This window comes from Mauremys reevesii, linkage group 1, assembly GCF_016161935.1.
Source record: "Mauremys reevesii isolate NIE-2019 linkage group 1, ASM1616193v1, whole genome shotgun sequence".
NCBI lineage: Eukaryota > Metazoa > Chordata > Testudines > Geoemydidae > Mauremys > Mauremys reevesii.
The window spans coordinates 270,726,739-270,860,836 of NC_052623.1; the positions used below are offsets into that span (position 1 = coordinate 270,726,739).

General features: G+C 48.0%; 5 protein-coding genes across 13 annotated transcripts; 2 read left to right on the forward strand and 3 right to left on the reverse strand.

Moving 5' to 3' along the window:
• Nucleotides 1–11,524: 11,524 nt before the first annotated feature.
• CSDC2 (cold shock domain containing C2) lies at nucleotides 11,525–36,725 on the forward strand. 3 transcript variants are annotated; one of them, XM_039491297.1, is made up of 4 exons: nucleotides 11,525–11,699; nucleotides 33,045–33,310; nucleotides 34,998–35,120; nucleotides 35,980–36,725. In XM_039491297.1, exons 2-4 carry the CDS (start codon nucleotides 33,135–33,137, stop codon nucleotides 36,140–36,142), a joined length of 462 nt encoding a protein of 153 aa, XP_039347231.1. In that variant the 5' UTR covers nucleotides 11,525–11,699; nucleotides 33,045–33,134; the 3' UTR covers nucleotides 36,143–36,725. The 3 variants fall into 3 exon arrangements, with proteins under 3 accessions (XP_039347231.1, XP_039347251.1, XP_039347241.1); XM_039491317.1 differs by lacking the exon at nucleotides 11,525–11,699 and adding an exon at nucleotides 12,413–12,531; XM_039491307.1 differs by lacking the exon at nucleotides 11,525–11,699 and adding an exon at nucleotides 18,964–19,095.
• Nucleotides 36,726–40,882: 4,157 nt separating this feature from the next.
• On the reverse strand, nucleotides 40,883–60,543 carry PMM1 (phosphomannomutase 1). 2 transcript variants are annotated; one of them, XM_039491464.1, is made up of 9 exons: nucleotides 60,408–60,495; nucleotides 56,672–56,874; nucleotides 56,267–56,384; nucleotides 53,377–53,453; nucleotides 52,985–53,076; nucleotides 52,095–52,194; nucleotides 49,728–49,803; nucleotides 46,133–46,248; nucleotides 40,883–44,861 (listed from the first exon to the last, which is right to left on the reverse strand). In XM_039491464.1, the coding sequence occupies exons 2-9, from the start codon at nucleotides 56,726–56,728 to the stop codon at nucleotides 44,739–44,741; spliced, it is 759 nt and encodes a 252-aa protein (XP_039347398.1). In that variant the 5' UTR covers nucleotides 56,729–56,874; nucleotides 60,408–60,495; the 3' UTR covers nucleotides 40,883–44,738. The 2 variants fall into 2 exon arrangements, with proteins under 2 accessions (XP_039347398.1, XP_039347389.1); XM_039491455.1 differs by lacking the exon at nucleotides 56,672–56,874 and having other exon boundaries at nucleotides 60,408–60,543.
• XRCC6 (X-ray repair cross complementing 6) lies at nucleotides 46,515–107,747 on the forward strand. Of its 4 annotated transcripts, XM_039491415.1 has the most exons (14): nucleotides 46,515–46,869; nucleotides 57,800–57,870; nucleotides 88,234–88,327; nucleotides 88,627–88,739; nucleotides 90,192–90,330; nucleotides 92,443–92,697; nucleotides 94,589–94,772; nucleotides 96,997–97,183; nucleotides 98,705–98,873; nucleotides 101,138–101,299; nucleotides 102,557–102,686; nucleotides 104,037–104,137; nucleotides 105,497–105,610; nucleotides 107,020–107,747. In XM_039491415.1, exons 1-14 carry the CDS (start codon nucleotides 46,818–46,820, stop codon nucleotides 107,217–107,219), a joined length of 1,971 nt encoding a protein of 656 aa, XP_039347349.1. In that variant the 5' UTR covers nucleotides 46,515–46,817; the 3' UTR covers nucleotides 107,220–107,747. The 4 variants fall into 4 exon arrangements, with proteins under 4 accessions (XP_039347349.1, XP_039347358.1, XP_039347368.1 ...); XM_039491424.1 differs by lacking the exons at nucleotides 46,515–46,869; nucleotides 57,800–57,870 and adding an exon at nucleotides 86,744–86,889; XM_039491434.1 differs by lacking the exons at nucleotides 46,515–46,869; nucleotides 57,800–57,870 and adding an exon at nucleotides 86,812–86,909.
• DESI1 (desumoylating isopeptidase 1) lies at nucleotides 73,242–86,449 on the reverse strand. 3 transcript variants are annotated; one of them, XM_039491495.1, is made up of 7 exons: nucleotides 86,145–86,449; nucleotides 78,304–78,325; nucleotides 77,137–77,206; nucleotides 76,278–76,387; nucleotides 75,338–75,460; nucleotides 74,172–74,264; nucleotides 73,242–73,830 (listed from the first exon to the last, which is right to left on the reverse strand). In XM_039491495.1, exons 1-6 carry the CDS (start codon nucleotides 86,233–86,235, stop codon nucleotides 74,219–74,221), a joined length of 462 nt encoding a protein of 153 aa, XP_039347429.1. In that variant the 5' UTR covers nucleotides 86,236–86,449; the 3' UTR covers nucleotides 73,242–73,830; nucleotides 74,172–74,218. The 3 variants fall into 3 exon arrangements, with proteins under 3 accessions (XP_039347429.1, XP_039347423.1, XP_039347412.1); XM_039491489.1 differs by lacking the exon at nucleotides 74,172–74,264 and adding an exon at nucleotides 81,479–81,682 and having other exon boundaries at nucleotides 86,145–86,222; XM_039491478.1 differs by lacking the exon at nucleotides 74,172–74,264.
• A 10,347-nt stretch (nucleotides 107,748–118,094) lies between the features above and the next one.
• Nucleotides 118,095–124,876, reverse strand: SNU13 (small nuclear ribonucleoprotein 13). The gene is made up of 3 exons (XM_039498078.1): nucleotides 124,719–124,876; nucleotides 120,371–120,491; nucleotides 118,095–119,132 (listed from the first exon to the last, which is right to left on the reverse strand). Exons 1-3 carry the CDS (start codon nucleotides 124,719–124,721, stop codon nucleotides 118,870–118,872), a joined length of 387 nt encoding a protein of 128 aa, XP_039354012.1. The 5' UTR covers nucleotides 124,722–124,876; the 3' UTR covers nucleotides 118,095–118,869.
• Nucleotides 124,877–134,098: the final 9,222 nt, after the last annotated feature.

The following is a 134,098-nucleotide window of genomic DNA, read 5'->3' on the forward strand; positions in this document are numbered from 1 at the left end:
TAAGAAAAAGACCCAAATATCAGGACTGACCCTATAAAATGGACCCTTGCATCCAACGAAGTGGGTATTCACCCACGAAAGCTCATGCTCCAAAACGTCTGTTAGTCTATAAGGTGCCACAGGATTCTTTGCTGCCTATAAAATGGGGCCATCTGGTCACCCTCGATTCCCCCCCAGGCTCGCAGGGAAGTGAGGTCCCATCCCTGCCCAGCCCTCTGCCAGACGCGCTCTACCCAGAGCCAACTCCTGACACTGGTGCCCGAGAGCCCGGCTGGGGGTTCCGCTCCCCCAGGCCAAGCGAGCCAGAAATGTGCTGGGGGGAGAAGGGCCCGGGCTCTCTTGGCTCCCACCCCGGCAGTCGGAAGCCGCTGCCGCCTCAACCAGCCTCTTGCAGGCAGCCACCATGCTGCCAGGAGCGTTCCGACTGGAACGAGGTGCAGGCACCGCAGGAAAAGCACAGAGCCCCCTTCATCGCCCCTCCAGGCCAAGCAGAAATGGAGGGGGGGGGTACTTGACCCTGCAGGCCCTCCCTACACATCACCTATGCCTGGCAGGATGTGGCAGGACAGCACCTTAGGAAGCCAAGCCAGGGCCGCAACTGACCCAGCCATGAGGAGGGGATCTCGGTGCATTATGCAATCGCTAGACCACAGGGGAGCAAACTACAGATCCTGCTATATCAGCATCCTGCTTTAGCAGGTGGCCATTGGTCCAGTATCTTCAGCTACCCCAGCTGCTGCCAACACCCGGCCTTTGGATGGCCTGTGATGGTCATTGTGTCCCACCTTCATGGCATGCCAGAGCAGACCATTGACCCATATAATCCAGTATCCTACCTCTGTTGTTTATTGTTATGGTTTTTTATTACAGGAGCAACTAGAAGCCCTAACTGGGATCAGGGTCCCATTGTGCTAGGCAGATGCAGTTCCTGCCCCAGACAGCTTATTAGAAGATGAACAATATACAAAGGGTGGGGAAAAGGGACGTAATCAAACACAAAGTTGTTAATATAAATATTTTGTAATGATATCAATAAATATCAGCTTTTGTAGCAACCTTGCATGAAACATGGAGGGAGGGGCACAGCTTGCAGGAGGAGGTATCTGGAAGTCAGTCTGGGTGCATGTGGCTGGAATGCTAGCAGCAATTTCAGCATCTCTCTAAATAGTTCTTTTAATAAAAACCCAATTTAATTTTAGAAATTTGGCTCCTCTGCTGTTACTATGCTGCGTGCAGTGCATGAAAGAGCTTTCCCTATTGTTCCTCAGCAGCTTGCTCCAATTACCCTTGGTCCCCTCCTGTCTGTGCTACTCTGGTACTGAATTCTATGGCAGATTCACGTAAAATGGAAGTTTTTATTGGATTAAATGTGAAAACAAATCATACAACCAGTGCAGTGTCCCTTTGTATGATTTATTTTGCTTGTAAATTTATTTTATTTATGCTGCCATAACTTTTCAACACACCACAGTGTTTGCTACTGATAATGCCCTATTTGCATTGTAGTTTTCAGGGGAGAGCTGGGGGTTTGGCAGTGCAGTGGTAGAAATTTGGTATCCAAGAAAGTAAGCAAGTCAGTTTATGTTTTTAACACACAGGCAGCTCTTTTAAGCTTTTCATACTGAAGAGAGGCTGCATCTCCTTTTTACCTTCCCTTTGTAGGTTGGGATGTAGGTGACCTGAAACTATGGAGGGGCTTCAACACCTAGTTCTCCTTCCCCAGGAACTCTTGACAACCACTAGTCTTCTCATTTTTCCCTACCCAATATCTGCCATTTCATCCAACCATGATGAATATCTACATTAGCTGAATGTTTCTGCTAAAATGATCAGCTGGAAAATAGTTAACAATAGTATTATTTCAAGTGTCATTGTTAGCCTTTGATATTAACACTATGTGATACAGGAGAGCCAGGGAGCAGTGGGAGAGGGGAAGTATATAAACCCTAGGCTAATTAAGGCGTGGTTCCCTGTAGACTAGGGAGGGTTGCTACAGGTTAATTGGAGCACCTCTAGTCAATTAAGGCCCTGTTAGCAACCTAATAAAACCCCCTGCTTCAGGCAGTCAGGGGAGAAGGAGGAAGGAGAAAGGACTGGAGCTTGAAGGTGTGTGGTGAAACTTGAAAGAGCAAAAAACCAGAGTGAGGGAGACCCTGCCCCAGCATACTACATTGGCCATCTTGTCACAATTACTATAGAAACAATGGTTCACACCTCTCCCAGAGCTGTTATTTCAGGCTGTTTGCTTACTTGGGTGATAAAACAGCTAGAAACAACTACAACAGCTAGAAAGTTAGGACCAGATTCTTAGCCAGTATAAAGTGGGATAGGTTAGAGCTGAGACAATTAGGCCTTGTCTACACTACAGAGTTTTGTCAATGCAAGTTATGCTGACAATCAAGAACCAGTATAATTACATCACTTCTGCATGTTCACACAATGCACCTTCTGTTGGCAGAGAACATTCACAGTTGGTGCTTTAGCATCGACAGAGAGAGCAGTGCACTGTAGGTAGCTATCCCACTGTACTACTTGCCACCTTTTGCAGCTAGGAGTTGTGGGAAGGTGGAATGGATTGCAGTCAGGGCTGGCTCCAGACCCCAGCGCGCCAAGCGTGCGCTTGGGGCGGCATTTTGCTGGGAGGGCAGCAGGCGGCTCCAGTGGACCTCCTGCAGGCATGACTGTGGAGGGTTCGCTGGTCCCGCGGCTCTGGTGGACCTCCCGCAGGCGTGCCTGCAGATGCTCCACTGGAGCCGCAGGACCAGCAAACCCTCCACAGGCACGTCTGCAAGAGGTCCCCCGGAGCCACGGGACCGGCGACCGACAGCGCACCCCCCGCGGCGCGCCGCCGTGCTTGGGGCGACGGAATTCCTAGAGCCGCCCCTGATTGCAGTGCATCATGGTGCAGGCTCAACATCCCATGATGCATTTTTTTCCAACCCATCATTCCACGGGCTTCTGACTGCATTTTTCAATGACCCCTGTTTACTGTGTGCCCACCATCTCTGTCTGAACGGATGGATCCTGCACTGCTCTCTACAGTTGAGGTCACTGTTATGAACATGACGTGGCTGGGCATGCAGTATATCATGAACTCCTAGTCTGAACAGGAATCAGAGGTGCCTGACATGCTGTGTGGAAAGAAACACCAGATCACTTTTGGCATTTACAGAGCATCTGCACATGGTGGACCATCGCTTTTGGGTTTGGGAAACAAGCACTGAGAGATGGGATCGCATCGTTATGCAGGTCTGGGATGACAAGCAGTGGCTGCAGAATTTTCAGATGCAGAAAGCCACCTTCTTGGTACTGTGTGTGGAATTCACCCCACCACTGTGGCACAAGGACACCAAAATGAGAGCTGCCCTCTCGCTGGTGATTGCTATATGGAAGCTGGCAACAGACTGGTCAGTCACAAATCAGTTTGGAGTCGGAAAGTTGACCGTTGGGGCTGCGTTAACACAAGTGTGCAGAGCCATTAATCGCATCCTGCTACTGAGGACTGTGACTCTTGGCAATGTGTGTGAAATAGTGGATGGTTTGTGGCAATAGGATTCCCTAACTGTGGCAGGGTGATAGATGGCACGCATATCCCAATTTTGGCCCCAGACCATCTTGGGATGGAGTACAAAAATAGAAAGGGTTACCTCTCTGTTATTGCAGGTGCTTGTGGATCACCATGAACGTTTCACTGACATCAACGTGAGGTGGTCCGGGAAGGTGCATGACATATGCATCTTCAGGAACACTGGCCTGTACAGAAAGCTGCAAGCGGGGCTTTCTTTCCAGCCCAGAAGATTCCAATGGGGGATGTTGAAATGCCCATAGTGATCCAGGGAAACCTGGCATACACCAAACTCCCATGGCTTATGAAGCCTTACCTGGAAAACCTGGACAGCCACAAGGAGTGCTTCAACAATAGGCTGAGCAGGTGCAGAATGACTGTAAAATATGTCTTTGGCAGATTAAAAGCACTCTGGTGCTGCCTTTATGGCAGTTAGACCAAAATGAGGAAAATAGAGGAAAATATTCCCATGGTCATAGCAGCCTGCTGTGCACTCCACAATATTTGTGAGGCTAAGGGTGAAAAGTTTCCCCTGGGATGGAGCGTGAGGGATTTTGAGCAGCCAGATACGAGTGCTATTAGAGGGGCACAATGTGGGGGGAGGTATTTGAATCAAGGAGGCTTTGAGGCACCGTTTTGACAATGAGCTCCAGTAATGTGTCTTTCTATACAGCACTCTGCCATGCTTTATTAACTTGCTGCCTTGCATGAAAATTTTGATTCCTGATTGTGATTTGTACTTAGCAATGATCAAATTGCCACAGTGTATTAATTCCAGCAGCAGCTACCGTGTGTAGGAGACAAAGATTGGTTATCTTTCAGAGAGTATGTTTTTATTAAATACCAATTAACACACACAAAAGGCTTAGTGAGAAGGGAGATAACAATGAAGGGCAGTGTAAGCTCTTATAGCTGTGTGTAAGTCCAGCTATCATTTTGGAAGCTGTCCAAAGGGGTGAATGGGGTACTGAGACGGGCCGGGAAGTTGCAAGGAAGGTGTGGGAGGAGTTTGTCATCAAAGCAGGAGAGTGTGACAGGTTGGACACCCTTCCGGAATGCCCCTGATGTACTGGGACTTCACTGAGCCCGCCTGCTCTGCTAGCCCGGTCCCCCTTTCCCTGTTTTGCTGAATCAGGCTCTCTGGCCTCTGGCAGCAGAAACACAGGTAGGGATGCACCAGCTGTAGAATCACAGAGTCTGCAAGCAGCTCTCTATGGGGAGATTCGGCTAGGAAATTTCCCAGGACTCAAGTGCAGCTCCCCTTGTGGATTTTTGGAGAGGTGGAGCCCCCTGGTGTGGGGTTCTGTCTCTTCCATTCCATTATGGCCAGTTCATGCTTCATTTTTTTGTCTTTCCATTCCAGGGCTAACTTCTGCCTGACTGCTTCTGCTTTCATTTCTTTGTCAGCCTCCAGCTGTTTCAGTTCCATGGCTCTGTGATATGCAGCCTTTTGCCTGGCTTCTTCTGCCGTGGCTTGCATCTCCATGGCTAGCTTCGGGGCTTCCATTTCCTTATCAGCCTTGAGCTGTCTCAGTTCCATGGCTCTCTGGCGGACTGCCTTTTTTCTCATCTATTTCCATCTGTTTTAATTCCACCTGTGTCTTATGCATCCTTTTGTTTTCTTCTACTTGCAACCTGTGGAGCTCCAACTTTTTGGTAGCTTCATTTTCACTCATTTTCCTGCTTCTCCTGTCCCCACTTCCCTTACCCAAAATAAGCAAACAGAAAATAACGAACAGTAACCACTTCATCTGTTCTCTAGCCACCACGCTTAAAACTCACTTAAAATCCCCACCAGTGTCTAAGAGCAACAAGCTGTGCACATTACCCTGCTTGCTGCACCACTGATGGGTTGGACCCCACCCCTCCTTCTAGGATGCCACCTGATGTACTGGGATTTCACTGCTCCACTAGCCTGGTCCCCCTCTCCTTGTTTTGCTGAATCAGGCTCTCTGGCAGCACACACACAGGTAGGGAGCACCAGCTGTAGAATCACACAGAGTCTGCAAACAGCTCTAAATTCAGCTAGGAAATTGCCCAGCACTCAAGTACAGCTCCCATCTGGAAAGTACACACACAATAATATTGTCTTGCGCTGTAGAGAAATCTATACAATGTAAGCTCATAAATTTACCCTCTCCCTCAATGTGGAGGAAGATATGCACAACTTCTCCCCCTTCCCCAATTATAAATTGCACAAACTGGGTTTTATAATAAACAAAACCAAGTTTATTAACTGTAAAGGTAGATTGTAAGTGTTTATAAGGGATAGCAAACAGAACAAAGCAGATTTACTGAGCAAATAAAACAAAACACACAAACTAGGTTTAAGACACTCAAGAAACAAGTTACAAAAATTTCTTACCCTAAATGTTGTTTTAGGTAAGTTGCAGAGTTTCTGTAGCTTAGAGTTCCAGTTATTTCTCTTTACAGACTAGACTCCTGTCTTAGGCTATGTCTACACTACCCATGTTACAGTGCAGCTGCGGCAGTGCTGTGACGTGGGCAGTGTAGTCATGCTGTATCGCTGGGGGAGAGCTCTCCCAGCGATTTAAAAAAAACAAAAAATAAAAAAACCCCACCCCGAACAATCAGATACTTCAATTCAAAGACACACTGGTTTAGATAAAATAATAAAACAAGTTTATTAACTACAGAAAGAGATTTTTAAGTGATTACAGGTAATGAGAAATTCCTTTTGAGATAACAGGGTTTGTGCATATCATTTTCAAAAATAAAATGACGGACTTTATATGAGCTTGTGTTGTCCAGAAGGAGAGAGGTAACAGTACAAGACACATTTCTGGGGACAAGTCTGGCACTGGGAGTTTGCTGGTGTCTCTCTGTAGTATAATTCAGGAGTGGCTGGCTAAGAGCACTCAGAACTCAGCTGGGAATAATTTACATGCTGGAGGCTGTATGTGAGCAGATTGGGAGTAGTAGCTCTCACAGCAAAGTATGTAAAAGGCACTCTATGTTGGAGAATTGAGGGGGAACAACTGTCAATCAGTCCAGCTTGTACCCTGGGGAATGTCACATGGCTGAATGCAAAGGCCAAAGGGGCCGGGTATTGTTTTGGTGGATCTGGTGAGGTGCAGCCAGAAACACCACAAAAGCAGACAGACAAGGCAGCAGAAACACATAATAATAATAATTAATAATAATCCCTATTTATTATATAGTGCTTTTCATCAGTAGCTCTCAAAGCACTTTACAATCTGTTGTGTTTATTCTCACAACATGTCCCCATAGTAGGGAAGCATTATTATCCCCATTGCACAGCTGGGCACAGAGAGACTAATTGACTTTCCTAAAAGCATACAGGAAGGCCATGGCAGAGCAAGGAACTGAACCTGAAGTGCCCAAGCCATTGCCCTAAGCAACTGGACCATCCTTTCTGCCGCTTGTAGCAGGCCTCTGAAAGAAAGCTTAACATAATGCACCTGTGGAACTCTTTGTTGTGAAGGCCAAGACTATAACAGGGTTCAAAAAGAGAACTAGATAAATTCATGGAGGATAGGTCCATCAATGGCTATTAGCCAGGATGGGTAGGGATGGTGTCCCTAGCCTCTGTTTGCCAGAAGATGAGAATGGGCGACAGGGCATGGATCACTTGATGATGACCTGTTCTGTTCATTCCCTTTAGAGCACCTGGCGTTGGCCACTGTCGGAAGACAGGATAGTGGGCTAGATGGACCTTTGGTCTGATCCAGTATGGACGTTCTTATGTTCTTAAGCTAAGAGAGCTTTTTGGGTAGCATGCTGGTTGGAAAAAGAGGCTTGGACTACACAGCAAGAAAAGTGCCTCTTGTTTGCTTCCTGCTGTATTCAGGGAATCAAGACTTCATAAATACACAGGACCGCATCAAAGAAATAGCAGAGTCCATCATCAATTTCTCCTCCTGGTGGAAACAACCCACAAGACCCCAAATATTGGTAACCTCTTGGGTCAAAAGTGGGTGACAATACGTATACTGGAGTGCACTTGTTTCTGGATTGTCTTTCTCTCACTCACTCGACTCAGTGATTTAATGTTATATGTGATGTTGATTTTCTGAATTCTTGACGTTTTTAAAGCTCTGGAAATCAGATACTCAGCTCAATGTGTGGTGATAGGGTTTGCATCCTCAATCCTACTGGTCTTGATGCCCTGCACAGCTGTAGACCTGTGTGTATGTAACACATATGCACACATATGTACATACATCTGCAATGTCGCCAACTTTTGCTATCATATTGCGAGTGCTGCAATATTTGGTGTGTTGCTTAAAGCCCTGGTTTCTGGAATCAAGAGATCCATGAGAATCTCAGCTTTCATTTTTCTTTTTTTTTTAAAGGTACATTTCTAGCCCTCATGGTTGGGGAGAAAAGCTTGAAGCCATCGAATGTTACCTAAAGGCTCAGAAACCAGCAGGAAAATCAAGACTCCAACATTTGTTGTTGTAAAAAATCTCATGATTTTAAAACCAACCTTATGATTTTTTGGGATCTGACTCATGATTTTTGAACACTTGAAGTTGGCAATCCCATAGATAGACTTTTCGGCATTGGGTTTGATCCCCCACAAAAGGTGCAAGTATCTTCTCACATCCAAAGCCCTCCATCACTCTGCCCTTGCCTCCATCTCTGTCCTTGTCTCCCTCCAACACCCACACCCTAATTTCAGTTAAAGCTTCCCTCCTCTGATCTCCTTTTGTCTTCTTTACGCACTTGAGACTTTATGCCTTTATCACTCCTCTGTATGCCTGGAACAGCCTTCAAGTCATCATGTGTCATGCTCCCAAGAACTCTTCCTTCAAAAACCTCTAAGCCCCCAGTTATTCCATGAAGCATTCAGGTTCTGATACTCGTATCCCAGTCTGTCCTGTCTTGTACCATACTGTTTAGCTTTTGCTATTAGCCTGCAAGCTCTTTGGAGCAACCAAGGAGACTGTTAACTGATCAACACAGAACGTTCATTATACAGTTCCATGTACACTTATGGCACCATAACAAGTAAGTAAAAATATTTTAAAAGCTACAGACACATTATGTACTTTGTTACAGCATTTTTGTGGCACTCATCACTGTAGTATCTGAGTGCCTCACAAATTTAAAGTATCAGAGGGGTAGCCGTGTTAGTCTGGTTCTGTAGAAGCAGCAAAGAATCCTGTGGCACCTTATAGACTAACAGACATTTTGCAGCATGAGCTTTCGTGGGTGAATACCCACTGAGCTCATGCTGCAAAATGTCTGTTAGTCTATAAGGTGCCACAGGATTCTTTGCTGCTTCTACAAATTTAAAGGTACTTCATCACCTCTAGAAGGTAGATCTCTTCTCCTTTCTCTAGGTAAGTCAATTTCTCATGGGAGACTGGGTGCTAGTGGCTCATTTTACATCATGGTTATTTGGGAAAACTCTATAGGTGAAAATCTGTAGTTGAAAGCCAGTGGGCGGAATCCTTCCCTGTGCTGATTCATAGGGGCTGTAAGGCAGCTGGGTCTGCCCCTGGACATAGGGTGAGTCCCCAGCAGGCACAGCTTTACTCTCCAATCCCACAAGAGCACCCAGTGCAGAAAGCGTGTCAGGATGAGAGCAGGGGTGTCCAATGCATTCCTATGCTTGGTTGTTCCCAACTGCTATGGTGGCCTACAGTGGCCATTGCAGCTGGATCCCAAGCTAGGAGAGCTACTCGGGCTTCTGTGATCTGAGATGGGAATCTGACCCCAGGGAATACGGTGACCTAGGTGCCTTCTCTGTCCTCTTTGTCCCTGCACTGGGCTCAGCACCCGCATAGGGATAAATTCAGCCCAGTGTGTCTCGCAGCACGCTGAGTAGGGCTAGGGGGTTGGTATGGTCAGTTGTATGGAAAGCCATAGTCTGAACACAGGGGAAAAAGGCAAAAGTCACAAATCTATCGTTTAAAAAAATGCCCAAAGGGATGGTTTTATTTTAAAACCGTTTAATAGTATATAGATAATAGCTTAAAAACATGTTGGACCACAGTCCCAGTGCCTCCTGGTTCAGCCCTGCAGCAGCAGCAGAATGAGGAGGCAGGTGAGAGCCCACAGCTCTCCTTCCTTTAGTGCTGCTTTGCTTCCTCAGCTCTGCCAAAGCAGCAGGAGCAGCAGCAGGTACAGACACCTCCTACCCAGCCACGTAAACTTGAGGACAATGAGATTTGGGCTCACTCCGATTTCCTGAGGATGCCTGAGCTTTCCTGAGCTTTCACAAGTAGAAATCTAGGCTCTGCCCACTGAAGTGGCTCTCTTGGGCATAGCAAGATTGGCAAAAGTATGGCACCTGCAGTAACTGGGGCCTCACCCAGCCAGGCCTTTGAAGAGGGGGACCTTGAAATGCACCTGAAATGCAAATGGCAGCCAACACAGAGTGCCAAGCCCCTGGTGTGATGAACAGATGTCATGTAGCTCTGCTTAGAAAGCATGGTGGACCATGCAGCTTCTGGGTATCTCCAGGGGTTGTCAGCCCCAGGTGGAGCGAGTTGCAATAGTTCAGCCTGGCAGTGACAGAGTCTCAGATCTCTGTGGCTAGGGGGCTAGCAATGAGTATTGGTAGTTGGCCAGCTGAAAGTGAACCGAGATTTCTGGTTACTACATCTACCCAGGCATCCTGGGGCAAGCAGGTCCCTGAGGCTGTGTATGCCTGACCACAGCAGCCAGCGTCAGGGAAAAAGGAAGTCTTCCCTTCAGTTAGTTCCTCAAACTGCTTACTTGGTTTTGAACAGCATTATTTATGTCTTGCTTTGTTTAGTCAGCTGCTCTTCATCCGGGTCCTCACTTCACTCATGTGCTGCGTCAGGAGGGAATCACAGCACCCATGACTGAGGCTACGTTTATGTCATGGAGGTCACGGAAGTCATGGAATCCCTGACTTCTAGAGACCTCCGAGACATTTTCTGCTTCAGCCCCAGGGGCTGCAGGACTGGAACTGGCAGCCAGCAGGGCCCCCACGGGGTTTCAGTGAAGGTTGAAGGTCGACAGCTTCCTCAGGGTTCCAGCACAAGGGCTGGGGGAGGGGGAAGGACCTTGGTCCAGCGGCTGGGGTGTCCCATTTTCTCTGTGGGAAATATGGTCACCCTGCAGCTCCCAGCTGCCATGGGTGGAGGGGGAACCCCGCAGCTCCGAGTCACCACGGTTGTGGGGGAAACCATGGAGCTGCAGCAGCAGAAATCACAGCCAGGTCATGGCTTCCATGATTATTTTTTTTTTTATTGCTCATGACCTGTCTGTGACTTTTACTAAAAATAACCATGACAAAATCTTATCCTTACCCATGATTGTTGAAAAGATGGCATCAAGCAGAGTGTCATCTGCCTACTGCGAGCAGCAGAGCTTATAGCATTTCACAGTCTGCCCTGGGGGCAGGTATTGAGGAGGCAGCAGGATAGGGTGGATAGGACTAAAGGCCTTGGGGAAGAGAAGTTACCCTTCACTATTCTCTGGGGACCTATCCAAAAGGAATAATAGAATCCCAGGACTGGAAGGGACCTCCAGAGGTCTTCTACTCCAGTCCCCTGTGCTCATGGCAGGACTAAGTATCATCTAGACCATTCCTGGCAGGTGTCTGTCTAACCTGCTCTTACAAATCTCAGAAGATTTTTAAGAGCTGATTATGACTGGGAATGACTAGAAGCAGCTTAGAGCAAGTCTAGCTACACTTACCAGAGCCAATGAAATAAATGCCTGCCCCCTCCTTGAATCCCAGCTTCCATCCTCTGTTATTCTTGGGTCATTTTCTATTCCTCATAATCAGCCTCTTTCCCGGCAGTTTTCAAGGCTCCCCGTCTTATGTCATGTGTCATCTCTCTCTCTCACACCCCCAGCACGAGTCATGTCTGAACTCTTGAGAGATGTGCTCCAAATCCCACCCCCCACCCCCGCGCGCAAAAAATACATGTCTCTTTAAATCCAGAGTAGCAGTTATCATCCTAAATCCCTCCCGCCTCCCCCTCTCTCAGCATCCTGACGTCAGGAGGAAGGAGTGTATAACGTGCGAAGCTCAGGGTGCAACATCACACACGCCAAATATTTTCAATTCATCAGGAGCCTCCAGCAGCCCGACGAGAGGAGGGAGGGGAGAGAAGAAAAACCCCGGAGTGAGGCTGAGCGTGAGAGGACCGCTGCTCCCCGCAAGGTAATAGCGGAGACTTCATCCACTCTAGGCGCTGAAGCTTTGTAAATTACAGCTGCAGGAGGGGTTGTAATTGACTAGGAGGGGAGGGGAAGCAAAATGCGTTTGGTATCCTCTGAAATACTGCCCTAAGAGACGTAGGTGTTTAATCTCCGAGGATGAGTCACTGCACAGCTGTGCTGAGATTGAGGAAAAGGTGTAAAATTAAATGTGAATTAACTTTCCCCTCCTATTTCTCTCTTCTCCCCCTCCCATACCTTTTACAAAAAATCCTTTGGCATCAGGAGTAGTATTGTGTGTGTGTGACTTTTTTTTTTTTTTTTCTGTGGGTGAATAGCTGTAATTTTGTCATCGAAGACTGGGATCAGCTGGGCTATGTCTCGTATCTACTCTGTCATTTTCAGAGGGAGGGGGGGTGCGATTTGTTAAAACCGCTCCTTAATGATGTTTTAAAGAGGGTTTGTTTTGTTTTTTGACTGACTAAAATTGTTTCCTGCAAACAGCAAGTCAAACCTCCAAAGGAGGAAGGAAGAGGGTGTCTAGAGACATTAGCTTGAGGTATTAAAACAGCCACTCTTCCCATTAAAAACAAGCTGGGTATCTTTTTTATTATGCTTTTTTTTTTAAAGGGCTAATCAAGACTCCATGATGGCTTCTCTTTCCAGCCCCCACCCCTTTGGCACCGCTAGCTTGTTTGTTCTCTCTCCCATCACCAGCCCCCAAATCCAGTAGCCTAGCACTGACTGAGGCTTTTATAATCTAGCTATAAAGGTGACATTTCTATTTTACCACCAATTGGGCTGTTCTGTTGTAGACGTGGCTGTTTCTCGGAGGGGTAAGTGTGCTCAGCTCAAGGGAGGGGAGCTTTAAATCTGGAATCCAGTAAATGGTTGATTTATTTATCTTATTGTGATTCATCTCCCTAAAGGAGCAGTTAACATCTAGGACATGTAAGTGAAAGTGCATTGCTTGTGATGTGATTTCACTCTTGCTTGCAGGACACTATAACCAACCCAGGCAGGGATAAGAGGCTTTCATTAGCATTGGGTAGAGACAGCATTTATAAAAACCTGCCAGACACCAGAGCTCTGATCTGACAAGGAGGGAGAAAGGAAGAAAGAATAAGGGCAATCTGTAAACCAGTGCAGCAGACCTGTTTTATAGGAACCTATTTATTTGATCACTGCATTTCCCAGATGAATGTCCATTAGAATAATCACCCATGGGAGCAGCCCATTCCGGCTCTCGGACCAGTGACCTTAAGTGGGTGTGTATATAAGGGGGGGGGGATTAAAATGTAATTTTGTTACTGAACTCGGAGGACAAACTAATTTTATGTGTGTGTAGACCTATATCAAGAGAGAACTGGCTGTCTAGACAATTTGGTTTTGCGGGGTGTTAGACCAGCTTCATGTGTGGCTACAGGCCAGAATGCTTCTTTCACTTTTCTCTGCCCATACTACCGCTATCTCCTTGCCTGAGTCCAGGGTGTGCCAAGAATGCTTTCTAGGGTGAAGGAAATACACATGGTGGTCTCCAGTTTGGCAGCATGCTCCCTTTGATGCAGTAGTGGGCGGGGGGGGGGGATTTTCAGTGAAATGTTGCAGGGATCAGCCCCTTCTTAAAACGTATCATCTTTATTCATGATCTGGAAGAGGTGGCAAATAGCACAAGGAAATGTGTGATGGTTCTAAACTGGGAGGAGTTGCAAACACTAGCAACCTAGATAAGTGAGAGAGATGGGCAGGAAATAACTAAATGAGATTCCAGAGGAAAAATCTGAAAGCAGCTAGTCTCTGGAAGGGAGAAGCTAGGGAAGCAGGAATGCTCAAACAGACCAAGGTGTGAGAGTGGACAGCACATTAGATGTGAATTTGTGATGGGCTATACCCACTGGAAAAGCTGATGCAACTTGGGGTTGGATGTGCAAAGGCATCCAATTAGAGAGCAGGAATGTAGCAGTCCCGTTTATTAGATGTCTTTGGTGCAACCACCCCTGAAATATTGTTGCCTTCTGGGCACCTCCTTACCTGAAAGATCTTGACAAATTGGAGGAAATATGAAGAAGAGCAACAGAGATGATTAAAGGGCTTGAGGCACTGATTCACAGGGACAGATTAACCAAACTAGCTATGTAGACAGTAGCTTGGCTGAATGACATCTGAGGGATTTTCTTTCTCCCTCCCCTCAGTACAGGAGCAAAGGGGGCTATTATCTTTTCAAAAGCATCCTTCCCATATTTGGAGGCACCCAAAGGGTGTTTAGTTAAAGGAGGTCACAGCCAGCTCCCAAATGAATGTGTCTATATTTAAAAGAGAGATTTTTTGTTTGATAAATTGTGGGCCCTTCCAATGAATTGGATGAATGGGACACAGGGAGCTCTGGATGAAAGCTGATGTGTCTATAGCCTGTCTTGATTAATTGAACTAGGTTTTGCATATTCTTTGGTAGAACAGTCTCTTTTTATGTCAGTGATGCTTGGAAATGTTCCTTTTTTCTTTCTTGAAGTAGCTAAGGTAGCTGTCACTCATGCTGCTGCAGGAGAGAGTAAAACTGCAGGGTTCTGGACTATTGCACTGCTTTTAATGAAATATAAGGGTTGGTTGTTTGTTTTTAATTAGAACACAGGCTGCTGAGCCTGCTCTGCCAAATGAGCTCCAAGTGCGAGGCCTGGACGCTCAGGTCCTGGCCTCGGATGGCTTTCACCTACTCCTACTGTCCAAGCAAAACCACTGAGTTTCTGTTCTCCTCCAAAGGGAAATGCCTGTGGGGAATGAGTCTGTCAGCCCTAGGCAGGGAGCTGTACTGGAAAACCTCTTGACTTCTTCCATTTTGTGGAGCTGCGTTGGTGCACACAGCACTGTGCCATGGGAGTGACCTGGATTCCCTTCCCTTGGGCAGGTCTGTTGTTCAGATTTCCATTGCCAAGGCTGGTAGCGGTTGAAACACTTGTGAAGGAAGCACTGTTAGCCCCATGGCAGAGGGGAGCATGGCTGTTGGGGGTGTAGAAGAGGAGCAACACAAGGTGCTTTTCTCAACAACTCTCCCCCACGTTGCCTGATACAGCTCTTACGCGCAAGAATGTGGCTGCTGGGATCTGAAGGGGAATCTTTCTGGGGAGGGGTATGAAATAGGCTTTCTCTGTGCTCCCAAGCCCCTCTGCATCTCCCTCTGGCCAGATGGGAAGAGCAAGGACTCTTGTGCTGATACATTCACAGCTCTTCCAATCCTCTAGTGCAGGAGTTCTCAGCCTTTTTCTTTCTGCCCCCTCCCAACATGCTATAAAAATTCCACAGCCCACCTGTGCCACAACTGGTTTTCAGCATATAAAAGCCAGGGCTGGCATTAGGGGGTAGCAAGCAGGGCAGTTGTCTGGGGCCCCATGCCACAGGGGCCCCCACAAAGCTACGTTCAGCTTCCGCCTCGGGTGGTGGGGCTCATGGGCCCCGAACTTCAGCTCCATGTGGTGGGGCTTCAGCTTTCGGCCCTGGGCCCGAGAGCGTCTAAAACACTGGCCCTGCTGGGTTGATCCCCTGAAATCTGCTCATGGGCCCCCACAGGGGACCCCAGACCCCTGGCTGAGAACCACTGCTCTAGTCCATCTTTGCCATGGCTTTAATTTCCTCCGTTCCTTTGTTTGTGGTGAGGCTTCAGATTAGGTTGCGGTCGGTATGACTATCCCATAGTGACCCATTGTGCTAAGGTTTCCACCCTGCTTGACTTTTGAGCAGACTATCCCATGTCTTGGGACCCTTAACAGGTCTCTGGAATGGGGGAGGGCTCTCGTCTTTCTGAAACAGAGAGTGTGGATTGCTCCCTTGCAGCAGAGATGGATGTGGAAAGGAGGGTCCCTTCCCTGCTTGTGATGCCCACAAGACAAATACTAGGACTGCTGTCATGAGGTGTCTTGGCATCGTTGGTGCCTGAAATAAACTCAGGGCACTTGAATGGGACAGTGGGCATTAGCTTCATGGCACTGCTGTGTGAAGCTGGATGCTGCCCTGTGGATTTGGGAATGTACGGGGAACACCATATGTAATTGCAGATGAGGTGTAACGTAATCATACCTGGCATTCCCACCTCAGCCCTGCCAAATGCCCACACTCCTCAAAAGGAGACCCTGAGATGCAATCTCTCATGGTGGGAAGGCTGGACTAGGTGATGCCCTTTGGGTCCTGTCAGTGTTGCTATTTGACTGGCCCTGGTGTCTTGCTAATCTCAGGAGCTGGTGGATTGGAAGTTGCTGGGAGCTGCACAGGCTGTGGGAGCCAGGACACTGGCTGGCTGCCTGGCATCCCTCCCTGCCAGACTGCCTCTGCACGGCCAGGCACTCCCCAGGTAGGGCAGGCAGCACAGCTCTGAGCTGCACCCAGATGCATTTTTGCCTCTCCCCTGAAGGAGCCCAGCCCTGCCTGTGGAGGCAGGCACCAATGAGATGCTCCCCGAGGAGCTTGCTTGCTGCTGCCCTGGTGCTCCTGACTTTGCTGCTGCTCCTTAGCCCAGAGGCAATGGGTGGGATGGTCACATGCCACCCCCCACCTTGAAATTGTGCTCCCTCCCATCATCAAGAGTTATGTGTCATCTCTATTGGCCGATTACGCCTGGGGGAATTCTGTGTGTGCGCAGAATTCATGTGCCATGCAGAATGTTTTTTCCCCACAGAAAATACATTCTGCTGGAGAGGTGCTGTAGTTATGCCTTTCACCCACCAGGGGCTGCTGTGGCACCAGAACAGAGAGCAGTCACTCCCCAGCCAGTCCCAGCTGTGGATAGGGGAAAGAAGAGGTTGCCTTCCTCTCAGTGCCCCGCTCATGGGGCCAGGTCAGGAGGCCCAAGATATGGGTTCGGGGACAACACACAACAGCATGGGGCTGCTGGGGAGTCACAGACTGGGGTTCAGAAGGGCTAGTGGGGGCATTGGTGCTGGAACAATTTGTACTGCGGGGTGAGGAGCAGAGAGCCATTGAATCAAACTGTAAACCCTGTATATGATGGAAACCTCTTCAAGCCAGGGGGTGCTTCAGCACCTATGTTTGAGCACTGAGGAGTGTGGGGGACGACAGACTGGGGTGGGGGCTGAATGGGAGTGGGGGTGCAGGGACACATGGGACTGGGGCGCTCTGGGGCTGGGAGGGGGCAGCAGCAGCTCCAGGCACCAGCGCTCCAAGTGCATGCCTGGGGCGGCAAGCCACGGGGGGTGCCCTGCCGGTCCCTGCGAGGGCGGCAGTCGGGCAGCCTTCGGCGGCTTGCCTGCAGGAGGCCTCCAGTCCCGCGGATTCAGCGGCAATTCGGTGGCAAGTACGCCAAAGCCACGGGACCGGGGACCTCCCGCAGGCAAGCCACCGAAGGCGGCCTGCCTGCCGTGCTTGGGGCGGCAAAAAAGCTAGAGCTGCCCCTGGGAGGGAGGGTCACATGCTGCCTGGCACTCAGGGGGTGGGGGGTTACAGCCACCGGGGGGGGTGCTCTGGGTTCTGGCAGGGCCTCAGGTGGGAGGAGCGAGGCCTTGGGTGTGGGCTAGCCTCCCTGAGCAGGCTGGTCACCTGCTGCCCAGATTCAGATGTGCCTGACTTAATGGGAGAGGCTGGGGTCAGTCAGCATCTGCACAGTGGAGGCTCCCTAACAAGCCCTCCCTGCCCCCAAAAAACTGTTCCTTACTTCTCCCACCCATATCCAACAACCCTGTAAGTTCACACCCAGGCTCCTTCCCAGCAATTACTTGCCTCTCCCTCAGCTCCTCCGTTATCCCTGACTTCCCCAAGCCTTTACACCGCTTCTGAGGGAGGCGGGAAATATGGTTCTGTACCGGAGTTTAAATGAATTATTACCCAGAGTTCTGTATGAATAAGCCTAGCAGGGAATCTACTTGTCAAAAAAACATTTCCTGAATCTCTTGTGTTGTCTGTATTGTTACAGATGTACTTGCTGACAGGTATTTAGAAATAAATTACCAAAATAATTGAAACTGGCGTGATTATATTGTTTTGACAAATAAAATATGCAGAACTTTGCCAAATTTTAAAATACTCTGCACAGAATTTTTAATATCTTGGTACAGAATTCCTCCTGTAGAGTGCCATGGGAATGCTGAGCGCTACTTTATAGCCCATCAGCTGCCTGTGTGGCTCTTTCTGTGACAGCCTCAATCTCTGCCTCCAGTGTCTCTTCCATGTTCTTACAAAATGTCCCTTCAGCCCATCCACTTAGGCTAGGGACAAGAAGCTTGTGTGGGGGAATCTTGGTTGTCATGGGTCTGCCCCACGGCCTCATAAAACAATTGAAGAATCCCAAAGAAGTGACAACACAGAGATTGACGTGTGGTTGCATGACGAGGCATCAAGGAACAGGTGGGAGATGCTAATGGAAAACAGCATTGGCTCTGCCAGCAACTTCCTGTGTTTCCTTCTTGGCTAATGCAGATATTTGTGCCTTTTGGAATGAGATTTTTTTTTTTTCCTCCCCAACACTTGGCTTCTCTTTCTGCTGGAGCTTGCTTATGATGTTCCTCTCTCACGGCCACAGAAGTGGTTGTGATGTTACAGGCATGGTGTTGGGTGACTGACTGCCCTCCAGGATTGACTGGGGGAAGGCGGAGAAGGTGGGACCCCAAGGGAGAGGAAGAGACTTGGGCGGTGGGGAAGATAATCCCTTTAGTTTCAAATGCCAATATCTGAGCAAAGGGAAACGATGCTACAATAATCCCAAATGCTGAGCAGGTGGAATATACAGAGATTGTTTTATATAAATGTTAAGCTTTGTCATTCTATTGGGGTGGGGGTTGCGTGGCTTGAGGTCTGTGACTGCCAGTGACAATCCAACAATGCCTTAGGCGGGGGAGTGACAATTAGAACCCACAGGAGATGAGGTTAGGCCAACAGAATATTATCTGATTTGGAGTCTGGCCAGGATCTTATTGTGAACAACCCTAATTTTGAGAAGTGCCCTGGGATCTATAATGACCGCCAGTGACCAGAGCCCTGGCTTCCCATCCTTTGTAAAAGACTGGGGCAGAGGTGAGCAGGCTTCTACCGTGGTCCAGTCCGTTTTGGAGCCCGTCTCTTGAGTCCCCAGCCCCCACCTCTCTGCCTGTTAGGTGGCAGCAATCCCTGGCTGTGTCACGCAGCGGTGCGGCTGGGGGGTTGGCACAGATTCCCCTCCTTCAGCCTTCTGTGTTGTTTTGCAGCACGCTGGGTGGTGTTTCTCAGAGATAGGAAGCTGTCCCTCTGCCAGAGCTGCGCTCAGTGCTGCGTGTGGGAGGGGAGGGGAGCACACATAGGAAGGGTGGCGGGGCCGTCCAAGGCCACAGGAGCAGACAGGAGAGAGGCAACGCAGTTGCTGGGGCACAAACAAGCCTGGGGGATTGACCCTTGGATCCAGCAAGAGCCTGGCAGAGGCAGAGGAGGTGAGAAATCACTGCTGCGGGGGCTGATCTGGAAACCAGGGGCAGCCAGGAGGAGGGGGCAAGAGAAAGGCAGGTGTTGGCTTTGGCTTAGTCTAGGGACAAAGAGGATCATCCAGTGAGGCTTGTTTGCAGACTCCCTTAGGGATGGAGTCTCCAAGTATACGTGTCTGATAGACAATGTGATGGCACCCCTGTGAGACTCTTGGCAGGGAAAGGGCAAGCCCTCAATGGGAGTGGGTCACTGGAGGGCACCGACAGCCCAAATGAGAGCTCGGGGACAGGTCTGAGGCAGGCTGCCTAAGCTGGGCTGTGGTACAAAGTAATGAAGTGCCATTCTCCAGCAATGAGAGACATGCCACTTCTTGGAGATCACGGTACGTCCCAGGGGAAATCCAGCTTGCTCGTCTGATCTGGCCTCCCCACCTCTTCCTGAGTCTGAGGGCAGGATCTGAGTGTGGGGGCGGAGGGAGCCCTCAGGCATTGTTAGAGTTCAGATGCCAGAAGAAGGGCAGGAGCTGTTAGTTTATTTCAGACTGATCTGACTGATCTCCCATTGTCTGACATCCCCCATGGGGCTGCTTCTTGCACTGAGGGACTTTGGGGGGGGGTGCCCAGTCTCTGTACCTGCCTCCAGTTAGTTCTGGTCCCTGCATGCTGGAGGCGTGCCTGACTAGTGGAGGGTGGGGGGGGGGAGAGAAGGGGGACGGGACGTGTCTGTACGTGGACAACATTATTTCAGTCTTGATTACTGCACTGCCTTGCTTCCTGCAGGGATTAGGGCAGGCCGGGAAGGTGCTTTGTTGGGACTGTGCCACTCGCCACTGCGCACGTCCTGTCTGACATCGCCTTTTCCAGCACACGGATGTTTCGGCCTCTGCTGCCCAAAGAGCAGGTCGCACGGTGTCCTGCAGGCCTGGATGGCTGATATGACACCCAGCCTGTCGCTTCTCAGCCGCTGGCTCAAGTGAGCCCTGAACTGGCAGTGACTCAAAGCTGCTGACTGTTCTGTGGTCCGTGTGTAAAGACTTGTGGTGGGTTGGAGGGGGTGTCTGCTAATTTCCTAGCAGACAGGGGTCCTTGTTATAAAGAGTCACCGACACAGCTGGCTCCCTTCTTGGCTATTTGAGCAAAGAGGCCAGAGATTGCCATGAACAGGGCCAAAACTGAGCATGGAGACAGACTCCTCCTCTAGGCCAGATCAGGAGGAAGGCCTGGTCCGTGTGGGTAGGGAAGCCAGCAGTGCCACTCCCCACAATGTATCTGTTCTGTGGCTATACAGGATACTACTCCAGTGCTACCACCCCAAGTGCTCAAAGCAGGAGCGTGGCTTAAAAAATTCAAATAATAACAAATACTGGGGTCTTGTTCTTTGCCATCTGAGTTTTGAGCCTTTCGGTGACACTATCGTCATGTTTTTGAGCATTTCTCCGCAACCAGGAAAGCTACAAACTTTCTTTTAAAGGAGAGCTGAGATTCTCCTGTAATCCCTTGGCTTCATCAGCTGGAGCTTTATGCAAAACGCCAACTAGTGCAAATCATCTGATAAAACCAGGTGTTGGCAACACTGCCATGCTCTAGGGCTGGACAGCATTCAATTCATACCCAAAAGCTGCTGCTGCGTTGTCTCCTGAGAACTTCCCCACCCCTCTTCCCATTCACTACATGAGAGGCAGGGAATGGATCTGTCACTAGATCTAGTGACATATGACCCTATGTTCCCCAAAGATACAGCACCCAAAATGCCAGCTGTATCCTAGCAAAGACCTATGGTGACGTGCTTGCTTCTTCCTGGAGGCTGGTCACATGCCTTCAGAGAAGGCAAACATGGCATATCTGGAGGTAAAATCAGGGTTAATCACTGTCCTTAACTGGATTGAAAGCACTGGTCTCAAGCAGGCACAATACAGGTGCTGGGCAACCTTCCTTGCACAACTCTGTCAATACATTTCACTTGTGAGCTGCAGTATCCCCTGCTACTGCAGACCTGACCCTGTCCTTGCATCTGCCAATATACCTCCGTCTAGACATCTGGAAGGTGCAGATCACTGTGGTGCTTGGCACCAGAATAGGAATGAAGTGATGCAAGAAAATTAGCATAAGAGCCTCCGAAGCAGAAAACTCTGCAGTGCAGCTTACTATGTCCCTTCCTGCTGTTCTAACCCTGAGGTCCTGCTCTTCCTCCACCCAGCTCTCTCAATGCATTTTGACTAATTTGTTTTCCCTACTGGGGCTCTCTCTCTCCCCCCACCCCCGAGCTCTGCAAGTGTGCTGCTGTTTTACCCCAAGCAGGGCTGGTCACAGATGGTTGATCAAAGCTTTTTTGACTAAAAGAAAAGGGGGCTCAGCTAGAGGGTTCTGTCTTGGGCCCAAAGAGGGCTGGAGTAAGGTATTGTGCCCTGATATGAGAGGCCCCATGGCCTGGGGCTATGTCTGCCCCTGTGGCTCCATCCCAACTTGGATTGGTGATAGCAGGAGGACCCCTACTCCCTTCCTAGAGAGACAGGGGCAGCAATATGGGGCCTCTTCTTCCCTACCCTCCAGAGGACAGCAGGGATTCTGTCATCTTAGCCCTCTGGAGAAGCAGGGGTGGCAGACTGGGATCCCCCTAGTACTTAACTCAGCAACCAGGATCTACCTGCGTGGGTGAAAGGGCAGGGCCCCTTGCACTCTTTCCTGTCATACCCATAATCCCTTACTGGGGGGATTTTAGCTGACTTTGGAAGAACCCTGCTAACAAGCCGGGGGCAGTTCACACCTCTCAGAGCCACTGTTCCAGGCTGGCTGCAGACTCCAGCAGCTGGCTCTAGATTGCTAAACGTGACCCAAGCATAACTAACCATAAGGGCTGGAAACTCTTATTAAAACAAGCTGCCCTGCTGATGTGATCACATGACTCCAGAAACTGGGGCCCTAGATGCACCTCTGTAGTGCTGCTCTCTTAATCAGGCTGTCTGGCTAAATCCAGATCTGATCCAGGTTTCAGAACTGGTGTGCCCTTGGGTCTCTGTGTGTGTCCTGTAGGCTGTAGCTCTTAGAATGGAGCGGGCCAGAGGAGGATGTATGGTACTATTTTGTAGCAACTGCTGCTTCCCCTAGGGGAGAAGGAAGTGGAAATAGACCCCTCTACCGAATATAGGAGCCAGAGGGCTCTGGTGCAATCGTTGGAGTGATGGTGCAAGAAGTTACCTAATCCTGACGTTTCATTTAAGTGGAACTAGATGACATTCTACAAACAGTCAAAAAGTCCCATTTCCCACCCCCCTCCCCATGCTATGATGTGAGCCAGTCTGGTTCCAGTGAGAGGAGAATGGTAGGACGCAGGAAAGGTGGATGGGGCTGGGAGAAGGGACAGTATAGCAAATGTGTGGCCATTTGGAACTTTGATGTCTCTCTGCTGCACACTATGACTGTTCAGACCTTCCCCTGGGGATGATGGGTGAAGAAGGCTGATCATACTGCTCCAAAAGCACAGCCCCCTATGTCGATCTCCACAGATAATTAGCAGTATAAGGCCTATGATGCATCATCATACTCAGACCTTAAGGCCAGAAGGGACCCTCAAGGTCTCAACAGATGCTTTGTTGTATATCACAGGCCACCAGCAACCCCTTTCCTCCACCCTGACTACATCTACCACTGAAATTAGCCCAAAGTATTACCAATCCCACAGGAGACTGGCAGAGACCTGCGGGGGGGAGCTTCGCCTCCCTCTGCAGCATGGGGCACAAGTCATTTGCAGGTTTAAACTAGTGTAAATGGTGGAGTCTCTGTAACTTGAAGTCTTTAAACCATAGGGTGACTAGATAGCAACTGTGGGGAAAAATGGGACGGGGTGGGGGATAATAGGTGTCTCTAAGAAAAAGTCCCAAAAATATGGGACTGTCCCTTTAAAAATGGGACATCTGGTCACCTTATTAAACCATGATTTTAGGACTTCCTTAATCTCTGGCTGAGTTACTGGACAGTCTATTACAGGAGTGGGTGGGTGAGGTGCTGTGGCCTGTTATGTGCATGAGGTCAGACTAGATGATCATGCTGGTCCCTTCTGGACTTAGTCTGAGAGTAGACTCTTATGTGCCATAGGCAGAGATTAGGAGAGACCGAGGTGCACCAGTGGCTGAGGCCCCCACAAGGGCAGGGAAATGATTGTGAGGTAGATGCAGATAATCCTGGCAAGTGACCTGCACCCACACCACTACAGAGAAAGGTGAAACCCCCACCCCCAAGCCTCTCGGTCCCTGCCAATCTGACCTGGGGGAAATACCTTCCCGGTTCCACAGATGGTGATCAGTTAGGCCCTGAGCATGTGAGCCAGAACCAGCCAGGAGGGAGGGGGGGGGGGGAAAGAAATATGCTCGGTACCACCTCAGAGCCTGGCCCCACCTATCCAATGTCTCATCTCCAGTGGTGGCCATCCTTGATGCTTCAGAGGAAGGAGAGTAAAATAAAACCCGCACAGAATTCATTGTGGGAGTGTGTGTGTGGGGGGGGAGAATCCCTTCCTGAACCTGACAGGTGACCCACTGACACCCTGATGCATGAGCTTTAGGAATATAAGGCATCAACTGGAAGTGAGCCCCCGGGGCAGCCGAGCCCTCTCCCCGGCCATCACAATCAGCCCCGTCTTATATCTGCACTAAGAAATTTGTCCAGCACTTTCTTAAAGCTAATTAAGTGGTTTGCCCCCACAGTTCCTAGTGGGAGGCTCTTCCAGAACCTTGCCCCTTGGCTGGTAGAAGCCTTCTTCTAATCTCTAGCCTGAACTTTGTTCATGGCAGGTTTATACCCATTTGTTCTTGTGCCATCATTGTCCTTTAGTTTAAATAGCTCTTCACCCTTCCCTCTAGCAGTGTATTGATAGAGATCAAGCATATTCGCTCTCAGCCTTCTTGCTAGATGCAGCAAGCCAAGCTCTTCCAGTCTCCTGTCATCAGCTAGGCCCTCCATTCCCCTGACCATCCTGGTAACTCTTCTCTGCACCTGTTCCAGCCTGAATTCATCTTTCCTGAACGAGAGTGACCAGAACTGTACATGCTATTCCAGATGAGGTCTCACCAGAACAATGGTATTAATGCTTCTCTACTGATTGGTTCTGTTTCCACCTAGCAGAAGGCAGCGTTAGGCATCGGCACTAGCCGGTTCATCACAACAGGAAGTCCGTGAAGGGGATGAAGGATGTGGAAGGAGTCGGGGGGCTGGCGAGGAAGCCGGGGAAGGACCCAAGGATGATTTGAAGTGGTTAGGAACATGGCGAGGAAGCCACCAAAGAGAGTGGGAGTGATGATGAGTTGTGATCTCTGCTTGCCATAGCTGTGCTGGCAAAAGCCTCTCTTGTCAATGTGGCTATACCAGTGAAAGCACGGCTTTGCCAGTACAGCGGTGCCCACGTTAGAAGCGCTGTGCTGGTATATTGGGAAAGCACTCCTAGCCTAGGCCAGGCCCGCTTCCTAGAATGAGAGCAGCATGGCCCCACGGAAGCTGAGTAAAGGGTTTGGGGGGATCCCAAGTGGCAATGGCAGTGTTCAGATGGGAAATGACTAAGGTATGGATACAGGCGTCGTCTAGGCCAGAGCCAGGATGAATGCTGGCAGCATTCTGGGCTCAGCAACTTGCAGAGAAAACAAAACCTGTGGGAGGAGGGTGGGAGTCTTCTCAACTCGGCTGCTTTCTTCCTGAAACTGGAACTGATCTAAAAAACTTCCCCAAAGCCCTCTGCACCTTCTCTTTTCAGAGTGGAGGGAGGGGACCCCCTTTATCTGTGCACCAAGGACTCTGTTCCTTCCTCAGGAGGCTGCGCATGAGTTTGGAACTGAATTTCAAATCTCTGGCTTTCCTGGGGTGTTAAATGAGCCCAGCTGGAGGTGGTGGTGGTTTAATTACAAATTGGGGGCATGGTGCTAAGCTAGCCTTTCAAAGCTTTGTTCCCCAACACATGCAAACCGCACCTACCCATGAGCCCCGCCAAGCCAGTGGTTTCTTTCTCACCCCTCCCCTGGACAAAAGTGACTTTTCCTTCTGGAACCTGACGGCATCATGTTCGCAGCCTCTGTACAACTGCCCTGCTTCCAATGCCCACAGCCTGGTGCAAGCGCTTTGGAGGACAGGATTAACATTCAAAATGATCTGGAGAAATGGTCTGGAGTAAATAGGATGAAATTCAATAAGGACAAATGCAAAGTACTTCACTTGGGAAGGAACAATCAGTTGCACACCTACAGAATGGGGAATGACTGCCTAGGAAAGAATACTGTGGAAAGGGATCTGGGGGTCATAGTGGACCACCATCTAAATACGAGTCAACAGTGTTACACAGTTGCAAAAAAGCAAACATCATTCTGGGATGTATTAGCAGGAGTGTTGTAAGCAAGGCACGAGAAGTAATTCTTCTAATCAACTCCACTCTGATTAGGCCTCAGCTGGAGTATTGTGGCCAGTTCTGGGTGCCACATTTCAGGAAAGATGTGGACAAATTGGAGAAAAGTCCGGAGAAGAGCAACAAAAATGACTAAAGGTCTAGAAAACATGACCTATGAGGGAAGATTGGAAAAAATTGGGGTTGTTTAGTCTGGAAAAGAAGACTGAAGGGGGACATAAGTTTTCAAGTATGTGTAAGGCTCTTACAAGGAAGAGGAAGAAAAATGGTCCTATCCCCAGAACAAGAAGCAATGGGCTTAAATTGCAGCAAGGGAAGTGTAGGTTGGACATTAGGAAAAACTTCCGAACTGTCAGGGTGGTTAAGCACTAGGGAGGTTGTGGAATCTCCATCTTTGGGGATTTTTAAGAGCAGGTTGGACAAACACCAGTCAGGAATGGTCTAGATAATTAGTTCTGCCATGAGTGCAGGGGACTGGAGTAGAAGACCTCTTGAAGTCCCTTCCAGTTTTGATTCTACGGTGGACAGCTACTCACATGGAGCATGTCCTGGAAATCCACTTACCCACACTGCATGAGGGCATGATCACTTTATCCGAGCTGGTGCCAGCTAAGTTCTGTTTGGGATGATTTCAGGCATGTGATTAGATAAAACTAATACATTTGTCTCTGGCATATCATCGTGCCGCTACCTCTGAAGGGGTCTGCTGCACCAGAGGCTTAGGAGTCACTCATTCGCTGCTGCAGTGCAAAGGCCTTTGAGCTGGACTGTGGCAGCAGTTTAAATGCAGAGCCATAGAACAGTCTGAGGTGTGAAATAAACCCCAGCTCCCACGGAGCTGCCCTTGGGATTTGCCCAGGACACCCCTCCATTTGGGAAGTGCTGAGCTCTCCCCACATGTTAAAGTGAACGTGGTTTAAAAACAAAACAACCCCCAAAGTGATGCATCCACAACAGCTGCCTCCCGGTGACATCATGTATACACATCAAACAGAGGCCACTGAATTGCCCAACAGGATAGAAATGTATAAAAACAACCTCTCCAAATGCCTCTTGCGCCATCAGTAGTGCTAGCTCTGTGCAATTGGGCCAAGTGCCAAAAACAGTTGAGATGGCACTCATATGGTGACTTCAAAATGAGTAAACAACTAACTCTGGGATTCTGATAATGCAGGGGTGGGGAAACTTTTTGGCCTGAGGGCCATATCTGAGTATGGAAATTGTATGACGGGCCATGAATGCTCACAAAATTGGGGGTTGGGGTGTGTGTGTGGGGGGGTGAGGGCTCCGGCTGGGGGTGCGGGCTCTGGGGTGGGTTTGGGGTGCAGGAGGGTGCTCTGGGCTGGGACCGAGGGATTCAGAGGGGGATCAGGGCTGGGGCCGGGGGTTGGGGCCCAGGATGGCATCAGGGGTGCAGGCATAGGTGCCAACTTCTCATGGCGCCAGTGGGTGCTCGCACCCCAACCTCACCATGACTCCACCCTGGTCCCGCTCCTGTCCCACCCCCATTCCAACCCCTTCCCAAAACCCTGCCCCTATTGGACCCCTCCCCATATACCCACCCCAGCCCCGCCTCATCCCCTGAGCACACTGTGCTCTTCCCTCTTCCCAGGCTTGCCGCGTGAAACAGCTATTTTGCAGCAGCAAGCGCTGGGAGCCAGGGGAAAAAAGTGGCCACGTGTCATTTTCGGGGAGGATGCAGAGGTGAGCTGGGGCCTATGGGTCCAGGCTCTGGGCAGTTCTTACCTCAAGCAGCTCCCAGAAGCAGTGGCATGTCCCTGCCCCTGCGGCTCCTATGCAAAGGCTGGGCCAGGCAGCTCCACATGCTGCCCTGTCTGCAGGTGCTGCCCCTGCAGCTCCCATTGGCTGTGGTTCCCAGCCAATGGGAACTGCCAGGGCAGCGCTTGGGGCTGGGGCAGCATGCGGAATCCCCTGGCTTCCCGTATGCATAGGAGCCAGAGGAGGGACCTGCCGCCGCTTCTGGGAACCATGCGGAGTGGGGCAAGCCCCAGACCCTGCTCCCCAGCGGGAACTCAAGGGCTAGATTAAAACATCTGGGGGGCCAAATTCAGCCCCTGGGCCATAGTTTGCCCACCCCTGTGATAATGGCTCTGATTCTGATTTCAGCTGAGGCCAGATTGCCCACAACAGTATCTGATTTCTCATTCTTAGCGTAAAGTCCGGCACCTGAGTGTTGCCAACTCTTGCAATTTAATTGCTTGTCTCTCCAAATTTGCTGTCTGTCTTAAAGCCTTAGCTTTATTATGTGAGACTTTCTAGCCTTCGTGGCAGCAGATAGAAGCTTGAGAACATGAACACTAAAGGTTCTAAAAACAGAAGGTCCCCCCACGCCCTCAATTTTTAAACATCTTATATTATGCCAATCTCACGATTCCTGATTTTTGACTGTGTGCCGAGTCTTCATTTATTCACTCTAATTTAAGGTTTTGCGTGCCAGTCATACATTTGAACGTTTTTAGAAGGTCTCTTTCTATAAGTCTATAATATATAACTAAACTATTGTTGTATGTAAAGTAAATAAGGTTTTTAAAATATTTAAGAAGCTTCATTTAAAATTAAATTAAAATGCAGAGCCCCCCAACCGGTGGCCAGGTGGGTGCCACTGAAAATCAGCTGGTGTGCTGCGTTTGGCACACGTGCCATAGGTTGCCTACCCCTGATCTAGACCATCCCTGACAGGTGTTTGTCCAACCTGCTCTTAAAAATCCCCAATGATGGAGATTTCACAACCTCCCTAGGCAATGTATTCCAGTGCTAAACTACCCTGACAGTTAGGAAGTTTTTCCTAATGTCCAGCCTAAACCGCCCTTGCTGCAATTTAAGCCCATTGCTTCTTGTTCTATCCTTAGAGGTTAAGAACAATTTTTCTCCCTCCTCCTTGTAACAACCTTTTATGTACTTGAAACTGCTATCATGTCCCCTCTCAGTCTTCTCTTCTCCAGACTAAACAAACCCAATTTTTTTTCAATCTTCCCTCATAGGTCATGTTCTCAAGACCTTTAATCATTTTTGTTGCTCTTCTCTGGACTTTCTCCAATTTGTCCACATCTTTCTTGAAATGTGGTGTCCAGAACTGGCCACAATACTCCAGTTGAGGCCTAATCAGTGCAGAGTAGAGCAGAAGAATTACTTCTCGTGTCTTGCTTATAATACTCCTGCTAATACATTCCAGAATAATGTTTGCCTTTTTTTTTTTTTTTTTTTTTTTTTTTTTTTGCAAGAGCATTGCATTGTTGACTCATATTTAACTTCTGGTCCACTATGACCCCCAGATCCCTTTCTGCAGTACTCCTTCCTAGGCAGTCATTTCACATTTTGTATGTGTGCAACTGATTGTTCCTTCCTAAGTGGAGTACTTTGCATTTGACCTTATTGAATTTCATCCTATTTACTTCAGACCGTTTCTCCAGTTTGTCCAGATCATGCGTCTTTCTGAAGAGCCACCTGACAGCAGCAGCAGGACCACCCGGGGGGTGGGAGGGGAGGCAAGTGGGGCAATTGGCCCCAGGCCCCACAGGGGCCCCACGAGCCCTGGCCCGGCGGTGGTCTGGGTCTTCGGCGGCATTTCGGCGGTGGGGGGGCCCTTCAATGCTGCCGAAGACACGGAGCGAGTGAAGGGCCCCCCACCACCGAAATGCCGCTGAAGCCCTGGACTGCTGCTGGGGGAGTACAAGCGCTGCAGCTCCCTTGCTTTGCCCCAGGCCCCCTGAATCCTCTGGGCGGCCCTGATCAGCAGGCATAGAGGAGCTTAAAATCTGCATGGAAACCTTTACAATGGGAAACTAGAGAGAAACTACTTCTTCCATCCGTGCAAGGTGGATTGGGAAACAAACTCTGTGCTCCCAAAAAAGGGCATCTGGGTGTTGAGTCAATATCCACTTCTGCTCTGTGGTTCAAATCAAAATTACTTGTTAGCGTTGGCATTAGCATTATGTTAGTATCTAGTGCCCTGACTGAGATGGGGGGCCCAGTTGTGCTAGACACTGTACAGCAGCACAGAGTCCTTGTCCTGAACAACTTACAATGTAAATGGCTGAGGCAAAGGGTAGGAGGGGAAATGGAGGCACAGGGGGGTGAAGTGACTTGCCTGGGGTCACGCAGCAGATCAGTGGCAGAGATGGCAGGTCAATGTTCTATTGCCAAGTCCCAGGACAAGCACGACTTTTCTAAAGCAATAAACTGATGGCTTTCTTTAAAAGTTGGGATCTCTCTGTCTCAGTGACGGTGTCATGTGCCTGGGCACGGCCAGGCTGAGTGGGGAGTCCGGTGAATAGTCACTCTGCAGCGTGTTTCCCTCAAAAAGGCATAGAATCACAGAAATGTAGGGCTGGAAGGGACCTTGGAAGGTTGTCTAGTCCAGCCCCCTGCACTGAGGCAGGACCAAGGAAACCTAGATCACCCTGACAGGTGTCTGTCTAGCCTGTTCTTAAACACCTCCAATGATGGGGGTTCCACAACTGCATTGTGATTTTTTTCTATTGCCTGAGTATCCTTGAGGGGTCCCTCTGGAGCTTTCTAGCATATGGAAAGTGTCTGGGTAAGCCCCGGTAGAAGAGGAAGGATGGGGCAGGGGTACCTCAGCTTACAGAACCATCACTAGATACCGTTCTAGCTCTTTCTTTCTTGTGTGGGGATAAAAATAGCTTGAGACTATTAGCTTAGCAGTAGGAGATTAAGTGGGAAGGCGACGGAAATGGAGAAGACTGTTAAAAGAAAGAGGTGATGACAACATTGTAGTTGACGTCAATGCCAGTTTGTGAGGCACAGCATGAATCTGGGATGACAAGACAAAAACGGAAATGATTCTATTCAATGGAACAGCTTCCATGGGGTTCACTTTCCTTTGGGCCAACTCAAAATTAGCCAATTCTACGTGCCTGGATGTTCACAAAGCTTACGTAGATGGGTTGGGAGGGGGGATAAAGGTTTGTTTCCTCCAACGGCAGATACATTTCTGAATGCTAGTATAGAAACTCTTATTCGTATTCCAGTAGCACCTAGATCCCAGCAGAGACGAGGGGGTGTTGTGCCCATACTGATCTCTCAAATCTACTCATGGGATTTAGAAAACAATGGGAGAGATTTTCAAAAGTGCCAAAGAGATTTGGATACTCAAGACCCACTGAAAACCAGTAGTAGTTGTGCTACTTAACCTAGCTCTACACTAGAAAAGGTGTGTTGGTATAGCTAGGCTGGCAAACCCCCCTGGGGTGGATGCAGCTTAAATTGGCAAAGGAATGTTTTTGCCAGTAGAGCTTATACTGGTTCCCAACGCAAATAAGCTACACTGATAAAAGCACTTTGTGGTGTGTTGGAATGTTATAACAACGGAAAATGTCAGAATAACTGGCTCCAATGGAATTATTTAATCAAAGATTCACACAGGATGCAGAAAGAAAACATGTCTTCCCACACCCTGGGATGGTGAAGAGAAGGTAGTTTGGGCCCTTCCTCTGTACCTGCTGGAATGCTGGCAGCGTTCATTCCCAATCTAACTCCCCAAACCTCTGTCCCTTTATAAGGTGTGAGACAAAGAACTACCTTTTTGGAGGGAAAAATACTTCCCCATGATTAGTTTCACCCTGTTTTGCTTGTGATACCTTATCTTACCTAATTACTTATGGCATTTCTGTCATGGCTGTCCCAGGTTCCATGACTGAGTTAGACTAAAGGGCTTTCTGATCCGGTCATTATTACTGACAGCTGTGGCAATTGGCAGCTCTTAATGAGTTAAACACCTTTCAGTGGCTCATTTCACCCCTTACAGAAAACATTTGCAATCACAAGTATCTCTTATTGCTCAGAGACCATAATTAGATCCTAGGCATTCCTTACAAATTACCCAGTCTTATTTATTATAACATACTTCTGTAGGTACCTTTCATTATTTGAGGGGTCCCTTCCCTGGGTGTCTGGCTATATTAGTAAGGTCAGGGTAAAAGATTATACACATTCCATTACTAAATTCATTGTTTCCTTCACCCATTAGGCTCAATTGAAGGACAAAGTACTTTTCCATTTCAGTAGATATAAGGCACTAAATATATTGATTCACAACATAAAAAGGACTTTGGTTAGCATATAACAATGATGAGAGTTTAACATTATAAATCATAAAGCTAATATTTACTACCATCTTTTATGCTCGTACAACCACTGCTACACTAAGCCTTTTGCTGGTATAGAAATGTCACACACAAATCCCACCCCAACTGAATTTACTATATCCGCAAAAGTTTCTAGCGTAGCCCTGCCCTAAACCACCTCTGAAAAGTCCCACCCCATCTGTCTAACCAGTGGGAGTTACCAGTAGCTTTGTTCTATAGGATGAAATTTTCAAAGCCTGCTAGGGGAGTTAGCTGCACAGCTCACATTAATTGCAATGGAGGTAGTGGAGCTAAATCCTCCTAAATTCACCAGGCAAGTTGTCGGAAAAATTCCAGCCCCTACATAGAGAATATCTGAAGGTTCCTTCAAGCAGAAGTAACAAGGTTTTGCTCCCTCCCGCAGCTCTGACTCTCAGCAGTAAAGGGATTGGAGATGGGTCCCTCAAGACAACAGCAAAGTCAATAAAACTGAGTCAAATGGGCAGCCAGCGGCAGTTCTTGCAGCTCTATCCAGCCTAGTCGCTCTCTGGGTGGGGCCCATCTCTCCAAGGACGTGGGTCCTGCAGCAGCAGCTACAGACAGATATTTTCTAACCACAAGGGGGGGAGAGATTACCTTGATTTTCCCCCCACACACCTTGGATTACAAACTGTACCCAGTGCTTAAGTGATCTGACAAACGTGTGTGTGTGGGGGGGTCTCATTACCCCCATATGTGTCCATTCACCTGCCCAGCAAGTGATTCTGGCCCCACCAGTTGTCCCCAGACTCACCTCTGCTCCTTCTGCAGATCATGGGGTTCTTTACCTCCCTTTCCCAGGCCAGTGAGGGGTGGGAACAGGGTCCCCTCTGCCCCCTTCCCAGGCTGGATGCTGCAGGGAGGGAGGGAGGTGAAGCCGTGACCGTCCTATTGCTCACAGGAGCAGAGGAGGATTTGGGACTACCCAGAGCCGCTGGGTGCTTTCCACATTCTCCTTTGCCCTCCCCTCTCGTGAGAAAGAGTGTGGGTTCCGGGGGGGTGGGTGATGAGTGGGTTGTGCCTGCGGCTGTGGGGGTGTGGAGCCCAATCTGGTGGCTGCAGAAGCGATACGACACAGGAGCTTTTGTAAAAAGCTGTGCTTAAAGCATGCCCCACTGTGACCCAGCTTGATTTCAAAAACCACCACCACCCTTGTCCCCAGGTCTGCGACCCATTCCCACCCTGCCTGCACCTCCATGCTGCTACCGCACACTGGGGCTTTGGGGTCTGTACAGACTCACAGGGAACGCCACCGCCTACCATGTTGCCAACATCACCTCTACAGCACCCAGCTTTTCCTTGCTGATCTCCAGCTCAAGCACTGGCCGGGCCTGGCCCTGCTCATCTATGAGATAGGGGGCAATTGGCTGCAGCGCACACAGTCTGTTCTCTGTGTGTTAGACCGTCTCTTTCTCTGCTTTGTACCATAGGCTGAAGTAAGAGCCAAAACTGTGAGCTCGCTCTCGCCTTCCAGTTGCCACTTTCCCCTCCAAAAGACGGATCATCCTGCCAGCCACGCCATGTCTTCAGACCCAACCGCCCCTCCGACCGTCCCAACCCTCCACTCCCCGAAGTCGCCTGTCTGGCCCACCTTCCCCTTTCACCGGGAGGGAAGTCGGATCTGGGAGCGGGGCAATCTTCTCCTCCGGGACCTGCCCAGCCCCCTCCCCACCAAAAGAACCAGAACATACTCTGCGTAAGTATCTGGCTTATGCCGCTGAGGGTCGGACGGGGTGGTCACTGCACAAGGGGCGATAGGGCAGAGTATAAAAATCCTGTGAACTGCTCCAATGTGGGGGAGCAATGGGGGAGATTGTGGCTGCTGTTTGTGCGTGATCACACCCAGACACCCACTGGGGCGGTCTCCCTTTGCTGGTTCAACCACAGTAGCTCACAGACAAGCAGGTATTCCCGGAGCTGTGCTGACCTGGATGATGCATACACACAAGGACTAGGAAGCCAGGGGAGGCACGGCCATGAAGTGTGTTTTTGAGTGTGTGCTGCAGACGGGGGAACAGCTTATGTGTAACTGAGCTGGCACTTGCCCTGTGGTCTCTGCAAAGGGGTAGGTCAGGTGTGCATGTACTGTTGCACACCAACAATGCTCATGGTGAACAAACTCCAACCCGTGTGCCTGGGTGCCCTAGGCAAGGAGGGGATCTGGTGCCTCCACAAATAGCTCCCTTACCCACCCACCCAGCTGGTTCCCTACTGTCTTCTCCTCCTCTAAACAGAGGTAGCGGTGTCCACTCAAAAGTGCACAGCAGGTGCTTCTAACTTCAGCCCCCACTCCCTCCTAGAACCCTCTGCACTAGTTAGTGATGCTTCAGAGGAGGTCCGGAGGTAACACATGCAAAGGATTCTAGGCTGCCAAGGACCCCTCCCCCCCCCACCTCCCCCCACCATTGCATAAAAATGGGAGCTGCCCCTTAGCAGGATTGGGGAGCAGATGGCAGACGCTCCAGGGCTGGTGAAGAGCTGTCTGGGACTGGCACTTTGGTGGGTGATTGGCAGAGTGCTATTCCAGTGGTGCCACTTTAACATATGGCACCCTGGGCTGCTGCTGCCTCCCTAGCCGGTGGCCACCTGACACAGTGAGTGCATGGCTGAGGCCCACTCCTCCCCCGCTGTGTGCAGCCCACAGAGCAGAGGTTGAGAGAAGTGCTCTGTGTGGCATAGGGGGCCCAGCCCTTTCAGTCGCATAGTGACTGATCTACCTGCCCCCCTTGAAGGGAGGCTATTGACTGGCTATGGTCTGTTAATTTTGTAAATAGCTGCCTGATTTCTGACCCAGGCTTTTCCTCTTCCACCCCCTACCTCCCCGCTGCAGTGCCAGCAATACCTGGGGCTGACTGGATGGGTTTGGGATTGTCCGTTGTGGAAAACCACTTCTGGCAGAGGAGAGGGTCCTAAAAATCTGCCTCCTGGTTGTAACTGCAACCTTGATCTTCAGCGAGAACATGATTAACAGTGTCTGTCCTGCTAAACTGAGTGGCATCTGTGGCAACCAGAAGACCCTGTAAACAACTGACACTTTTTCAAACAAACTCGCTTCTTTATCCGCAGTGTGCGGTTCTAACTCTGGTATTAAGAGCTTCAGTCACTTTTAGTATCTAGCTTCTTGGCAGATGGAATCTATAAAAGATACCCATTACTCCCTGGACTGCCAGTTCTGTGGTCCTGGGAGCACAAGACTATGATCCTAATGGTAAGGGACACCATGTTGTTTAGAAAAGTGGCGACACAACCCTCTCCTGGGCTAAAGATGTGGTGAGACTGGTTGGTCTGGCTCCTTTTAAGTAGCACTGCCCAATGGTGTCTGTTTTTGGAGCCAACTGTGAGACTAACTTCACTTCTTTCCCCCATCCTCTCTCCTTCCCTAGGACGGCTCGTGCCTCCGCTGGCCCTGTCTTCAAGGGCGTCTGTAAGCAGTTCTCACGCTCCCAGGGCCACGGCTTCATCACTCCAGAGAACGGCACAGAGGACATATTTGTACATGTGTCTGAGTGAGTCCTGTGGGGAGTGGGATATAGAGCCTTTCACCTTGAGGGTATTGCTAGGTCTGGGAGGACTGGATGTCTGAGGGGACTGCCAATGGCACAGGATCCTTTAACTTGGAGGTCACTGGTAACAATAGATGGGAATGACCAGAAATTGTTGCCACTTGATGGCTGTTTGGGGCCTGTGAGAAGTGAGTTTGGGCTAGAGGGGCCAGGGGGATCTCAGGTCAGTTTGTTGTGGAGATGCGTTCACATCACACAAATGGCCACAATGACGGGTGTTAACTGAGGCATGAGGGCTAGCTGATGAGATTGGTTACGGAGGCCTAGGACTGGCTAAAATCTCCGGGGGAGGGACGGGATGACTCCACTTTGCCCTGCCCCTTTCCAGAACTGGGCTTTCTAGGTTGGAGGCATAGTGTGTATCATCGAAGTGCACACACTGCTGCTGGCTGGGCAGTGCCTGTTCTGGGGATAAAACCTTCTCCAGGAGTCTGAATCCTGTGTCCCACCGCAGCAAAACATGCACTAAGGCTGGGACTTCCAAAGGGGCCCAGGGAGTCAGGGGCCTGAATGCCACAGGTGTGAGCTTGCTTTTACCCCATTGAAGGACTCCAGATAGCAGGACTCAGCCTGGCGCCCCTCATGGCGTCATCTTGTAGCCAGGGAGAGGAAGGGCTGTCACTGCAGCTCTGCCCACCTCTATAGAAAGGGCACAGCTGATGTCAGGTCTTCAGGAATGAAACATTTGTCCCCACTCCCCCAAGAGCAGCCTGTGACCAAGGACATCACTAGTTCCTGATTATTTTTTTGGCTTAGGTCTCGTTTCAGCCCTAACCATCTGCCATGTCTTCCTCTCTTCCAGCATCGAGGGGGAGTATGTCCCCATGGAAGGAGATGAGGTCACGTACAAAATTTGCCCCATTCCACCCAAGAACCAGAAGTTCCAGGCTGTGGAGGTGGTGCTCACCAACCTGGCCCCGCACACAAAGCACGAGACGTGGTCTGGCCAAATAATCGGCTCCTAGGCTTTGGGTGGAGTCTACATGGGCTGGCTCAGTCTGGAGGCAGGGTGGGGACAAAGTCTGGGACAGCTGGCTTGGGGGGGGAGAGGGGCGGGATCACATTTATTGTTTGCAAAGTGACATGTAGCCGTATCCATTCTGTGTCTTTTATAAGATTACATTCTTGTTTGTAACTGTGTCTTCTTGAGGGCGGAGGGAGAGGCAGAGCTGCTTTGGGGCAGATTCCCACTTTCCTACATGTCATGAACTTGTGGGATTTCCTGAAGGATATGTGCAGAAGCGCCTGTTTTGTGTTGGGAGAGGAGAGGTTTGAACCCAGCCAGAGTTGATGTCAAGTTTATCCTGCTGCCTATGCGATCCAAACTCACCCCTCTTCCCTGATCCCAACTCCTTCAGGAAGCTCCAGATCCCCCATGCAGGGGGCCAGGACAGCCAATGTTCCAGCCCCCTAACTCCCCCAAAGCAGGTGCTAAGGAGAGCCAGGGGGAATGAGGGGTGGGTAGCAATATCCCCGGAGAGAGTGGGCAAGGAGGCCCTCATCATTTGAGGGGCAGGGCAGCCCCACAGCAGGGCCGGTGCAACCACTTACGCAAACTAGGTGGCCGCCTACGGCGCCTAGTGGTTGAGGGTGCCTAAAAGCCCACTCAGGCGAGGAGGTGGAATGGAGGTGAGTGGGGAGGGCTGCCTGCAGTAATGGGAGGGGGGGGGGCGCACAGGGGAACCGCTCCCTGTCCCAGATCACCTCCACTCTGCCTCCTCCGCTGAGCACACAGCCCCCACTCTAAGTCTCCTCCAATCAGGGCCACAAGCCTGGGAGGGGAGGAGAATTAGAGCAACACTGGCATGCTCAGTGGAGGAGGTGAAGCCGAGGTGAGCTGGGGCGAGCTCCCCAGGCGGGGTTAGCTGCTGTGGGGGTGGGGGTGGGGGGGGGGCATTGTTAGCTGCCACAGGTGGGCGGGGTTAGCTGGGGAGGGGGGTGGCACAAGGTGGAAGTTTTGCCTAGGGCACAAAACTTCCTTGCACCGGCCCTGCCCCACAGACTCTTAAAGAAGCAGGTAGATTGAAAGCTCCAGTTAGGGGTTCTAGAGTCTTTCCTGGGACACTCTCACCTGGCAAGAGATGGAATTTATTCCCCCTCCCCTCCAGCCAGTGAGGGGAGAAAAGAGGCAAAATGGCATGTACCTCCCCCAGGTCATTTTATACACCTGCCTGCTGGCTCTGAGCACCTGCAGAGTGAACAGCTGTGCTCCATGGGCTTTGGATCTGGCCACTGCTCTAGTGAGGCTCATTTGCACCCCCTTTGCCTCCTCTCTCTTTAATTTCCCCCAAATACTGGCATCCTGAGCCTGAGGAGTAATAATATACCAGTGGGATGGATTTTTTGTTTTTTAAGGCAATAGAATGTACCACTGTGCAGGGGGATGGAGGGGGAGTCTTTAAAAATATGAATTAAGTCTCTCTCCCTCCAACCCTTCCCTCAGATCTCCACACATGTGATTGAGATTTGGCAAATCTCATTAGTGTGAAGGAAGATGTCCTAAAACCAATGAGGTTAACTTTGAAAACCTCTTCCTGTCTAGAGCACCAGGAGACTTCGTCTCTAGTCTGTATAAACTCACTGTGGGGCTTCGGGCAAGTCACGTAGGCAACAGGCTCAGAAGGGAGCTCTGATTCTTATTTCTTGGTGCTTCAGATTTCAGTGGCCCAATCTGAATCATCTTGGATCTGATGTTCAGAGGTGCTGAGCATCCACAGTTCCCAATCACTTCATCTGGAGGTGTGTGTGTGTGTGGCACGTCCGCAAATCAGGGCCTAGGTGTCTCAGTATATGCTTTTCTGAACCTTAATCTCTCTGCCTCCATTTCCCCATTGGGATGATGAAGTCTGTTCTCCCTCAGTCCTACCCATTTTGAGGCCTGCACTTTGTAGGTCCATTAGAAGTACTAGTTGGTATTTACAATCTTACTCATACTCCTTTAGAAATCTTCCTCCTTCAGATGTTCACAGGTCAAACAACCCTGTATAGAGTGGGGGTGTGTGTGTGTGTGAGAGAGAGAGAGACACCAGGAAAGAGCATAACAAACCAAGAAGGCAATGGGAATAAATCTAGACTCGTGTTACTGATGTGCTGTCCAGTCATGCAGACTCACCAGATTGTAGACTAGATGCTGTCATTAATCTTCAAGAGTGCTCCTCACTAGCTACACAGCTGGATAAATAGTTTCCTGCTTTAGATTAAGTTGATTAACTTATTTAAGCAATTTAATATAATACATCTTTGCAAATGCAAAATGTAAGATTTTTCTTTTTTAGGAGGCATTCTTCTCAAGTTTTCTCTAGCGTGGTACATTCTGGTTCCTGCTCTCTCTCTCTCTCTCTCTCTCTTTCTCTCACTCACACACACACCCCCACCCCATGGTTTGTTCCTGTCTTTGTGTCCTAGTTGTTGTGGCAACTCTCTCTGTCTCTGTGACTCTGTGGATTTCCATGGCATAATTGCTGTGGTTGCTATGGTACCATGGTGTGCTGTATGTACAGGTCACGTTCCTGGGACAGGGAGGATTGTGCCAGGGGTTGACTTGGGCTTGATGGTTGAAGAAGGAACTCTTAATATCCTGATCACATATAGCACCATAGATGCTGCAGATGGAAAAGCCCTGCTAGTTCACCCACCACCTGGTGATTTCTTGCACTGATAATGGATGGATAGCAGAGGTCTGGGCTGGTAGCTACTGCTCTATGCTGCTGCATGGCCAGAAACCTGGGGTTGAAGATCCCTCTGCACTTCTGCTGAGTTTAGAGGTTTTGCAGGTGAAGAAGCACTTTTCTTTGGATGGAGCTGACCTGAGTTTTGGGCTACAGCTCCCCTCCCCTCTTGCTAATGTAAATTCCCTTTGTGTATGTTTGTATTGCTGGCTGTGGGGCAGGAAGTGAGGGAGCTGGAGGAAGGGCATAGGTAGCAGTATGTTCTCAGGGGTAGCAGTCTAGTTGGCTATGCAGTTCATGGTGGGAATTCAGCTGCCGAGGTGTACCTCCTCAGTCACTTCTTCCTCCAGTTATAGTACAGGGGTTTCTCCAGGCACCTCCCCCTGGAGCATACAGGGTCACTGCTACCACACAAACTTAATTCCTGGTCTTCCTATAAATATCCTGAGTAGGCAAATCTCCCAATGCAGCTTGTCAGGAGCGGGGAGGGGCTCTGTGTGCAGGGCGTGGCTGGCATGGGTTTGTATACGATGGGCAGGCTGAGGCACATTCCAGTGTAAGCATATGTGTATTGACCAAGGGTTTAGCCAGGGCTGTAGCTCTGTGCACACCGATACAATCTGCTCCTCGACCTGAATCAACCCTTTGGAGACTCTGTAATTGAACATGTCCTCCTGAGGACTTATTTGGGCTGGTCCTCAGGATGTTGGCATTTTCCAAAGGGTTAAGCTGCTGGAGCTGAGTGGAAATTGCCCAGGCACAGCAACAACGGTGGCGGGGAGGCAAAATCAATTTTGCTGAGTGGCAAAGGATGCCCTTGGGAGTGGATGGCTGCCTGGTCCAGAAAGCAAAAGCACATGTGCATGAGCAGCACCCGTGTTAGGAGGCAGTGCTGTCAAGTGGCTTTGTATGGTGGTTAGAGGGCAGTGTTTTTCCCCTCTTGCTTCTATTACCATGGGAACGTGGGTTCTGCCATAACTCGGAGAGGGGACACCATCCCGCCAGGACTATGCTGAAGCCTAAAAATGCCTGACCCTGCTATGCTTTGGAGCCTGGCCCAATATCCATGCATCGCTGAGGTAACTGGTGAGATCAGTGGCCCATCAAATCTGGTTGGTACCCCAGCCCCTTTTTCTCCCTACCCAAATGGGTTCAGGCTGTGCCACTGCGACTCTATGGGTGCAGTGTTACACTCCTGGGAGCAAAGTGGGAAGTCCTTGTGAGTCACAAGAGCCTCGCTACCCCCGCTCAACTGTTCAAGGACTGGGGGTTGTTAGAGCCCCATCCTTCTGCCACTGAAGTCAATGGCAAAACTTGTATTGGCGCTGTTGGGAGTGGGATCTGGCCTATCCCAGAGTGATTCATAACAGGGCTTAACACCCTTTGGAACCCATTGGGCTGTGAGCTCCTGCATGTGTGTGTGAGAGAGGTGGAGGAAGGAATGCTGTAGTCTGCTCATCTCACGCAACACCTGCCTCAGCCCTTGAGGACAAACTAATCAGGGGACCAGGTTATTCCCTCTTCCCCACTGGAAACTCTGTCCTGAATACTGAGGTAGCTCCACCACATCCTCACTGCTGTTCTTTAACAGCAGCAGCGACCCCTCTCTCCTCCCCGTGGAGCAACAAATGCCAGAAACTGCAGCTCCCTCTCACATCCCTCCTGGATCGGGCAGCTGGCTTGGCCATGACAGTCTCTGGTTCTTTTGGAAGTAAACTAAAACCTTAAGTATTTTTACAACTCTGGTGTGGTTCCCGCCTGTCTGACTTGTGTCGACTTCTGTAACACTGGCAATAAACCGTTCAAAGTGACTTTCCCATGAGCCCTGCCTCTTGCGTCTCTCTTGTGTGGTGACTCTTTCATCTGCCTGACATGAGCAGGGTCCTCACTGCAGGACTGTCCCCAGGATCCTTAGAGCTGCAGCAGGAGAGCAGTATCTGGCTCCCCTTCTGTTACTAGCCCCTGCTAGCTGTTGCTGGGCTTGGCTGCAGTGGGTTGCACGAGTACCGAGGTACAAAGCACACAGCGCTCCATGGCCACATTTAATATTTTAATGTTTGTTTAAATAAATTTATTTTAAACACTTGAGATCAATTGTACAGGAGCTGCCTGGCTCTATTGTAGATGTGACCAGAGCCACCTGTCTCCTTGGTCACTGACACATCCATCCATGTTCAAACACACAGCAATAACTCTGACACACACATTCCTGCTTCATCATGGTAGATATCAGCTGTGGACAGTACAAGGCAAGTCCTCCTGCACCCCATGGCAGGGGGGAAGGCAGAGGGGAGTGCTCATAGGTCCAGCCACCTCGTGGCTAGTCAGAGGTAAAACACGAAGGAGGCGTACTCCCTGTTTTGTAGCCCTCCAGGGGCTACTGAATGCTCTGTCTCCTGTTGTGAGAAGGGAGAGCTCCCTCTTCATGCCCTCTCCACCTGTCACAGTGAGATCAACCCAGTGGGGTTACAAATACAGAGTTAGGAAACAGAGATGGAAAAAAACCAGAGATGCTAAATTCTAGACCAACACTTATTCCCATCTTCCCTCTCACATAACAGCATGGCCCCCAGTGCACTCCCTGTTCAGGCAGTGGTGACACAGCTGGGATGGGGTGCTCCTCACGCTTGTGTGCTGATACAAGCCACACCAGGGCATGGTGGTCAGGACTCAGATGGGTAGATTCCCCTTCTTGGCTCCTCCTCATGCTGGCAGAGTGGCCCTCTCAGCTGCTATGTGCCCTGGGGTGTGCAGACCCTCCTCTAGCCCTCTGGGAGGGGTCTGACAACTAGCACCTGGTGAGGATTTCCAGGGGGCAGGACGAGTGACTACAGGGCTCTAGGCACAAGGGGTGCACACAAGCGCTTCCTAGGAACATACCCATGGGGTGTGGTCAAACAGAGGCTCTTCCTCTCCTGTAAGCTGCTGCTCAGGCAGGGCACAGGCTCTCACCCATCCTAACCACTGCCAAGGAGCCCAGTCCTGCCCCTTCCCTCCACACTTGCATTTGGGCCCTTGCCCATATCAGTGCAGTAGAGCAAGGCCAGCGCTAATAGGAGGCAGCCAAGCAAAGTCACCCGGGGCCTGCTGCTCCGAGGCACTGGGCCGGTGCACACCATGCGCTCAGCCCGTCGGCACAGCAGGGCCTGGGGGACTGGTTAGGCCCCGCAAAGTCAGAAGTGGCTTTTGAAAAGGGGGGTACAAGCCCATCCCCTTCCCCCCATGGTGCTGCCTCACCACTGCTGCTGTCGCTGCCAGGCCAGGGGGAGGCCTGGGGGCAGGGAAAGGCTAGAACTGGAGGCCTGGCTCAATCTTTGCTTTTGCCAAGAATGGTAGCGTAGCAGAGTGGGCCCTGCTCTACCCCAGCCAGGCTGGCTGCTTAAAGCCAGCCCAGCCTCTCCACTTTACACAGCCCCAAAAGCAGGGCTGCGACAGCCCCAGCATTGGCCAACAGTGCGGTTTGGAGGAGGGGCCTCCAGAGCAAATACATGAGCCTTTACAGGCAGAGCTGAAAAGCCTGGTGCTGTGGCTGAGAGGTGTAATGAACTCCCCTCCGCTGCAGACTGGCATGGGAGGAAGCCCACCACATGCTGAACTGGCCCCTAATATGGTTTGGGCTCTAACAGAGAGGAGGCCTAAGGGTAGCCCAGGGCTGGCATGGCATCACCTATTACAGTGGTTCTGAAACTGTGATTCACGGAGCTGCATCTGCTACCACAAGGAAGCATTATTCAGGCGGCAGGTGCTGAACTGTGCATTAACGGGAGCCCAGGGCAGGCCGCTATTGGCCTGGTTTTCAGCAAGGCCAAGCGCCCACAACTCCATGTGAAGCTTAGCACTGCTGAGGAAAGGCCCTTTGGGTTCCCAGCTGAGTAGGGAAGCCAGCGTTGCCCACCTTGCAGTAGAGGTCCCCTGGGAAGGTGACCCCAGGCGAGTCCCAGGTGGGTGCAGGGCAAAGCACAACGGGGTGGGGAAGGTGCGTAACCCTGTACAGATAAGCTCCTAAATGGGGAAAGCAGCAGCTGGTTCCTGTAAAGTCACCCACTTTGCATCTCTGCTCCCACTGCACCTATCCCCAGGAACAGTCACCACGCACAGAGCGGCAGCCTCGGGCAAGTTCTCCCAGCTCCCTTCCTCAAACGCTGAGCACAGGGTCACCAATAGACATTCCATTCCCAAAGAAGCAAAGGCCCCATTTTCAGGGTGGCTGAGCACCCAGGGATCCCACTGATTTCAAACTGGTGTCACAAGGTGCTCAGCCTCTCTGAAAAGCAGGCTGCCCGGAGCCTGCTGCTGAGCGCAGCAGAGTAGGGGAGCCACACAACAAGTGACCCCCTAGCTGAATCTGTATGTTCAATCCACAGACAACGTGGGCTCTAAAAGGATGAGCCCACCCCTGCCGCCTGAGCTGAGACCTGGAAATTGGGAGCCTGCTCTGTTAGCTAAGTAGCAGGAAGAGACTCTGAAACCTCTATGTGTGGTCTTGCCCCTACGAAGAGGCAAAGAGCCACTCTGGTTCACAGGGGCAAGAGAGAGCAGCAATCAAAATGAAAATCTAAAGAGAGAAGGAAAAACAGAAGTCAAAAAGAGCAGGAGAGAAAGAACGGAAAGAAAAGAACTAGCAGCATGGCCTGAGGAACCCTAGGCAGATGGGCACCTGCCTCCTTAAAGGTGACTGGCAAAACTGGAGGGGGCAAATTAGAGCTGTTCTGTGCTTTGTTTCCTGCTGGGTAAAGAAGGCTTGAAAGGGTTGGGTTGTTTTTTTAAAGGGGTGGGGTTTTTTTGAACTAGAAATCCAGCTCTTGTCTAGGCTGGCAGTCCCAAGGGTGTCTGGTGATGTCATCACGTCACAGCTTCTCCAGACAGGAAGACTTGAGCAATTGAGGGAGAAAAGGGCATAACAGTCAGACTGCTGAAACTGCCAGAGGTTTCTTTCTTAAACTTAATACCCACCCAACTCCAATGCCTAATTAACTCATGGTTAAAAGAGTGCGTCTTTGTTAAAGTTTCCACTTCCCAACCTCTTCAATTGAGGCGCTAAGGGCAGAATAAACCCCCATAGATCTCCCAGAAGTCCTCCAGCAAAATCTGAGATCAGCCACAACATTCCTGATGTTTCTAGTGTAAACAAAAACCCAGTGCATCCTTTTTCTATATATATGAACACTAAAGAAATAATGGCCTTCTTTATATACCTCACCAAGCTGGAAAGGGCACAAGCTCATAAGAAGAGCCATAATGGGTCAGACCAATGGTCCATCTAGCCCATTATGTCTTCCAACAGTGGCCAGTACCAGATGTTTCAGAGGGAATGAACAGAACAGGTAATCGAGTGATCCATCCCCTGTCACCCACTCCCACCTTCTGGCAATAAGAGGCTAGGGCCACCCAGAGCATGGGGTTACAGCCCTGATCATTTTTTAAAACCCTCTGCAGGTCACCTTTAAGGATTGGTCCACTGTGAAGCCATCTGAGAACACCTGACATATTGGGGTCCCAGTCTCTGCTTCCTAGTTAAAGGTGCTAACTGATGAGGAGTGCATCCCTTGTGCAAATACGTTGAGAGAGAGAGAGAGACTGTAGTGACTGGCCCCTACAAATGCCTCATATCAACAGAGCAGGGAACCATCTCCCACCAAGAACTGAAAAGGAAGAGAGTCTGTTTGGTGTCAGGGAGGAGTCTGGTCCCACACAGCCCACCTGTAAGTTGGGGTAGTGGAAGGTTAATAACCCCCATCCCTATCCCCCCCTCCACCACCTCAGTTTAAATCCTTCCCTCACAACCAACTCTGGAAAGCTTTCGTCAAAGGGCCCTGCGCAGAGTCCTCAAATGAAGGTGGTTTTCATGATGTGGGATCTTGGGAGGTGGGTTGCTGGAGAAGGGGTATCAGAGTCATGATTCATTAGCTCTCTCAGGAAAAAAGATCTCCCGGCACCTCCTGACTGTGTCCTGGGGAGACTGGATGCTGTGGCCCACTGTCCGGGGGTCATCATAAATTTCATAATCATTCCCTCCCTGTAGGGGGAAAAGAAAACAGGGAGAAGGGTAGTAATCACAACCATAACCCCCTCTCTAGCTATAGTTTGCTTTATCTTACACAACCTCCAATGCACTGGAGACTCTGTAGAAGGGTCATTCATCTGCCACTAAAATGCGGCCACCTCTGCAGCTGAAGGGGAACGTGGCATCTCATAACAGGCTACTAGCATTTGCTTGAAACACCCGCCTCACGTGGTTCGCAGGTTTTGATCCTGCTGAGAAAAGGTTCCATGGGGTTTGCTGATTCAGTGAAGCAAGTGACTCATTGCCCCATGCAGCTCTAAGGAGGTGGGAGCGGTAGGGTGAATGTGAAAAATCGGGACAGGGAGTGGGGAGTAATAGGAGTCTAGGTAAGAAAAAGACTCAAAAATCCCTATAAAATCGGGACATCTGGTCACCCTAGGGAGTGGCTCTAGGGAGAGAGAGGATTAGGGTCTGGGCTGAGGCGCTACTGTCAAATCTGTAGTGGGAACGGAGCTAATTTTTATCATCTTGCTGCTGCCAACAAAACCAAATGCAAAGCCTGAGAAACAGGGGAATATGGGTTGCTGCAGCGTGTGAACTGTGCTAATGGAGTAGGTGGGAAAGGTCCCTGCTTACACCGCTGTTCTGCAGCTACAACACTGTGGAGCAGTTTAGGAGAGGAGGTGAAGAATACCACATCCATCTGAAATGATGGGAGAATTTTAGAGCAGTACAATGTAGTTACCCACACCGGAGCTTGGCTAACACCCATCCCCCTACGTTGGTGGAGATGCCCGAGTCAGCTTATTGCAGCAGGTACGGATCATCCTGTAACTGACTCCAGAGAGTAGGCAAAACCGTTCCTGTTTACACTGAAAAGCCTCTGCAGAAGTGGGCGAGGTTTTGGTTTACATCTCATTGGTTACATGGCACCTTCAGCAGCATAGCCCTTCCCAGACCTGTGCGGGGCCACCAGGTCAGCAATGACTCAGAAGGAAGAGCGCCGCCTGCTGAATCCCCAACACCACTTCTTACAGCACTCACCACCCACCCCCCGGAGATGCAAGTTCTGCTGGGACTGCAGCCTGCTATGGTACAGTTTCAGGCCCTCATTTGCACTAGAGAGACCCCCCCTCTCCCCACTAGAGGGCAGTCTTGCTTGATACCAATTCCAAAGGGAGTTAGGTGAAGTCCCTATAGCTGGAGAAGGATCCCCTGCTCTCTCCTCCGAGAGGCTGCCAGCCTAGAGGCGAGAAAGGCCCCTCCGCTCCCGGGATACTCACCGGGGTTGTCTCATTCCCGAAGAAGTGGATGGTGTCGAACTGCTCGTCGTTGAGGATGTCGAGGCAGTAGCGCTTGTCCCAGCCCTCAGGGAAGACATCAAAGCTGATCATACCACCTGCCAGCAGGAGGGAGGTTGTTAGGCGAGCAGGCTGGTGTTGGAAGGGTGTGGGGTGAATTCCAGACCTCGCTACCCTGGGGCAGAGGGGAATGTCTGTCCATGTGGTCCAGGCACGCGCCAGCCCAGCCATGGTGATCGAGTCTCTAATGCATATCAGGATGACAGCAGCTGCTGTTTCTATGGCAATGGGCTGTGATGGCATCAGCAAGGCCCTTGTGATTCCAGCCAAGGGCACAAGCAGGAACCAGTGAGGCTGGTGTGGGCGGGGGGAGGTCCTGCTTTGTTCCAGAGAAATCTGCCAGAGGTACTGTACCAGAGTGGTCTGTCCCCGTTCAGGTGTAGTGGGATCTGGGGCTAGCCAACCCTGTTCCATGACATGGCCCCTTTAAAGAACAGCTGTTTAAGGAGGCAGCAGAGAAGCTGGGGAATGGGGGCCAGGTGTTAGTCAGGGCGCTACCTCCTGATCCAGGATAAAACCCAGCTGTTGGCTGAGATGGGTGGAAGAAGAGAGACTGGAGCGAGCTTGGATCCTAGCAGGCAGGGGAACTTGACTCTGTGCACAGCCCATGGAGGAGCTGTGGAATCCCTTGGCCAGAGGAATGGTGCTGAGACACCAGGGTAAGAGAAGGCTTCAGGAAAAGACTCCCCAAGGGAGCCAGAACAGAGGTGGGCAAACTACGGCCCGCGGGCCACATCCGGCCTGTGGGACCGTCCTGCCTGGCCCCCGAGTTCCCAGCCAGGGAGGCTAGCCCCCAACCCCTCCCCTGCAGAGCCACGCTGACGCGCGGGCTGCACTCTAGGCAGCGGAGCGGCGCACTCCTGCCAATCAGAGCGGCAGCGTGTCTGGCTCTGGCCGGTGCGGCAGCCAGACATGCTGCTCTGCATGCTCTGCTCGGCATGGTAAGTCATAAGTGGGCCGGGGGGTTGTATAAGGGGCAGGGGTCCTGGGAGGAGTCACGGGTTGGGGGTGGTTGAATGGGGTGGAGGTTCTGGGGAGTGGTGGTCAGGGGACAGGGGAGGTTGGATAGGTGTGGAGTCCAAGGGGGTGGTCCCGGGCGGGGGGTCCTGGGAGAGGGAAGTTAGGGGACAAGGAACTAGGGGGGGTTGGATGGGGGAGGTTCTGAGGGGGACAGTCAGGGAGTGAGAAGTGGGAGGGGGCAAATAGGGGGAAGGGGCCAGGCTGTTTTGGGAGGCACAGCCTTCCCTACCCGGCCCTCCATCCAGTTTTGCAACCCCAATGTGGCCCTCAGGCCAAAAAGTTTGCCCACTCTGAGCCAGAAGCTGCTGTGGGAGTGACAGAGCTCCCTGGCACCAAATTAACTGGAGGGGGAACTGGGAACCTGAAGGCCTAGAGGGAGGGTGAAGCTGGAAACCGCAAGAGGAAAGGGCTTGGGCCTGAAAGGGCCAAAGGAGACTATTTCCTAAAGCCTTAACTGAAACCCAGGAAGGGGAATGTTACTGCAAGTATTCTGGGCTGCGACCAAGTTCTTGGAAGAACTAGGAGGGAACTAAGGGTTGGGCGCCTGCAGGGCCATGAGGGGGCGTGCTCTGGGACAGGCCCCTGCCACAGTACTTCCATGGCCCCATCCTCACAGTAACCAAGTCCCTCACAACTCCTCTACCTCACAGGGGTGTTGAGAAAAGTGCTAGCATCCCCTTTTACACAGGGGAGCTGTGGCAAAGAGACACTAAAACAACAAGGAGTCCTGAGGCACCTTAAAGACTAAGATTTATTTGGGCGTAAGCTTTGGTTTTTTACCCAAGAAAGCTTATGCCCAAATAAATCTGTTAGTCTTTAAAGTACCACCGGACTCTTGTTACAGACTAACACCGCTACCCCCGATACTTGACAGAGACACTAAGTGACTTGCTTGAAGGTCCCACAGAAAGCCTGGGGCAGACTAGGAATTGAACCCAGGTCTCCTAAATTCAAGGCTAGAGCCCTACCCATAATCCTTCCCTTTAATACATCCATATGTATTTAGGTATGGAAAATATTGTGTCAGCATGCTCTGTCTCTAAGCAGAGCTGGGCAGTGAGAGGGGCTCCTGGCACTGGCAGGGCTAGAAGAACAAATGCAGAGGGAACGATGGAGGGGCACTCAAGGACAGTGAGTTCTGTCTTGTTGTTGTTCAGTGGTGTGAGCGGGGGACTTGGTGCCAGGAGCTCCTGAGGCCTTCTGCCAGCTCTGTGCAAAACCCCTTTCAGGAGGAGTCCTTAATTTGTGCCTCCCCATTTTTCTGTACTCCAATCACTTTATGCCTTATTTTTGGAGGGGCTGAGCCCCCGCAGCTCCCATTATCTTCTGTGCTCGCTTACAATCCTAGCCTACTGCTGGCAGCTTACCAAAGTCATAGGAGAAAGGACCATTGTTCTGTTCTTGTTCCATGTGCGTTTGAGGAGAACAGGACTGCAATGCCTTTGCCCTTCTCTGCTATGACAAATGGTCTGTGCCAATGCTGGCAGGGATCACGAGATGTTCTTACTGGGGCAGCAAAAGAGGATGCTGCCTAGAAATGCAGGCTCGTTGGAGTGCAGAGTGTCGGGGATTCTGAATTACACACAAAGTGGACAATGAGGTGCCACCTCCACCATGCCCCCCATCTCTCATCTCCACTACACTCCTAGTAATGGGCTTTCCTTTTGAGGGGAGCCTTCCATTTTCAGTCATGCCTACCTTCCCTGCTGAATGGCTTTAAAGAATTCAGCCCTGTCACTCACCCAGCCTGATGGGTCTTTCCACTGAAGTGGAAGGTCAAGAGTGCTCCTCTCCTGCTGTGCTCCTCGAGAATGGCTGGGGGCTGAGCACTCCTGAAAATCTGGCCATTAAACTGCAGTTTCACTCTGATAAGTGACTGCATAAAATGGCATCACGGGCTCCACATTTACAGCCTCAGTGGCTCCAGATGCAGCTTTTCCTTCTAAATGGAGTAAAGGCAGTTTTCCTAACAGTCACCCCTGCAAACACAACCTGGGAGCTCAGGCTCAGGCTGGGCTCTTCCACTCTCCTGCACCAGTGGATTCAGTGGGATTACGTAGGTGGGACTGAAGGTAGAATTTGGCTCTGCAGTTGGAACTCAGTTAGCAATCCTGTTGCTGCTGTTTGAAATGGAACAAATTCAAGCTCTCTCTCCCATATCTGTGCTGGCTCAGTACAGCTAACAGGAGTAAAATATAGTTAAAAGTTAGTGTGTCACCAGCACATCTGAGTGATACCAGGGAAGCAGATCTACGGTTTTTGTACCACAATCACACTTTAAATAGGAAACAGGGTTTGAGATCTCTCCCCAGGGATGAACATGGGGAGTACACCTCCCAGGGATCTCCACAGGGAGTACACCTCTGCCATTCACTCAAGCAGATGATCTACCACTTTTAAGCAGGAAGCAGCTTGGCATCCTTCCCGTCCAAGATCCCTACAGAAAATTCATCTCACACAGGAAACCCCCCCAGTAGCTGTGATGCACTCTGCTCACCTCGAGAGAACCGTAGGCCTTTGCCAGCAAACTCCCTCTGCAGGGCTGCCACAAACTTCTCTCGGATCCTCTCTTTCTGCAGATGGGACGAACAGAAGGACAGCAGGTTTTGAATAACTTATTCTTGATAGGCCTCATTCCATTGACTGTCTAGATTCACCTACAGGCCTTGCAAGCCTCTCTCTCTGCATCACCAGGTTAGTTTCTCTGCTCTGATCCCAGTTTCCAGGCCCAAATTTCCTTGTTACCCTAGCAGCAATTACAACCTCTTTCCTCTGTCTCCTGTGCTGAGCACCTAGGGCAACTGCTGGGGGGACAAGGGGGATATTCAGCATGGGCTGTGGGGATTCAAAATGGACTCTGCTTTCATGCTACTTTAATTGCTCCCTGTATATGATCCCTCCCCCGGACCAGTCTCACACTGCTGTAGCCAGCCCACATTAGCCTTGGTCATGTCAGGATGGTCCAGGTCAGCTGTTGAGAAACCCCAAACCAAGCCCCTTCCTGCAGCCCCTCCCCCCCCTCCATTAGCTGATGCATTTCACCATCAATGTTACTCCCCCTTGGAGGTTCAGAGGCCCAGTTCAGGACCCAAAGTCCATAGTTCCCCACTTATATATCTGCCTTCATATCTTGATGTAGTCTGACCCCTTCTGCTCTTGAGGAGGGTAGAAAGAAGCCACCATAGATAGGTTGTTTCAGGCAGTATTTGCCAGGATCTCAGAGCTCTGTTTAGGAGACTGGTCCTGTTCTGGAAGGCCCACTGAGGAGACACCTACTCTGTTTGGGCTAGGGAATTGGGCTTTAGCAAAGCTTTTGATACGGTCTTCTACAGTATTCTTGCCAGCAAGTTAAAGTAGTATGGATTGGATGAATGTACTATAACGTGGATAGAAAGCTGGCTAGATTGTCGGGCTCAACGGGTAGTGATCAACGGCTCAGTGTCTAGTTGGCAGCCAGTATCAAGCGGAGAGCCCCAGGGGTCAGTCCTGGGGCCGGTTTTGTTCAACATCTTTATTAATGAGCTGGATGATGGGATGAATTGCACCCTCAGCAAGTTCGCAGATGACACTAAGCTGGGGGGAGAGGTAGATATGCTGGAGGGTAGGGATAGGGTCCAGAGTGACCTAGACAAATTGGAAAATTTGGACCAAAAGAAATCTGATCAGGTTCAACAAGGACAAATGCAGAGTCCTGCACTTAAGAAGGAAGAATCCCATGCATTGCTACAGGCAGGGGACCGACTGGCTAAGCAGCAGTTCTGCAGAAAAGGACCTGGACGAGAAACTGGATATGAGTCAGCAGTGTGCCCTTGTTGACAAGAAGGCCAATGGCATATTGGGCTGTATTAGTAGGAGCATTACCAGCAGATCGAGGGAAGTGATTATTCCCGTCTATTTGACACTGATGAGGCCACACCTGGAGTATTGTGTCCAGTTTTGGTCCCCTCACTACAGAAGGGATGTGGACAAATTGGAGAGAGTCCAGCAGAGGGCAACAAAAATGATTAGGGGGCTGGGGAACATGACTTACAAGGAGAGGCTGAGGGAACTAGGGTTATTTAGTCTGCAGAAGAAAAGAGTGAGGGGGGGATTTGATGGTAGCCTTCAACTACCTGAAGGGGGGTTCCAAAGGAGATGGAGCTGGCTGTTCTCAGTGGTGGCAGATGACAGAACAAGAAGCAATGGTCTTAAGTATCAGTGGAGTAGGTCTAGGTTGGATATTAGGAAACACTATTTCACTAGGAGGATGGTGAAGCTAGTTACGTAGGGAGGTGGTGGAATCTCCATCCTTAGAGGTTTTTAAGGCCCAGTTTGACAAAGCCCTGGCTGGGATGATTTAGTTGGGAATGGGTTCTGCTTTGAGCAGGGGGTTGGACTAGATGACCTCCTGAGGTCTCTTCCAACCCTGATATTCTATGAATGGGACATGATGTCAGTTGACACTGCTGCTTGGCTGTGACTGGAGATGGGCCCTGAGCTGTAAGTTCACTACCTAAATTGGGGGCTGCTGGCTTTGCAGTTCTGGTCTAAGACCATCTCTAGTCATGACAGTGAAGAAACACCATTGAAAATGAGAGACTCTTCTTGGGACACCTTCTCCAGCACAATATTGTACATAGGGAGCCTGCACCCCTACTTGGTAAGTGGCAGCAGATGAGGTCAGTTCTTTTATCTCATCTACATGTTTCCCATCCTTATCACAGTCTCAGTCTCCAGAGCTTATACAGGCAAGCCCGCAGGCACCAACACAGTCATTGGCATGGATAATACCATGTGCTGTGGTATTACATGGCCAGAAATGGTCAATGCCCCACAACTTAATGCTCAGTCATGGAGGAGGGGAGGGTGGATCTTGGCCAGTTACCTTGTCCAGCTCGGAGAATTCTATTCGCTCCTCCAGGGTGCAGCTTCGGCCAATGGGAGAGATGTTCAGCATTCCGTTGCGGAATTCTATGAAAGTCCCGCTGTGTGTGTGTAGATGTCCAGGTTTTTGTTTTTTTACAATTGGAAGGGAAAGAGAGAAGGAGCCATTAAAATAGGAGTGGCTTAAAATGTGTAACATAAGAAATGTCTGTAGGGACACTAGGTAGGCTAAAAATGACAACAGGATTATTCTCATGCTTCAGGTATCAAGTGCTCACGCTCTAAGCCCAGAAATAAACAACTCTCCGCTTTTGCCGCTACAGCGCAGCAAGGCACATCACTGGGATATTAACCACAGCCAAGCTTAGCTGATACACAGTTGAGGGGAGTTGCCCCAGAATGACAGGATGTCTTTAGAGAGAAGGAAACATGTCAACCCAATCTAGTCCAGAGCTCAGGGGGAGGGAGCAGTGTCTTGGAAGCTTAGATAATGCGAGAGCAAAGCTGATCTTGTGGTTAAGGCACTGAGACTCAAGTAATGTGGGTTCAATTCTTAGCTCTGCCACGGACTGTGTGTGATACTGGGCAAATCACAATCTTTGTGCCCCCTCTGTAAGAAGGGGATAACAATACTTCCACTCTTCCATCCCCTGGTTTGTCTACTTAGATTATCAACTCTTTAGAACAGGGACTGTCTCTTAAATTGTGCATTTGCAATGCCCAGCACAGCAGGACTCTGCTCTTGGGTAGGGCCTCTAGGTGCTATCAAAATACCGATAATGAGGCCAAGAACAAAGCTAGTGGATCTGCAATTCTAAATGGGAGAGTGACGTCCAACTGCCTGGATCTGAATGGTACAGAAACAGCAGTTGGGTAGGAGAGGATCATTACCGTTTCTTGGGCAGCTTCAGGAGGGCCATGTAGTTGAGACAGAAGTTGATCAGCTCCTGCAAAAGCTCCTCCCCCAAGTGATTCTGAATAGCCTGTGGGGGCAGGGGGAAGAAAAGGTTAGAGGTCAGATGAAGCCAAGGCTACCATCAACTTGCCACAAAGCACATGGGCTACAAAAGCCATCCAAGATGCCCACTATGGTAATGACTGGACAGAAGGAGTAGGGTGGCTTTGATAGGTGCTGGGGGGATTGGAACTGGCAGACCTCTGGATGGTGGCATATGGCTGGTTCCATCTGGTGCTGATGGAACTGAAGATGGACTTGGTGGAGGAGAGAGGGAAAGAGAGCCCCTGTGGCTTGGTGGGAGACATAGCAAGTGAGCTAGGCCTACCTGTTTGGCGAGCAGCTGCCCATTCTTGTACTGCACAGTCCCATTTTCCGCAAAGACGTAATCAAACTTGTTGATGACTGTGGGGAATGGGGGTGTGGGGCAGGGGAGAGCAAGGTGGGAAAAGGAGATGAAGGCGAGAGAAAAAACATTAGCACAACCTCGTCCACCACTTGGAGACGGAGCAGTGCGGAGTGATGGACGTTGGCTGGATTCAGAGCTCTTTGAGCCTTTACTCCATGGCCGTAGGCTGAGCGAACAGGCCTTGAGCCTCACAGCTCCCTGGATGTTATGCACATTTTACACACGGGGAACAAAGGCACAGAAAGGGGAAGTGACCTGCCCAAAGTCCTGCAGTGAATCAGTGGCAGAGTTCAGATTAGAGCTCAGGAATGCCAGACTCCCAGCCATGTGCTCATTCTCCTAGAGCAGGGGTGGGCAAACTTTTTGGCCCAAGGGCCACATTGGGGTTGCAAAACAATATGGAGGGCCAGGTAGGGAAGACTGTGCCCCCTCCCAAACAGCCTGCCCCCCACCCCTTATCCATCCCCTCCCACTTCCTGCCCCCTGACTGCCCCCCTAAGAACCTCCAAACCCATCCAACCCCTCTGCTCCTTGTCCCCAACCGACCCCCCTCCATCCACCCCCCCCGCCCCCTGACCACCCCCTTCCAGGACCCCTGCCCCTGACCGCCCCTTCCAGGACCCTACCCCTTATCCATCTCCCCAGCCCCTTTCGGAATGTGGCCCCGCAAACATGGGTGGAGGACTCAACAGGAGCAGGGGCAGCCGCACAGCCAGAGAGAAGCGGCGGTTTCCCCTTCAAAGGGCCGCTTCTCTCTGGCCGGCTGCGTGGCCTCCCAGTGCTCCCCCTGAGTCCTCCGCCTGCGTTCCCTGCGCTCCCGCCATCTGCACCGCCCGCATATGATTTCAGTGCAGCCAGTGTTGAGTTGCCCGAGTGCCCGGCCCTGGGTCCCCCTGTTGTTGGGGGGCCTTTGCCAGGGCACCCTGTGTTCACTTGGAGCCAGCCAGGATGCGGCGCTGCCAGCACAGCAAGCTGAGGCTGCGGGGGAGGAAGGACAGCCGGGGAGGGGCCGGGGCCAGCTGGGAGCTCAGGGGCTGGGCAGGATGGCCCCGCAGGCCAGATGTGGCTCGCGGTCCGTAATTTGCCCACCTCTGCCCTATCCACACCCCCGCCCTCTGACCACCACCCCGAACTCCTCTGCCCTCTATCCAACCCCCCCGTCCCCTGCCCCCTTACCACACTGCCTGGAGCACCGCTGGCTGGCGGCGCTACAGCCACGCAGCCGCCGCCACCGTGCAGCACAGAGACTGGGTCAGGCCGGGCTCCGCAGCTCGCTGCCCCAGGAGCTCGCAGCCCCGCCGCCCAGAGCATTGCGCCAGCGGCGGAGCGAGCGAGCTGAGGCTGCGGGGGATGGGGGATAGCAAGGGAGGGGCCAAGGGTGAGCCTCCTGGGTCAGGAGCTCGGGGGCCGGGCAGGACAGTCCCGCGGGCCGGATGTGGCCCGCGGGCCGTAGTTTGCCCACCCCTGTCCTAGAGTATCCTGCCTCCACTCCTTCCCATCCCCACCCTCACCCTCAGCAATGCACTTAGTGGTCATCTAACCCTAGCTTCTCCTCCAGCAATAAACAGATTGTTCCTGACCCTGTAATTAACTTCATGCTCCCTTGAGCCATGATTTGTGTCACCAGGCAGCCTCTCTTTGCTAAGGAGCTAGAAAGAGGATTTCAGAACTCTGCTGTAGATTTTATGCTGATATTAGAAAAGGGGAAAAAGAAAAGAGAGGACAGGACATCTGTCCCTTCCCCAGTCTTTCCTTCTCATCCAAGCACTCTGCCCAATCTCCCACTGCTATGCAGGACCTTCAGACCTCCAAAGCACAGAGCATGTCCAAGCATGGGAGAGAGTTTGTGCACATTCCCTTTCCATTTACTCGGGCTGTCAATGGGCTGTGGAGCTAATGGAGGTTACAGCTGATCAGACCTGAAGATGATAGGACTATATTTCTCATGGAGGTGGGTAAGAGGAGAAGGTAAACTCTAAATGGGCCTCTCTCTGTACTCCCATGCTCTTTGCAGGCCCATGACAGCTAAAAGCACATGCTGCAACTGCTGGAGCTGAAGACTCTACTCACAGGCTCCATGGCTCAGGCACAGAGGAAGGCACAAACATGGTTGGTTACATGTGCACCTCTGCTCTGTTACAGAAATCAGCTCTGCTGATGTGGATAGCTGCAGTTCTGGCTGTCGACTGAGCTGCTCCTGCTCTCAATGGCAACATTTCTGTTGGCTCCAGTGACTTCAATGAGAGTGGAGCAGGCCCTTAGGTAAAACTGCTCCGCTTCTAGCAAGAGCAGCTGCCTGGGGACGACTCTAAGCTCAGCAGCACGAGTAGCAATGGTAGCAGTGCAAGCTCTCTGTGGGTATGATTTTTATCATCTCTGTGGGTAGAATCAAACTCAGTGTTCAGGTGTCTACAGCTGCATGTAATTACCAACAGCAGACAAGGCAAACTACCTCCCTCTTGCGCACTCCTGTCCCTGTTCTTTCATTAGTTGTCCCCCGCAATTAGTGGGTTTCTGAGGTCCTGTAGATCCTCCCTTTTAGGCTGGCGGGATCCGTTAGCATGGGGCGGGCTTCTGCCCGCCCCGTTTCCCAGAAACCCAATAGATACATTCACATATAGAGAGAGTGAGGGAGGGAGAGAGAAATAAGATGAAAAAGAATTCAGTTCACTATACAGTTTCAGTTTGCACCAGTGGGAAATCCAGTTGAAATATATCCCTGCAAAGAAGAGTAGCCTGCCTCTCTCTCCCCCTGTTTCCCCCACCTCTTCCCACACTCTCCTGATCTGGGGTAAGGGGAGCGTCTCACCTTCATCCCCTTCTCCCAGCTGCTCAGCTATCTTGGAGTAGTCAGAGCCTCCCACCACGCCGATCTGGACTCTTTCACGCAGCTCCTGAAGGAACTTGTCCACTTCGGGCTCAATTTTCTAGAGGGGCAGGAGCGAGAGGGCAGGTCAGAATATAGCCAGAGTAATGGACAAGCTCTGGTCCCACTTACAGCAGGGCCTCCAACGGAAGGCCATTCCCAGCCAATAGTGACTGGTCCTTGACAGCGTTTCCCTGCTTGGTGAGCACCACTTTAGTCCAGGGCGGGGGGTGCATTGGAATTGTGAATAGCTGCATGACCCCAGATCTGTCTATCATCCCCTCCCCCTGCAGATGGGCTTCCATGGCTCTGAACGAAGTGGCAAGGGATTCTTTTAAAGCCACCTGCCTTCTCTCTGCTCTCACAGCGGCTTCTGTGAGGGGGATGTGGGAGCTGCTCACACATGGAGCTGCAGGCAGCATCCCATCAACCCACACTTCTCTTCTTTGCTTCTGCAGTGTTCAGCTCAGCCCTGGCAGCATGTGAGGCCTAGTCCCACGGCGATACGAATGGGTGCTGTCATCTTCCCAAGCCCAGCAGCACACAGTCATCTGGGGGGGGAATGGGAACAGGAAGGGGGTACCACCAGGGCATGGAGGAAAAAATACACTGGGAGCGGTGGAAAAATGATATGGAGGAAAGAAACAGTAAAGGACTGGTGGAGGGGGAAGAGACACACAAGGAAAGGAGTGCGTGTGTATCCCCCCGACACTTGTGAGGAATTATTAGTAAATTGGCACCCCATTCCCCCCTGTCCTGTCGTTCCATGTCTTTCCCCTCGCCCTGACACACAGTGGTAACATACACCCTTTTCTGTATTTAACTAAGGGGGTGGGAGGTGCCTATCCATCAATAATCCCTCACAAGTGGGAGAGATCCTACCCAGAACATTTGGGAACTGGGTAGAGAAGTGTCCTAAGGGATGGCTACCCCTGGGGACAAACCAAACTGCATCACAGAATTCACTGTAAGGGAGCTGGAGATGAAGCCATGACAGCAGGGTCCATAACGAGTCTCATAAGAGGTGGCAGTCAGGGGCCTGCTCTTGCTCCCTTCCCCTCCCGCTGAAGGGTTGCCCCATTACTGCCTAATCCTATTAACAGAATGCCATCTGAAGCAGCATAGGTCCCATCAAGCCTTTAACTGCCCCCTGCAGGTCTGGCCAGAATAGTCCCAAGCCATGCTGCTGCAGGAGAGGCTAGGCGTCCCACTGTTGTAGGGTTGGGCTACATGTGTCTGCCAGGAGCAGACTCTGCCACCACCCTTCTGTTTTATCTTCCCAAGATAAAGGTAGTTTGCTAAGGCTGGAGGGCTGACTCCACCCAGCAACAGCGCCTCCCCTCCTCCCCCTTCCTTTGGCCTGGGGACTTGTGTTCTCCTGTATCACTCGCTGACTGATGGGGTGATCTCCTACAGAATAACTAGCTTTAAAGGTCAGCATCTTTAATCACATGGATACTTTGCCCTCTTGTGCAGCACCTTCATGTGAAGATCCCAGAGAGCCTGACATGACAAACACGATTCTAGCCTCACAAGCTATTTGCAAGGTAGGGAAGTGTTACTGGTTTGTACCTATAGATCATGTCTCCACTAGAGAACTGACCTGGTGGGATGATGCTGGTCTAGACACAAACATTTCAACATGTCCATTCAGCATTGCATCCACACTGGTGCTGTTCTAAGCCACTTCCCCTGCAATGTCTTCTGGGTACCTATCCCACAGTTCCCAGCTCAGCTGCCAGCAGCAGTGGATTCTAGGAGATCTCAAAAGGTCACCAGTGGACCGTGGGCCAGTAGGGAGAGGACTATGTGGTCTGCTCTGGTGCTGTCCACACTGCTATCAAACCAATACCCGCTGAAATGATTCAGGGTAAATCCAATATTGTGCCCTGCTTAAAGCAAGTCATTTCTATTGGATAAACAGAGGCCTTCATCACGGGCCCCATTATGCTGGGCTTGCGCATCATGCGTGTGTACACACTAGGCTAATCCAAATGCATTTGGCTCACAGGTAAGCCATTGAGAGCACTTACGTGTTGTGGGCCCAACAGGTTTTACAAGCATGAAAGGGGGCCACACAGATCTTGGCCTGGTAAGTCCCTTTAGTATAGGCAAAGCCATAACATATAGATGGGTAAACTCAGTCCCACAGTGGACAAGGTCACAGTAAAAGAAGAGGGACATGGAGTTAGTCTGTGTGTGCGCGCAAGAGGCCTTCACTCTGCAGTGGGGCTCAGAATGGTTTATATGTAGATGCAGGGCCAGGGGCAGCACTTCATCCTGGAGTGGCTAAGGATGAAGGGATGTGGAGTACAGGTGGGATTACACTGGAAGAGCCAGATGCTTCTAGGCTTTGCCAGCTAGGCCCACCAGACCTGTTCTTGTTCCTTGCAAGGCTCCAGCATCCAGACTGTGAGGAGAAAGCAGGTGTCTCCCCTTTCCCTGCTTCTAATACTGAGCAGATGCTGTAAACTGGTTATTGCATAAGAAACATAAAGCAGGCAGCAACTGAAAGGAACTTTGACATATTAATCAGAGATTTTTTTCTATTTCCCCAAAAGCCAAAATAACTAGGATGCAGGGAGGAGATTTAACCCCAAAAGATATGTCTATGCTGCAATTAAAAACCTGTGGCTGGCTGGTGCAAACTGACTTGGGCTCAAGGGGTTCGAGCTAAGGGTCTAACTGCAGTGTAGATGGTTGGGCTAGAGAAAGTGGTAGGGTCCCAGAGCTCAGGCAGCCTGAATGTCTACACCGCAACTTAAGCAGCCCTTTAGCTGGAGCCCTGCGAGTCTGAGGCAGTTGGCATGAATCAACCCAGGGTGTTTAACTGCAGTGTAGACATACCCGGTCCCTAAGAGGCTGTTAGACCCTGTCATCTAGCCTGTTCTTGTCTCTAGGTGATGTAAAGATTTTGTCCCAGATATAACCAAAAAGGTGCCCCTACGTGGGCTGTGGGAGGGGCAAATGTGCAGGTCACTAGGCTAGTGGCCAGATCTCCTTCATCAAATATTACCAGAATAACCCTGTGTGTCCAGCCAGCTGGGCTGACACCTTGGGATGGCTGCCTATGAAAGGAGCATTATGGTTTAAGGTAAGGCTGAGAGACATCAGTCTGCAGCACAATATAAGCATACTGAATTGGCGGCTTTGAGAAACTTCTGCTTGGGGGGAGGCCTGGGATGGGAATAGCAGGGGATGCAGCACGTTCAGATCATGGCACATTGAAAGAACAGTGTGGGAGCATGCAGGGATAGCAAAGGTCAGAGCAGGACAGGAGTGAGAGCACTGGCAGCGCTATGCATGTCAATCTAGGACAGGAACAGCAACAGGAGAACATTAGCAGAGCTATGGGATCAGGAATGAAAGAGTAGGGGCTGCTGCAGGTCAGAGTGGTGCATTCTTAGAGCTGCATGAGAGGAAGCTTGTCCAGCCCCTGCCCAGGCCCATCTGCCCCTCACTTTTAGAAGCAATACATGCTCTCCATGTTAACTCACTCTACAACACAGAAAAGCTACAGTTAAATCCGAAGGGCCAAGGCAAAGAGAATCCCTGGTGCCAAATGGTTACGTGGCCTTGCACAGTCTCCTTCTTCCACCCACGGGGTATTTCATGGAAAGGCAGAGTAGGGCTCCAGACCTGCTAGAACAAGGCCCTGAGCTCGCACAACTGGGCTCCAACACACGGCAGCACTGGCTGGGGAGCGTTAGCATCCCTGGCGGTCCGACTCCCTCTAGCCAGCCACTGCCAGGCGGGGCTTAGGGGGCCTGTTGCCCAGAGGAGATGCCGCAGGAGGCAGGTGGTGGCTTCCTCAGTGGAGGGCGGCAGGGGCTGGGAGTCCGGGCTCCCCCCTCGCTAGATCCGACAGGCTCCGAGCTGGGCCATACGGCGCCTCTGCGCGGGTCCAGCGCCGGGCACCGGGCAGGGACTCCGCTCCCGAGCCCCCTGCGCGCGCCGCACCCGCGGCGGGACGGGGCGGACACCTCCCCGGCCGGCTCCTTTCCTGCTCAAGGGCGGGCGCGGGGCCCGGGGCGCGGGCAGGCCGCAGCCCCGGGGCAGGAGGGAGGGGCCCGCGCGCGGGTACCTGGCGAGCCGGCGTGAGGGTCCCATCCACGTCGAAGAGGCAGAGGACGCGCTCCCGGCTCGGCGGCTCGGGACCAGCCATCGCTGCGGCGCCGGCAGAGCCCCGCGCTGCAGAAGGCGCGCAGGGAGGGCGGGTCGGAGGCGTCGCCCCGTCCGGGCCAATCGCGGCGCACGGGCGGGATGGGATCCGGGGGCGGGGGCACAAGCCTGGCAGCACGTACACCCCGGGCCTGCAGCCGCCTCCTCCCTGCAGCCCCTCGGCGGAGTCCGCTGCGGCCGCCAAGGGAAGGTAGCAACCTCCTGCCCGTGCAGGGCGGCCACAAGGGGCGCGGGATCGCGGCCAGGAGCCCTGGGGGAGGAGGGACGATAAGGCTGCCGGGGCCTCCTGCTTCCCGGGCGCCTCTCCTGCCGAAGGCTCCCAGCAGCTCAGAGACCGTGGGACGTGTTTTATCCTCGCTCGCTACACAGTGGAGCCCCCCTTTCCCCTCCCCGCCGGCTTGGGTGGAATGGCAGGAGAAAATAAGGGCAGAATTTGGCGCGCCCACCACTAAAGTGCAGCCGTATCTGGGGTGGAGCGCGGTGGCTGTTGACCAGCCCACAGCAGCGCTGCACAAGCTTTCGGGCAGTAAATGAAAACGAAAGTTGCCGAATTTCTTTCTCTCTCTCTTCCACCTCCGTTTATTCAAAGTCTTTAAGCAATTGCACATATGGTAAATACAGCAGCTGTTCAGAGCTCAGCAAGTGCTTTCACTGTGACCGAGCAGCAGATTTTAGAACCTGTTTTTGCCAGGAGAGGGACTGTTAGAGTAGACATCAGTGTCATTTTTTTACCCTTTCTGAAAAGTACCCCAGGGGATAGTATCAGTTACGTTTAAGGTCACCCCTAGCTAGTAGCTACAGTTGTGTCACATACCCTTGGGCCTGGGGGGTTGCTGGAAAGAGGAATCTAATCCTTTGATGATCATGGAGGCTGGAAAATGATGGGCTAGGGATGACCAATCACTTATTCCCATTACAGTTAAATTAACTGCATTTGTAAACTGCGCAAGACAGCAGCTGCTGTGGATGCTGTGATGAGCCTGACGTAACCAGCCTTGTGCTTTACAGCCAAGCAGCTCCATCAGTGAGGAAAGTAAATCAAGATTTCATCTTAAAAAGCTACCCAATCTCACCGCTTCTGGGGTTTGACGTAACACCTGTCATCATGGTATCTATGTGCCACACCAAAACCCTGAACAAAAGGTGTTTTGCCTTTCCCAATTCCAGAGGAGCATGACTGCGTGTTTGATTGGATAGTATCAGTTCTGAGGAAGGCTTTATGGAAAAAGCACAGTTTGATCAGAACAACGCCTGGTTTGGCTTCGGTCTGGTCTCTGACAGAGATCTGCAGCTGGGGCTGTGCCACCAACACTGCTCTGTTCCCAGTGTCTGGGTTATCCATCTATATACAGATACTTACACAGGACTGAGTCACAACAGGAGCGGAGAACCTCACAATAATTAATGAAAACAACAAGGAGTCTGGGGGCACCTTAAAGACTAACAGATTTATTTGGGCATAAGTTTTCATAGGTAAAACACCTCACCTCACTTAATCTGAAAAAGTGGGTTTTTTACCCATGAAAGCTTATGCCCAAATAAATCTATTAGTCTTTAAGGTGCCACCAGACTCATTGTTTTTGTGGATACAGACTAACACAGCTACCCCCTGATATTTGACAATAATTAATGAGCGTTCCTCAGAAAACCCCTGTGAAATAGGGGAGCACTAGCCACATTGTGCATTTGGGAAACTGAGGCATGGATGGATTAAGTGACTTGCCTAAGATCACACAGGGAATCTGTGTCAAATCTGGGAATTGAACCTAGAGCTCCTGAGTGTTTATGTAGTGCCTAAACCACAAGATCACCCTTGTGGAATGTAGCTGACTTGGGGGATTGTGCAGGATAAAGTATTCTTTGCACTAACTAAATACAAGTATGTTCAGTGCCTTGTAGATTAGGATCAGGACTTTGCACTATGCTCTGAAACAAATGGGGAGCCAGTGGTGTTCACAAAGCCTGGTTGTTGTGTGTCTGTGTTGGCCTTTGCTGCTAATGAGGTGCATGGGGTTAGGGAACAGCATGTGGACTTGCATTGCCAAGGGAACTGCAGTTGGTGTGTCTGTGGGGTAGCTCATTGTTACTGGCCTGGGTCTTTCTTCTACCTCAACCACTGTAACAGAAGCAGTGAATGCTCAAGAAGACTGCTCTGCCCCATATTGCTTTGACCTGGTTATCAGTTATACCACAAATAATTTGGTCCATCTGGAGTTCATGTGACTTAGCATTATTATGCAGGCCTGTGCATAATGGTCAATAGTCTCACCTCACCCCAGCTTCTTTTAAAGAATATGTCTTTCCCAAATTACATTCTTACATGGATCACCGTGTTCTTGACATTTCGGAATATTTGCTCTCTTGCTCTCACTAGAATGTGCTGTTGGGCTGCAACATCTCTGGACCCACCACATTTCACACTTTCTGATTTATCTTCAATACTTCTTGCTTTCAGTAAAATCTGCACCATTTCTTCCAGTTCTCTGCTAGATCCCCTGCCAGACTGAGGGATTCAGGTGACGTCACTTGCTCCATTTTTGTCAAAGATTTTGTTTTCTTCTGATACTGAGTGTTAATACTGTGACTCACAGAAGTGCTGATAAAAGACTTGTCTCTGTTTCCTGGGTTATCACCTGGCCTGGTCATAATAAGATAAAACCTTATCACACAGCAGGGGGTAATATCCCTAATGTTACCAAGGTGACTACAGTATTACAAGGGTGCAGTGGTCCACTTCAGTGGAGATTTGCTCCATGAGTTTCTACCACTCCTCCCCACCTGCCAGATGAGATAATTCATAAGCTGTTGTGCCAATTTCCATAGCATCTCCGCTGCAGAGCATCCTGGAGCACCTCTTTGGGGAGTGGGACCATCTTTTTGTTCTATGTTTGTACAGTGTGATGGGTTGGATCACAGAAACCCCCTTGGGAGCTGGCAACTGATGAGCCAAGTCTACCTCTGCCCCTGCTTTCCTTGCCAGCTCGGGACCCCAGCACCATCTTGCTGAGCCAGACACTCCCGTCTGCTCCAACACAGACCCAGGGTCTGAATTACTTGCCCCAAAGCTACAGGTTTACCTGAAAGCAGCTAACAGAAGTGTTCTTATCTTTAACACTCAGATGCCCAACTCCCAATGGGGTCTAAACCCAAATAAATCCGTTTTACGCTGTATAAAATGTATACAGGGTACATTTATACATTGTTCGCCCTCTATAACACTGATAGAGATATGCACAGTTGTTTGGACCCCCCCCCCAGTATTAATACAAACTCTGGGTTAATTAAGAAATAAAAAGTGATTTTATTAAGTACAGAAAGTAGGTGGTTTCAAATAGTAACAGACAGAACAAAGTGAGTTACCAAGCAAAATAAAATAAAATATGCAAATCTAAGCTTAATACAGATAATATCTCACCCTGAAAGATGTTTCAATACGTTTCTTTCACAGACTGGACGCCTTCCTAGTCTGGGCACAATTCTTTCGCTGGTACAGCTCTTGTTCCAGCTCAGGTGGTAGCTAGGGGATTCCTCACGATGGCTCCCCCTTTGTTCTGTTCCACCCATTTATAGATCTTTTGCATAAGGCGGGAATCCTTTGTTCCTCTCTGGGTTCCCACCCCCTCCTTCTCAATGGAAAGACACCAGGTTAAAGGTGGATGCCAGTTCAGGTGACATGATCACATGTCAGTGTAAGACTTCATTACCCACTAACCAGCACACATGTATACAGGAAGACTTACAGGTAAAACAGAGCCATCTGCAGTCAATTGTCCTGGTTAATGGGAGTCATCAAGATTCCAAACCACCATTAATGGCCCATACTTTGCATAATTACAATAGGCCCTCAGAGTAATGTTTCATATTTCTAGTTTCAGATACAAGAGTGGTACATTTATACAAATAGGATGATCACAGTAGATTATAAGCTTTGTAATGATACCTTACAAGAGACCTTTTGCATGAAGCATATTTCAATTACATTAGCATATTTTCATAAAATCATATAACGTCACATACAGCCAGGGCCGCCCAGAGAATTCCGGGGGCCCGGGGTCTTCGGCGGCGGGGGGCCCCCGCTCAGGGGCGGCTCTAGACCCCAGCGCGCCAAGCAGGCGCGTGGGGCGGCCCTTTCCCTGGGGGGCGGCATTTGGCTCCGGTTGAGCTCCCGCAGGCATGCCTGCGGCAGGTCGACCGGAGCCCGGGACGAGCGGACCTGCCGCAGCCATGACTGCGGCGGGTGCCGTGGTCCCGCGGCTCCGGTTGACCTAACGCAGTCATGCCTGCGGGAGGTGGACCTGCCTGCGGGAGCTCAACCGGAGCCGCGGGAAGACGGGAAACACTCCAGGGGCCCCGGAAAACACTCGTGGGGGCCCCTGCGGGACGCGGGGCCTGGGGCAAATTGCCCCTCTTGCCCCCCCCTCTGGGCGGCCCTGCATACAGCACCTAGCACAGTGGGGTCATGCTTCAGGACCAGGACTCCTAGGCGCTATTGCAATACAAATAAGTGATATGAACATACACGGAACTTTCTGTAGAGGTTCTTATACTGTACTCGTATCTGAGTGCCTGCCAGTGGTGCATTAAGCAATGTGACTACACATCTGTCATGTGTTGTTTGTTCTCTTATCCTCTCCCCAGCAGGAGAAGCGTGTGTAGTGGAGTGTCTTGTTTTTGATAGGTTTTGTTTTGATCTATATAAGGCTGTTGCTGTGTTTGTGTTGGAGAAGGCAGGTCAAAGAAACAGACTGGTCACTTGGAGCAGAAGATATAGAGGCTTGTAATGGTCCTCAGTTCCTGGGGGAGCTTATTCCACAGTCTCGGACCAGCCCCAGGAAAAAGGGCTGGCTCCCAGAAAAACAAGCTTTACTCTTAGTGGGAAAATCCCAATAATACTGAAAGTCTGACCTTACACCTTTACTAAAGAAGACAGAACCTTGGTAATTAGCAACCAGGAGAGAATGAATCTCAGGTGCTTTCGAATGCACTTTAACTATCCTGTACAACTGACTAATGAAGGACCCCTGGGCTGCTCTGTATCCAAGGAAACAGAGCAAGGGAAACAGAGACACGCCCATCTTCATACAGAAGGCCTTGGTTTGTGCAAGATGTGTGTGCATGGGCTTTGTTCTCCCTCAGTTTACCCTGGGCCACAGCTACAGTTCTCTCCTAAGGAGCAGGAGGTGAGGAGGTCACATTCTGAAAGGTGAGCTTGATCTGGGCTATTTGCTAATCATTTTGGTGATACTGGAATAATCCAGGTATGACTGGAATGAGCTGGGAGGGTATATGGGTAGGATAGCCCCCAGGCATCAGCGTAGAATGTGACACTCCCCATCTGATTTCCACCCCCCTTTGCATTTCCAAGTGCCCCTTCCTACATCATCCCCATTAATGGGGGGAGGGATAGCTCAGTGGTTTGAGCATTAGCCTGCTTAAACCTAGGGTTGTGAGTTCAATCCTTGAGGGGGGCGTTTGGGGAACTGGGGTAAAAATCTGTCTGGGGATTGGTCCTGCTTTGAGTAGGGGGTTGAACTAGATGACCTCCTAAGGTCTCTTCCAACTCTGATAATCTGCCTTTATGTGCTTTAATCTCTGATCTTTTAATCACTCCCATGGAGGAGTCTATTCTACTCTACTGTCTGTTTGCTCTGACTGGTAAAGCTGGACTGCATATTAGGTGACAGATGTGAGCAGGACGGACTCCTCTGTTCCAAACGCTGGGCAGTGGAGTTGCAGGGGGTTGGTATTTCCCCAGGCTTTGGTGCTCTCACAGTTGATTTATGTCTGGCCTACAGGGTTCTCTCCATTCTACTTGTGCCGTAGCCTGCTTATGACAATCACATTCTACTAGGCTGGAAATATAGGTTTAGCTATAGGATGTGATCCCCAGGTACACGTGTACACAGGTACAGGTGTTTAGTGTGGCTGGCATGCAGTTAGGTGGCTGAATGTTTATGTAGGTCAAAGAACATGCCCTAACTATGGGCTTGTTTACACATGGAGTTATTACTGATTAACTTTTGTGTGAACACTGTTATTCCAGACTAAGAATGCCTTGTTCCTGTTTAGCTTCACCTAGTGGGTTAGATAATTAACTAATGCACATGAGCTATCTCACTGTAAAATCCTAGCAGATACAAGGCTCTGTAGTTCTCACTGCAGTGTAGCTAGGCAAGCTCAAGATGGGTGGAGTGGTATAGTGTTGACCTTCCCTAGTTACATCATGGTGAAAACTGCCTGCCCCTTGTCTCCCCTGGGATTTTACAGCAAGATAACAACATTAACACCCCCCCAAACAGTATGTGTGTTTTGGTAGTGAAGATGAGCGCATGTCAGGCAAGTTCTAGAAGAAACTAGCTTTGTACTGATGTGGCCTCCTACAGCCTTGGGGGAATTTAGATGGAAACACTCATATTTAGAATCCTCAAATGGGGTCATTTGTCAACATTATCTGTTGGGATTTAAGGTTTGTCTCTCTGTAATGAAAGGTGATCTGCAAAGAGGAAAACAATAAATAGAGTTCTGCTTTTTCCCTGGGCCCCCTTTTTTATGTTCCAAATACAGACCTGCTTATGCTTTACCATAGAGGTTCAGGGCATATCTAGGCTGGAAGAGAGTGTCTCACCTCTGCAATGGGAGGTGTGATTGCTGCACATGTAGGCATACCCAAGCTAGCTTGGATCTAGCCAGGGTGAGTCCTTGCTGCAATGACAGCACCATGGGCTTCAATGCAGGCTGTACAAACCCATCCAGGATTCTGGCTAATTACTCTGGTGGCTCGCTAGCCTATGCTGCTGTGACATCACTGCTATTGGTACTCACGCTAGTTAGATTAAAGCTACCTCAGGTTTGGCTGCATGAGGCAGTCACACCATGTGATTGCAATGGGCACCTATCCTGAGGTGACTGGAGAGCTAGGAAAATGGTGACATCCCAAGCGAGTGAGAGTTGAGCAACTGAGAAACCAAGGGATTTTTTGTCAGACTGTTGACATCTCTTTGGCTGAGATCCTCAAAGCTGTGCAGAACATGTTGTCCCACACCTGTGATTAGTTTCAATGGAAGAGGTGTAGCTACGTCTTTCCCCTGGGTATAGCCACCAGGGCCAGCTGCCAGTGTAACCATCAGAGCAAACCCCTCATGTAACCAGGCAAAGCCATGATTTGACAGATACTGTTTTATTTCAACATAGCCACAGAATACCTCAGTTGCCCCCCTCTCATCATAGTCCAAGCAGTTCACACCTTCTCTCACTAACTCTAGCATTGTCTGATTCATTATGAGACTTTCTCAGTTTTAAAAGATGCAGTTCCTGACTGCCAGCCCCGTCATCTCAACCTGCCCTTCTGAAAGCCAAGTCGGACTCTCTCTTGCCTGTGCTGTGGCATCACTGCTACAGATTCTGCAAGTTGTGCTCTGCTCCACGGTTACATTTAGCCTTCGGATCTTAACCCTTTTGGTCCCAATACTCCTAAACATCAGAAAATATTTTGAGGTCTGCTCAGACAGAGTTGGCTTTTATTTATTTTTGATTGGTCTCCTCACAACTAGAAACCTCCAGAGAAGCTTAACTCGATGGCAGAGCCATGGGCAGGGGGAGGGAAGGGAAACCATTGTGGATGAAAGAACAAAGCTTCCTCACCCTCTGCGTGAAACCACAGCCTTCTCGGTTTTAGAGTAGCTGGCGCTACGTGCTCTCCAAGTCCTTGCAGTTCTCATTTCAGTTCTTCTTGTGCTCTTTGCTTTCAGTAGGAAGTGCTCAGCTACTGTTGTCCAAAGCCTTCCAGCCTGGGGTCTTGTAGATGCTTTGGATCAGCTTCCAGGCCAGCAGGTGCGTGGCTGAACATTCTAGACTTGTGAGGCTTGCCCATAAGCCAGGAAGCTGTACTTTCTCTTTGTAGCATGTTACAAGGATGAGAAACTGGTCCCCCATAAAGATCACTCTTACAAAGTGAATCTCACATAGATGAGAGGGATGTGGCTTGGGAGACTAAAGACCTCACTTTGCTCACAAACTAGTACAGCAGCCGCAGTGCAGGGCCACAAATGTGTCTTGGCCCTAGGTTTAACAGGAAGTGGCTGCCTCAGGGTAAACTCAGGCTGTATGCACAGGCTTCATTCCTTGGCATCTCTGAGACCAAGAAGCGGGCCTGCAGTGAAGTGTAGTTTGTGTGGAGACCTGTCCTTCTAGGAAGTGGACTGGAAATGAACTACCTTCAATCACACAGGCCACCAGATAGCCACTGGATGTTCACAAACTTCAAGCACTACTTCCCACTTGGCATTTCCCAGTCTGGCTTTGCAACAGCGGCATAATGAGGCCCAAAGTGTTTGTAAGGAATGCAAGTTACATAACCATGAGACACAATAGCAGTGCCATCTAGAGGTAGCTTGTTGTAGCAACTGCAAGTGAGTTGGCATTTTGTCAAGATTTTGCATCTTTCACACCTATAAACAGATGTCAGACCAGCTTCCCCCCTCAAAATCGGTGGAGTCACACCAGGGATGAATTTGGCCTGTTATGTTCTTCCAAATCTATCTTCCTCATACTGTTTTGGACACCTCTTTGCAAGAGTCTGTGGAGAGTCCAAACCACTCTCTAACCATCCTGTGTACTGTTTAGTACCAGCTGGCTAGGAGGAATGCTCACATCCCTCTCCCCCCGCCCCGCCCAGGAATTTGCCCTCTGGGCAGCAGCAATATGTTTAATCATTCATAAGTCATCTGGGCTTGCTGTAAGGCTGTACTTGCCCTGGACAAACTGTCTGTCATTCTAGTTCCTGAACACTTTGAAGCCTCAACCAAAGCACCTGTTCTGGCTATATGCTAGAGATCCCTTGATACATTCCTTTTACAGCAGCTGCTGCTGACATAAAAGCATTGCCCTGTAACAAAGCAGCATGGACTATTTGCTGGCATTCCCCCTTTGGAATAGGTGTCTGCTCTCCTTGAGGCCACTGCTGACAGCTAATGTCTAAGACCAGGGGTGGCTCCAGGCCCCAGCACGCCAAGCGCGTGCTTGGGGCGGCATGCCGCGGAGGGCGCTCTGCCGGTGCTACGAGGGTGGCAGGCAGGCTGCCTTTGGCAGCTTGCCTGCAGAGGGTCCGCTGGTCCCGTGGCTTCGATGGACCTCCCGCAGGCGTGCCTGTGGGAGGTTCGCCGAAGCCGCGGGACCAGCGGACCCTCCGCAGGCAAACCGCCAGAGGCAGCCTGCCTGCCGTGCTTGGGGCGGCAAAATCCCTAGAGCCGCCCCTGTCTAAGACCAGCTTTCCCATGCATGAATCTAAGTTTGGTAACTATGTAGCCACCAATTCAACTGCAGTCCTGACTCTGACCCTGTTTGAAATTCTTTGTCCTTTAAATATCAGCAGAATCCAGCTTCTTAGCATTAAGGGGGAGAGGTGGGCATAATTACTCTGTCATTAATGTACTATGAATTTATGTGGACAGATGCTGAAGCATGATAACTTGCCTGCATTCTGAGGGTTGAACTGATGGCTAACTAAAATTGGGAAGGAATTTTTCCTTTTTCCCCAGAGCCGTGTTGATGGGAGCACAGGAATTCCTATAAAGCAATGAATTTGTTAGGATGAGGTGGGTATTCTATGCCATCTCTTCCCTGCTTCTGCAAGGAAAGCCAGGCCTTGGCCTCCCTGTTATTAAAAAATACCAAAATAGTTGGCTGATATCTTCCATTCAAAATGTTGAGATAACTCGCGTGTGTTCAGGGAGGTTCCAGCATAGGCTCCCTCACTGCCCAGTCCCTCTCTTCCTGTCTTAACTCAGCTTACCTCCTTCTCTAGCAGCAAAGATTAGGAGGTTTTATTCTTCCCCATCCATTCAATGTTATGAAGGCATCTTACCCAAATGAGGGCCAAAGAGCATCCAGCCATCTTTCAGCAGCACTGACAGGCTCTTCAGAGCTCTGGCAGATATCAAAGAAAGTAGCCATGATGCAGGAGCAGGGTGTGCATGGAAGCACTGTCCCCAAACTTGACGCTGCTTGTGACCAGCTCTACCAGAGTGAGATAGCCAGTACTCCCTTCAGTATCACCAAATGACATGAGCTGCTAGGGCAGTTTCCAAGCCCACATCTCGATACTGACAGATAGGCCCTGATGGGGCTCTAGTCACTTGCTTCTGTTTAAGAGCTGTGTCAACACATGAAGTAACACAGAACAACATACTATAGTTCTGTTTATTGTAATAGAGAAAAAAACAGAATAAACCAAACACCACTTTCTGCCTAGAGACATCATTATTTTAATGTAAAAATGCATCCCCTGTGTCCAGGCATTGTTCAGCAGCACTGAGGGGAACCCCAGAAATACAAGACAGAAAACAGGAGTTGCGACAAAGGGGTTCTGCTCTCTTCCAAGAGAAAAGGTTGTTTCCCTGCCCCTTTGTTAGTCAACTCACTGGAAGTGCTTTACTTACATACATTTACATATTTATTTCTCATTCTATCTTATATACCTATAAATAAGTGTTGGTGGGTGGAATGCTGGGTATATGCATCTGCAATTTATACATAACCTGTCTGAGGCTACTAATAAGCCTACAGAGCATCGGGTGGGCTCACTACACAACCATGTTAATTGGTTGGGGCAGAGGGGGCTCACTTTCATGTAATTCGTTTATCAAGGAGCCCAGTGTTAGTGTTGAACTCAGGCCCCTTTCTGGGTCCCCCCCCTACAGTGGGACTGTCCCCAGTGCCTGCAAACAGAAGCTGCTGCTGAGTAAAATTTTATCCAGTAACGTTTTTTTAAAAGTAGCAGCACTATCTGTACTGGGATTAATGGGGCGGAGAGACGTCAGATTCCAAAATACATGAGGTGAATCTGTTCCCCTTCTCTCCTCTCTCCCAGAAAAGATGTAAAAGGTCCTGAAGTTTGCTGGGCAGTCAAGTAAGATCCAGGCTCAAGCCCTAGTTAGTGGGATACATTGCTAGGGTGTATGCTGGTCTCAGTTTATACAACAGGAGATGGGCAAGGACTGGACAGGAAGACGTACAGAGTATAGGAAAGCAGAGGAATGCAAAGACCTGTTTGGTGCTGCTTGTGGAGGAGCCGGGAAAGAAAGGCTCTGAAAACCACTCACTTTAGAACAGTTTCTGCAGACTATGCATTTTCTGGGTTCTGGGAACGTTTGTGCTAACCAGGAGCGGTTTCTAAAGGGCATGTGCTCCCACTGCTTAGGTTCTACCGCACCTGGAGTCCAGATTCATCACAATGAAGGGCTGAGGAAGAGGACTGTTATGTTACAAGGAGAAGATGACACAATGAAACACATTCTGGATTGCACTGACCATTCCCCTGCACCTTGTGTAGTTATATACACTTTATCAGTCTGACTTAATAACACATTTTACACGCACTATGTATTTGTGTAAAGGACTACACAACATGCACGGCAACAGCAAACAAACTAAAATCATCCTTTTCCTCCCAAGCAGCGTGCACCACTTATAGTTGTTACTGAATAAGTGCAACAGAAATTGTTCTCCAAAGGATATCCTTTTGGAACTGTTATCAAGGGTAGAAGTCTAACAGAGCAAGGACACAACTGCTTTAGGATCTTAGGAAGTGTCCTGTGCATCGGTATGATTAGAGGTTGAGGCAGGTCTGGACTAAGCTTGGAGCAGTTCTTTGCACAACAAGACACTGGGCAAAGGGTTCTGCACATGCAAGGTCCTCCTGTTGGCAGCATCTGGGCCAAGTACTCCCCATTACAGAGTATCAGCAACACTAGTGGCCATGGGGAAGTTCCCACTGTCGCGTGACTTTCTTGCATTGTCTCTCCTAAATAGTTGCTGGAGAATCAATGGGAGGAATATATCTATACTTGAAGGAAAGATAGCACAAAGTACCCCTTCTTTCCTTTTCCTAACCTCCTACCCACAAGAGAGTTAAATGGAGAGGCCGCAGTAATCTTAAATCAGGGGAGGATGCTGTTCTGACCCAACCCTTTGCCTGCTGTTCCGCCTTACCCACTTCCAATGATAGGCACGTGTATCCCTTGAAGTGTCCCCGATGCCCCATGGAAAAGTGGAGAAATTCTATTTAGAGACTGTTCTGCTTTTGTCTTGCTCATCCCTCTTCTTCTTTAATTTGGGGAAATTTATATGGAAACCAGATAGCAGCTCCTGCAATGCTTACCCGTTGTTTTCTTCACACATTTAATCAGACTCATCTGTGACATCACACTCAATTGCCATGGAAAGGATTATGGTGTCACAGAAGGCTGGGACCTTAGTGCTTATGTTGTGACTGCAAACAGATGCTGCAGACTGTTTGCAAACCTTAGATTAATGTGCAGCTGCCATGTTGTTCTTTCCTCACTGTGCATGCAACACTGGCACAGCAGGGCAAGAACAGGCCCCATGCAAAGGTAGTCAGTCAGTTTCAAGGGGTTCTGCACAGGGGCCTGTGAGCTTGCTTGCTATGGGGAGAAGGAAAAGTTTCACTTCATTTTGCTTTTACTTGACCCTTATTTTCCCGACTGAAAGGGATACTGATCTTTTGGAGATGTCCTGTCCTCCACCCCTTAATTCCTGGATCTAGCATTATGAGGCTAGTGGTGACACTCTGCTGCAGCCACCATCCAGCTCATACCTAATGTCACTGAAGACTAACACTGAGAGGCTAGCAGGTTTTATTCAGCTAGGACACCTTTCCCCTGAATGTTCTGACTAGGCTAAGTTAACTTCTCCACTTGAGCAAACACCACAACATTAATGGAATAGTGAGAAGGTTTTAATATTGGGGGACCCACTGCAGTATTACAAAAGTCACTGTACTTCCTGTTAGACTGCAGCAAATATCCCATAATATGGGCAGTGAAAAAGAAAAAAGATGCAAGTCTGGCAAGGGATTGCTAGGACTCTTAACCCAGTGCCTTCCCTTGGGTACCCCAAATTGAGTAATGGGCTCTCTAGTCTCCATAGAATGAATTCCCACATCTCCAGCAAGGGGGCTATTTAGAAAGCATCAGTTTTCACAGACAGGACAGGCTTAACAAGTTAGAATAATGCTATTAGAAATTATGGCAATCTTTTTGGTAGCATTGTCCTACATGCAACCTGATAAGTCATCTCCCTGGGAAATCTGAAAAAACAACTTGTTAGTTCCTTGGAGACGATGCTGATGTGAAATTATAAAATAGAAATCTGGTAGATTTGTGTGTTTAAAAAGGAAAAGCCTGGTGAGGCTGGGCACATCCATCCATTCGTGTTAGCTCTGTCCATTATGTCTGCGGAAGGTATTCCCACCAGGTGGCTGGATCTGGATGGAGTCCAGGAGAGGCCTCAAAGCTTGTCCAAAGGGTCTGAGGTGGCCAGGAAATTTAAAAAAAGAAAAAAGGACATTTACAGATCTCAAAGTGATCATGCTACATATATACAAGGATTTCTCATGCACCCTTGAAATATAGCCACTTCTGAAATAGAATGAGATGGCCTTTATAAAGGCAACTTCATAAAATCCTGTTCTTCAGTGAGTTACTTTATACGGTTTAATTTAACCAGTTAAATAAAACTTGCTACAGCAGCAACTTTAAATGTTTGTTCAAACTCTAGTTTTCATGAGCCAGTTCCTTGAATCCTAACATATAGTGTCAAGATAGCTGTACCCTGTCTGATACTAACGTTTAGTAATGTATCTAGTAACCTGAAATGATCAGAATATGATTTTGCAAAGCAGTTTTCCATTAAGTGTCAAACATCATTAAATAGTGGAGTAGTAGCTATCCAACTGAAACTCCTAAGAGAAAGTTAGGGAGGCAGAATGTCAAATTTGAGCTAAATTCAAACTTGGCCAGAAACATAGTGTCTATCATCAGTAACCTTGGAAAAAGGGCCATGGGATCTCTGATGGTCACAAGTGTCCAAACCTTAGTTTAGTATCTCATCTGAAAGATGGCATCTCTGGCAGCAGAACCACCACTAGCACCTCTGTGCAACTCTGGATCAGTATTCACTGAATAATTCCTACTAAGTCCTGCAGTATCTGAGTTTTCCTTGAAGGTCGCCTATTCAAGTATACACTAGATCTGACTTTGCTTAGCTTCATCTTACAGCCCAGTACAGGAGAAATATTTCTACCAACTGACCTTGCGTGTCATAGTCCGGTACAATGCTGTTTGTGGTAAGAGGAGAACTGGATGGTACAACTCTCCTTATTGACTCAACTGAAAGTGCATACCAAAGGAGGCTGAGCTAGCCTCTGAGGCAGTGAGATCTACAAATCTCAGTTGTGATGAGAAGGGATGTTATAGAACTTTCACTTATTTCCTCTCTTCTGCATCCTCTCCTCCCATCCAGCCCCTGCTTTTAAGCATCTCAAAAGCAACTTCAAAGCTTTACCTCCATAGGGCAATATGGCAAGCCTCAACACAGTGATGGCCCTCTGGGGCAGGAAAGGTGACTCATTAGCGATGCCCACACCCTGCCCTGAGATGAAGACATTGCTTATTTTAATTTCAAAGAGGTACTAGTATCCTTAGCCACTGGCCTTTATACGGCTCTCTGACCTCTTATATACATCTTGTCACGTGATTTTAAAAAAAAAGCCATAGGGAGGCAGTTAGTTTACATTCATTGATGGTAGAAGAAAAGAATCTTCCACCCTTCCCTCATCATGACAGGGCCAGTCATGGTGTGGAGACTGTAATTGCATATAAAGGCCCAAATAAATGAAGTGGCAACCGCTTCCTGATCTCATGAGGTACAGCAGGTGCCAGTCCCCACCTAGGGCTTACCAGATGTGGCAGCAAACATCCAGACATCAGCATGAAGCAACATACTACAGATAGAAACAGAGAAGATTGTACTCACGTGGAAAGGACTTCGGACGGAAGGTCAGTGATGTAGGAAGGGATTTTTCTTCCTGTCAGGAACTGCGCCACTTCGTTACTAAAGGTGTTGCAGTTATGTTCAAAGAGGTTATAAGACTCTCCTCTGTGCCCAAGAGAGAAGTTCAAACAGAGAAGAGAGAGAGTCAGCAATAAATACCGTAAGAAAAGGAACTCAAACCAATAATCAATTACATCAGCATCATTCATCCTAAAGGACCCTAACATGATTTAGACAACACACACAAATCCGCTCTCTCTCCAAAACTCAGCTGAATTGGGGGTGGAACGTGGCAGCCATTCTGCACTACACAACAGGCTTCTGGAGGAGAAATGAGTACCAACTTCTTCACTTGAAATTACAGAAAAAATAGTAGATCCAAGTAATTACTGAGGTTGGAATTTCACCGGGACACTAAGTATTATTGTTAATTGCTTTTGTGAGAAGTGCCCTTGGCTTTCTAATGAACACAGGAAATCAGAATCTTGGTTTTACATATCATCTGAAAGAGAGGACAGTGTTTCAGTACTGGCTCTCATGGTAAAGTGCCCCTATTGAACGAACACTGTTTCCTCCATCATGTAGGTCTTCCATAAAGGTCTCTCATCCAATACGTACCAGGCAAAACCCTGTTTGCTGTCAGTATTCAATGTGGGCTCAAGATCCAGTGTTGCAGGCATCCTGACAGAATTCTTTTCCAGCCTTGATCAAGGCCTGGGTCCACCCAAGTGTTACGTAGCTTGCAGTTGATCATGTGCCAGTTCTAGCCCCATTATTACTTATTATCTGGTTAGTACTAAACAGCATACTAGAGGCAGATGAAGCTTTGTGTTAATGAGACAGGCCTTGGGACCCCCACCCCAATTTTCTTTTTTTTTTTTGGCAAAGAAATGTTAAAAATAAAATAAAAGCTATAACTCACCGGAACATGGATTCTCCCAGTGAGGACAAATATTCCAGGAAAATTTCTTCTGTAACTTCCGTGCTCCCCAGGTCTACAACTGAGTCTGGGGGCCCAAGCAATGTCCCTCCCTGTGAAATGCACAAGCAAAAGAAGATGCTAAATGGACAGAATGGATTCTGATGGAGCACTCCAAGGGGTGGGGATTCCTGCAGTCCAGAATGCTGCTGACATAAACAAACTAACATGGTTTGCCCAGGAGCAGGGAAAGGGGCTTACAGTATCAGATTCAGAGCAAACTATTCTGTCCTCAGCTCTCCCCAGTTAGAGAATGAGAGGAACAAGACACTTCATGTGGCTTATTTTGCAATTTGTGGCTGTGTTCTCCATGCTGTTCCAGAACTGTGTGGTGGACCTGTGTTTTAAGGTGCTTTCAGAGGGTGAACTTTGGGCTAACTGGAGAGGATATCAAGGTAGTCAATGTATGTGCATTTTAAATACTGTGAATCACCAAGGTCTAACTATAAAAATCCTCCATTTAGTGCCAACCAAGGCAGCCAAGGGGTGGCTGAGCTGCAGGAAGCTTCTTTCTTTTCAGAATGCTGAGCACAGGAAGCCTCATAGTTTGTTTTGAACTCTGGCTGATGTAAACCTTAACTTGTGGTTGGGACCAAACCCATTGTGCAGGGTCCCTTTTCCCCAGCTGACCAGCCATCCTGACCCTTAGCACCTCACCTGGCTGAATCTTGCAATCTCTTAAGACTAAATACACTTGTATACTTTTCCTAAAGGGCAAACACAGGACACTCCTGATTAGAGAAACCATATGGGAAGAGAAAAGAGTAGAGTTAGGAAAAAGTCCCAAGAAAGCTGAACTTACAGGTGCACAGCTGGAAATCCCACCACTGCCATAGAAGAACTCATCCTTATGGACAATTATGGAGGTGTGCCTGTTGAGGGAGAGCAAGGAGACATGAAAAGGAAGCCATATGAAAGAGGAGGAGGAAATGTTTAACCACTCATGCTTGTACACAAATGTTTAACCACAGCATATAAACCACTCATATGAGTGGATGAAAGACTAGAACTGTAGTACATGTTGTCTAAGATATTATTGAGGCAAATAACTTAAAGTCAAGAAAAGATTGAGACCCTTCTATGAATAGGAATGTCGTCTGCTAGGACACTAACCAGAAGAAAAATGGTCATACTGGTTATCAAGCCTCATGCTACACTGCAGGTGGGTGTGAATGGCTCAGCCAGGATCACCATGATACATAAGACACCAGAAAAGGTGGGAGAACCACCCCCAACAGCTTTCCTTTTCCAGCCATATGCACTGAAGGACAAAACTTCTCTCATGGGCAGTTAGAAACCTGGGAAAGTTTGGGGCATGAATTACCCAAGGTCACTATATGGACAATGGCTGGATGATTGGGACTGGAAAAGAGTTGAACAGTGAGTGGGATAGTTGGATGAGGGAGGACAGGGTGGTTGACTGGTGAGGGAGGATGGAAGACGTTGGCCAAAGGGCCCATAATCCTGGATGGAGACTTTGGTGAGTTGGGCATGACGGTGCTTTATCTATTGGAGAACATATTTTTCTAAAAAAATGTACATATAGCTACTAAGTAACCATATGGTGTTATTTTTGTAACCTTTGTCTGCAATCCTCCTATTTTCACCTGCTCTTGGTGCTCTCATGTTAAGTCATGTCTGCAATCAGAAGCTAAGTTGTTTGGGACAGAGACAGTATCCTGTGTTTGAAAAATGACCAGTACATTTTGGGTGCTACTGCAATAAAATATGTAATAATAAATTATTGTTGGTATTGAGGTCCATTGATAAGAACTGAAAGGAGATTTGCACAATGCCTAATTCAATGTTATCAATCTTCCTTCTAGTAACTCTAAGAACATTCAGAAAGTACCTCAAACTCTGTTCAGTACCACTGTGTTCCTTCAGATCTAAAATATTTATAATGTCATATTGGAAATGCTACCCAATGTCTAACACACATTTATGCAAGTTAAATCTAGTCACTTACCAGATCCCATCCAGCTGTTTCCCTGTATGTAGAGAGAAGGAGAGAGTCATCGGCAACTTCCTTTACACAGTTCAGTCTACTTGCTGTCACTCACCTATGCTTCTCTCACCTATTACCACATCTTGCCTTAACCCCAAGCTGCAAACTTAATGCCAAAGGTGTATCTTTCTAAAGCAGTGGTTCTCAACACAGCCTACATGTACCTCTGGGGATACACACAGGTCTTCCAGGGGGTACATCAACTCATCTAGATGTTTGCCTAGTTTTATAACAGGCTACATAAAAAGCACTAGCGAAGTCAGTAAAAGTAAAATTTCATACAGACAATGACTTGTTTATACTGCTCTATATACTATACACGGAAATGTAAGTACAATATTTATATTCCAATTGATTTATTTTATAATTATGTGGTAAAAATGGGAAAGTAAACACTTTTTCAGTAATAGTGTGGCTGTGACACTTTTATATTTGATTTTGTAAGCAAGTAGTTTAAGTGAGGTGAAACTTGGGGGTACGCAAGACAAATCAGACTTCTGAAAGGGGTACAGTAGTCTGGAAAGGTTGAGAGCCATTGTTCTAAAGCAGGGATTGGCAACCTTTGGCATGCGGCCCACCAGAGTAAGTCCCCTGGCGGGCCGGGGCTAGTTTGTTTACCTGCCGCACCCACAGGTTTGGCCGACTGCAGCTCCCACTGGCCACGGTTTGTCATTTCAGGCCAAAGAGGGCTGCGAGATGCGGCTGCCAGCACGTCCCTCATCCTGCACCACTTCCCGCAGCCCCTATTGGCCTGAAACGGTGAACGCCAGTGGGAACTGCGATCAGCCGAACCTGCAGACGCGGCAGGTAAACAAACCAGCCTGGCCCGCCAGGGGGCTTACCCTGGCAGGTCGCATGCCAAAGGTTGCCGATCTCTGTTCTAAAGGATCAGGAAAAATAGCTTTTTTTCATTTAGTAATGAACTGTAGCGCTAGTGAATGGTGCCACACTGTCTGCACTGGTGACTTAATTTCTCTGTTTACTTGCATAAGGAATTGGTAGTGCTAGACTTCTCTGCCAACATACATCGTCCTAACCCTGAATGGGCCCACTTCTGTGGGGAAGAAGAGAGCACCATTTCAGTGGCCCAGTCAGTGCTTGGCCTCTAAGCTTAACAACAAAGGTGCTCAGTCAGTACCAGGTATACTACTAATACCAATTTCACATAGTCCATTATACAGCCATCATATAATAATGAATTTCCTTTTCAGTCACTACTGATAAACAGCCAGATTGGAACTGGTGACCTAGAAGTGAAGGCTCTGTAGCTCATTCTCAGTATCTCTTCTTAAAAATAAAGTATGGGACTGAAATTTAAATAGGCTTTAAAATTATAACCTACCAAATCTGTTGTTTTCAATCTACCACCTTATCCATTTTGTGACTTCAGCCAGCAGCAACAGTTAAAGACTTGTTGCAAAGATCACTGAATTCAAAAGATGAAACGAAAAAAGCCACTTTGGTTTCAGCTTATTTAGAAACATGGAAATCTGCCTCATGACACTAATTAGAAAGTGACTAAAGAAACAATACATGGAAATTGACTTGAATCAGTGTAAGAGGAATTGGAGAATGGACAATGGAGAATTATACATACAGTGTCTATTCTCATGTGTTTGTACATCACCTAACATAACTGGACCCCGATATGCAGTATTAGAATATAAATAATAATTTATTTGAAAGAGAACCCAATAGTGTCTCCCTTGCAAAGATAACCTGTACGGCTTTTTAAAAACAGGATTAGGGTAGATTAAAACGTTTCAAATATTTACATCTTGAAACTAAATGTGAAAATAGCTTCCTCCTTCATTCATGATGTCAAGAATATAGTTCAGAATTCAGTGTTTTCTCCGGCAACAGGTGATGACTCTGTCTAAGCAGTACAGATAAAATAAACTTCAGCTGCTAGTTTATAGAGACAGAATCCTGGCAGCAGGTTGGAGAGGAAGGAACTAGTTTTCTAAAATTTGATTTTCTATGGTAATTCTCTCTAGAAATATATTCTATTAAACAGGGAGGATGTCAAGATAAATTGTGTTTTTAAAGCATTCCTTTACATGTGCGAACGCCTAAGATTCCTAAATTGGAAATGTTTTTAAAATCAAGGTCTCTTCACTATTTCTGCTGTTAGTTTTTGTACTTCATTCATCATAGACAGTGAAGCTCTACTGGACAGTTCCACTTACTGACTATAATTTGTTAGTAAAGAGAAGTTGTGCTTGGATTCCCAATACTGTAGGGGAATATCAACATAAGATCAAGACATTTTAAGTTGCTTTTTACAAAATTTACTAAAATTTAGGACTAAGGTATTTGATAGCCTTTAGGCCTTGATTCATCAAGATACTTAAGCATATGCATATCTTTAAGCATGCAAGTAGTCCCATTAATCACATATTTATATACTTTGCTGAATCAGAGCCTAAGAGATTTGGGAGCCTACACAGGGTTTTTTTTGGTTACTTTTAATTTTTTTAAAAGATTTCTGTTTCAAATAGTTATCTTGCCAACCTAAACACTATTTATGGGGGCAAGAAAATAGGTTAAAGCTCATGAGAAACAATTCCACTGCCCCCCAATTAATTGTGTGAATTTGAAGAATTACTAGACTTTATTTACTTGTTCGGTGACTAAGTTAGGACACAGGTTCATAGTTAGGATACAAGGTCACTTTTAGACTAGAAACTGAGCCTGTATAATTTTAGAATCCAATCAAACTAGATTACTTCCATGCCTGGGTTTATCCAGAAGGCCACACAGTGAGAAGATTAGATGGCTGTGAATCATCCATCTTGTTGGCACAATTAATTTATTAATCTAGAGAGTTAGGGGATGGAGTGTATGCATGTGCAGGTTTTTAATCCCAAATAAAAGTGGAGTTTGTAGATGGACCAGGATTAATCAAATCCAAGAACAGTGTACTAGTGATGCATGAAGGGATTATATAAGGAGACAGCTACTACTCAGGATACCAAATACTCTGACTGGGATGCAAAACTGGTGCCTACACTGGCACAAAAGTGAAAGCAACACTTGTTCCCTCAGCTGGGTAGCAGGGAAATAAGGTGCTATTAAATTTAGCATTTTTAGTTGCTTAGGATGCCACCTCATTTCTGAAAGAATATTGCCTTACTTTGTTGGCACTGTGCTGCAGTTTCACTGAGTCTGCATCTGAATCTCATTCCCAGAGGTGGCTGGGAGTGTGCAGAGATAGGGTGTATGGGGGAAGGGTGGAGTATTTCATTTTCAACCAATCCTCTTTAGCAGATGCTTTGGGGCAAAGCTGATTCAGTCTTGCTCTGGAACCATCCTGTTCTCTCATTTAAATCATGAGGCACTGGATGGGGGATAGAAGAAAAAAGGCAGGCGATAATTCAGGTAACAGTTATCCCCTGCTCTCAGAGTCTTTATGGGCTAGTGGGGTGGGAAGGATGGTAGTGCTGTTCCAACTGATATATTCCTAATTGATTGACTGATTCGCACAGCGGTGCGTACATTAATCCTCACCATGAATCTCTCTTAATATTAGGGTAGCTTGTCCACAATCAGCTTCCAGTTCTCGTTTGCCCCCACCCCCTCCTGGAAGAATAAGACCAAACATCCTAAGAATGGAACTTCCACTGCTTTCCCATTGGTGAATACACCTCTACTCCGATCTAACACAACCCGATATAACATAAATTTGGATATAAAGCAGTGCTGGGGGTGGGGGCGGGGCTGCGCACTCCGGTGGATCAAAACAAGTTCAATATAACGCGGTTTCACATATAACGCGGTAAGATTTTTTGGCTCCCAAGGACAGAATTATATCTAGGTAGAGGTGTATTTATTATTTTACTGTTTTAAAGCTAGTTTAGTTGGACATGCTAAAGTAGTCAAAGCACATCCCAAAGGCTGTGAAAGGTAGAGCAAGTTAGATAAATGCCATTGCAGTTTTGGATTACACATATGACATCACAGACAAAGAAGGTGATAATCCCTAGTTGCAGTAGAGACTACAGTGTTCAGTAGTGCCTACCTCAATATCAGAAAGATGTCTGGTAGACTGGAAGGAAATTCACGGAAGAGTAACACCAGAAAATGGATTAGGGGGATGGAAGGAAAACTATATGTGGCCAAAGGACATGATTAAGTCACTATAACATCTTTTTTGACAATGCTATAGAAATCTAGAATTGTCCAAGTTCAGCATTCAGCTACTGTGGTGATGATCACTGTAGAAAGTTCTATAAGGTAACTTTACAAGTATTTGAGGGAGAGGACTGATCCTTGAGCTTTGTACTGACACATTTTAACACAATACCCATTACTACTTCAGGATTCCTCTAGCCTATCTGAAATTGGCAGGCAATTATGCCTTGCTGTGGAGGGTCCTATGATGTGGAAACTGCTTCCCTTTGATACACATCTCATTCCATTTTTTCCCTCCTCTAAAACACCTTTAAGACCCTTTTGGTCCTATATTTGTCACCTTCCTTTCCAATCTTTATTTTAAATGCATTTGTATTTTAAGAAGGTGGCATTATGAGGAATTATCACACTAAAGAAAGAATCACATTGTTAGAGCTAAACTGAGTAAAGCAAAGAAGAAGATACTGTAAGGAGTAATCCTAGACTGGCTAGGGATGATGAGGGTTTAGAACTAAATAATCTAATACATTATTTCCCTGTCTAATTTTTGTATTCCATGAAGCTCAAGAGTCTCACATCTGAACTGCTCTCGGCTCCAAAAGGAACAAGCTATTGGCTGCATGAGATCCTCATATAAAGCCAATCTATGGAGTAGTGCCAAACCGCCTTTGTGGCCACTTAAAAGGGAATGAGATGTATTTGGGGAAAGAAGGTACTTTTCCCATCTACCTACTTTGGGGAGATCTGTGGAAAACCACTGAGGCCAGATATGGCAATAGAGAGCCCACACTAGAGATTTACTGTCACACAAAGAATAAAAACCAAGATCTATCTTTGGGACAATCCAATCACCAAATTCATATGATCCCAAATATTCTGAAGTTTGCCTTGTCACTGTGACAAAGCAAGCCTAGTGGTCATTATTCCAGGAACTCATGACGAGTTGCCCAATCTCAGCTGGTTATTAACTATCACTAGCAATCAGTATTTCCCACACAACTGTGGACTCTGATCCAATTTGTAATTTTCTTTTTCTTTCTGCAGACTCCTATAAACTGTTTTTCAAGTACATTATTTTGCAATTATTGGGTATTGTAAAAATCATAGCATACTTACTACCATTCAGGAAAAAAGTAAATAAAGAATAAGTGCTAAATGTATCATTCAGGAACTCATAAAGCAGCAAAATACTAAGACTGGAATCTTATGTCATACCAGAACTAGAATGCTTTGGTTCGGTCTGCATATGAATTTGCATTGTAATAACACAAGGTGTGAAAGAACATTAGTTTAGTTTTCAGTACAAACCTGTGGATGGACACTTATTCCAGAAGAAGCATGGCTAAAGCTGATTTAGTTAAACTTTCTCACATTTAGTTAAATAATTGCAAATGTGTGTGTAAATCAGGCTTTAGAGTCATACTGATATTTCCCCTCTAGCCCAAAATAAAATTTAGTCACTAAAACTATTACAAGAGAAAGTTACACCCTTGCCAGTACAATGGAAAAGAGCTTGAAGGGAGAAATAAGTATGTGTAATTATTTTGAAATTATCCAGCAGGGGGTGGGATAGCGGAATGCACACCTCTCAAAACTGCTACTTCTGTCTGTCTATCTGTCATACACAGAATTAATCGCTTTGGGTCTCAACAGGAATGTTTTCTTCTCAAACTCACTGTTAGCATATATGGGCCTTTATGCTGAGTATAATTCAGGCTTTCATTTTTATTTTTAAAAAGCCACAGGAAAGCACAACATCTTTCTCTCAGTTCAGACAGATGAAGTTACTGCCAGCAGTTCACAGTCCATAGGGCCATCTACTCAGATACTGAGGTGGCTGGGAAGGCTGATATATACTGTTAGTCTGACATGGGGCAGACAGGTACAGGTCTTCCTCTTCCTACAAGGCCACTTCACACTTCAGAAACCATACACAAGAGACACAATTCCTCAAAGTCATCAAACTTTTGATCAGTCAGTTGACAAAGGACAAGTTCTTGGTAAGAGAGTTGACAGTGATATGCATAAACTATTGTAGCCAGATTGGTAGGATACATGGCCTAGTATCCACCACAGACAGTCGAGGGGGTATGGCCTTATCACAAGTCACAGTACAGCATCAACCTATTAGAGATGAGTGACATTGCAATGAGTGAAAAGCTTTGTCCTCATTCAGTCTCTCTCATAAGGAAAGTCATTATGGTCAAGAACCAGTTTTCCACTCATACCCAGGGGAGACTGAAATGATCTCCCATAGCCCCATTTTTTTTTTAAAAAGTTTCAGACAAAGGAATAAAACACAATCCCCCTTCATACAGAGCTATGACACCTGACAGATCTTATCCAGCTGTATTGTATAGGGTCCTAAAATAGATTGCTACCAGGATAGAAAGTCAATATACTTCAAAGTTCTGTCTCATGGTCAACAAGTATTTTTGCAACCTCAAAGTACATGGAAATTTCAGAGAAGAAACTACTAAAGACAGCATCAGTTCCATAATCCCAAACAATGTTCAGTTCCTTCCTGGTACCAGATACCCACCCTGTACATCTTTTCAAACCCTTCCAGGAAATGCTTTCTGGCCCTCAAAATAATTTGTCTAATTACCAGTGCCTAAAACAGAGAAATTTCTTAGTGGAGAGCTCATGTAATAGATCTACCATTTGGCATATTCCACAAGGACAAAGTAATCCGCATAATAGCTAGTCTTAAAACTGAAGATAAAATATGTGTGGAAATATCAGAATGTAAGAAATACTTATTTTTACTAGTGCCCCTAAATCCACCATACCCAGAAGAAAGTAGTGATGGGTGTCAGCATCTTGGGTGTCAGCAAGGTGGTTACAAGCTATCTGATCCAGGACAAAATCCTTCCAAAAGTTTGACCTCACTCATCAGCCAAGTTATGATTAAATCTGCCATATTAAAGTTGGTAATAGAGCATTTCAAACAATTAGCAAAGGGCCTGCACCTCCTTTACTCATAAAGTTCACCCATTAAGATCTTGGAGAGAAAAATCTAATCTCTTGTGAAAAATCTGTAAAGTGGTAATAAATTCATACACTTCCAGGAATTGCTCTGTAGACGCACAACTGTCACATAGTGTAGCATTTGGCACTGGATCGCTGCCCATGGTAGCATTCAGTACTTCTACCACAGATCTCTATAAACTGCTTGAAACAGGGATCTATTCTAGCATATTTCAAAACAGGATCCGTCCCACCCTAATGTGATTTTATCACCAGTGTTGCACTCATCTGTGAACTGTACTGTACCGTGTCAAATGGAAAAATGTATCCATGCTGCCTTGAAAAATCTCGTTTCTCCTAGATAAAGGGCCACACGGCACAATCACTGCGAAGGAGCCTTTGTCCCCTCGGGGCGCAGGGTGTGTTTGCTGGGGGGCTCTGCAGTTGCCAGCACTCTGGCGGGACACAGGTTACTTTGCACCTTGGGAAGCCGCCCCAGCGTCCGACTCCCAGGAGTGACTTGCCTCCAGGGCAGCAAAGGGGGGAGACCAAAGGGGCCGCCGGGGGCAGGATCCGGGACCATCCTCCGCACGACGGCCCGGCCTAGCGCTCCCCCCATCCCACGGCCTCGCGGGCCCCGCCCCGTCCCAACCCCCCTCCCCCCAGCGACCCTGCCCCGGGCCAGCCCCCGGCCTTACCCAGCATGAGGGGGCTGAGGCGCCGGGCCATGCCCTTGGACAGGTCGTAGACATAGAGCTTCACCGGGTGCAGGGCGGGCGGCGGCTCCATGGGGGGACAGGGTCCCGGGGGGGGGATATGGGCCCTGAGAGGGACTAGGAGGCTCTTTGCCCGGGGGACGGCGGGCGGGCGGGTGCCGGCCGAGCGGAGGGAGGGGGGGGAGGGAGAGCCCGGGCCGGCCCCGCTACTTCTGGGTCCACAGCAGCGGCGGCGGCACCAACTGTGAGGTGACAGAGGGGGCGGAATGGGGAATGCTCCCTCTGCGCATGCGCCACAGCCATAGCCCGGCCGGGCGGCTTGTCACTGCGCCGCTATGGAACCCGGCGCCGCTGCTGAGGCGGAGCTACAGCTAGGGCGGGGTGGGGCTATGCCGTTAGGATGCGGGGCTTTTGCTGGGGGGAGGGGCTATTTCGTGAGGAGGGGGTACATGAGGTAAGCGAGCAGGACTCCGTCTTGTGGGCGGGGTTAAGGCTGGGCCCCGCTATTGGCTGGAACGCGGTGATGCCCCGTGAAGGTAGCGCTTTCCGGGCGATGAGTGGGCGGGGCTGTAACCTGGAGCGGAGCTGCCGGCTCGAGAGAGGCGGTAGAATGTAAGGGGCGTGGCTTCCTCGCAAACAAGCGCGTGGGGGCGTGGTTTCCCTCAGGCCACACCCACTTTCGCAGGATTGGATGGGATTGTTTCCGGGGGCGGTGTTTCCGGTTTCGGTGAGTTGCTACGGGCCCAGGTAATAGCTTTTTCGCGCGGAGCCGAGCTGCCTTAGGGGCTGTTGGGGCCCCGCCTTGTTCTCTACCGATCCCCCCACTTAGGGGGCTGCCGGCCCTCCACCCAGTGCCCATGAATTCCCCCTCCCCCGGGCTCCCAGTGCCAGGGCGGCGCTGAGCTATGGCTGGCCGCAGATGTTCCCGCCGCCTCGCGCCCCACCTCCCCGGGGCGGGTGTCCTGTCCGGCCTCCTGCTGCCGCTGCAGGGACCCGCCGTGCCCTTGCCCGAGATCGGAGGGCGGGTCGCGGCTGATGGGCAGCTCGGGGCTCGCTCTGTTGCGGCGCCCCGCGCGAGGCGCTCGCGGCGGGCTGGAAACCAGTGAGAGGGGGCGTGTCCCGTTCGCTTCCACTGGCACGAGGCCAAGGGGGGGGGCGGTAGCAGCAATTCCAGCCAGGCCGTTATCCCGCCAGCGCTGCTTCGCGCGCCCTCCCCTGCTGGCTGCCGGGACGCGGGGCGCGTGGCCCAGCTCCCCTCCCCCTCTCGGCCCGGGATTCTCCAACCGCTCCTGGCGTGGACAGCGGCCTGGGAGCCCGCGCGCCGCCTGCAGGCCGCGTCCCGCTCAGCCCCGCGCGCGGTTGGCTTCGGCCATCACTTGCGTGGCAGTAACGTTCGGGGGCGTCTCTGGTGGGTTAGGCTGCGGCTGCGCTGCTGGGGCGTAGGCGCTTCCCACATAAGGTGACCAGACAGCAAGTGTGAAATATCGGGCTGGGGGTCGGGGGTAAGACAAGACAAAGCCCCAAATAGCGGGACAGCTGGTCACCCTATTCCACACGACACATTTAGGTTGACCGAACTTAAGTCACGGTACAGCCACTGCAGTAATTACTCCGGGGGTTCGTGGCTGCGCTACGCTGCCTCTGTTGGCGGTGCGCTTCCACTGACTTCACTGTGTGGGGCGCTGTGAGCCCCACACGGGCCTGACACCCATGTCTACACTGTCACCCTAACTATATTGACAGCGCTGTGCTTGTCGCGGAGTTATTAGGTTGGTGTAATGGGTGAGTTACATTGATGGGAGCAGTGTTGTAGTGTAGACAGGTTGATGTAAGCTGCCTAACTCTGTAGTGTAGCTCAAGCCTTAGCTGTATCTACATTGGGGGTTAGGCCTCCCTAACTACCGTGCTTAGGGCATTACATTTTCCCCAGCAATGTAGCTAGGTTGATCTAATTTGTAAGTTGGACTAGACCTTAGCAACTGAAAAGAAGTGCCCAAACCATGTGACCAGTTATTTGGAGGTCTTCAGACTGAAGGTCAGTTCAAACACTTGCCTCATCTGCTCTTTTTAGCAAACAGTGGCAGCCATGTCAGAGTGGATGTCTTACTACAAAAATGAGGAGGATGAGGAAGAGGAAGAATATCCTGAAGAAGTTGAAACTGGTGGTAAGAAGTTGACCTTTAACCAAAAAGTGTTCTGTGCTTGTGATCCTGAGTGCCTGCTTTCTTCCCCTTAGCATGAGGTCCTCTGCTCCAGACATATTTCTGAGGATCTCCTTAGGTGCTTTTATTTTTGTTCTTTCAAGCCTCTGTATTGTAAATAATCTCCTGTGGATGCATTTTGGCTACTCAAGCCACTCCCTACATTTGCTTATATTACAAAGCACAAATAACATGGGTGGGTGCATTAAGTGGGGGGAAAAAAGATACAGCCAATTATAAGACTATACTATTTTTTTTTTCAGGGGAATATAAGTATGCAGGTCGAGACAGCCTGATTTTTTTAGTTGATGCTTCCAAGGCCATGTTTGAATATTATGATGATGACGAGTGGACTCCTTTTGATATGACAATTCAGGTAAGATCATGTGTTAGGTCATTATTAATCTCTATCTTGTACACTGAAAGATCTCAACATGCTTCACGGGTTGCCTATATACAGATTTCTTATCCACTATAATATAGCTAAAGTAGGTAGTTGACTGCCTTATCTAATTATGTATTTCTCATCGCCATGATATCAGAGCACTATATCTCTGGTGTGAAAATCAGAAATCATTCTGCAGCAATAGCAGTGGTTGTGGACTGGAGAGGTCTGATCTGTAGTAGTGAAGTAAAATGTTAACCGGTTAACTGGTAATCATTAGTCTTAGCCCTAACTGGGGCAGCCCTTTAATCAGTTAACCATTTAAACAATTAAAAAATATTTAGTTTAAACGGTTAACTATTTAAACGATATTTGCATCCCTAATCTGTAGTCAAACCCAGAAATTTTGGTGGTGATTGTTGTTGTCAGTAGCTACCGGTGTGGTGCTCTGCTCTTGTTCGAGGATGATAACAGTCGGCTGCCTGCGTGTTCCCTCTGTGTGCTTGCCCCAGTTCTGCACAGATAGCTGACACAGCAAACCCAAGAGAACCCCCAAAGACCACAGACTCTAGTAAGGTATGAAGGAACCCGAGCCAGGTTTATTGTCAAATGAAGCACAGTAATAATTTCCCGTAGACTTTACAATACATACCACGAATTTGTGCCCCCTGGCAATGGACCGGCTCAGTCAGTGGCGGGACTTTCCACTGCCCCCTAGGCCAGACAAAGATGTGCACTCCGGGACTGACTTTTATACAGTTATAGGACAGATTACTTGTCCCTACTGATGTATTGAAGTACAGCCCCTTGGCTCATTAGGGTGCTGTCTCCTCCTTTGATCATGTTGTTTCAAACAGATCTATCCATCATGCTGTCCTTTTGACCCTGTCTTTAAGAGGCACCGGCCTGTTCCTCGTTATCTCTGTGGAGTGTTCTGGTGCCAAGATGGCACAAGTTCCTCTTATTAGCCCTTATGTGTGGATGCACCTGCTTCTAGCAACCCTCTTCTCACCAACTTCTGTGAGTGGGGCCTGCCTCTGGCTCACAGCCCAGCTCTTGCTTAGCAATGCCTGGAAGTACTTTAGTTCAGGCTTCAGGCCTCAGACTGGACCTCTGACACAAGAGTTTGTTTCAGGGCCTCATCTTACTACAATTGTGTTTACAAAATGAGGAATAAATTTGTATTATAGAGTAGTATCTCTAGGAAGTGTTTCTCTTGTCCTCTTCTGTAGAAAATGTGTTATAATGAAAAGTGCTTAATGTTCAAATGTAATCATAAACATCTCGTACCTAACTTGTTATGAAATGTGGCTCAAGACATTGTGGCAGCCCTTGGCATTGCCATTATGAAGGGCTGATTGCCAAAAGTAGAACTCTAGCACCATGTTTTTCAGCTAACTTTCTCCCTTCTTTTTCACTGATTCTGCTTTTTTCTCTTTTCAGTGCATCCGGAATGTGTACACCAACAAGATAATTAGTAGTGACAGGGACCTCTTGAGTGTTGTGTTTTATGGCACTGAGAAACACAAGAATTCTGTGGATTTCAAACATGTGTATGTTCTTCAGGAGCTGGACAATCCAGGTAAGAGATAATAGGCATATAAGGCTTAAGAGGAAATGGGGAAGTTTGTACAATGCTTTTATCACCTTTTGTCCCCTTTGGAGAGAGAAGCCTGTTATTGTAGCATTTTAATTTGTTTTTCTGTGCTGGGATTTTTGATAGGTGTAGCAACTTCCCTGCTTAGAGTTTCCTTATTGAATCAGGTAAAGAACACACACTATCAGTGTTTTATTTCCTTTATGTGTGGGGTTCCATATCTTTCTGTACTTTAACACAAGGCCCCGTTTTATGGCCACTGCCCCCTTTAATTAAAGAGGACTTCTAGCACATACATGGTACATTTAGCAGTACAGCAGGTGTCTGACAGGCTTTCAAGAGTCCCATCCAGACTCTTGAAAGCTTGTCAGGCACCTGCTATACTGTTGAATTTACCATGTATGTGCTAGAAGTCCTCTTTAATTAAAGGGGGCAGTGGCCATAAAATGGGGCCTTGTGTTAAAGTACAGAAAGATATGGAACCCCACACATAAAGGAAATAAAACACTGATTTGCAACAGGAGATGGACAGGATGACCTGCTAGTGGTATTCTGTCTCAGACGTCCATAATAATAATGTTCGCAGCACAGTAACTCTGGTTGAGAACCAACAGCAGGAGTAAGGTTACTGTGATAAATGTAGGAAGCAGAGTGAGATGTGGGAGGCTCTGGAGAGAGAGAGAGAGAGAGAGGGGGAGAGAGATAAGATAGATAATATTGTAATTTCCTTGTTTGAGGAAAGGGCAGGAAATAGAAGGTGAGTGCTTCCAGCCAGAGTGATGTTAATAGAACCAAGCACGCACATCTTCATGGCAAAGTGGCATTTTATCTAAAAGCTATTGCTTTGTATCTAGTGGGAATATTCAGTAAATAGGAGTGGGAGAACAAGCAGATGTTTCTCCAAAGGACTTGGACTGTTAACTTTTCTTTCTCATTGAGACTTCTTAGCCTTCATGCTGAAGTACTTTTAGGAGAATGGGATGTTGTATGGAGAAAGAAGGCCAGCTCTGTTTTAGCTACTGTATTGGCAGGGTAGGAGTGTGTCTGAAGTCTGATTCCCAAACTGCTTCTTGGCAGCACATCTTATAAGCAAAGTGCATCATGGCGGAAGTTCTGCCTACCAACCTCTAATAATCACACCTCCAGAGCCAGAGGGGGCTATTGTTCTTTTGGCCCAAAGGTGCAGCTGAAAGGTATGGGCTGTTAATGGGGAAAAGAATTGGGGAAAGACTCCTGCCTGCTGGAGGATACAGTGTACCCTGGAGGGGGAAGGGTTTAGTTCTTCTTGTATAGCATCTTCTCTCAGAACACTAATTCTAAAACTGTATGCAGTTAAATAACAGAGGGGGTAGGAAATTAGTGAATAGGATCCCTTTTCAGGTGAGATCTTAAGAGATGGAGAATCCAGTGAGAGAGCAAGATACGAAAAAGCTGATCAAATAGCAGTGCTTGCAGAGTAAAAGTTTCTTCCACTATCACTGGCAAGATTTTGAAGCGAGAGAGAGAAGCTGGCACTAGACAAGCAGAAAGGGAGCTATTAGTCAACTTGAGCAAGTCCATAGTTTGAAAAACGAGGATGGTTATCGGTGGGTCCATACACCTAAGGATGTGTGTACACAACAGGTCGGAGGTGTAATTCCCAGCACAGATAGACATATATGTGCCAGCTGTGCTTGACTTAATGCCTAAAAATAGCGGTATGTCTGCAGCAGCTTGGGCTAGCTACGTGGCTAATTGCCCATTTAGAATTCCGCCCGATCCTCCTCATATGTATGTGGGTGGCTATCCCAAGCTACTGCCTGTGCTGCTGTGGCCACACTGTTATTTTTAGGCACTAACTTGAGCAGAGCTAATGTGTATATGTCTACTCCTGTTTGGCAGCATGCTTTTCAGTTGCTATGGAGACATACCCTAAGACACTGAACACTTTTCCTACCCATCTGCTGGAAGGGCCATGTTGTGGAGATGCTGTGAAATGTTAGACAAACATCAGCTGTACGGAGCGATGTGTTTTCTCTGGCTGGAAAAATGGTCAGCAGGTTTTGGCTTTTATGTGTGAACTAGAACCAGTAATGCCCTTGCTGTCTTTCCATCTAGGTGCCAAAAGAGTGCTAGAGTTGGATAAGTACAAGGGAGATCAGGGAAAAGCACTCTTTCGTGAGTCATTTGGCCATAATGCTGACTACTCACTGGGCGAGGCACTCTGGGCCTGCTGTAATCTCTTCAGTGATGTCCAGCTCAAAATGAGCCACAAGAGAATCATGCTGTTCACCAATGAAGACAACCCTCATGGACATGACAGCACTAAAGCTAAGCTGGCGAGGACCAAAGCTGCTGACCTTCGAGACACAGGTGAGCATTTTCACCTTTAATTTAGAAATTGAGCCTAATGAAGAGTAAGTGATGTTTCCCTGCAGCAGACACCAAGTAACTGCTTTGTGCAATCTTGGAGGAAAGTGAATGATGTGATCAGACTTGGGGAATTGCCTAGGAGTAAACTGGGCTTTGGGCTGCTACTTTTCTGGAGACAATTCTTCAAAATATTTGAATCAAAACGTAAAAATCCTTGCTAAATTAGAGGCTCTCAGTCCAGTTTTTTGTGGTTAATAGGCACTAATTAAGCCCCTTTTGTTTGTCTTGGCTTGTGGTCAGGGATTGAAGGGACCATAGAAATTAAACCCCCTTCATACTTACTTGTTTCCCTGCTCTTACAGGAATGGAGTGACATGATCAAATTGACAGGCAAAGAGGATTACTTTAGCAACTGCATCTGTTTCCCTCTCTGTGGTTCAGCAATGGCACACATTCTAGGCTCCTGAGCCATCACCTCTCTTTGGTGAAGACCCACATCTCTCTCCCTTCTGACTGGGTCTTTTTTAGCCTGCACAGTTCCCTGCTTATACTGCAATATCCCCAGCAAGCTAGAGTGCATAAACAGGCCAGTGTTTGTGCTTTGCTTTCTCACCAGAGGCTATGAACAGCTGTAGTTGCCAGCAGTCACAAGTTAGCACACAGCTTTTTCTAAGCAAACATATTTTTTCTTAAGGCGAAAGCATTACAGAGAAAATTGTATTAAAAACAATAAAATCTACGTACATTCTAATAAGTTTACAAGAGATCACCCCCCAGCTCTAGCTAGGACTCTGATAGGAATCCATCTTAAAAACTCTGCAAAGGGGTTTTTCTGTGGCTACCGGTTCACAGCAGACTTAGCTCAGAACTAGCACACCCATGAATAGTGCAGTCTTTCCTTTATACAGCTTGGGCCTTTGATCTTGAGATTCTGGGAAGAGATAATCAGTAGACAATGGTTCCCTCCTCAAGCCATAGCTTGAAAAAGCTGTATTTTTGCGTAATTGGAAGTTGGAATTTGCATTCACCTTCCCTCTAGAGATTTCCCCAAGCAAATCACTTGACACTTAGTCTCCAAAGTCCATTCTTGTCTGGCACATTGTTGAATATAGTCCTTTGACATTCACAACACTTTCTAGGGTTCACATCACATCTCTTCCCTTCCCTCTCCCCCTCCAGACAGGTTACGTACAATCTAAGCCAATAATAACACATCACCTTTGTATTTAATACAATGGACTCCAGAGATACTTTAACTTAATTCAGTAATGTTTTTCAAGGGTATTGCAGAAATTGCCTTCAGTTACAGCTGTATTTTACATGAATTGAAGGAAAGCAATATGTTTGGAGGCCAGAAAGGAGGATGTTGCAGTAGTCATAGCAAGTGGTTGAGACAGCCAATTCCTTTAGAATTCAGTTGGCGTGCTAGAGCCTAAGGGTAGTCAAGCATCCTTAAGACATTATCCCTTATACCTGGCAAAAGAGAATTTTGTGGGGGATTCTCTAATCTTCCATCTTCTCTTCCTCTCCTCTCCCTGTGGACAAGAATGGGGTGGATGCAGTTTCTTCGGGAGCCTGTCAGTGCTGCTTTGAGCATTGGCCACAGTGGGTCACTCCCTCCCAGGTAGGAGTTGAGCATGGTCCCTCTGCTGCATTGCTTGACTAGATGCAAAGAACTACCAGGCTAGTTCTCATTAATTACTTTCTTACAAGAACCAACACTTACCAAAAAAGAAAAATTCTTAACAAAAGGACAGCTCCTTGTTCTTGGACGACTGTCCATTTCAACTTCCTTTCCTATTTAAAGGAATATCTGAGTATTGTATGAACATGCCAATATAAGTAGAAATCAATTTGTATGATCCTCCCCACATTTCTACCTTGCCCCCAGGTATCGTCCTTGACTTGATGCACCTGAAGAAGCCTGGGGGGTTCGATATCTCCTTGTTCTACAGGGACATCATAAACACAGCAGAGGACGAAGACCTTGGGGTCCATACTGATGCCTCAAGCAAGCTGGAAGATCTCATGAAGAAAGTGCGAGCAAAGGAGACAAAGAAGCGTGCTTTGTCCAGGTGCGTACCACATGTCAACATTTTGAAATAGCAGCAAAGAATCCTGTGGCACCTTATAGACTAACAGACGTTTTAGAGCTTGAGCTTTCGTGGGTGAATACCCACTTTGTCGGATGCAAACTGATTTTGAAATAGCATCAGCAGCCTCTGGAAGGGGTTACGTCCAGCCTTCTTCATGTGGAAGGATTGTTCTGTAAAGACACCATTTGAGCAGTATTTTCACTCCTGGGCCATAACTCTCTAGCACAAGACTAATGGAACTCTCCTAGCTCGTAGATCCTTGAGGATCGCACTAGTAGAAAATAGAATGTGAACTAGGCCCCTTCTAGCCATCACATGCCTTCGCCTATTCTGAGAGTGGCCTGAAATCATCCTTGCTCCATCCTGACCCCAGAGCCCTTTTCTTGACATGGTAGTCTGAGTATGGGACTCATGTCCTCCAGGCATCTCAGAAATCATCTACTGGAAAAAAATCTACAACTCAAACCAGAAAATGTTAATATTTGTGGTAAAGTCAGGCTGAAGTGTGCTTTTGCACAACTGCTTGACTGTCTTCACCTGTCTGAGTTTAGCATACTGCATTCCAGCATGTTTGGTAGCTATTTCAGCTTGTCACACCTGCATTAGTCTTTGCAGGCTCTTGTTTTCTGGTTCTTATGGGGATTAACACATTTGAAAACTCGCATTTAAAAAGTGTTATGGGATATTAATGTGCTCTTGTCAAAGCTGCTGAAAATTCCTTCTGAACCATCCAGTTTGTGAGAGTTTGTTTCTTACAGGAAGTTTATTTTCATGGTGGCAATGATTTCAGCTCAGAGTGAGTTCAAGGGCCTAGTGATTGATTCTTCTTATGCCATGTTTTATAAGGATAAGTTAATGCTGCAGACTCATCCGAGCTTCCTCTTCAAGGTGATGGTAGACTTCTACCTATCCTTCTGCCAACATTTTCCCCCAGACTGTGTGCCTGTCTGGGGAGGCCTTTCACCATATGCTAGATGTCAAAACGTCCCTGGAGGTTCTGTATGGAGCAGACTGAAACGGTTAGAAATTTTACCCAACTTCTTGTGGTATGTGTGGTGTTGTTTTTTTTTTGTTTGTTTGTTTAGCACTAGTTTGATCAGCAGTGTTGTACCTGAAAAGACCATGTCTAACTGGATGTCTGCATTTCATGACTTGACAGAGACTTCTAGTTTCAACCCAGCCAAGGCTCTCACTCAATTTGAGGGAAGTTTCCAGCCATAACCAACCTCAAGGTTCAGTCACAGATGTCTGCAAAGCAAACAAATGGTCATCTCTCCGTGCAATTTTAAAGCATTATTGCTTGGGTTCAGGAACAGGAGAGAGTCCCTTCTTAGGATGTCGTCCCAGATTTTCAGGTGGCCAGGTTTTGTGTGGGCTTTTCTCACTGATTGCTATTCCTTTTTGCAGACTGGAACCTCTGACATAGTACTTGGACAAGGTATGTTACTCCTTTGTAGCGTTAATGCTAACAGCAATAAGGTCAATGGCAACAGTGTGAATAAGGAAGGATATAATTTATATATATATATTTTATATAACACCTCCTTCCTTATTCACACTGTTGGCATTGACTTTGTTGCTGCTAGTTTCAGCAACACTTTATTGCCCTCCTTTGGGGACATCCCTCAAGCTCTTTAACTCTTGTGGAGTGAGAATCCTATACTGACATTATCTTTAGAGGAAGGGAAATGCTTTGTTTCACCCTCTCACTGTTATACTCAGTTTGTAGGTTACCATCTCTCTCAAGCCTTGTTTCTTTTCCCCTCAGAGGCATGTTTTTGCTATTGCATTGTCTTTAATCGGCTTTTTCTGTGAGCTTTGCCTCCTGTTCGCTCAAAGGAGCTGGCGAAGAGGTCAAAGAGCAGCATTTACATTGAGCATGAGAGCGGTGCACAGTTGTCAGTAGTGGGTCTGCCTTGTGCTCTACCTCACTGTAACTGCCTTCAAGGGTAAAAAGAATGGAGAACCTGTGAGTTCTGCTAAGTGGTTTGTGTTAAAGACCTATGACCCAGGCCTGAGAATCCTGCACAATATCTTTAGAGAAGCAGAATTGCAAGGTAAGTAATATTTCCGTTTCAGAGATGCAGGTGGTGCTGGAAAGTAAATAAAGGCAAACCTGGGGGAATAGACTGTCATGTGAGAGACTTTCTTTATGAAAAGTGTCCATTTAGAAATTTGAAGTCTGTCTGTTATTTCCACCCAGGTTAAACTTCCATCTGGGCAAAGACCTGTCCCTCACTGTAGGTGTTTACAACCTGGTCCAGAAAGCTTGCAAACCATCTCCAGTGAAACTTTATCGGGAAACCAATGAGCCTGTGAAAACAAAGACACGGACATTTAATCGAGAGACAGGCAGCTTGCTTCTACCTAGTGATACCAAGAAGGCTCAGGTAATGCACTCCCTACGCACTTGTTCTTCCTGGTGCTGGGGGACCTGCAAGGACATTGAGCATCTGAATAAACCTGCTGCTTATTTTTCTGTTGGCCTTTTAAGATGATGTGCAGAAAGGCACAGTACCACTTGTTCGTACTGTTTGCACCTCTGTCCTCTTAGGGGTCTTTGTCCCATTCATAAGTTAAGCAGAATTTGAGTGGGTCATTGCTTGGGTGAGGCTTTCAAGGGAGAAAACAGCTATTAGTGGAAGTGAGGCTGGGGCTTTATAGGGTGTGCTGTCCTTTCGGAATCAGAATTGTATCATCCTGAAAACATGACACTAGCAGCCCTTGTTTTGTTGCTGGTGCCATTTCTTGATGATCTAAACACAGAGGTTTTGACCACTTATAAAGAATATCATGGAATCATTAATTACCATAAGGTCAGGGGTATGAATCCCAATGTCTAAGTTAACTTCCAACCTGGGTAATTGCACTCTGCATCCCTAAAATTCCCTCTTTATTCTTCACTCTTCCTGCCGCCATGTAGTACTGCATGGTACACCATGCTCAGGTGTAGCTGTATTTCAGGGCTGGATAAGTGATTCCTATATACGGTCTGCAAAATACTTTGAGGCTCCGGGATGGAAGGAGTTATAGGACTATAAAGTTATTTTGTGTCCATCCTTCTTTTAGCTGAAGATGTTGGATTTTATTGTCATTCGACACACCAATTTCTCAGAGCAGAAGGTGTTTGGGAGAAGCACAAGGCTAAAATCCAAACATTTCTCCTGTCAGACCTTTTGTAGACTGGATGAAAGTACGGAGATTAAATACTGTTCTAATCAGATCTATGAAACAGAGCAGTACTTTCAACCCCCAGGTTGCTAGCAGATGTCCGCTTAGAAGCGAGGGTTGTGAGCACACTCCCATTACTGGGAATTTGCTGAAGCAGATTTTCTTAGTCATTCACGCCCAAACTTCCTCCATAAACCATCCTGCCAGGTCCTACACTGAATGCCATGGAGTACCATGGAAACTAGTGCAAAGGGATCCAAAGTGTGTCTGAGGGGGACTGGTGATGAATAGATAAAAATTAAATTGTCTGAATGGCTGATTAAAAACCTGGGATTAGAGAAATCGAAAGGCGCATGAGAGATGTTCCATTATGGGCAGTAGCAAGACTGCTCTTTACGTAGACTGGCTATCAGTCCTTTTAAACTGCTGGCTTTGTCAACGTTGAATTTATTTGATTTGTTCTATCCTGTGTGTGAAACCAATTTGGATTTTGCTTTAACCAGCAGTGAGCTGGTTTCTCCTCATGCCAGCATGGAAATACATCTCACAGATCTTTCCTTTGAGCTGGAAAATATCTTCGGTGGGTAATCTAATCATCTTCCCCAGTCCCACAGTCCTCTTTTTGCCACTCCCCCATATGTTTCATCATAGGGACAATGGAATCCATTCTGCTTATGCCCTCTCTGCTGAATGGGTGACCTCTCCATTCTCATAATTGTCTTTTTTCTTCTATTTGTTAGACCTATGGGAACCGTCAGATTGTACTGGAGAAAGAGGAGGTAGAAGAAGCAAAGCGATTTGATTCCCCAGGTTTGGTTCTGATTGGCTTTAAACCATTGGTGATGCTGAAACAGCACCATTACATCAAGCCCTCCCAGTTCATCTATCCTGAAGAGTCCTTCATTAGTGGTAAGCAAAACTGGGAGAGACTGACCACCTGGCAGTGCAACAGCAAACTAATTGACAGAAGAGTGGAACAGAGCTATCATTTAAGAGGGACATAGGACAGAGTGTAGTTTGCTCCCTTGCCCAGTACAGCAACTCCTTGCTTAATGTTGTAGTTCTGTTCCTGAAAAATGCCACTTTAAGCAAAATGATGCTAAGCCAATCCAATTTCCCCATAAGAATTAATGTAAATGGAGGGGCTAAGTTCCAGGGAAATTTTTTTTGCCAGACAAAACTCTCTCTCTCTCTCTAACTTTTAAACAAAAATATAATACTGTACACAGCAATGATGATTGTGAAGCTTGGTTGACGTGGTGGAGGAAGACAGTGGAATATTTCCCAGGGAATGTCTTACTGCTAAATGATGAACTAGCACTTGGCTGAGCCCTCAAGAGTTAACATGTTGTTAATGTAGCCCCTCACTCTACAAGACAGCACAAATGGAGGGAGGAGACACACACCGTGTGTGTGTGTGTGAGAGAGAGAGAGACACTGTGTGTGAGAGAGATGTGCTCATTGCCCCTTTAAGTACACTGACCCCACTCTAAGTACACTGCCTTTTTAAGTATATCAGCAAGTTGAGACAGCAGCTGCTGCCAGCAAGCTCCCTCCGTCCTGAGCCCTATCACGTCTACCCCCCCGTCTGTGGAGATGAGGTACAGGAGTGGGGGTAGGGGGACACCCAGACATTAGCACCTCTCTTCCTCCTCCCTCCCCCCCTTCCACAACAAGCAGGAGGCTCCTGGGAGCAGATCCAAGGCAGAGGGCAGGAGCAGCACACGGCAGTGGGGGGAGGGACAGCTGAAGCGCCCGGCAATCAATAGCCTGCTGGGCGGCTGCCGCACAGAGAACTTAGGGGAGCTGATAGGGAGGCTGCTTGCCCACCCTGGTTCCAAGCCCCCACCAGCTAGCTCCAATGGGCTGCTCTTTCTGCAAGCAGTGGACAAAGCAGGCGGCTGCCAAACAACGTTAGAAGGGAGCATTGCGCAACTTTAAACGAGCATGTTCTCTAATTGATCAACAACTTAACGTCAAACCGGATGACATTAAGTGAGGACTTACTGTACCAAATCTTAAGAGCAATAATGTGGGTTTAACTGCCACTCTCTGCTCCCCCAGTCACAGCTAATGTTCTCTTCCTTCCCCACTATGCTTCTGAACCTGTTCTGGGTTCTATTTCCAACCTACAAGCAGCTGATCAAATGTGCCCCCAAAAGGTTTGCTTTTGTCATTCATAGTAGTGTCTGTATTTGAAACCTGAGATATATTGGAAGGCAGGGACCAGAATAGAGAGCTCTGGGGTCATGGGTAGGAAATCTAGATTCCAAGGTGGCAATTATATCAGCTAAGCAGGACAAAGGCAATGCCAAGGAGGGATGTATGCATTAGCATTTGGGGGTTCTGGGTTATTGTATAAGCAGATGTAACTGTAGGGGCTGGAACCTGGGCCTTTTTTCTTTCCGTCACCATGTTATGTGTGTAGTTGGGGTGGGGAGGCAATACTGTAACTTGTAAGTGAACAGTGCTTAAGGTGAAGTAGTTAATAGTTCTCTCACCTACAGAGTAGGCCATCAACTAAAAAGAGCTCTGGTGGGACAGGGTGCCCTTCTCCCTCAGCATCTGAGACAATGCTCCTGGTATGGGATGTAAGGCATACTCCCTTGAGTTTTGGGCTGTTGAGGTGGATATTTAGCTAACTTGTTTAACGCCTTATGGTCCATTTAGGTCCAGCAGAACAGCACCTGCATGACTCTTGACTACATAGTCTGAGTTAGGTGTCTGGTGAAAATAAAAGCTAATGTTTGGTCTGGAAAGAGGATGGAGTTTTTGCAACCTAGATTCTTAGTACCCTGCCTCTGCAGTGAGGGCCTTGCGTCTACCACTGCTAGGCCTCCAAGAGAGTGTCACTGTATATATCCAAATTGAACGGGGGCTTTGCCAGATATCTCCTTCCGTTCTCTTCCCCATCTCCTGTTGCAAATGTTGGTGAGTCCAGCAATCACCAGCATTCTCTTGCTCTTCTGTTCAGGTGAGACCATGTTGTCATCTCAGAGTTTTGCCCTGTTAACGTTATTTTTCTGCCTCCTCTTCTGGCCTCCATCTGGAGTATTGCAGGTATATTCAAAAAATGGCAGATGCTAAGGTCTGTAATGCTTTGGGTCAAGTGTCTCTGTCCCAGGAGGGAGCAGGGTTCTTAATCTGACAGATGTATGGCTTTTGTTGCACAGGGAGTACAACTCTGTTTAATGCCTTACTGACCAAGTGCCTGGACAAAGGGGTGATGGCATTGTGCAGGTACACCCCCCGCCGGAACACTCCCCCCCATTTTGTGGCCCTGGTCCCACAGGAAGAGGAGCTGGATGAACAGAAAGTGCAGACAGCCCCTCCAGGTATGTGAAGAGACTGCATTTTTTCCATCTTGCAGCATGAAAAAAGCTGTCAGCTAGAGAACATGCACTATCCCTGCCAGATACTGCCTAGTATAAAGATTAGGGAGAAAGTGACTCGCAGAAAGAGGAGATGGGCATGTCAGGAATCTGACACAGAACAAGGAGCTCATTGGTCTCTAGCCACAGGTGCTCACCTGAAATATTTACTTTGCACAGGTCTGCCACAATTTTTCGGTTGAGGCAATTTAAAATGAATGCCTGCTACTATGGATTTCTGATGCAAGGCTGGTATTGGCCTTGTTTAGCTGTGCCATGTTGCACCTGTGTACTGTGCCCTGCTACATATTTTAAAAGCCTCCATTTGTGTCCGTTTTGCCCAGGATAAAATAACATGAAAGTCCAATGTGCCTGCAACAGTTTCCCTTCCCTCCCACATCTTTGCTAACTGCTTCAGGTAGCCAACATCAGAATGGAAAAATGTCTCTCTCTCTTGGTTACCTAGCGCTCTTATGCCTCCTTGAATTTTGTTCTGTCCCTGGTCTCTTCTGAAGGTTGTGAGTGATGATGATTTTCATTTATTGATTGTCACTGTGTACCAGTTGAGTGGAGGTGTTATGAAAGAGCAGTGGTAAATTATTTTCCTTCTGCTTTTCCTCGCTTTTATAATTGGAGAGCCCTGGGTTGAGAAGTTTGGGGAGAAAAATAATGCGACAATGGAATTAATGCTTATGAAGAGATTGGATAGAACCACACACTACATGCATGAAGCAACACCACCACTGTGAGATGGATCAGTGTTTTCTGCATCACTCCATCAGGAGAAGACAGGTGACTTGCCCAACTCCACTGAGAATCAGTGTCCGATGGAATTACAACTCAAGAATCCTTAGTTCCTGCTCACGCACTTAGATCGTATCTCTCAAAAGTCAGCAGCATTAATTATTATTGATACTGATTTATATTATGGTAGTGGCCAGAGACTCCAGTCAGGATTGGGGCGTCACTGTGCTGTGTGCTGTTTGAATACCCCGAAGATAATGTTGGCTCTTCAGAAAAGAGACTGCCTAAGAAATATATGAAAAGGGAAGAGATGCTAGTTAATTGTGTATTATTGACAGATTGTATACAATAAGTCTCTGGCTAGCATAGATAAATTTTCCTGCCGACCCAGCTGCAGAGCGTTTTGGGCTTGCCCTTGACATGCTGTTCTGAGTTCAGGCTTTCAGATAACTGCTCTCTGGTCTCTCTCTGGTCTAGGTTTCCACCTCATTTTCCTGCCTTATGCAGATGACAAACGGAAAATTGACTTTACAGAAAAGGTACCAGCCAATGACGAACAGGTGGACAAAATGAAGGAAATAATCCAGAAGCTCCGGTTCAAGTACAGGTGAATGGAGGCCAGAGGCACGGGGCATGAAAACGCAAAGCTATCGCCTGCTGCATTGTACAGTGTTCAGCGGCAGCTGTGGTATGCACACAGAGTCATAGACTTCAAAGCACTAGGTGGCTGAAACTGCAATTTATAATGCAACTTGAGTGCTTTTTCTTAACTCTGAATGAATTTGTTTGGCTGTCTGGTGTTCCAAGGACATTGTTTTAAATGCTTTGATCATGCAGCACTTTTACAATATGGTGTCCACATACAACAGCTAAGCCAGACAGCTTCCGAGTATTGATTATAATAGTTGGCCGCAAAACTTAAACCAGACCTGACCTAAAGATCTGCTCTCATCTGGTGCAATCCACTGTGATATCTGCCCCATTGGTCAAACCTCCAATACACGTATAGCTGCACTGGTTCAGATACCATAATGATGGGTACAGTGTAAGTCTAGATAAGATGAATTAGTCCTAATTCCATCCCAGGGTGCAATATCTCACATTTGGAAATTACCCCAAAGCTCCTACCTCAAGGGGCCAAAATTGAGCTGCTAATTGAAAATTTAGCTGTGGTATAGGTCTCCAATGGACTCTGCTTAGGTGTGTTTGCACTAAGCTAGGAGATTGTTGCCGGGAGATTGATTGCCTGAACTAGTTTGTTACATTGTTTGTCCTTGCAGCAGTTTAAGGCATACATTCACATGCAGTGGGCTATGCCTAAGACACTATATTAATAAACTAAAAACTAACATGTGTAGCGGAGCTATTTTGACACCACCCCCACACAGCATGCCTTAAACAGTTGTACTAGTACATTCTGGGACTCCTTTAACACATGTCCCATAGAGCAGGCCATTACACCATGTTCCAGAGGCAGTATGTTTCAGTGACCATGAGAGAATCCATGTCTGATCTATCTGTAAGTCAAGCATTTTAGGATGTTTAAATGAAAAGTACTACAGAATAATTGTTAAAGGGAGTTATTCCTCTCCATCTTGAAGAGGATCAACTTCATAATGCTCACATTAAAGGGGATGTGTATTCAGATATTGGCTGCATGGAAAGGGGCAAAACTGGTTTTGAAGTGTGGGCTGATGCCATCTTCATTTCTTTCACATATACACATCATGCTTATTAATAAGTTGGCAGTTTATTAAGCTAGTGACATGGTGACTACTTCTGCAGGCAGTAAATCTGAGAGAAAACCAGTCCTCAGCGAAGGACCACTGGTGATGGAGATGCTTAATTGTGCAGTGGAGGATGGGGAATTGACTTCTGAATTGGGGGCTCAGTAGTTCTATTTATGGGCTCAGCTTACTCCTGACGTGTGTTGAATGTTTCTGGGTTTTGTTGGCAGGAACGACAGCTTTGAGAATCCAGTTCTGCAACAGCATTTTAGGAACTTGGAGGCTTTGGCACTGGACTTGATCGAGCCTGAACAAGCTGAGGATCTGACACGTGAGAACGATGAGTGGATGCAAAGAGGGTGGGGGTAGAGGCCACTTGATTTTTTCACTCTAGGTGGTGGTGGTGTGTTTCTAGAAAACAGAAATGGACTTCTTGTGCTTTTAAACCAGTTAGCATTGTGCAATGCTAGGACTTAATTCAGAGTGTGTGGTGGTAGTAACATACTTCAGTCTCTTTAATTTTGTAATTCTGGTTCAGTTCTCTTCCTCCCGCACACTCCTTCCTCCCCAATAAGTACCTGATAAAATGTCCCTTTCAGTTTAACTTTGTGCAGTGTACAAATGGCCACTTGGACTAAATTAAGACGAAACTCATGTCACTTGTGACTTAGAGCTAAATACTGCCCTTGAACAGACCTGCAGTTCTCACTTAAGTGAATGAAAGCTGTAAGTGCTTACTGAAGGCAGAAACTGGCCCTAAACCTAGATTTTGAATCTAGGTATCTAGATGTCAGGAGCAACTCTCTTCTCCAAAAATCCCTCATTAGGTCTTAAAGTCATGGCCAAAGAAAGTAAAGAGGAGACTGAATAACTTACCTTTTTGAAATGAAGATTGAACAGGTTTCCTTACTGGAAAACTGCTGTTTTCCCTGAAACTCCCTTCTTTAAAGGTCTAGCTAGCATTTAACTCTGATAAATTAATGGAATGAATGACTTGTCCAGTGGATTTATAGTGGCAGAATGATGCCACCTTGTGGTCAGTAAGAGCATATATGTGAGAATTTTCCCAGGAAAAGCTGTAACTTTTTTCACTGTTTTTCTGTATGTCTGGAAAAGTGTTAAAATTATCTGTATTGCGGTAGTGCCTAAGGATCCCATTCAACAGTCAGGACCCCATTGTGTTAGACAGTGGATACACACGGCAAAAATGATTTCTGCGCCAAAGTGATTACAGTCTAACACAAAAGACAACAGGTGAATATAAAAAACAGATAGGGATAGCCTAACATAACAGTGAGATGAATTAAAAGCTGCAGCATACCTATTTCTCTAGCATGCTGTTATATTTTTTTCTTCCATTTGGTCTGTGCATAAGCATGTCTGTCCTTCCTATTTAGGTATATGTACAAGTCTAATTAGTAATAAGACATTACACATGGACAATATAAGTTAATGGTATCATCGAGAAACTCACTTCCTGACTCTTGTGCATTCAAAATTTGTAACTACCATTGCATTAACATACCTTTTTGCATTTAATTTCTCATCTTTGCAAAGCCTTTTGGAATGATAGTTATTCTGAGGACAATCTCTCTTGCGGTACACAGGAATATGGGGGTGACATTTTCAGTCATACAGGTTTCCCTGTGCTTGGTTATGTTTTTGTGAGTATGAATTTCTCTTCTGTCAGAGCCCAAGGTTGAGGCGATGAACCACAGACTAGGTGATCTGGTGGAGCAGTTTAAGCAGCTGGTTTACCCTCCTGACTACAATCCCGAGGGGAAAGCTGTGAAGCGGAAACAAGGTGAGTGGCGGTGAGGAGCCTGCACTGTTGTGACATGCAGCATTCTGTCCATATTAGCTGTGTGCTGAGAAGTCTGCATTTTTCAGTTTATCTCATGGTTTAAAGAAACCTGTTATGAAACCACTCTCGCTGATAGACTGTCAATGGGCTTCACACCAAAATGGAGTCATACCACCTGGGATTGTGACCTCATTAGAACTCTCAAGCTGAAATAGTGTTTGGTCAAATTGGATCATTTCTTGAATGGGAGATCTCTGAAGGAAAACCCAGCTTGCAGCAGGAAGTAATGTGGGTCAATAAATAGAGCAACCTTTAAAGGTTTTTGCTCATTTAGCTTGAGGTGATTTTTTTTTTTTGAGACAGGCCAACAAAATCATTATTATTATTATTATTTTCATTTACCCGTATCATGAATAAGACTGCCTGGGCTGCTAAATTTTTTTTGTAAGGCTGTAGTAGGCGATTTCTTCCCTCAAAGTAACGATGCAGTGTTCCACTATGAACTTAGCTGTACACCACAATTGTAATTAAGATTCCATGGGACTTTTTGTAAGAGTGGGGTGTTAACAAGGGTGTCCTAGCCAAATTCCATGTTGGGACTTTATATTCTGCTGTGCTGTCCCTGTGAAAATCCCCCATAGTGTCATTCGGTTATGGAATCTTTCCCATTAAGCCACAAACTGTTCCAGCCAGGATATATTAGTCAACAGCATATAAATATGTATGTATTAAATATGCATTAAGCACCAGTAATATTAAGCACAAATATTGTAACAGTGATGTAGCCTAAACTGGCCAATGCCCTAATTCTGTTCACTTATGCTAAGTATCCTATATCTCCTTGAATTTGCTGAAGTAAGCATTTGGCACAATCAGATAGGAAATTTGTTCTCTCTTAGTACCAACTAGAGAAGTACCTTCCCAGATCAGTACCTGGAATGCTGGTATTCAAAACAAAGATAAGGGAGGAACAGAAAAACAAGCTAGGGACCTGAAACAAACTGATGGGTTGGATTTTAGTGACATATAAAGAAATGTGTAACTTGTAAAAATCATATAAATAATACTGGCTGAAATGTGTAACTTGAAGAGCACACCTTCTGCATAAGGTGAATATAATATCCCTGCATGGGACTGCTCTTCAGAGACTGGTATTGTAATAGAACCTTTTTTCCTGTACCATCCCAATAAACCAAACTGACATTGGTTATTAGATCTCCTCTGATCACTCACCAATACAGCTGCTTCAAAGATGAAATGCAGAATCTAGAAATTTGCCACATATCTATACATAGCTATTAAGCCACTGCTTACTTATTGGTTACTAGACTGGCATATTAAGTGTTGCAGTGTTTTCCCTATACATACAGTTCTTTTAATGTTGTGGTCCAAATTTCTTTTTCTAATAGGAGAAGGTGCTGGCCAAACAGAGAAGAAGCCCAAGATGGAAGTCTCCAAGGATGAGCTTAGGAGCCATGTACAGAAGGGCACTCTGGGCAAATTCACCGTGCCTGTTCTGAAGGAAGCATGCAGGGTTTATGGGCTGAAAGGTGGTGGGAAGAAGCAAGAACTTCTAGATGCACTGACTGAGTATTTCAGCAAGTTCTAACCAGGAACCAAGGACTTTGATGACAAAGGGGTGACTCTCTTCTGCTCAAAACTTCAGTCTGCTCACCTGGGTGTTGGTACTGGTGGGAGAGGGGGTGGGGACAGAATCCCTTCGCTACATGAAACGCTGCAGGCTCCAGTGGAAGGAAACTTATTTTTTCCTTTTGGTGACAATAGATCCTCTTAGCAATTGTGTCTTCTGCTGGTGGTAGCAGAGGGCAAAATAAACCCCATCCCAAATCTGGTCCTACAATTCAGATGAACACTGTTGTGCCTTGTTGGTGTCTGAATAAATGCAACTTTGTTTTGGAACTCTTACTTCTTTGGAACAGCAGGAATGGCATAGAAGAGATGCTGTCATGTACAACAAAACTTGCTCATTTTAAATAAGTGGAAGAATGTATGGTGGTGGATGAAATAGTGCTATATTGCTATCAGGCTTACCTCGCAAGTGTGTGTGTGCTTACAAGAACTATAAAAGTGGCATCTTACTGTACTGATTAACACATTAAACTTATCAGAACCAAAATCATTATGCAAGAACAAGTTGGATTCTGTTCTGCCTTAAGCATAATCAAAGTTGTCAGCATATACTGATAATAGCATAGGCAGAAAATGATTTAGTGCTCAGTAATAGCAGTTAAGAAAAAAAACAAACCTGGATCTTTTCCCTTTTTGAAAGCTAAATTGCCAACAGAAAAAAAGGCTAAGGATAAGTAGTTTCCTCTTAAACATTAAATATCAGGTCACGTATTCCCTTTGAAGAGGGATAATGACATCCCATTAGGTCAGTGTTTTCAATTTTTTTTTTCTGGGGACCTTGTTGAAGAAAATTGGTGGTGCCCATAACCCAGTGGAGTTGGGGATGAGGGCTGGGACAGAGGTTTGGAGTATGAGGGTGAGGGGTCCAGAGTGTGGGAGGGGGGTCTGGGCTGGAGCAGGGGGTTGGGGTGCAGGAAGGGGTCAGGGCTCTGGGCTGGGGATGAGGGGTGCAGGAGGGGCCCTGCGTTTGGAGTGTTTGGGGTGCAGGAGGGGCTCTGGGTTGGGGGGCTCAAGGCTGGGGCAGGGGATTGGGGCGCAGGCACGGATTTACCGCAAGCAACACAACCAGGGTGCACTGCGGACCGCGTTGTGTCCCGGAAGCACCCAGCAGCAGGTCTTGCTCCTAGGAAGAGGTGTGCAACCAGCTGGCCGTTTCTGGGGCACAGCGCAGTGTTGGAAAAGGTAGGCACTAGCCTGCCTTAGCTGGGCAGCAGTGCTGACAGGACTTTTAATGTCCCGGTCGGCGGTAATGACCAGAACAAGGCAACCTAGTGCCTTACATGCTGGGGTCATTAATAGGCAGCAGGTTTAAAACAAATAAAAGGAAGTTCTTCATGCAGCGCACAGTCAACTTGTGGAACTCCTTACCTGAGGAGGTTGTGAAGGCTAGGACTATAACAGCGTTTAAAAGAGAACCTCCATGAATTTATCCAGTTAAGTCCATAAATGGCTATTAGCCAGGATGGGTAAGGAATGGTGTCCCTAGCCTGTTTGTCAGAGGATGGAGATGGATGGCAGGAGAGAGATCACTTGATCATTGCCTGTTAGGTTCACTTCCTCTGGGGCACCTGGCATTGGCCACTGTCGGTAGACAGATACTGGGCTAGATGGACCTTTGGTCTGACCCAGTACGGCTGTTCTTAGGCTGTAATCCAGACACTGCTTTTCCACTCTCAAAGGAGGATGAGTCAGATGCCTGAAAGCAGAGGTGTGAGCTATACCTTGAAAAAGGGCATGTGGTGGTGGTTCCTCTTCATTACTTCCATTGATTTTTGTATCAGTGTGATCTATGACATGTAAATCTGTTTAAACTGCCAGCACTAGAAAGTGTCAGACTAGTGACTACACCCTTATATGTAGTTAAGAACCAGGTCTTGTTCTAGAAGACAGTGTTGCTAACTGCAGTGTAACTACACTTCCATCCCTGTTCCCATCCTGTGGTCTACCCCTTTCTCCATGTTGGTCTACACTACACGTTTAAACCGGTTTTAGGAGCGTTAAACCGATTTAACGCCACACCCGTCCACACCAAGAGGCCCCTTATATCGATTTTAATGGCTCTTTAAATCGGTTTCTGTACTCCTCCCCGACAGGAGTAGCGCTAATATCGGGATTAACATATCGGAATAGGGTTAGTGTGGCCGCAAATCGACGGTATTGGCCTCCGGGCGGTATCCCACAGTGCACCACTGACCGCTCTGGACAGCATTCTGAACTCTGATGCACTGGCCAGGTAGACAGGAAAAGCCCCGCGAACTTTTGAAATTCATTTCCTGCTTCCCCAGCGTGGAGCGCTCATCAGCACAGGTGACCACGCACAGCTCAGTCTCCTGAGAATCGAAAAAGAGCCCCAGCATAGACTGCACGGGAGGTACTGGATCTGATCGCTATATGGGGAGAGGATTCAGTGCTAACAGAACTCTGTTCCAAAAGACGAAATGAAAAAGTATTTGAAAGAATTTCTAAGGCTATGACGGATAAAGGCCACAGCAGGGACTCACTGCAGTGCAGAGTGAAAGTTAAGGAGCTCAGACAAGCCTACCAGAAAACCAAAGAAGCAAACGGAAGGTCCGGGGCAGGGCCAAAAACATGCCGCTTCTACGCTGAGCTGCATGCAATTTTAGGGGGCTGCGCCACAAGTACCCCACCCCTGTCTGTGGATTCTGAGGTGGGGGTTGTAATCTCTGCCATGGCTGAGGATTATGTGGACGGGGAAGATGACGATGAAGAAGAGGAGGACGAGCTAGCAGACAGCACACACAACTCCGTGAGCCCCAACAGCCAGGAGCTTTTTCTCACCCTGACGGAATTACCCTCCCAAGCCACTACCCCAGACAATGAAGCCATGGAAGGGACCTCTGGTGAGTGTACCTTTGCAAATATCAAACATTGTTTTTTAAGCAAGCATTTTTTAATGATTGATTTGCCCTGAGGAATTGGGATGCATTTGCAGACAGTATAGTTAATTAGAAAAGTTTGTTAACATGTCTGGGGATTGAGCGGAAATCCTCCAGGGACATCTCGATGAAGCGCTCCTGGAGGTATTCCAGAAGCCTTTGCAGAAGGTTTCTGGGCAAGGCAGCCTTGTTCCGTCCACCATGGTAGGACACTTTACCATGCCATGCATGTAGCAAGTAATCAGGTATCATTGCATGGCAAAGCATAGCTGCGTATGATCCCGGTGATTGCTGACATTCAAGAAGCATCCGTTCTTTATCTCACTGTGTTATCCTCAGCAAAGTGATATCTTTCAGGGTAACCTGGTTGAAAATCAGGAATTTAAGTAAGGGGGATGGCCATTTTCCTACTGGGTTCGTGGACTGCAGCAGCTTAAAAAAAAATCCTTTCCTGCACGTAGCCAAGCGGGGGGAGGGGAGGAGTGAAATGCCGATGATCTTTTTCATGTTTGGTCAGCGGGGATCTTCCCCAAGCTACCAGCCACACAGTGGGGGGCGGGGGAGAGCGGGGAAGGGTGTTGATTAGCATGGTATTAGCCATGCGTTGGGGGGAGGGGTAAATCACTGCAGAAGCCGAAAGACAGTGGCTTACCATGGCCGCATGCAAGCTGAATTCTGATGCCCGGACCTGTGTCTGTGAGATCTGTAACCCCAGAGCAGCTGCAGGCACTCAGTATTAAGATGAAAAATGCGACCTTGTAGGGAAATCACATGTGCTATGTAAGGTGAATAGTGCTGTTCACTGTGAAAGAGTATAACCATTGTTCTGTAAAATGTATCTTTTTAAATACTTCTCTCCCTCATGCAGCTGCAAATTTTTCAAGCCTCCCTGCTCCATCCCAAAGGCTAGCCCAGATAAGGCAGAGGAAAAAGAAGACGCGAGATGAAATGTTCTCGGATATTATGGAAGTTACACGCAAGGAAAGAGCTCATCTGAATGAGTGGAAGGACGTGGTATCAAATTGCAGGAAAGATGCCAGTGAACGTGAGGACAGGAGGGACGCCCGAGATGAGAGGTGGCAGCAGGAAGACTGGCAGGAAAATCAGCGGTGGCGGGATGCAACTCTGGGGCTGCTGCGTGATCAAACTGACATGCTCCGGCGTCTGGTGGAGCTTCAGGAACGGCAGCAGGATCACAGAGTGCCACTGCAGCCCCTGTATAACCACCCTCCCCCCTCACCATGTTCCACATCCTCCTCACCCAGACGTGTAAGAACGCGTGGGGGGAGGCTCCGTGCACCTGCCCACTCCACTCCCGTGGACAGCCCAACCAGAAGGCTGTCATTACTGTGAAATTTTTTAAGTGCCCTCCTATCCTCCTCCCAAACCACACCCTTACTTCTCTCCCTCTTTTTATAATGAATTAATAAAGAATTCATGATTTTTAAATGAGTGACTTTATTTGCATAAGTAAGCTGTACTCGAAGGGGGAGGGTGGGTTGCTTACAGGGAATGAGTCAATCAAGGGGGGTGGGGGTTCATCAAGGGGAAACAAACACAGCAGTCACACCCTACCCTGGCCAGTGATGAAGCTCGTTTTCAAAGCTTCTCTGATGTGCACCGCTTCCTGGTGTCTGGCTGCGCGTAATCACCGGCCAGATGATTTGCCTCAGCCTCCCACCCTGCCATAAATGTCTCCCCTTTACTCTCACAGAGATTGTGGAGAATACAGCAAGCAGCAATAACATAGGGGACATTGGTTTGGCTGAGGTCTGAGCGAGTCAGTAATGTGCGCCAGCGCGCCTTTAATCGGCCAAATGCACATTCCACCACCATTCTGCACTTGCTCAGCCTGTAGTTGAACAGATCCTGACCACTGTCCAGGCAGCCTGTGTATGGCTTCATGAGCCATGGCATCAAGGGGTAGGCTGGGTCCCCCAGGATAACGACAGGCATTTCAACATCCCCAACTGTTATTTTCTGTTCTGGGAAGTAATTCCCTTGCTGCAGCTGTTTAAACAGAGTAGTGCTTCTGAAGACGCGAGCGTCATGAACCTTCCCTGGCCATCCCATGTGGATGTTGGTGAAACATCCCTTGTGATCCACCAGTGCTTGCAGCACCATTGAAAAGTACCCCTTCCGGTTTACGTACTGGGTGCCCTGGCGCTCCGGTGCCAAGATAGAGTTATGGGTTCCATCTATCGCCTCCCCACAGTTAGGAAATCCCAGTGCAGCAAAGCCATCCACTATGGCCTGCACATTTCCCAGAGTCACAACCTTTCGTAGCAGCAGCTTAGTGATTGCTTTGGCTACTTGCATCACAGCAGCCCCCACAGTAGATTTTCCAACTCCAAATTGATTCCCGACTGACCGGTAGCTGTCTGGCGTTGCAAGCTTCCACAGGGCTATCGCCACTCGCTTCTCTACTGTGAGGGCTGCTCTCATCTTGGTATTATGGCGTTTCAGGGCAGGGGCAAGCAAGTCACAAAGTTCCATGAAAGTGCCCTTACGCATGCGAAAGTTTCGCAGCCACTGCGAATCGTCCCACACCTGCAACACAATGCGGTCCCACCAGTCAGTGCTTGTTTCCCAGGCCCAAAATCGGCGTTCAATGGATAGAATCTGCCCCATTACCATCAGGATCTCCAAAGCGCAGGGGCCCGCGGTTTGAGAGAATTCTGTGTCCACGTCCTCATCACTGTCATCGCAGCGCTGCTGTATCCGCCTCCTCCTCGCCTTGGTTTGAAGGTCCTGGTTCACCATATACTGCACGAGAATGCGCGAGGTGTTTAAAACATCCACGATTGCAGTATTGAGCTGAGCAGGGTCCATGCTTGCTGTGTTATGGCGTCTGCACAGTTCACCCAGGAAAAAAGGTGCAAAACGGTTGTCTGCTGCTTTCAGGGAGGGAGGGGTGAGGCTGTACCCAGAACCACCCGCGGCAATGATTTTTTCCCCATCAGCCACTGGGAACTCAACCCAGAATTCCAAGGGGCGGGGGAGGCTGCAGGAACTATGGGATAGCTACGGAATAGCTACCCACAGTGCAACGCTCCAGAAATCGACGCTAGCCTCGGACCGTGGACACACACCACCGAATTAATGTGCTTACTGTGGCCGCACGCACTCCATTTTATACAATCTGTTTTACTAAACCGGTTTCTGTAAATTCGGAATAATCCTGTAGTGTAGACATACCCTATAACAGGTGCACGAGCTTGGCCTGGAAGCAGGACTAAGCTGTTGTAGGCAAAAGGGGGTGATGTTTTATGGTGTAGTATGGGCCTCCACACCACATAATAGTGATGTCAGGGAGAAAAATTGTTCTGGACCCTTTTCCTAGTGAGCCCTGACTTGAAGGTTAGCAGTCTACAATTCTGGAAAGAGATTCTGATGCTATCACATTCTTACTTTGTAATTAATATGTACATATCTCAAAGGGTTTTCTGGTGTACTCTCTAGTACAGGAGTGGCAAACTATGCTCCAGGAGCTGCATCTGGCCCTTGAACTCCTGTTGGGGAGTTGGGTCTGGGGCTTGCCCCCCTCTGGCTCCTGTGCATAGGGGCAGCCAGGGGGCTACATGCACTGCCCTGGTCCCAAGTGCCATCCCCACAGCTCCCATTGGCTGGGAACTGTGACCAATAGGAGCTGCAGGGGTGATGCCTGCAGATAGGGCAGCATGTAGAGTTGCCTGGCCACGCCTCTGCATAGGAGCCAGAGGGAAGGATATGCCACTGCTTCTGGAAGCTGCTTGAGGGAAGTGCCACCCAGAGCCTGCACCCCTGACCCCCCTCCTGCACCTCAACCCCCTGCCCCAGCTCTGATCCCTCTCCTGCCCTCCTCAGTCCAAGCCCAGAGCACCTTCCTGCACCCCAAACTCATCCCTAGCCCCACCCTGGAGCCCCCCCTGCATCCCGACCCTGACCCAGCCCAGAGGTGCCCCCTACCCTGAACTCATTTCTTGCCTCACCCCTAGCTGGAGCCCTCACCCCCTCCTACACTCCAACCCCCAATTCTGTGAGCATTCATGGCCCGCCATACAATTTCCATACCCAGATGTGGCCCTCAGACCAAAAAGTTTGCCCATCCCTGCTCTAGTATGGAGGTGCTGATTAGGTAAGTTACATCTTCATTGCACTCAAGTGGACTTTATGGTCTATTTTGCTTTTAGCCTTTCCTCAGTCCTGTTTTTAACAGACCCTTTTATTATGTAAAATTTTAGCAAATAGGCAGTGAAAATTGGGTTAGTTTAATTGTCTCTGCTCACTTTAACAAGCAAACTCTCCCTTCACTCAAGAATTCTTTATTCCTGGTGCTGTTGTGCAGTGTGTTAAAGAAGACAATTGTCTTGGCATGCTGTGAAGTGTTTAGGCCCTTTACAGAGTGGTAGCTTTGAATACATTCAGCCACCATAGTTGAGATAAACTCCCTTATAAGGAAATGACAGCTCTACGGTAGTTGAGAGGTTTACTGTTTAAAAGATAAACTATTCAAAGGGCTCTAAAATCCCCCTGTAACGCAGATTGCCTTGTAGTGGTGTGGGATAGGGTTAGTGGTCCAAATTTGGGATTATTTGAGCCTCAGATCCAGTCTCCCTAAAAATCAGCCAATGGCTTTTAATGTGTTCTTGTGTACAGCTGGGGCTCAGACAAATCCCAAACAGCTGAGATCAATCTTACCTATGGCAAGCTTACAATGCCAGGTTGGTGCATCATCAGCTTGAACCAACTTGAAAGCAAATGAAACGTGCATGCAGCTAGAATAGGGCTTTGCTAACAGCCAGAGGGCTTGCGTGCAATCTCTTGCTATGGTAACTGGGTGACTCAAGGTGACATGCTGTGATCAGTGAATCTGACCACCCCCAGTGTAAATTTGAGCCCCACTCATAGCAGTTTTCAGAGACTGGTGTTCCTTATATGGCTCTTTTGGATAATTTTGTCCAGAGCCCAAACTGTCTGGTTTGAGAGAGATTTTGAGGTGCTCTAAAATCCACATGCAGACTCCCATTTTACTTTAGACATATTACAAAAATAAGCATTAATCAAACTGAAGGAACGTGAAAGGCTCCAGTAAGTAAATAGGACTGTGGAAGCACATCAGTGTCAAGGTGTTCTGATACACAGCCCCTCCAGTGAACTGTTTATAAATTTGATTTTTATAATTATGGAACAGGGAAGGAACTCTGCCCCTTTAGGCTGTTGTAGGGGCACTACTCCCCCCTGCTGACCTTTAGTGGTGTAAGGGATCATTCAAACAGTTTCTGAAAATCTCATTTGAGGGTCTGGGTTGTCAAAAAATCTTTTCTACAATCTCTTACATCAAGTTGTCTATACTATAGGATGGGGGTGGGTAAACTTTTTGGCCTCAGTCTGGGTATGGAAATTGTAGGGCAGGCCATGAATGCTCACAAAATTGGGGGTATAGGCTCTGGGGTGGGGCTGGGGATGAGGGGTTTAGAGTGCAGGAAGGTGCTCCAGGCTGGGACCAAGGGGTTTGGAGAGCTGGGCAGGGGGGAGGGGAAAAAATCAGGGTTAGGGTATGGGTTAGGGCACAGGCTCTGGGCAGGGCTTACCTCAAGCAGCTCCCAAAAGCAGCAGCATCTCCCCCCTCCAGCTCCTAACATGGTGGCACAGCCAGGCAGCTCTGTGCACTGCCTTATCTGCAGGCACCACCCCTGCAACTCCCATTGGCTGTGGGTTCCCAACCCATAGAAGTTGCGGGGATGGGGCTCGAGGCTGGAGCAGCATGCAGAGGACCCTGACTGCCCTTATGCATAGGAACCAGAGCAGGGGGGACATGCCACTGCTTCTGGGAGCTGTGTGGAGTGGGGCAAGCCCCAGACCCCACTCCTCGGAGGGAGCTTGAAGGCCAGATGAGGCCCCCAGGCCATAGTTTGCCCACCCTTGCTATTGGAGCTACAGTGGCACAGCTGTGGCATCATAGCTATGCCACTGTAGCGTAGACATTTCCTACAGCCACAGAAGGGTTTTTTTCCAGTAGTATAGTAACACCTCCCTGATTAACTGTAGGTATCAATACTGCCACATTTACAGTGAGGTTGTCATCAAAAAGGACATTTGCTCTGAGGCCTGGTCAACATAGCTAAGGTGGTCAGGATGTGAAAATCCACACCCCACCTACATTACTATGCCAGCCTAACAGTGTAAATGCAGCAATGTTGATGGGACAAAGCTTGATGCTGCGAGGTAGTGTTCCTACATTGCAAGAAAAACACCTGGTCAGCATAGCTTACTCTACAGGACTACTCTTGGATTCCTTACTGATCCTGGGCTCTCCCATCATAATGGCCATGACTGATGCTTTCTACCATCAAATACCAGAACTTAGGTATTCATGCCTTTGTCACCTCTCAGCTGAACTACAGCAATGAGATATTCCTAGGCATGATACCTGCAGCACTTAGGAAACTCCAACTAGCACAAAACACTGCAGCACATCTCAGCAATACATGCAGCTGTGAGCACACTCCTGTCCTCTGCTCTCTACACTAGCTTCCTACTGAATACTGAATCAAGGTCTTAGTCTCCTGGGTCTGGGCCCTTGAGTACTTTGAAGATAAAGACTATCTAAATTTCCAGGACAAAATGTGATTGGCTGCTTTGCTCCTCTCACACAGTGAAACTTTACACCACAGTTTAGCTTTACTTTTATTGTTGAGACAGAACGTGTTCCAGAGGCCGTGGGAGACTATGGAACCAACACTCCCCAGGAACAATCACAAGCCCCCACTTTCTGTTCCAAGTGTAAGGCATTTCTTTGACCTTGCTTTCTCCACTATACACAAACCAACACCCACCTTACCAAAGACACTCCACTGCCTATGCTTCCCCTTGTGGGGAAGAGGATGGGAGAACATAACTGTAGTTATGTTATTTAATACACTATTAGGTGCCAAGAGATACTAATGAGTGTGGTATAAAAACCTATACAGACTAGAAGACAGCCTGGTATACCTCAGACAGCCTCCAGAACTCAATGCTGAAACAGGGTATACGAATCCCTCAATATACATGTGCATCTCTGTATCACAGCAAGAGCCCTTCCTACCTGCTCCAACTGATCCTACCATTCGGTACAGCTACACCTAACAGTTAACACAACCAGAGTGCATCTAGATTAGCATTACAATTCAAGCCTGCAGAACCCAGCCCAGCCAATGGAAAATTTGTTCACGTGCACTTATGGCACCTTCCCCCACTCCCCTGCCAGTGGTAATGCCAGTTCCAGGATTGCAGTTAATACGGTGTTGTAGGGGTGGCACCTATCTTAACTCTTGGACAAAACAGAAGCAAGATTAACAATTTAAAAATAATAATATAATAAAAAAAGCTGGTGTGGGTGGTAGGCAAAGTTGGCCACTAGCTCTTGGACCTAAGAAACCACATTCCAATGAGGCAAGGCTATGGAGAAGTTCAAGGGTGTCTATTACACAAGCCTCATTTCACCTTTAAAGTGAAAAGAATAATAGACTTTTTCTGTTTTCATGTTCAGTTCTAAAGCTAGGTCTTTACTGACAGTAACAATACACCTTTGGGAAGAGTGAATACTCACACTGTTCCTTGCTATCCTTATTTCTCCTTCACCACAACTGGGCTTTGATAAGCTACTTCCTACCAAGAAGTAGCAAACTTATTTTCTTCCCTGGTGTGTGAGGTTTTGTTTTGGTGGGTTTTTTTGGAGGGGGAAGGAGTTTAAACACCCTTGAGAACCAGCTTTTCGTAGCTCACAACAATGCTGCAGGCAGACGCATCAATACTAAACAAAATGATAGGAGGCAGCTCTAATATGCTGCATTATAATGCACAGCATTAGCCCAGGGGTGGTCTCCAATTCATTTGAACTAGTAAAAGGCAGTTAGCAGCACATTCCTATCCAAGACAGGCTGAGAGAAAAGTCATGTACACGAGCTGACAAATCTGGGAATATATGGATTTTATTTAAAAAAATACCAGTTAAAAAAAAAAAAAAAAAAGACAAGCAAGGTTAGAATTATCACCCTAGTAGGATTTCTCCTCCCTCTACACCTCTCAGATAGTGGCCTCTTGTCCAGTTTCACCATATCTGCTGACTTGGTCTTGGCCTGTATCCTACACTACATAGCTGCCACTGTCTTTATTCCCCCCCCCTCTATTATTTGCCTCTCCCTTAAAGCAGCAATTGCTGAATATTCACCATTACACCGCAGATCCACCTTAATTTTCCTCATTGGACCTAACCATCTAGAACACACACATTAAATGATTCATGTCTGTTAAGGTCAAACTTATCACAGAAGAATTTGCTGCAAAATGAAGGAAACTAATCCATTATTGGGGGAGAAAAAAAGAGTATAGGTTAACCATGCCCTAAAGTGGGGCAATATATTATTTTGCATATCACACAGGAGGAGCTACTCTCACTCTGTTGAGCAACAGAGTTTTGAGAACTAGTACTGCAAGAGTGTCTTCTGAAAGGCCGGCAAGGAAGAGAGGGAGGAGAAAAAAAAAAAAAAATCTAGACTGACCCACAGTGGAGAGTAGAAATATATAATCGGAGCAAGCCACTGTAAAACAAACACCTGGCATTTTGAAACAACAAGGGTTTGGTATCAAACCATTGTATTGTCTAACTATCATTAATTTCCTCCCCAACTCGGATTTTATTTTATTTTTTTTTAATTATGGATTTCAGCTATTGGGTTTTAGGCAGATTTAGACCAACAGTCTCTCTATAGCTTGCTGGACCGATTGAATCTGAGGCTTCAGTTGTGACCCTTCCTTGATGGTAATTGAGCAAGCAATGACAGGCCGGGAGACACCACATGCCCGGCCCAGTGCCTGCTTGGAGCGCACAAAGACATAGGGCACGTTCTTGTCCTCGCACAAGAGAGGGAGGTGCAGGATGATCTCCAGGGGCTCAGCATCTGCAGCCATCACAATGAATTCTGCTATTCCTCTGTTCAGTGTTTTAGTGGCTGTAGAGAGAGAAGGAAGACATCTTGGTGTGGAGCATATTAACACGAGAACATTAGGAAACACAGAAATCTATTTAGTAACAGTGCATCTATTCTAGGTAGATGCCATGGTAATGCTACTAGGAGCCCTAGTCAAGGACCAGGACCCCAGTGAGCTGGGTGTTGCACAACCAGAACAGAGATAGTCCTGCCCCAAAGAGTTTGTGAAAATCTCCTGAGGAAAGTGGTGGATTTGGTGTCATAAAAACCCCATACAGATTGGACAAGGCTGTGGGGAACGTATTCTATGAAACAAACCTGTACTGTTTGACAGGGAGGGAGTGAAGGAAGGGGATATATGTGATTGTATAGATACAACTGATCCAATAACTTTTTTCATTCTATTTTTTATAATTAGGACATAGGAGTCTGGTCTGTCAGTATCCTTGCCCAAAGCCAGTAGTGCCCAAACTTTCCCCTTCACACGCTGTCTTACCAGTAATGGAACATGTCCACAGCCCCCTGGGCTAGGAGCAAAGTCACAGCCAGGCCGAGGACAGAGTGGGGGCAGGTGGCTGAGCTGTGGCAAGGAGCAGGGCTGCAGCCAATGCCAAGGAGGGGAGCCAGGGCTGGGCTGGACTGGGCCGGGCCCTGCCACCCCCCACCCCAGACATTCCTCTACACCCCCCAGTTTGGGGACCACTGTCCTAAACACTATCAGTTCTTATGCAGCACAGCAATGGGCACTACAGACAAATATTAAGGATGTAATCCTGACAAATTAGTCTCACCACCAGCCAGCCATCTTCTATAACACTCTCCCCTGCTACCCCTCCCCACAACACACAGGAACTGTTACACCAACAACCCTATTTTGTGCAGTTAACAGAGAGGCAAGTGAGAGCTGCACAGTTTTGCTGAAAAGGTTAGTTTTGTTCCTGCTAGAATATTCTGTAAGGGAAAAGAAAAGAAACCCCAAACATTTGCCCAAGCCAGAAACTGTATAAAACAAACAATGTGGATTTGGAAGGGTGAATTACCAAACATCCTAGTTCCACAGCTGGAGACAGGAGAAGACAACCATCATCTGCAATATCAAGTGGGGTAAACTAGATGCTCTAGGAATTATCTGGGGGAAGTTCTCTCATCTCAGAAGTCAGACTTAGATCATCACAGTGATCCCTCCTAGCCTCAGGATCTATTAAACCCTTTCTTTACTGTAGGCAAACACAGCATGTCTTATAACAAACAGACCTCACCTTCATTGGCACCCTTGCGTAGCTGTTTGTAGTTGCAGGACTGCTGTACAAGGTCCAGCAGGGTTTTGGTGAGTTGTGCATCAGCCAGTGGGTAAGCTTTGGGGTTGACTTCGGCCTCAGTCTAGAAAAAAGGCAAGAATTACAAGAAGCAGAGAAAAGCTTCACTTGTAACTTTCACAGGCAGGTACTGAGTTTAACACATCCAAACTCCCTAGAACCACAGGTTCACATCCTGCCAGGATCAACTCAGTCCCTGACTCTTCTAAAACACCTACACAAAATGTATCCGCAGATGAGAGAGGAAACACTGAGGTCCCATCTGCTCTGCATAGACACTAAAGATTGCATGGCATCCCAAAGTTACATACACACACAGGTTTGTTCTAGTCCTAAACCAAAGTTCCCCTCCACATGCTGTTTCACATATACCATGCCAATCCAGCCCAGAGGTAGTTCAGCAGTGAGCCCTTTGCAATTTCAGGTGCTTTGTTAATATAAAATGCTCTCCCTGTGTTGGCAGATAAACAATTGCACATTTTTAGATCTGAACTTAAAAGAATAATCCTGTAAAGAGAGTCAGGCACCAGGTTTATTTTTTAAAAGGCGTGTTTTAAAAATTAAAAATGGAATGTTCCGAGAACAATTCAAAAGGAAATCTACTTACCACTTCTCCCCTCCGCAAGTGTTAGAACAATTGTGTGCTTGTGCATAACAAGCAAGAAGTAAAATCAACCAGGCTAGTTTGTGTCCATGATAAGTGAAAACAAACAAACAGCATCAATAGGGAAAGAGTTAGAATTCTTTTCTGTTTTCATGAAGGCTTTTCTAAAACCTTATGTTAACAATTAAACTGTTCTAGAGCTGCACAAACAAGTGACAATTTTTAAGGCCCTTCTGTAACAGCAACATGCTTTTGCTCAGGGTCAGCACTACACCAGACACATTGTAAATATTCAGACAGGTGATTGTGGAACTGAAAGGAGAGGACACAGGTTTGTCTAGACAGAAACAGCTCTGCTTCTCCAGTTTGAGATTTTCTTATGCCTTAGAAGGGCATAACAGGATACCTCCTAAAGCAGACAGTGTGATCCTGCTGGGAGAGCAATACAGCAGTGCACAGACAATCCAGGAAGTTTTTGGAAAGTGTAGGGGACAATTTCCTGGTGCAAGTGCTGGAGGAACCAACTAGGGGCAGAGTTCTTCTTGACCTGCTTCTCACAAACTGGGAAGAATTAGTAGGAGAAGCAAAAGTGGATGGGAACCTGGGAGGCAGTGACCATGAGATGGCCACGTTCAGGATCCTGACACAAAGAAGAAAGGAGAGCAGCAGTATACGGACCCTGAACTTCAGAAAAGCAGACTTTGAGTCCCTCAGGGAACTGATGGGCAGGATCCCCTGGGAGAATAACATGAGGGGGAAAGGAGTCCAGGAGAGCTGACTGTATTTTAAAGAATTCTTATTGATGTTGCAGGAACAAACCATCCCGATGCGTAGAAAGAATAGTAAATATGGCAGGCGACCAGCTTGGCTTAACAGTGAAATCCTTGCTGATCTTAAAAACAAAAAAAAGAGAAGCTTACAAGAAGTGGAAGATTGGACAAATGACCAGGAGGAGTATAAAAATATTGCTCAGGCATGCAGGAGTGAAAACAGGAAGGCCAAATCACACTTGGAGTTGCAGCTAGCAAGATATGCTAAGAGTAACAAGAAGGGTTTCTTCAGTTATGTTAGCAACAAGAAGAAAGTCAAGGAAAGTGTGGGCCCCTTACTGAATGAGGGAGGCAACTTAGTGACAGAAGATGTGGAAAAAGCTAATGTACTCAATACTTTTTTTTGCCTGTCGTCTTCATGAACAAGGTCAGCTCTCAGACTGCTGCACTGGGCAGCACAGCATGGGGAGGTGGTGACCAGCCTTCTGTGGAGAAAGAAGTGGTTCAGGACTATTTAGAAAAGCTATATGAGCACAAATCCCTGGGGCTGGATGTGCTGCATCCGAGGATGCTAAAGGAGTTGGCGGATGTGATTGCAGAACCATTGGCCAGTATCTTTGAAAACTCATGGAGATCGGGGGAGGTCCTGGATGACTGGAAAAAGGCTACTGTAGTGCCCATCTTTAAAAAAGGGAAGAAGGAGGATCCGGGGAACTACAGGCCAGTCAGCCACACCTCAGTCTCTGGAAAAATCATGGAGCAGGTCCTCAAGGAATCAATTCTGAAGCACTTAGAGGAGAGGAAAGTGATCAGGAACAGTCAGCATGGATTCACCAAGGGCAAGTCATGCCTGAATAACCTAATTGCCTTCTATGAGGCGATAACTGGCTCCATGGATGAGGGGAAAGCAGTGGATGCGTTATTCCTTGACTTAAGCAAAGCTTTTGATACGGTCTCCCACAGTATTCTTGCCAGCAAGTTAAAGAAGTCTGGGCTGGATGAATGGACTATAAGGTAGATAGAAAGCTGGCTAGACTGTCGGGCTCAGCGGGTAGTGATCAATGGCTCCACGTCTATTTGGCAGCCAGTATCAAGCAGAGTGCACCAAGGGTCGGTCCTGGTGCCGGTTTTGTTCAATATCTTCATTAATGATCTGGAGGATGGCGTGGACTGCACTCTCAGCAAGTTTGCAGATGACACTAAACTGGGAGGAGTGGTAGATACGCTGGAGGGTAGGGATAGGATACAGAGGGACCTAGACAAATTAGAGGATTGGGCTAAAAGAAATCTGATGAGGTTCAACAAGGACAAGTGCAGAGTCCTGCACTTAGGACGGAAGAATCCCATGCACTGCTACAGACTAGGGACCGAATGGCTAGGCAGCAGTTCTGCAGAAAAGGACCTAGGGGTTACAGTGGATGAGAAGCTGGATATGAGATGACAGTGTGCCCTTGTTGCCAAGAAGGCTAACGGCATTTTAGGCTGTATAAGTAAGGGCATTGCCAGCAGATCGAGGGACGTGATCATTCCACCCTATTTGACATTGGTGAGGCGTCATCTGGAGTACTGTGTCCAGTTTGGGGCCCCACACTACAAGAAGGATGTGGAAAAATTGGAAAGAGTCCTGCAGAGGGCAACAAAAATGATTAGGGGGCTGGAGCACATGATTTATGAGGAGAGGCTGAGGGAACTGGGATTGTTTAGTCTGCAGAAGAGAAGAATGAGGGGGGATTTGACAGCTGCTTTCAACTACCTGAAAGGGGGTTCCAAAGAGGACAGATCTAGACTGTTCTCAGTGGTACCAGATGACAGAACAAGGACTAATGATCTCTAGTTGCAGTGGGGGAGGTTTAGGTGAAAAAGTTATTCCTAATATCTGACTAGGAGGGTGGTGAAGCACTAGAATGTGTTACCTAGGGAGGTGGTGGAATATCCTTCCTTAGAGGTTTTTAAGCTCAGGCTTGACAAAGCCCTGGCTGGGATGATTTAGCTGAGAACTGGTCCTGCTTTGAGCAGGTTGGACTAGATGACCTCCTGAGGTTCCTTCCAACCCTGATATTCTATGATCTAGTGGCTAAAACACAGAGTGCAAATTGGGAGACCTGGGTCACGTGCCACTGGATGGCTGGGTGAGCTCTGGCAAGTCATGTCACCTCTATAAATTTGTTAGGCTCTAAGGTGCCACAAGTACTCCTCATTCTTTTTGTCGATACAGACTAACACGGCTGCCATGCTGAAACCTCTATAGCTCAATTTCCCTCTGCAAAGTGGTTTCAAATCTACAGACAAAAAGCACTATAAGAACTAAATATTGTTATTGCTTCAATAATTTTTGCTGTATGTTACCCCTTTAAATAACCCCTCTGTATTATGGTCAATTAACATTCAATAAACAGAGACTCATGCTGTGAAATAAGCAGCAACATCCTGTACTTTTCTCATACCCTATCACAAGGCAGGGGAGGGGGGAAAGCATAACCTCCACGTGCTCCCACCCAGCCCTGTACTCCCGCACACCGAGAGGTGGTAAGATAACTGGTCTCCGCAAGCTCCCACCCCACCCAGCGGAGGAGCACGGCGAGTGAACGGGGATCGGGACACAGCGCTCAGAGGAGGGCGAGCAGTTGCCCACACAAAAGCCACAGGCCATGACGGCAGTTGCTGTGACCGGCCAGCTGCCCTGTGCGCGGCAGCGGGTGTTCAGCTACACTGGCGCCCCAGCGACCTCTTCCCCCTCCCACGTGGCGGCGCCTGTGCTCCACGTGCCCCGGCCCAGGCAGGGCTCCCGGTAGCCAGCCCGGCGCTCCCCTGCCTTGCGCACGCTGCTCACAGAACGCGGAGCGTCCGAGCGTTCCGCCCGCCCCCACGTGCTCGGCCATCAGCCCACATGGACCACCCCGGCCGGGGCGCCGCTCACCATGGCTGCGCTGTAGGCGAACCGAGCCCTTCCCTGCGCGGCGCGGAGCGATCCTCTCGGCCCGAAAGCTTCACGGAGGAAAAAACCCTAAAACGCTCTAAGTGCGTCGCGCCCGGAAATGAGGTTTAGCTGAGCCCGACCGGGGCGGGGAGCCAGGAGAGAGAGACTCTCATCTTAAAGGGCCAGCGCTGCTCTTTTTAAAAACCGGCCGGGTCTAATCTGGATATACGTCGGTTGTGTTGTGCATTGCGCCCCCTGCGCGTGATCAGGTCCCATTACAGAAGCAACAATTCAGGAACCAGAGACCAGCTTTGCTTGCAGCGAAAAGGGATTTTGGCGGAAATAGTCTTCAAATTCCTGCTCAGCCTGGGGTTTCCATATAGAGATTGTTATGCTGGAGGTTAGAGGCAGAGCTGAATTCTGATTTCAAATGCATTCTGAATAGAAAGACAAACCCAGGGCCACCCAGAGGATTCAGGGGGCCTGGGGCAAAGCAGGGGAGCTGCAGCGCTTGTACTCACCCGGCGGTGTCTTTGGTGGCATTTCGGCAGCGGGGAGCCCTTCAGTCGCTCCACATCTTCAGCAGCATTGAAGAGCCCCCCGTCGCTGAAATGCTGCCGAAGACCCGGAGCGACTGACGGGCCCCCCACTGCCAAAATGCTGCTGAAAACCCAGACAGCTGCCCCTCTTGGTGGCCCTGGACAAACCTACTCACACTATACAAGGCACATAAATTATTCAGGGTACAGTTTGGAGTAACAAGGTGAGATTTTAGCTAGGCATCAACATAGTTTTCCAACAGTGCGATCTTTCAGACAACTGAATCCTCTCCCAAAGAAAGAGTAGGACGCTTTGTTGACAGTATACTGAAGGATACAATTCCCTACTAGCCAGGGTATGGAGAATGAACAAGATGTGTCTGAAAAGTATGTCATTACAATTTTAATTTCTGTTGCTTTAGACTCTAAGTATCTGCTTTTCAGAACAGCTGATAATTCACAATTCTAGTTGAAGGCTCTAAAAGCTGTGGCACTTTGGAGAACCAGGCTCTAAATTCTGTATCAGCTGATTGCCTCTCTTGATCCTTAGTTACTGACTTTAATCTATATTGCTCTGGATCTCCACATGTAAAACATTGAGAAATAGAAATAACATGTTATAGTTGCAGGATATACAGGGGCACACAATTACACCTCTACCCCGATATAACGCTGTCCTCGGGAGCCAAAAAATCTTACCGCGTTATAGGTGAAACTGTGTTATAGCGAACTTGCTTTGATCCACCAGAGTGCACAGCCCCCCCCACCCCACCGATCACTGCTTTACCGTGTTATATCATGTTGTATCGGGTCGTGTTATACCAGGCAGGGGCGGCTCTAGGCACCAGCAAAACAAGCTGGTGCCTAGGGCGGCCAAATCTAGGGGGCGGCAGGCTGGGCCGGTGGACCTGCCGCAGTCATGCCTGCGGCAGGTCCGCTAGTCCCGGGGCTCCGGTGGACCTGCCGCGGGAGCTCAACCGGAGCCGCGGGAAGAGGGGACCAGCCGCGGGAAGAGGAAGGGCGGCGCAGCACACCGGGCTGCCTGGGGCAGCCTGATTTCTAGAGCCGCCCCTGATACCAGGGTAGAGGTGTATATGCCTTTTGCTGTAACTCCACCTTTGTTCTCTTTTGTCTTTCCATATTTCATTCTTTTTTTAGTCTTTCTTCCATCTTCCCTATTCAGAAAGGGATGCAAATGTTTAACTCATTTTTTAAACTTTCCTAGTTCCAAATGCAATAAAACCATCATGATAATTTTCTGGACTTGGAGAAACATAAGCAAATATTGTGCCTGCTAATGTCATTCATCCTTGTTCCCTTCCCTACTCCAAACAAAACACATACACACTTAGTGTTGGATTATGAATTCCCAAAACATCCTTACTGATGCAAAACACAGGACTATGAACACAGGATCTGTTCTGCAGTTCTGTGCAGATCAGAGAATGGATGAAAGGCATCTCTATGCCCCCTGAATGCTGCTGTAAGGGTAAGTTAAAGGTGGATGCTACTGGGTGGCAATGCTAAACGTTCAGCATTCTAAGTGAATCTATGCTGGGAAAAACTGCTGTAATTATAGTTCTGGCGACTCTACAAGGCAGTTACTGCACTACAGCAGCAGTTCAGGCGTCTCAAACACACACAGCTGATGAGTTTCAACTCTGACTTGAAGGGTCTGTTGGTGCCACTAGACCTGAGTAAACCAAAGTTGTGACTGCAGGCCTGAGTGAACCAGAGGTCTTCCATGCTGTGAACTTTAACCAGCCTAAGATGCTAACAGACAGCAAGCAAAATGTGTAACTGTCAGCAATCTCAGCTTGCAAATGTAGGAGTTTAAAACAGCAAAAGCGGCGGGGAGGAGGGGGAGAGGGGGAGGAAAATCTGTATGCGTTTGTTCTGTGAAGGCCAGAGATAAGCTTGTGGATGAGAACTTTTTCTAACACGCTGAAATGTAATGCCTAATGTAACTGCTGTTGGGAAGGGAGGGGTGAGGGGGAAAACCGAACAAAAGGCTTACACAAACAAGGGGGGTATAAATGTTGGGACCCCGCCTGTGAGCGGGCGTGCAGGATTTGAGAATGCTTTTCTCCCTGGCACCTATTTGGGCTCAAATAAACCTGGTTTTGCTTCTCCACCCTGGTGTGATAATTAGTGCGAAGCACACCGGGCAACGAACCCTGCTGTTGCTCCGCCTCGGGCTCTTTGAGCCGGCAACAGTTTTGGCGTCCCTGGGTGGGCTCGAGGCAAAATTGTACCTTGCCCGGACTCCTCCAATGGCCAGTGGACGATGGTCACAGCCGACGCCCAGCGCGCACCGGTGCCTTTACCGGGGGCCTCGGCAGAGACGCGTCAGGCTGACCTTGGAGGACACAACGGTGCAACGCACTCAGATAGTGGAGAAGCAGCTGCGGGCGACGGTGAGGAACCGGTCTCGTGGATAAGGTAGGAACAGTCCAGTGGTGTGGACTTTTGCCCGAGGCTCGGGACGCCCAGCCGTTGTAATTCCCACTAGACGAGAGAGCGTCCTATAGTGGGTCAAGGGCAAGCCCATTTTATGGGGCAAGGACAGGGTAAGGTTAGTAGGGCAAGGTGTACGCCCCTAGAATGCATTCTAGCAAATTGGAAGGTATTTGGTTTGGATCCAATGACTAAGAGTAAACTGAAAAGATTTTGTACAGTAGACTGGCCTCAGTATCAGTTAGAGGACCAGGAAAGGTGGCCACCAGAAGGATCACTTAATTACAACATGATCCTTCAATTATTTCTGTTTTGTCAGCGAATGGGTAGCTTTTGAAGCTGTTTGTATAGAGAGCTCTTGGGAAAAATCCCTCATCATATGCCCCAGAGCTGCACTGGGAGGAGAACTGTCCGTGGGAATGTCTGTCTCTGCTGGGCTCATGCCATTTGAATTTATTGACTGTGCAGCAAGATAAGATGCATCGTGGCAATAGGAAACAATGGCCTTGGTGTGTGTGTGTGTGTGCATACCTGTGTGAGTGTTCGTTACTGGAAGACGCCCAGACTGCCCTGTGAAGCGATTGCTAATGATCAGGAGTATTCTAACGCAAGCCCAGTAACTAGTGGATCTTTAGGAGATCCGACCCACGGTGGGCTGACTCAGCCTGGTATCGTCCGGCGAGGAAGCTGCCTGGGTCTAGGAATGTGTGAACCCATCTGCCCTCCCCCACTTCCTTTCCGTATGGGCTACTGACAGTCTGATCATCTCACTGGATGCAATCAGAGTATGCGGCGCTGTGTCTCCCAGAGACTAGCCGACGCTCTTTGCTGAAAGGAGGTGTAGGAGAGTCAGTCATCCTCGTTAGTCTCTCCTGTGTGAATGTTCTGTAGGGAGAGATTCTTAGTTTATGAGCCGCTAGCGCGGACAGGGTACCCTCTCTCTGTGTGTAAGTGGAAAATGGGTAAGGGACAGTCTAAAAATTCTACCTCACCCCCTAAGGGTACCCCAGCATAGTACATGTATGTACATTATGGTCCTAAAACCTGCAGGTATTTAGAGAATTGGAATCTTCACATGCATGAAGATCCATCTAAACAGTGCCCATTAGAAGGTATCTTCAATCTAGATAAGATCATATATCTCAGAGGAGCTTTTAATCACAAAGAAGAGCCTCTGACACAGTGTGAGCAATTTGTCTAGGAACGGGTTAATTTGAAATCCAGCTTGTCTAAGAGCTGAAGGGAAAAGTTGCTTTATGTTCAAGGTCAAGGACCAGCACAGACTATGCTAAGTGCAAAAAACAACTGCTTTCAGCCCCAGCTGGTTGTGGAAAATAGAGACAGAGGCAAACCAAAGGCAGTACAAGTTACAGAACTGAGATTGCATTTGCAAAGCTTAATGGTTCAGTGAGATCCAACAGTTTTTGCAACCCTGAAGCCGGACAGGCAGCTGACCTGAACTGGAATCTCTGAAAGAGACGCCGCAGGAGATTCCAGGGTGTAAAAGAACAGCCCTCCCAAGAGTGGAAGCATGTTGGAAATTCTGGACAAGCTGTATACAGAATAATCTCCCGTCCGGCTATTCCCCTTCTCTGAACATTATACACAGACGTGGCCAGTCTGTATATGTGTAAGTATTAAAGTGGCTTAAGGCTTGGGGCATTCATATTTTTCCTGAGTGATGTGGGAGTGTTCCCAATACTCTCCATTGTTGTTTTATTATTTTTGATGAAGCTTTAAAATTTGGATATATGGTGTGCTTTCTCTATCCACCCCCCCACCGTCCTGCAATGTCAGTTTGATCACCTGACATGAGGGATAATTGGTAACAGAAATTTGTCACAGTTTGGTGAGCAATAGAGAATGGGGAGCCCTGCAGAATTTACACCATCTATCTGTTTTACCCATGTTATTTTATGTTTGCTTTGTTTGGTATTGTTGGTGTTATATGATAAGGAATGTATGGTTAAAGGTGAGCCCTAATAGAATAAGGAAACACTATTTGGTTTTGGTGCACTATCTAGTTTTGGCTCTGTTCTGTTTAACCGGTTACTGTTGTTTTTCTGCTCTGTTCATTTGGGCGTTAGGTGTGTGGGCGGAACTGAACTTCTCGTTCGTAATTCCTCAGGGTGGAAGCCATGTGTGCGATGAAGCTCTGAGGTTGTATTGAGATCTTTCTGTCCCGCCCCCCCTGTAACGGACAATGTAATAGAAGTGGAAAAATCTGGCTTAGACTGTAATTTTCTCTGCTCTCTGTGTAATTTTCTTTTCTGTTTAAGTGTCAGCAGACAAATGGGTGGGTCTCTGGGTAGACCCCCTTTAGGAGTTTGGATTGTGTGTTAAGTAAATGGCCTTTACCCAATGGCCATGTATTTTTGCCAGGTGGCAAGCCTTACTAGGGAGGACTCGAGTAGTTTTGGGAGTAAAATGTTTTAGGGAAAAGACCAGAAGGGTGGGGGCTAGCTGTGAAGCCCACCCTCCTAGCTAAACTGGTATAGCTAAACTGGAATAAGTTTGTGTCCAGGATAGGGCCGATTCAGCGAGAAAAGCAGGATCGGGCCCAGGCGGGCAGGCAACAGAGAGATGGGAAAACAGGTTGGAAACTTTTGAGGGTGTAGTGAAAAGAAGGAGTAAGTGAGTATAAGCATGGAAATTTCAAATACTCAGGAGGATATTTGAAATGGTGATTTGAATTGGTAAAGTGGCTGTTGAAGGGGAGAGCAAGTGATTTTTAAGGGAAAGTGAAAAGTTAACTCTTTAGTTGCTGGAGGGAACAGCAGTTGAACTTTGTAAAAATGCTAAAGAGAAAAGTTTTTGGTGTCTTTGAAATGTTTGTAAATTCAGGCAAAGAAAATATGGGGTAATTCTCCTGTTTTGCCTAAAATTAACAAGAGTATTTGTATATTTTAAGTAATGATTGACTGCCCAGAAGGGGTAGACTTTTGTTTTGTCTTTCAGATAATCAAAGAAAACTAATGCCGGCTGAACAGCATTCAACATACCATGCATTTACTGACAGAGTAACAATTATGTTTTGTGTTCTATGTTCTGTCTTGTGGTGTTTGTCTTGTGGCCAGAATTGTTGTGTTTAATATTTTTATGGGATGGTCTGATTTAAAATCAAGCGGCAGTGTTAAATTGAAATGCAGATACTTGTTTTGTTCAACTTAGAATATAAAGTGTTTGGATATATCAGAAAAATGTGATATACTAAAGTCTTATACATTTTCTTAAGTAAGAGAAAGAAACTTCGTTGGCCAAATCTTTTAATTTAGAATGGTTATTAAAATTTGCATACTAACAGTCTTTAAAAGCAAGGACATGGAAAGTTAACCCACTCCCCATATTGTACATGGGATCCTTCTGGCTACCTCAGACTTCTAGCCAGAGGGCTGGGGATGGTGGAAAGCTATTGGACTAGAGGTTGTATTGAGTGAACTCATCAAAGTGGGTGTGCTTGTCCTGGCTTGTTGTCCCAAAGTTCTGTAATAAGGTTATTTTAGTGAAAGGGTATATGTGGCATATGTTAAATAAGACTAATGTACTGTGTATGTGTTTATTGTTAACAAAAGGTGTATAAGTAAAAGTTTCCTTTATAGGTTAAAGAAAAAAATGGGAAAAGGAAAAAGAATGAGTTAACTGAAAAAAAAAAGAATAGTTAACATGCTAAAAATAAACTGGCCAAGATTTGTGCTGAGACAAACTTAAAGTGGCCAGATGCCCTTCCTTTGGCACTGATAAGTATAAGAACCATTACTTGGCTAAAAACCAGAAAAAGGGGGGACTTAAATTTGCCCATGCAACTATAAAATTTGTAAAATCTGCAAAGACACTAATGCAATGTGTTAGGTTTTTTCCTCACAGGTAAAGAAGAAACAACCCAAAGATCCTAGCAGCCCTACCACTCCTTGGAACCAGAAGACTGGGTCTACATAAAGATCCATCAACAAAAGACTGCCTTGGCTCCACGCTGGAAAGGCCCTTTCCAAGTCCTGCTGTCTACCAACACTGCTGTGAAGTGCCAAAGACTGACTGCTTGGACCCAGGATTCTCACTGCAAAAAGACCCCTCCACATCGGAAGAATTTTCCTACTGATGATTAGCCTATTTCTTCTTCTAGCTCTACTGTGCTTCTGGACAGCAGGGAAAAAAGACAAGGTGATGTACTGGCAACCTCTCCCTTGTCCACTGACAGACCAAGTGTGCCTTTAGACTTTTCTAGAAAAAGCAAAGCCATTACAGGGTGATATGTGCTGGAAACCTCTCCCCTGTAGGATGCTAAACCACAATTGTTTTGGGAAAGAAGAAAAAACACTCACTCCACTGACATTGCCAAAGTCCAGGAATTCCTGACTAAAAGGACATTGAGAACTGACCCTGGTGAAGAAACAAAGAATTGTATACTGGCAAGAAGAAATTTGTGGAACCCATGCTTGGGAATGTGGTATTAATTGGATTTTGGGGTTTAATCTACAGGCTGCATCCTGTGTTTTGGATAAATCCTTCAGTATGTATTGCCCTCCCTAATTGGATTTTAAATGACATTGCCCTTATCCAGTTTTCAAATCACTTCTACATACCCAGATTGCTCACAAGGGGCTGCCATTAGATTAGCACAACAGAGGGCCTGGGTTATTTCCTCTGGAAAGAAAGAGAATTGAGCAGATCCCTGTGGGCTAGGGTTAATATCTTAAAAGACAAGAACATGATAAGAAATTGGGCCAACTAGAAAAGGCTACTAGCCTTATTCTTGAAACTCAGTTATCTTAAGTACAGGCTGGAGTTGGTAAGTTAAATGTCATTTCAGCCCTTAGTTCTATGACCCAGAAGTTACTGACAGAGATGGTATTGAATATCACTGAGGCTGGGAAGGCATTGCAGTGGGATCCAGACCAGACTTGGCCCACTGCCCTTACAGATGCATCAGGAGTACCATCTGATCTGTGGTCATGAAGACATACTTGGACACTTTCTGGATGGAAGTGTGGACATTCACAGTGCTCCTTCCAAGCATATGGACCGGTTAGGGTGGGTGTGGGCTCCCACATACCGAATCCTGCTGGGTCCATGGGGAGCATGCATATGGGACTGAATTATTCACCAAGACATCTGGGAAATTAAACCACTTGGTATACCTACCTGATTTATAGTCAGTGTCCCAATCTCTTAGTTGTTAAATGAACATTCCACTCTTTTGTCCATGCATTCATTCCTGGGTTGGGGGTAACTAAGCTCAAAAGAGCAGTTGTACATATATCTGTAAAGCTTCATTGTTTTTTGTTTTTAAAGTTTGAGAAAACTCGCCAAAAGTTTGTTGAGTATTCTCAAAGGGGGGAATTGTTGGTGCCACTAGACCTGAGTAAACCAAAGTTGTGACTGCAGGCCTGAGTGAACCAGAGGTCTTCCATGCTGTGAACTTTAACCAGCCTAAGATGCTAACAGACTGCAAGCAAAATGTGTAACTGTCAGCAATCTCAGCTTGCAAATGTAGGAGTTTAAAACAGCAAAAGCGGCGGGGAGGAGGGGGAGAGGGGGAGGAAAATCTGTATGCGTTTGTTCTGTGAAGGCCAGAGATAAGCTTGTGGATGGGAACTTTTTCTAACACGCTGAAATGTAATGCCTAATGTAACTGCTGTTGGGAAGGGAGGGGTGAGGGGGAAAACCGAACAAAAGGCTTACACAAACAAGGGGGGTATAACTGTTGGGACCCCGCCTGTGAGCGGGCGTGCAGGATTTGAGAATGCTTTTCTCCCTGGCACCTATTTGGGCTCAAATAAACCTGGTTTTGCTTCTCCACCCTGGTGTGATAATTAGTGCGACGCACACCGGGCAACGAACCCTGCTGTTGCTCCGCCTCGGGCTCTTTGAGCTGGCAACAGGTCCATCTCTAGGGGTAAGAAAAGAAATTTAGTCCCCATAACTAATTCAGTCTTTGACCTCTCTGAGGCTGCCAGCAAGGGGCTGGTATTGGGAAGAACATTAGTACCAGCTGTAATTGTGGCTTTTGTGTTGCAGACCTCAGTAGGAACTGGACTGAGCCAAAAATGATTTCACATAGGTCACCAAATAACCATGAACTATAGGGCTTGTTTTAAGTGCAGTGGTATCCTCAGTCAAGGACTGATCACTCCCCCACATTCCAAGTACAAAAGGGAAAAGGCTGGTGTGGCTTTTATGTCACCCCAAAACATAGGTTGCAACCAATGAAATGTAAGGTTCTGGGGTTTCTCCTTCAGCCTCACTTATTTTGCCATCTCTGTTTTCTCTTTCCTTTCTGCACATTATTTCCCCTTCCCCATTTGCTATTTGGAATCCCCTGTATCTTTCCCCACCCATTTCCCTGCTCTCTCATCTTCTCTGTCCCTCCGCCTAATCTCTCCCTGG

Bases quoted from the DNA above. Each gene is read 5' to 3' on its own strand.
- CSDC2 (XM_039491297.1), top strand. From the start codon at position 33,135: ATGTCTTCAGACCCAACCGCCCCTCCGACCGTCCCAACCCTCCACTCC. The intron at 33,311-34,997 runs GTAAGTATCTGG...CTCCTTCCCTAG, and splicing joins AGAACCAGAACATACTCTGC to GACGGCTCGTGCCTCCGCTG. The intron at 35,121-35,979 runs GTGAGTCCTGTG...CCTCTCTTCCAG, and splicing joins ATATTTGTACATGTGTCTGA to CATCGAGGGGGAGTATGTCC.
- SNU13 (XM_039498078.1), bottom strand. The intron at 119,133-120,370 runs GTGAGGTCTGTT...CTCTCTCTACAG, and splicing joins ACGCAAGGGTGCCAATGAAG to CCACTAAAACACTGAACAGA.
- DESI1 (XM_039491478.1), bottom strand. From the start codon at position 86,235: ATGGAGCCGCCGCCCGCCCTGCACCCGGTGAAGCTCTATGTCTACGAC. The intron at 76,388-77,136 runs GTAAGTTCAGCT...TGCATTTCACAG, and splicing joins GGATTTCCAGCTGTGCACCT to GGAGGGACATTGCTTGGGCC. The intron at 75,461-76,277 runs GTGAGTTATAGC...TCTTGGGCACAG, and splicing joins CTGGGAGAATCCATGTTCCG to AGGAGAGTCTTATAACCTCT.
- XRCC6 (XM_039491415.1), top strand. From the start codon at position 46,818: ATGGAGGAGCTGTGGAATCCCTTGGCCAGAGGAATGGTGCTGAGACAC. The intron at 94,773-96,996 runs GTGCGTACCACA...ATTTCCACCCAG, and splicing joins AAGAAGCGTGCTTTGTCCAG to GTTAAACTTCCATCTGGGCA. The intron at 97,184-98,704 runs GTAATGCACTCC...TCTATTTGTTAG, and splicing joins GTGATACCAAGAAGGCTCAG to ACCTATGGGAACCGTCAGAT.
- PMM1 (XM_039491455.1), bottom strand. From the start codon at position 60,488: ATGGCTGGTCCCGAGCCGCCGAGCCGGGAGCGCGTCCTCTGCCTCTTC. The intron at 53,454-56,266 runs GTGAGACGCTCC...CATTCCCCACAG, and splicing joins GCTGGGAGAAGGGGATGAAG to TCATCAACAAGTTTGATTAC. The intron at 44,862-46,132 runs GTGAGTATCCCG...TTCCCCCTACAG, and splicing joins TCGGGAATGAGACAACCCCG to GGAGGGAATGATTATGAAAT.